This window comes from Pteronotus mesoamericanus, unplaced genomic scaffold (genome assembly GCF_021234165.1).
Source record: "Pteronotus mesoamericanus isolate MK-2021 breed Mesoamerican mustached bat unplaced genomic scaffold, CSHL_Meso_final contig_502, whole genome shotgun sequence".
In the NCBI taxonomy this organism is placed as follows: Eukaryota; Metazoa; Chordata; class Mammalia; order Chiroptera; family Mormoopidae; genus Pteronotus; species Pteronotus mesoamericanus.
In genome coordinates this window covers 8,454,124-8,598,302 of record NW_026555187.1, presented here as the reverse complement: position 1 = coordinate 8,598,302, position 144,179 = coordinate 8,454,124, and the positions used below count along the sequence as shown (strand labels likewise).

The 144,179-nt window shown below is 44.8% G+C and overlaps 1 protein-coding gene across 1 annotated transcript; it reads left to right on the top strand.

Moving 5' to 3' along the window:
* The first annotated feature begins 36,438 nt into the window (after positions 1-36,438).
* ADRA1A (adrenoceptor alpha 1A) lies at positions 36,439-127,825 on the top strand. The gene is made up of 2 exons (XM_054578800.1): positions 36,439-37,321; positions 127,311-127,825. The coding sequence occupies exons 1-2, from the start codon at positions 36,439-36,441 to the stop codon at positions 127,823-127,825; spliced, it is 1,398 nt and encodes a 465-aa protein (XP_054434775.1).
* The last annotated feature ends 16,354 nt before the right edge of the window (positions 127,826-144,179 follow it).

The following is a 144,179-nucleotide window of genomic DNA, read 5'->3' as shown; positions in this document are numbered from 1 at the left end:
TCAAATGTCTCCTGGACATTAAAAAGCAGGGTTCTAAATATACCACCATGATAGACTATTTAGATTATAATGACAATAAAAACACTGTCTACATATCAATATTTACTGGCTGCCACTAAAGTTATACTCAAATGTGTGTGCTTCCAAAATTTCAAAGAACAAATTATTCCCATGAGGTGTAAACTGTTCCAGAACAGAGCAAGGATGGAAAGCTTTGCTCTGAGTTTATAAAGCTAACATACCCGAGAGCCCGCTCTGAACACGATAGCATGAAGAAAAAATTACAGTAAATACAAGTAAATAGTGCTCAGCAATTATTCAAAAGAGTGATAGACCACCGTCAAGGAAGGCTCAACTAAAGAAAGCAAGGTGGAAAATACTAGGGAACATAATCACATCAATAAAGCAAAGGAGAAAACTCAGATGGTGGTCCTTGTAGGTGCTTCTATGTTGGCTGTGTAAATGTTTACTGGGGTTATATTCCCTTGTTGGGTTGTTCCCTTTATCATTATATAGTGTCCTTCTATGTCTCTTACTCTAGCATTGGTTTTAAAGTTTATTTTTCTCAGATATAAGTACTGCTACCCCAGCCTTTTTTTGTTTCCATTTTTATGAAATATCTTTTTCCATCCCTTTACTATTAGTCTGCATGTGCCTTTTGATCGGAGGTGGGTCTTTGGGAGACAGCATATATATATGGGTCTTACTTTCTTATCCATTCAGCTACCCTGTGTCTTTTGGTTGTAGCATTTAAGCCATTTCTATTTAAGGTAATTATGGATAGATATGTATTTATTGCCATTTTATTTTGAACTATTTTCTCTGTTTTTCTTTTTCTTCTTCTTCTCCTTTAGCAAGCCCTTTAACATTTGTTGCAGTGCTGGTTTGGTATTAACAAACTCTTTCAGCGTCTTGTCTAGGAATCTCTTTATTTCTCCTTTAGTTTTAAATGATAAGCTTGCTGAGTAATGTAGCCTTTGTTGTAGGTCCTGGCTTTTCATCACCTTTAATATTTCATACCAATCTGAAATTCTGGTCTGAGATGTTTCCATTGAGAAAACAGATGCTGATCTAATTGGAGCTCCCTTGAAGGCAACTAACTGCTTTTCTCTTGCAGCTTTGTGGATTCTCTTTTTGCCTTTAAGCTTTGCTATTTTAAATATGATGTGTCTTGGTGTAGGCCTCTTTGGGTCCATCTTGTTTGGAACACTCTGAGCTTCCTGGACTTGTGTGTCTTTTTCTTTCACTAGACTAGGGGATTTTTTTAGTCATTATATCTTATCTTTTCTTCAAAAAAATACTTAGCACATATATTTTGCAGGGCATAAGTTTTATTTTTAATAACTGATAGTTATTATTATATCAAGTAATCCAAGCTGCTTCCAGACTATCTAAAATGTGTTATTACATAAAATAAAACCCTCTGCCAAAGAACCACTTTGGGGGGAAATTTACTAAAGGGATTGGAAAAATGCCTACTTTTTCTTAATATTTGTATCATCATTAACTTACTGTTTTTTTCTTTTTTAACTAATTTTTAAATTGTTGTTCAAGTACAGTCATCTCCATTTTCTTGCCACTACTTCCCCCTGCCCCAACCATCCCCACCTCCCACCCTCAGTCCTTCCCCCTTCGGCTTTGTCCGTGGGTCCTTTATAAATGTTCCATGATGATCCTTCCCCTTCTTTTCCTCATTACCTCCCTCCTCCTCCCCTCTGGTTACTATTAGTTTGTTCTTTATTTCAATATCACTGGTTATATTTTGCTTGCGTGTTTATTTTGTTAATTCGGTTCCACTTATAGGTGAGATCGTATGGTATTTGTCTTTCATTGCCTGATTTATTTCACTTGGTATAGTGCTCTCCAGTTCCATCCATGCTGTCGCAAAAGGTAATAGCTCTTTCTTTCTTTCTGCTGCATAGTATTCCATTGTGTAAATATACCATCATTTTTTGATCCACTCATTTGCTGTTGGGCACTTAGGTTCCTTCCAGCATTTGGCTATTGTAAATTGTACTGCTATGAACAATGGGGTGCATAGGTTCTTTTGTATTAGTGTTTGTATAATCCCAGCAGTGGAATTTCTGGGTCAAAAGGTAGTTGCATTTTTAATTTTTAGAGGAAATTCCAAACTGTTTTCCACAGTGGCTGCACTAGTCTGCATTCCCACCAACAGTGCACTAGGATTCACTTTTCTCCACATCCTCATCAGCACTTGTTGTTTGTTGATTTGTTTATGGTGGCCATTCTAACTGGTGTGAAATAGTATCTAATTGTGGTTTTAATTTGCATTTCTATGGCTAGTGATGCTGAGCATCCTTTGATATGTCTCTGGGCCCTGTGAATGTCCTTCTTGGAGAAGTGTCTGTCCAGGTCCTTTGCCCATTTTTAATTGGATTGTTTGTCTTCCTGGAGTGGAGCTGTGTGAGTTCTTTATACATTTTGGAGATCAAACACTTCTCCGAAGTATCATTGGCAAATATATTTCCCCATATATTTCTTGGTTGGCTCTCTTTTCATTTTGCTGATGTTTTCTTTAGCTGTGCAGAAGCTTTCTATTTTGATGAAGTTTCATTTGTTTACTATTTCCTTTATGCCCCTTGCTCTAGGGGACATACCAGTGAAAATATTGCTGCATGGAATATCTGAGATTTTCCTGCCTACGTTCTCCTCTAGGAATTTTATGGTGTTGTGATTTGTGTTTAAGTCTTTTATCCATCTTGAGTTTATTTCTGTATATGGTGTAAGTTGGTGGTCGAGTATCATTTTTTTTGCATGCATCTGTCCAGATCTCCCAACACCATTTGCTGAAGATGCTATTTTTACTCCATTTTATGCTTCTTCCCCCTTTGTTGAATATTAATTGACCATAGAGACATGGGTTTATTTCTGGGCTCTCTATTCTGTTCCATTGATCTGTGTGTCTGTCCTTATGCCAGTACCAGACTCTTTGATTACAGTGGCCTTGTAATATAGCTTGTGTTAGGTGCTGTGATCCCTCCTACTTTGTTTTTCTTTCTCAAAATTGCTACTGCTATTTGGGGTCATTTATGGTTCCATATAAATTTTTGAAATGTTTGTTCCATATTTGTGAAATATGTCATTAGTATTTAATAGGGACTGCATTGAATCTATAAATTGATTTGGGTAGTATGGACATTTTGATGATGTTAATTCTTCCAATCCCTGAACAAGGTATATGCTTCCATTTATTTGTGTCTTCCTTAATTTCTTTCTTCAGTGTTGTGTAGTTTTCTGAGTACAAGTCTTTTACCTCCTTGGTTAAGTTTATTCCTAGATACTTTATTTTTGTTGTTGCTATAGCAAATGGGATTTTCCCCCTGATTTCTGATTCTGATATTTCATTATTGGTGTACAAAAATGCCTTCAATTTCTGAATATTGACTTAGTATCCTGCCGTTTTGCCAAATTCACTTATTAGGTTGAGTAGTTTTTGGAGGATTCTATAGGATATTCTAGGTACACTATGATATTGTCTGCAAACCATGACAGTTTTACTTCCTCCTTTCCAAATTGGATGCTTTTAATTTTTTTTTCTTGTCTGATTGCTGTGGCTAAGACTTCCAATACAATGTTGAATAGAAGTGGTGAAAGTGGACATCCTTGTCTTGTTCCCGATCTTAGTTAGAGAGCTTTTAGTTTTGCTCAGTGAGTATGATGTTGGCTGTAGGGTTTTCATATATGGCTTTTATTATGTTCAGGTATGTCCCCTTAACTCCCACTTTCCTGAGTGCTTTTATCATAAATGGGTACTGTACCTTTTCAAATGCTTTTTCTTCGTCAATCAATATGCTCACGTGATTTTTGTCTTCCATTTGTTTATGTGATGTATTGTTTATTGATTTGTGAATATTTTACCATCCTTGCATCCCTGGGATGAATCCCACTTGATCATGGTGTATGATCTTTTTAATGTATTGTGGGATGTGGTTTACCAATATTTTGTTAAGGATTTTAGTGTCTATGTTCATCAGAGATATTGTCCTGTAGTTTTTGTTCTTCATTGTGCTTTTATCTGGTTTTGGGATTAGGTGATGCTGGCCTCATAAAAACAGTTTGGGAATCTTTCCTCTTCTTGGAATTTTTGGAATAGTCTGAGAAGGACAGGGGTTAGGTCTTCCTTAAATGTTTTGTAAAATTCTCCTGTGAAATTGTCTGGTCCAGGGCTTTTGTGTGCCAGGAGTTTTTTATTACTGCTTCAATTTCACCAGCTGTTATTGGCCTGCTCAGGCTTTCTGCTTCTTCACTCAGTTTTGGAAGATTGTTTTTCTAGAAATTTGTCCATTTCACCCAGGTTTTCAAATTTCTTGGTATGTAGTTGCTTTTAGTAATTTCTTAGAATCCTTTGTATTTCCATGGTATCAGTTGTGATTTCTCCTCTTTCATTTCTGATATTTATTTGGGGTCTCTCCCTTTTTTTTCTTCATGAGTCTGCTTAAAGGCTTGTGAATTTTGTTTATCTTTTCAAAGAACCAGCTCCTGGGTTTATTGACCCTTTGAATTGTTCTTTTAGTTTCTATATCATTCAATTCTGCTCTGATCTTGATTATTTCCTTCCTTCTACTTGCTCTGGGCTTTGTTTGTTGTTGCTTCTCCAGTTCTTGAAGAAGTAGGGTTGGGTTGTTTATTTGAAATGTTTCTATATTTTTTAGGTAGGCCTGTATTGCTATGAACATCCCTCTCAGGACTGCCTTTGCTGTGTCCCGTAGGTTTTTGACTGTTGTGTGTTCATTTTCAATTGTATCTAGAAACTTGTAAATTTCTTCCTTGATCTCATTATTGACCCATTCATTGATTAATAGTGTGCTATTCAGTCTCCATGAGTTTGAATGTTTTTAAATTTTTTCCTTAATGTTGGTTTATAGTCTCAAGCCCTTGTGATCCAAGAAAATGCTTGGTGTTATTTCAATTTTCTTGAATTTGTTGATGCTTGTTTTGTATTCTGTCATGTGGTCTGTCTTTGAAAATGTTTATGTGCATTTGAAAAGTGTGTATTTTGCTTCTTTGGGATGAAAGGTTCTATATATATCAGTTAAGTCCATTCTATCTAATTCATCGTTCAGTTCCACAATATCCTTGTTGATGTTTTGTTTGGAAGATCTATCCGTTATTGATAGTGGGGTGTTAAAATCCTCTACTATAAGTGTGTTGCTGTCTATATATTTCTTGAAGTCCTCCAAGATTTTCCTTATATATTTGGGTGCTCCTATGTTGGGTGCATATAAGTTTACAATGTTTATGTCTTCTTGATGGATTCTTCCTTTGAGTATTATGAAGTGTCCTTCTGGGTCTCTTTTTATGGCCCTTTTTTTGGAATCTATTTGGTTTGATATAAGTATAGCTACCTTGACTTTTTTTTTCCTTTCCATTTGCTTGGAATATTTTTTTCCAACCCTTTACTTTCAGTCTGTGTAGGTCTTTTATTCTGAGGTGGGTCTCTTGTAGGCAGCATATGTGTGGGTCATGTTTTCTTATCCATTTAGCTACCCTATGTAACATTTAACCCATTTACATTTAAGGTTATTATTGATAGGTACTTACTCATTTTTTCCCTTTGTACCTGTGTTCCTCTCCCTTTCACTCTTCATCTTCTTAAAGCAGTCCCTTTAGCATATCTTGCAGTGCTGGTTTGGTGGAGATGTATTCTTTTAGCCTTCTTTTGTCTGGGAAACTCCTTATTTTCACCTTCCCTTTTAATTGAGAGCCTTGCTGGGTAGAGTAGTCTTGGTCACAGGCCTTTGCTTTTCATTACTTGGAATATTTCTTGCCATTCCCTTCTGGCTTGTAGTGTTTCTGTTGAGAAGTCAGCTGATAGCCTTATCTGGGCTCCCTTGTATGTTACTACCTGTTTTGCCCTTGCTGCCTTCGGGATTCTCTCCTTGTCTTTGATATTTGCCGTTTTAATTATGATATGCTTTGGAGTGGGCCTCTTTGGGTTTCTCTTGAATGGGGCCCTCTGTGCTTCCTGGACTTGTGTGACTTTTTATCTCCTCCAATTAGGGAAGTTTTCCATCATTACTTTTTCAAACAGTTTCTCTATCCCTTCCTCCTCTTCTCCTACTGGTATACCTATGATACAGATATTATTACATTTCAGGTTGTCCTGCATTTCCCTTAATCATACTTTGTTCATTTTGAGTCTTTTTTCATTTTCTTGCTCTTTCTGGGAACTTTTTTTCTACTTGTTGTCCAGCTCGTTGATTTGATCTTCTGCTTCATCTAGCCTGTTTTTGATTCCTTCTACTGTGTTCTTCAATTCAGAATTTGTATTCTTCATTTCCTCTTGGCTCTTTTTGATAGTTTCTATGTCTTTTTTCATGGTGATATAGCTTGTAGTAAGTTCCTCATAGTTTCCCTGTAGTTTTTGGTAATTCTTACTGAGCTCGTTGACCTTCCCTATAACCATTTTTTTGAACTCAATATCTGATAGTTGACTTGCCTCTATTTCATTAAGCACTCTCTGAGGATTCCTCCCTTCATTTCAATTGGGGGTTGTTTGTTTGTCTTCCCATTATTTGTCAGACTCTTCCTTTTTGCTTTTGCTTCTTAAATTGATCTGTTTTGACTTCCTGACTTTGTGGTGTGAACTTCTATGGGAGGAGACCTGTGAGATTCAGTTGTGCAGTCTCCTTGATCCCCTGAACTTGATGCTCTTTGGATGCATTTTATGCCATTTATGTTGGCTCTTTGGAAATAATTGGGTTTTGATTGTTGTTTGGTCATTCTTTGGTGGATCTTTCCTTCCAGTTGGTTGACTGAGGGTCACTCTGCCCACCACATGTTGTGTGTCATGAAGGTGCTGCCAGAACAAAACCACAAAGCCCAGGAAACAAACCCACATCCACAGAAATAACTACCCCCCACGATCCCACTATAAACAGTAAATGAAACAGTAAATGAACCAGTATTAATAAGCCTGTAAAGAGATGAATACTATTATAAAGAAGAAAAGAAATAAACTATTAGTATAAAATCTAATGACTTAATATGCACAAAAATTGATAGACCTGAAATGAATGTTAAAAAGCTATGTAGTACAGAAAATATCACAAATCATGGAGAAGACCACAGTGGATTTTGTCTCAGTAGTCTCTCGTGTTTACCACTGTTTTTTCTTTCTGGATCTGCTTCTGGTGATGTCTGATGTTGACCCAATCTGGCCTTAGGCATTCTGTTTGAGACTTCCAGGAATCTATTGTCTGTGTCTATCTCCTTCAGTTTTTAATCTAGTCACTCTGCACTCAGCAGTCAGGCTTAGGCACCACAGGGCAGAGGCAGAGTCCCTCCTGGGAGCATGGCTATTATTTCCCCTCATCCTGCTGCTACTCAGGGGAGTGATCTTCCTGAGCAAGATGGCTGCTGCCATATGGGGGAGGAGTCAGCACCAGGATCCTGCTGGCTACTCTCTCAGTTCTCTCCCCAAAGCCTCTGTCCCCAGTCTCTCCTCAGATGTCTCTAATCCACTCTGCCCCTGCCTTTGCTGGAGCCCAGGGTAAGTGGCTGCAAATGAATATTTATTCATTGGCCCTTTAAATGGCTCTTTGAGTCTCCAGCCACTCATCTCTGGCAGAATGCAATCCTGCTGCTTTTGGCAGCTGACTGCTATCTGTGTGCTTTTTGGGCTCTGGTGCTGTGGGCTGGGGATCCCTGCTTATGATTTAGACCCTACTCTTCTCAGGAAAATCCAATTGGCCACTTAAATATCCCTCTGCCTGTGGGCACCCAGCCGGCCTTCACAAGTCTCCACCACAGTTCTTACCAGTCAGGTTGTATTGAAGCTGATTCTTCTGTCTGTCTGAGGTTATAAAGCTTTTCTCTCATTATTGTTCAGTTGTTTGATCTGGGTGATTTCTCCACAATTTAGTTTTAATTCCAGGTTGGTCCTGGGAGGAGGTCAGTGTGACTTCCTTTCACTGCTCTGCCATCCTCCCACCCCTCTTACTCAGCCAGTATTTCTTTAAATAGTTTCTCGATCCCTTGCTCACCTTCCTATTCTTCTGCTATTCCCTTGATGTGGATGTTGTTACATTTCATGTTTTCCCAAAGGTTTCTTAAGCTCTCCTCATTTTTTTAAATTCTTCTTTCTTTTTGCTGCTGTGCTTGGATTTTTTTTTTTCTACCTTGTCTTCTGAATCATTGATTCAATCTTCTGCTTCATCTAACCTGCTCTTTATTCTTCCCAGTGTATTATTTATTTCAGATATTGCATTCTTTATTTCTGATTGGTTTTTTTTTATGGTTTCTATGTCTTTTTTCATGCTGTTGAGTATTCTTATAACCATTACTCTAAACTCTATATGTGATAACTTGCTCACTTCTCTTTTATTTGTTCTATTTGTTTATTTATTTATTTTATTTGTTTATTTAGTTCTTCCTCTGGTGGACTCTCTTGTTCTTTCACTTGTGGCCTGTTTATTTGTCTTCCCATTTTCACTGTCTTATGTTTGTTTCTATATATTAGGTAGAACTGCAAAGACTCTGGTACAGGTCTATGTAAGATGCTGATGTTACTGGCCCTGGACAGCCTGTTTTTAGCTATCAGCAACCCACAGCTTCTGGCTCCCCCTCCTGGGCCTGGGTGTATGCAGAAAGAACCAGGCTATGCACCAAGGCTCGTTATTACCAGCACTGGGCCCAGGGAAGAGTCAGTTAATGTTTCAGAGCTCCCAGAGATCTGCCTTTGTTGTTAAACTTAATCACTGAGATAACCTCCAGCTGTACTCAGCAGCCTAGTTCCCCACAGGGTGGGTGGATAATTCCTGTGGGCAAGGCTAGTCCTTTCCCTCAGGCTAATGCTGCATGGAGAGGAGCGCTCTGCCCAAGGAAAGTGGCCTCTGCAGTTTGGGGGATGACTCAGCACAGGGAACCTGGCAGTTCTCTCCCCAGAGCCACCAGTCCCAGACTCTCCTCAAGCATCTCTAGTCCACTCTGCCCTCCCTCCCTCTGCTGGAGCCTTGTGTAAGTGGCTGCAAAAAGAATTTTGTTCATTGGCTCTTTAAGAGGCTCTCTGCTGTCTCCAGCCACTTCCACTTGGAGAACAGAAACCCCCTTGCTTTTCACAGCTGGATGTTATCTGGGTTCCTTTGTGGCTCTGGTGCTGTAGGCTGGGGAGCCCAGCTTGGGGTTTAGACCCCACACTTCTCAGGGGGAACCCTCGGCCACTGAAATATTCCTTTGGAACTTCAGCTTCTGCCATGGGAGCCCAGCCAGCCCACTCATACCTCCTCCATACTCCCTACCAGCCATGGTGTAGTGAAGTGGTTTCTTCTGTCTGTCCGTGGTTATAAGGCTTCCCTCCAGCCAGTGTTCAGTTGGTTATTCAGGATGATGTATCTACATTTTAGTTGTAATTCCAGTTTGGTCCTGGGAGGAGGTTTGTGCAGCTTCCACTTACTCTTCCACCATCTTGGATCACATTCCATATACTATCTGTCACTGTACACTATACTGGGCTAAAAGCCCCAACCTATGCAAACTTATTTTATGGGAACTTTAAAGAATTTTCAAGGTTTCATTTTGCTTATGTTTTATTTTTGTCTTGTGTGTCAAACTTCAGCACTTATTGTCTCCACCCCCATCATAGGTGACTCCTTCTGCATTTTTGCTCCCTCTCAATAATCCATCTGTTCACCTTTCACTCATTTCCCAGGAACAGTCCTCAGTAGCAGTGACCCTTTATATTCATATCAAAACAATAGACTAAACAATAGAAACCTTTAACCAAAACATTTTATCAAAGTAGAGCATTAGAAACATGCACTTCCTGGAGTTCTGTTGTTCTACTTCAAAGGAGTAGATGCTACAGGACTCCTTTTCAAAAAATTTAATCAGAGCTAGATTACATAATGAGGGTGGGGCTACCCTGGTAGGTTCAGTGCACTTATAAAAAGAGGAAGAGAAACAAGATCTTTCTATGTGAAGACATAGCAAGAAGGCAGCCCTCTGCAAACCAAGAAAGAGCCACCTTGATCTTGGACTTCCCAGCCTCCTGAACAGTGAGAAATAAATATCTGTTGTTTAAGCCCCCCAGTCTGTGGAATTTTGTTTTAGCTGCCTGAATGGGCTAAGACGACACCTAACACACAGTAAGTGCTAAGTAAATGGTGGCGGCCACTCATATGCAAATACTCTGCTCCTATATTCCAGCAGAGTGTCTCTAGGGTCTGCAGCTTACCTCTTTCCTACAGTTGGGTGGTTTGCCCCACCATCTCCATCCATTTGCAGCTCCATTGCTGCAGGTCTGGTCTTGCCTCTCCTCAGTCCTTTGTGGATGGATGCCTGACTGGGCAGCCCACTGGGTCACCTCAGGAGAGTCTTGTCTGCCTCTGGCAGCAGTGTCCTAACTCTGGAGCCAGTGGCTGCAAGACATGCTCTACACCTTTCCCACTCTCACCCCCTGGCTCCCGAGGCCCGAGCCTTCATCAGACCTGACCTGCAGGGCTGGGGTTCAGGCAAAAGATTTTGTACAAACTGTTTGTTACAACATTCATTTACTAGCAAAACATAAAAAAAATATATATTAGAGTGGTCAGTAATGTGGGCTGTGAGTGAATTCACAAAGAGAAATGAGCGCAGAGAGTAAAGTTTTATTCACTCTCCAAGAAAGGAGAGGGGCATGGTGTGGAAAGATACACCAGCGTTGAAGGGTGGGGCCTTTGAGCTTTTACTGGATTATAATTGGACTAAGAAAGGGTGGGGGGTTGCTGTTGAGTGGCCCCTGGGCTGTTGGGAGCTGTGTTTGTCCCAGTGCTCTCCTCTGCATGTGGCTGTAGGGAACATTAGTCACTTTCCGTTCTTGCTTTTCAGCAATTTCCAGTCCTGGGGACAGAAGTGCAGAAGAGTCAAATGGAAGTCACGTTTAACAAGGTTATAAGCCTGCTCCGCAAATGGTGCCATGAAAGCAAATGGCGCTGACTTCGGCCTTTCAAAATATAAATGTCCAGCAACTGGAGAATTATAAGCATATATGTAACATTTGTAACAGAGAATATTATGCAGTGTAAAAAAATATGTTTAAAGATTTTGTTAACAAAATAAAAAAATTGCCACAGTCATGGTATATTAAGAGCAGGTTTGAGGAGGTGGGACAGAAAGACCGGTAATGTGGCTCTACCATCCATTCGCTGTGTGACATACAGCAGGTCTTTTGACTTCTGTGATCCTCAGTTTCCTCATTTGTTAAATGGGGATAGTGACAGCTACCTCTTAGGGTTGGTCTGATGATTAGATTAGATAATGTATGTAAAAACTTGAGCGATCAAGATATTGCAACAAGAAACAACCCCAAATTCCCAATGGCTTGAAACAGCAAAATGTTATGTCTTGCCCACATTTCAGGTGCATCAAGGGTGCTGGTTGCTGAGCTCTAGCTCCTCCATGATCAGGCACCCAAGCTGACAGAGCTTCTGGAATATCCCCCGCCATCAGGGCAGAGGGGAGGAACTTAGAAATCACATGTCTGATCTTAAATTTCCTCTTGGAATGTCTCATGGCTACACCTAACTTCAAAGGGCAAAGAATTGCTAATTCTACCACAGGTGCAAAAGGAGGAACAGCAGAAAAATAGGTAAATAGCACAAGCAACTATCATACCTATTCCACTGGCACCTAGAGGCTCTCAATAATGCATGTCTGTATTTAACATTATGCATTTTTACATGTAAATATTTTCAATGCACAAAATGAGAACAAAATATGTTACCATTTTAATAGCAATAACTTTAGATGATCAGATTATCGATAGTCCTTTTCTGCATCTATACTTGTGCTGTAATTATTAATTTTATATAGTGTGTTTATATTACTTTCTAAATGAAATTAAATGAACAAGACTAATATTTATTACTGTTTATGTTTAGTTGTTTTCACCAAGTTTTTTTTTTTGTTTTTTTGTTTTTTGTTTGGAAAGAAATCCAGACCTGCAGAGGAACCACAGGGCACCAAAGGCAAGAATATTTTTTTAAAAAAATTGGTTTGACAGAGCAAGGGGGAAAGGGGAGAAGAGAAAGAGAGACAGAGAGAGAGACACACATTGATTTGTTGTTTCACCCATTTATGCATTCATTGGTTGATTCCTGCATGTGCCCTGACCAGGGATTGAACCTGCAACCCTGGCATATTGGGGCAATGCTCTAACCAACTGAACTACCCAGCCAGGGCTGTTTTCATCAAGATTTTAAAGGAATAACTGAATTTAAAAATCATTCTGCCCTCTCTTTAGGTTAACCATACCTCTGGGAGCTTAGCTGGCTGGATGATGAAGTCATACCCAGGACACTACTTGTGGGAAAAAAAAAAAAGATGTACAAATTGCAGGCATGAGAACGAAGAAGGATGTAAGCAGTCTATGTATAGCCAGCACTAAATATTCAAATGTCTGATTGATAGCAAAGCCAAAATACAGAAGTTACTAACTGTACTGCAAACAGCAGTGTCTTAAGATGCTGCTAATGAGAATCTTGGATAATGAACAACCTCATTCCAAATTGTCTGATCAACTTCAAAGTCCTCCAAAATCTCAGAATATACTTGAGTTCAATAAAATAAAAAAAACATTTTAGTCTTTGGTTAAAATATCCTTAAGAAGTATATTAAAAATTATAGCTTTTGTCATGAAAAAACGTAGCCAACTGTATTTAAAGACTCCCCTAGGACTGAAGAAACTTGAAGCTTGTATCTAATAAAACAGAAACCACTGTAAGCGATATTGCAGATTTAATGTCCTCCATTAAATTTCTCCCCATTCAGCAAGAAAAACATTTTTTCCCTGTCTCCTTTTGCTGTTATCAGCCACTGATCTTGCACCCCAGTCTGACTCCCTGAAGAACTGTGACCCCAAGTCTGGGGACAGGAGCTCTTTGCTTTGAATCACAGCTGTTTGAGCCAAAGATGTCAGATTCTGTTTTGTTTCTTTCTGAGCCTAGGGTTATTAGAGAGGGATTTTGAGTTAAAGGGCCTTGCAAACCAATCCAAGGTGGCATACTATTGTACCTGTACTAATGAGGAGGGTGCAGGCTAGTAACTTATTTGTTATTAAAAATTATATTTTCTTCAACATGAAAATATGAAAAAAGGTGGAAGAGATTGCTTTATATTAAAAGCGAATTTTAAAGCATAAAAACCCAATGAAATGTGTGGACCTTAATTGGTTCAAACAAAGCAAAGGTCAAAAAATATCTGGGGACAATGGAAATTGGGCTGAAGACTAGGTATTATGCAATGTCACAGATTTTGTATTAATTTTATTAGTTGTGATTATAGTATGTATTGTGGTTGTGTAGGCAAGTGCCATTATTTAGGGACAATGTCAAGGTCCATAATCTTTAAAATTAAAAGAAAGTAAAGCAAATATAGAAAAAATGTTAATAGCCATTAGATGTAGGCGAGGAGTATATAGAGGATATTATAATATTTTTTCTGCTTTTCACTATGCTTAAAATGTTTTTCCTTATTAAAATTTTAAATTTCCCAAGTGGTAGAAATAAAATAGGGCACGAGAATACATCAATATCAGAGACTTTAGAATGAGGAAAGACATTAGAGAACATTTATTTCAACACCTTCACTTTGCCAATGTGAAAATTGCTGCCTTGCGTGATTGACAAGTTACCTAAGGCAACATAATTGGTTGGTGACAGAACCCAGAGGAAAAATGAGGTCTTCTGTCTCCCAAGTAAAATTCGGCAACTGCACTGATTCCTAGATTCTGTCCTGCACAAACACGACTCGGAACTAAGCCAAATGGCTGCCACTCCAGAGCCACGTTTTGTGGGCCTTCTGCTATGGCCTCGGGCACCACCGTGGGAGCTATCCCTGTATGGCCTCGGGCACCACCGTCAGAGCTATCCCTGCAACTGTCATTGGGCAGCAAGGAGCTTCAGTAAGTAATGCCTTCCCTCTGCCAATCACGCCCCAGACGCTGCCCCCACCCCTGGCACTTCACCAAGGCAAAACCAGTCCAGTCCCCTCTCCCTTCCACCCCTCAAATGTCTCCCTCCTCTCGCTCCCAGAGTCAGGGGAAGACGCACTGTTGTGTTTAACAAAGATTATCTCTAAAACCGCCTTATTGCCAAGAGATACTTTTTAAATGAATTGAGCTATGTTTGCATTTCTCTGTCTATAATGACTCTGCTTTTTATTATTGTTTAGGACGTGAATCTTTGAGATGCATTAACAATGAATAGGAGAAATGACAAGAATTAATGTGGGTTGTTTTTTTTTTTAAGCAAGAAAACCTTTAAGTAAGCATTTAGGTAGACCATAAAATTACAAAATGCCCAAAATTATAAAAACAAAATTGGTTACACAATTGATATTGATAAAGTTTAAAGTTGTTTAAAGAAATTCAATTTGCATTTCTTATTCTAGATTTACACTATGACCTTCCTTCTTGCCTTCCTTTCTTAATTCATTCATTTTTATAGTGAGAGTTTCTGAAGATGAAATTAGTGAAAAATATGCAAAACACTAGAGAGAGAGAGAGAGACACTAAAACATTGCTTTTATTAAGACTTTTCTTCACCACAAAACATAGACAGAAAGACTATGTTGTCTTTTGGCAAGGAATTTTAGCTTCCTTGTCTCAACTAGGGATTACTTTCAGCTGTGGGATTTTTCTTCTCTCTGGTTATATTTAGTTCCTGTCCTCAAACCTGTGGCACTCAACAGGCAGCATTTAATATAGGAAAGACTAAGTCACCCTTGGTCTCAGAGTCACTCAACAATGCTGAGGGATCTCGCTGCGGGGGCTGCTCTGAGACGATCTGTCTGAGCCCCATCTTCCTGCCCTTTCCTGCTTCCAGTGGCCTCTCGGGACTTCCTTCCTCCGCTCTCAGAGCTTGTACCAGCTTCCAAACTCCCCCTCGTCTTCTGAACTTTTCTCTTCTGGTCTTAAACCCTCCTGAGAAAGTCTGTTCCATTGTTCCTTGTACTCCAACATAACAATAACACTTTATGGTTGAAAACAACCCCATCAAAAATTCAAGAACAGAAAAATACAATAATCAAACTTAAGAATTTAATTAGTTTGGAATTTATGCTCTGTTTTACTATTAGTTTAGTGGTTACCCTAGAAATTGACTAGTTTAAACTAATATGTTTAATAGAAGATTACACACAGCTGAAGAAAGAGAATTAGTAAGTAGCATGTAAGTTAGAAAATTCTTTCAAGAAAAAAAGCAGAGTGACGAAAGGACGAAACCAGTGAAGAAGGGATTAGAGACGCTCAAAGTTCAGTACCAAGGTCGACTATGTAGTCAATTAAAGTCCTGGAAGGAGAGAGAGAAAATTATGCAGACACAATAATTGACAAGATAATGGCTGAGAATTTTTTAAAACTAATGAAAGAGATCGATCTACAGAGTTAAGAAGCCCAGTAACAACAAACACCTGTTTTTTTTTTCTTGGTATCTATGGGTCAGGAATCTGGGTTTAGCTCATCTAGAAATAAATAAAAAATAAACCCAAACCCAGATGCATCATAGTAAAATTGCAGAAAACTAAATGTAAAGAGAAAATCTTAAAAGCAATCAGAGGTAAAAAGACAGACTACCTTCAAAGGGGTGACAGAATATAGCCTGCCTGTCAGGGACATATCAAAAATCAGGATACAGTAAAACAGAACACTTTCAAAATCTGAAAGAAAATAGCTGCCAACCCAGAATTTTGTACCCAGAATTTTGTCCTTGAAAGACTTTCTCGTCTTTCAAGGACAAAAGTGCACTAATGGCATTTTCAGGTAAATAAAAATGAGACTGTTTGCTGCTCCCAGGAGGCTATACTAAAAGGCATCCTAAAGGAGGTTTTTCAAGCAGAAATGATCTCAAACAGAAGGTTGGAGATGCAGAAAGAAAGGAAGACCAAGAAAAAGGATAAATATAAGGGTAAACCTAAATGAGTATTGATGGTACAACAACAACAACAATAATGCTTTGTTTGGATTCATATATAATTGAAATAAATGGGAACAATAACATAAAAATCAAGAGAGAATAAAAAGAGATCCAAGTGTTTGAAGGTCCTCTTATTTCAGAGGAGGGTGCAACAACCAGCCCCGGCCTTTGGCAGGCCAACCGTCCATGCTGAAGTTCTCGAGCGCCTTTGGGAGGATGGCCAACCAGAGTGGCCCCATCTAGCTCTGGCATTTCAGTGGAAACAACGTTCATGACTCGCTTCAGGCTGCCATTTGCTGAGATTGTGAAGGAAACTCATGGGAGGGAAAGACTAAAACCGCTGAGGTTTCTCAAGATCTGAACTGAGGGAGCCCTCATGTGTTACACCAAGGTGGCCTAAACCACAGCAACAGGAAGGACAGTGAGGTCCTTGAAGTACAAGTCGCTGAAGAGGATGCAGGATAAGGACCTCAGTTTCCATGTCAAAAGACTGGTTTCTTCAGGGAGGCTCATAATGGAAGCTGCTCCAGACCAAACCCCTATCCAGGGCTTGCATCCTTGGAAATCGGCTGAGCATGGGAACATCAGCTAGACAGAAGGCCAAGGGCACACATCCGGGGATGAGCCTGGCACCCAGGAGCCCTCAGAGGACGTGGACGACCCATGCATTAGTTACTTATTGCTGCTTATCCAATCGCCCTCAGAATGAGTGGCTGAAAACAACAAACATTATTTCCTCTTGGTATCTCTGAGTCAGGGACCCGGGAGCAGCTCAGCCGGCGCCTCTGGCCCAGGCCCCTCCTGAGGCTGCAGCAGAGATGCCAGTGGGCTTCGGTCCATCTGAAGGCTCCCCCAAAGGCAGGGGGAACTGCTGCCGCGCTGCCCATGCGCGTGGACCTTCGTGGCCCTCAGTTCCCGGCTGTCTGCTGACCTGCCTGGCTCGGTTTCTCGCTCCATGAGCTGCTCCACAACGTGGCAGCCCGACAGAAGCCACGGTCATTTCACAGTTTCACCTCAGAAGGGCTGTGCCATCACCTATCATATTCCAGCCATGAGGAGGGTGTCGCAAGGTCCACTCCACACTCCAGTGGAGGGAGTTCACCAGGGCACAGACACCAGGAAGCGGGAATCATTATGAACCCCTTACAGGCTTCTCACCACAGGGCTGGACCAGTAAAATCGCAGTACAGAGAGGACGGCAGCCTCTGACTGTAGAGAACAGACTTCAAACAGTGACACTATGTGACACCATGACTCTGTGTGGCAGAGAAGGAAAGAAGATGGTAATGGCAAGAATCAGTTGGTTGAATGTGTAAGCAAACACTAAGCCAATCCATGTAGCAGTTAGGAGCTGGGTATTTGTGTGCCTCCCCAGAAGTTCATGGCTAAGCCTTGCTGCCATGCCAGAGTGTCGGGGGGAGGGCCGTTGGGAGGCGGTTAGTCTTAGATGAGCTCAGGAGAGTGAAGCCCCAGGATGGGATTAGTGCTCGTAAAAGGACAGACAGACCAGAGCTTCCTTTTCTGCCTTGGTGGGGACCAGCCTGTGGGAGAAGGCTTCTGCAACCCAAGAGGAGGGTTCTTACCAGAGACCAGACCTGCTGGCACCTTAACCTTGAACTTTGCAGCCTCCAGAATTGTGAGAAGTAAATGCCTGTTGCTTAAGCCGCCCAGCCTATGGTAGTTTGTTATAGCAGCCAGAGCAGACTAAACTACATGGATTAATTTATTTAATCCTCACAATGACCAGTCAGGATGTTGTGTCAGTATCCCTATTTCACCATTGAGGAGAGCAAGGCACAGAGGGGTTAAATAGCTTGTCCAAGATCATGGAGCTGGTAAGTAACAAATTTTGCATTCGAACCACAGAGCCGGAGCTCTCAGCCACTGCATCCCACTGAGTGGGCAGCAGGGTGGGCCCCAGGGTGGCACCAGGCCCCACCTCAGACTGTGGAAGCTCTGGGGCTTTGGAAAATTTGGAGTAGGGGATAAAGAAAAGGTTATCTGATTTCCTTCTAATTTGGCAAGTGGGGCTTGAGCAAGTGTTAACCAGAAAACACCGATGACGGCTGACCGCATCTGTGCCTGGGAAGGCCAGGTGTGAAGAGGTGACTTGCTTATGCTCAGAAGCTGCCTTTGGGGCGTTTATCTTCTCTGCATCGACCTTCAGGTCCCTCTGCTGTTGGCTGCTGTGGTATATCTCAGGGAGCAGAGATTTTGAAAACTCCAGGAAAGGCAGCGACGGAACCCTGCAAAGATTGGCACAAGGAAAGTCCTCAGGAGATAGCCCCCTCTTCTCTGTGGCCTTTGGGGGCCGGTCGTCCCCTTTCCCATGATCACCCTGAGACTCATACAATAGATGAGCCTTACGTTAAAAACTGCCACGCAAGGGAGTTAGATCACGGTGACTTGAATCACATATAATCTAAAAGCAAAGGAGGTTTTTCACTTAGTAACTCCAAATTTCTCCCTCTTCAAAGAACATTCCCTTCCAGATGCCTCCACCCCCGAAGTCATGGTCCATCTGTTGCCCAGCACCATCTCTCACAGAACAAGCCGTGACAACTCAGCATGGGGTAAGCGTTCTCACACACCGCGCCTTAGCATTTCTTCCTGCAAAGAGGAAAATTCCGTCGTGTCATAGATTAGTTTGGCTTTTCCCCTGGAAATGCAATCTGCTTACTTTTTCCCCTCCTCACTTCCCTGCGGGCTTCCCTGCAGTGGAGGAGTTTCTGAGCCGGGGTGCGTGCTGCACCCAGGGCCTGCACCCAGCCACTGCCTGCGGGGCATCGGGGTGGGAAGGCCTCCCCTGAATGCTTGGCATAAGCCGGAGTTTTCATTGGCCCAAAAGGAGAACGACTGTTTCCATTTGAACTTGGCCTGGCACCCACACTTTTTGCTTCTCTGGTTTTGATACCACTGCTCCCTCTGCCAATTTCTCATAACTCCTCTGGACGCCTGCGACAACTCAAAATGCCCTGATAGCCAGAGTAACTCCGGAGCGTGAGAGAGTGATTCTGTGAGCACCAGCCGGCAATGTCCGGGGACCGGAGGCCAGTTTCGGTTCAGGCAAATGCTCCTTTTGGAATCGCTGAGTGCAGAGGATAACAAACCGCATGGGTAGATTTGCTTTTGGTGTCAAGGATTATTTTGCTCCGATGTAAAGTAGAAGGTGTGACATCCGAAAGTGAGCGAGCAAAACTGGCGAGTGAGGAAGCGGCGCCGGTCAGCATGGCTGGAGGTAGAGCTTCCATCTGCACAGGATTCAAACACTAAGGTCTGAGCCACCACGCGTAGCTGTCAGATAACAATGTGACCCTATGCCAGTGCCCCAGTGACTCCCCTCTGCCAGACCCCCCCCTTTCCCAAACTCACGTTGATTGCTAGATGTGGGCTGTCACCGGGCTCCTTGTGACTTTCGCAGGCTGACACAGCAAGCAGATTTGGTGGCTGCCGGTGCCCGAGGTGCCATCAGGCCGTGGTGGGATTATTGGCTCAGCACTTAATTGGAGCTGCCTAAGTGGTTCTTGGTGTTGGTGAGGTCTGCCCTCTTCCCTGTAGAACTTTCCTAGGTGGCAGGGAAAAGGCCTGCCTCATATGCATTATGTTCTGAGCGAACGTTGGTAGAATTTTCTGGACTTCCACTGGCCAGTCATTGATAAAGCACTACTTATGAAATTCCTTTTAGCAGTAAAAAGCTGTAGGTATTGTCAAGGTCTAGGCGTACTTGATGCCAAAAATGTTTTTATGTATTTCCACCAAATTTCTCTTTAAAATAGTTAGCACGTCTACTTCCCTGGCCAGCCCATGGCTTCCCGAGGGCAGGTCTAGTGTTGTCCGTCTTTGAATTCCTGCCTTTGGCACAGCGTTTCTCACGTAGTGGGCAGTCGTTAAAATTCTGTGGAAAAGCCATGTTTAGTTGCTGTATCTTTCAGTTATGATTCCATATTAAATCTTTTACATGAAGGCTACAGTGGGCTCAGTAAATATTTCAAAAAAAGGGAAACCCACTCAACTCTCTGAGCCCTGCTACGTGTTCACACACCATCGTTCTGAATGAGCATGTGAGACCACCCTGTGCTTGCGCTCGGTGCTGGGAAGTCCTTGGACGACCACTTCGACGTGGTGTCCTGAGCCAGACATTCCAAGCGTCGCTGGGGAAGTTTGAAGTACAGAATGATTCCAGACTTGCTCACATAAGCACAGTGCCCGAGGCACACAGCCAGCCTGCCCATGGAGGCAGAAGCCCAGTGGCAGCCAGGACTGAGCAAGTTACCCTCTCCTCTGGGGCATCGTTTCCTGGAGTCAGAGACTACGTGGGCCAATGCTGAGGGGCTTCCTGGGAGGCATGAGCCACAGGTGCCTTGCAAACGATGAAGATGATTCTCTCCCCAAACTCTTCATCCTGGGGCAGCATCTGCCAGCCAAGCCGGTGCCCCCAGGTGTGCCATAAATTGGGGGTCAGACACATATGTCTGTAAATCATCAAATTTTAAGTAGTTTTAGGCTTTGCAGGTCACATATATGTCTTCTGCATATTTTCTTTGTTTTTGGTTTGTGTTTGCAAACCTTAAAAATAAAAAAATGTCTTAGCTAGAGGCCATGCACAAGAAGGTCTGCAGGGCAGTGGATCTGGACCATGAGGAACTGCTGATCCACCTGCAACGGATCAAATCGATGTGATGCACGTTAGCACGAGCCTTTCCTCCAGCCCATCCGTAGTTCATTTGTTTCAGACATTTTCTTATTGAAAAGAATGAAGGATTTATGTTCAGAAAACCTTCCACCTCTAACTCCCTGTGTGACTTGGTCCAGCTCATGAGATTCCTCTAAGCTTCTGTTGCCTCATCTTAAAAAGGTGGGCGGTAAGTAAATATCTTACAGAGTTATTCAAAGGCTCCAGTGAGAGAACATATGTGGAGGTCCTTCGTAAACTATAAATTCTATTTAAGTATTGGCTATTATTAATTGTAATGTTACTTAACTCCTAGGAAATAGAATTACTCTGATAACATTATGGTTTACTCTGTACATACATTGTTCTGGTGACAGAGTGTGGGAAAATCCTGGAGAACTCTGGTTTGAATCATAAATTTTTAGGAAGCTTCAAACTTTTCTTAGAAGCTGTTTTATTTGTATGGGAAATCACTGGTAAAAAAAAAAAAAGGAATTGTGGTTTTTCTGAATTTCCGCATTCAAAGAAGAAAAACTATGAGAAAGAATTATTTTTGTAAAGATACCCATTTTTAAATGTGAGAGATTCTGTCTTCTTGAAGTTAAAACAAGTGAACACTCATTCATTCTTTAGAAAAAAAAGAAATTGAGATTTTTTGCTGAAAATTAACATAATCTACATTGGTAAAGAAGAAAAAGACATGTTCAGTTAAATGCTGGTTGTAACCACAATGCTATCTTGTCTAATACATTTAAGAATTGAATAGCTATTAAATATCACCAAACTTTGGTAACAAACAAGTTAAAAAAACAAATTCATATTTTTTCTATGAGACTTTTTAAAAAACATATTTTATTTATTTTTTAGAGAGAGGGGAAGGGAATGAGAAAGGTAGATAAACATAAATGTGTAAGAGAAACATCAATTAGTTGCCTCCTGCACACCCCCAGTCGGGGTCCTGGCCCACAACCCAGGCATTTGCCCTGACTGGGAATCGAACCAACAAAGTCTCGGCTTGTGGGATGACATCCAACTCACTGAGCCCACGAGCCAGGGCTCCCACAAGACTCTTAAGATATCCGCTCTCCCCACCCCCCGCCAAAAAAAGATTTAAGAATGTCAACAGCTGTGGTAAATGGTGATAGCAAAATAGTGTCTACTTCCAAAATGTGTATAACAAATTACCTCTAATTCTTCAATCTTTCTTTTTTAATTCTTAGCACTTGACATCAGCCCAACAACTTCTTTTAAAAACTTCTGAAATTTTTGACATTTCATGCTCCCAATTCTTGACTCTCTGGCTCCTCTTCCTTAAACACATGAGCATTTCCCCACTTTTTTTTTTTATCAACCTCAACTCTCTTCTCAGCCCCATCCCTCAGACAACAAAATCATTCCTATGTATAAATAAAGTTATCAATTGCACTTATTCCCATCAGATTATAAGCTCTGTGAGAGCAAGAATTTTGTCTTGCTCCCCATTAAGTCCCCAAGTAAGCAGTGCAGACTCACAGCACCATCTCCCAGGGCTTTAATCACTAACATTCTGTGTCTAACTGTATTCTGCCGTATGTCACATTAACAGCCTGGAACTCAGCGTATCCAAGCCACACTGACACACTTCCCAGCCACCTCACAAATCTCTGCCTCCTCCTGACTCCCTTCTATTAATAGCACCAATGGTTTTCTTAGTCATTTGGAGGTATCCCAGTCCGTCAAACATCAACTTCATTGCTAAATAATTGCCAATCCTGTCTTTTAAACGATATGAAGATTTAAAAAGTATAAATATACACATAGTACATGTTTTTAATTTTTTTATCCTCACCTTAGGACATTTTGTCATTGTGCACATGCATGTGTGTGTGTGTGTGTGTGTGTGGAGAGAGAGAGAGAGAGAGAGAGAGAGACATTGATGTGAGAGAGAGACATCGATTGGTTGCTTTCTTGTACACACCCCAACTAGGGACAGAACCAGCAACCTAACCGGAAATCAAACCTGTGACCTTTCTGTTTACGGGATAACCCGCCAACCAGCTGACCACACCAGCCAGGGCTAGAGTAAATATTTTTAAACTTGTAAGATAATAACATGAAAATCTTTATGCCAATAACTACAAAAAGATAAAAATATAACAGAAAAAATTAAAACCAGAGTAACCTATAAACTACTAAAGAAATAGAACAGATATACAAAACTTTCCCTTCTAAAATGACATTAAGTTAAATGTTTTACACTTGAGTCTGTACAACTTTCAAATAAAAGATATTCAATTATTTAAGCTGCTCCACCCAGGGAACAAAAAAAAATGAGATATCATTTTTTCAGCAACCACAATTATAATTTTAGAGCAGAACAAAGACAATATAAGAAGAGAGAGTAATAGTCTAATCTTACTAGTAAATCTCACTAGGAAATATTCTAAATAAATGCAAAACTGACACAAAAAGTATGTAAAAGAAAATACTATATTAAGACCAAATAGTGTTTATATCAAGAATGGAAAAATTATTCAACATAAGAAAAGCAATTCATATCATTTACTATATTAATAATCATCTTAAAACTTACAAGAATAAAAAAAGCCTCTTAGCAAGCTGGAAATATATATAAACCCATTTGACTAAGATTATTATCAAAAGATATAAAAAATCATAGTAAATATTGGAAGTCTAGAAACATTTAAATAAAGATTAAGGCAAGAATGCCTATAATCATCTCTAAAATTTACCTTATACTGGAGTTAAAGAAATACAAAAAGAACAAGAAACAAGAGGTATCAGCATTTGAAAGAAAGGCATAAAATTGTCGTTAAATATAATGGTGTCTTTATGGAAAATCCAAGATAACCCACAAATTTAAAATTTAATATTAACTTTAAAACAGCAGAAATAAAGGAAAATCATTTCAGTATGTCAACAGAAAGAAATTTTAAAAATTTAATAGGAAAAAGACATGATTTATAATAGGAATCAAAACTAACTATAACATACTAAAGATAATTCTAACCAAATTCATGCAAGATTCTTATAAAAACTGTTTAAATATTATAGAAAATATATTACGAGTAAAAAGAAAAATATATTATTGTAGCTGATGCGACTATGATAAAGATGTTAATTCTCTACAGATTAAATTTATAATTACAGTTAAAATCCTGAAAAGATTTTTGTTGGAAACTGACAAGCTCATTAAAATTCAAATGAGATTTCTATCGTTTGGTAATATTGGAGTATTTTTCTCATAACAATCCTTCCGAATACAACAATTCTGAATGCTGGATTACCGCTGTGTGTGTGCACATATACACAGTGGATGTGTCTGTGTGGGTAGCACACAGTTTATCCTCATTCCAGAGAGTTACATGCTATGAAGTCACTGTAAACACTGAGTTTACAAATACTGAACCATGGCTCCTACAGGAAATATGGGGTTAGGTTAGGTTTCTGAAATCCTCTGGTCACAACATTTTCATCAACAGATCAATGCATAACCTTGTTGTATGTGCATTTCTGCGTAAAGACACCTATTTCATATATATCATTGATTCATTAACATTGGACTCATGGCCAACAGTACTCAAGGCTTACCAAAGTTTACCTAGCACATGTGTGTTCTCCATAAGCTACCTCTCAGTCTTCTTGAGCTTAGAAACATTAGATAGCACTTTAACACTATGTTTTGGGGTCATTTTAAGACACAAAAAAATCACCAAAAACCCCCCCACAAATATGTGAAAAATGTGACGCTATATAGACCACAAAAAGGAGACATGTACAGTATGAGAGCTGAGACAAACAGGTAAACTCCAACTGAGAACACGCACATAGAGCAACTCGAATCTTTGATGTTCTGTGCGAGTCAATGAATGACTGCAAAAGCACAGTGAATATCCATTTAAGGGTTAAAAATAAATTTTAACAAGTAGATGACTCTGCAGTTGTGAGGACTGACTATACACACACACACTTTCCTTCTCTCTATTTGAAAGTACTGTAGATGGACCAATAAAGACTGAAACTGTTGGAAAGATCATTTTTGAAAGATGAAAGTTTCACTAGGTGGTATTGTGTATCTGTGCTGTTTGCCTAGAGCACTTCCCAGTCCTTGATATAGGGAGACAGAAATCTCTGCTTTCTTTGAGATGTCAGAGAACAAGATTCAAAGCTGGCCAAGCAGTTAAAAAATTAATTGGGGAAATTCCCAAAGGAGGTAGTTAAAAAGGGCATGATCATCAAAATCTGCAGATAAAATATTTATTCATAAATTGCCTGAATGCTTAATTATTGTGTACAGGGGAGATTCCAGGGAACTCTGTGAAAACAAAGATGGAACCTAAAATAGCTGAAAGAAACTTTCAGCTGCCTCCCACCGCAAGGGAAGCAGAGCTTGGAATTGGAATCCTGGCAAGTTAATTGTCTGCTGGAACAAAAATCAACACTCTTCAGCAGAGTCCTTAAAATATGCCAACACAATGTCCAACATATAATACAAATTACCAGACAGCTGAAGAAATAGGAAAATATGATCTGTACTCAAAGGGAAAATAAAACAGTGAACAAAAGCTAATTCCATAATTGCTCAAGTGTTGAAATTAGCAGAAAAGCTTTAAGACAGCTATTGTAAATATATTCAGGTATTGATACTTAAAGGAAAATATAGTTGCAGTGAATGAATAGGGAAGGACTCTTAACAAAGAAATTAAGACTATACAAAATATACAAGTGGGAATTCTAGAAATAAAAAATTCCCACTAACAAATTAGAAATTGCTGGATGATCTAACACTATACTGGAGGTCACAGAAAAGAAGAATTGGTTAACAAAGAAAAAAATATTGAAGAAAATAAATGTAGCCTTGGAGACTAGTAAAATTAACCAAGTAAAGTGGTCTAACATACACGCAATTGGAAGCCTAGAAGGGAAGAGAAAGAGAGTAAGGCAGAAAAAATACCTTCAAAGAAATTTTCCCAAAGATAGTAGGGAATCTAAACTTACAGATCCAAGAAGCTCAGCAAGATAAATAGAAACAAAGCCATATCTAGACACATCATAGTCAGGGTGCTAAAATCCAAAAAGAGAAAAGAGAAAAAAAGAAAATCATAAAATCAGTTAGAGAAAAATTACACTTTATCTACAGTGAAAGAATGATATAAATTTGACTGAATTCTTAGAAACAATGGAGGTTGGAAAACAACAGAACATACATATTCAGGAAGTGTAATCTTGGTCTATTATGCGTTTTACAATATTTGCTCCCAATTAAAGTTGTAATTTAACCTCGCCCTTTTGCCCGTTTTATCATACTGAAAAGTATTGAATTTTGATGTAGTTAAATATATCAATTGTCTCAAAAATTCCATTTTTTACATCTTATTTAAAAAGCATTTTCTGCCCTGGCTGGTGTGGCTCAGTGGATTGAGTGCAGGCCTGCAAACCAATGGGTCGCTGGTTGGATTCCCAGTCAGGGCACATGCCTGGGTTGCAGGCCGGTCCCCAGTAGGGGGCGCATGAGAGGCAACCACACATTGATGTTTCTCTCCCTCTTTCTCCCTCCCTTCCATTCTATCTAAAAATAAATAAACAAACTCTTTTAAAAGCATTTTCTGAATCCCAGTATGAAAATATGTTGTCATAGATTTCTTTTTACTTGTTTAAATTTTTATTTTTACATTAGATCTTTAATTTAGCTTTATTTATTTTTGTGTAGAGTGAAACAGAGCTCTTTGTTTTACTTTTCCCATATGGAGAACCAAATGTCCAAGCACCACCAATCTGACTTGCATTAATCTTTTTTTTTAAACCCTTTTCGTTGTGCAATCTTTTTCTTGTTTAGACCCGGACCAACACAAGGAGTACCTCACCAAAAAAATTAATCGAGATCAACAGTCATTTTGGAAAACTTAATTTCTCAAATGTTCTCATTTTAAATTGCCTTGATTATTCATTTTGCTTTTTCTGTCATAGGCGGTGCTTCATGTCTCTGTACGGGAACTGGGAAGTGGAAATCTAGTTGGAGAGGAAGGCTGGGGTTCTTGCCTTGAAGTTGAGTTTGCATAGCAAGTATATTTTTAAATTTAGATTTTATGTTTTGGGGGAAGCTGTGGAAAAAAAGCCTAGTGGAGTTAAACTCTCAACACTAGTCTATTTGGTATTTAGTTTGCTTCATTAGAAATTTACTTGCTGCCCTGGCTGGTGTGGCTCAATGGATTGAGCACCAGCCTGTGAACCAAAAGGTCACTAGTTTAATTCCCAGTCAGGGCACATGCCTGGGTTGTGAGCTAGGTCTCCGTGTGGGGGTGTGTAAGAGGCAACTGATCGATGTTCCTCTCCCTCTCTCCCTCCCTTCCCCTCTCTATAAATAAATAAAATATTTTTTAAAAAGACATTTACTTGCTTTCTCATAGTTGGAAACTCACTTGTGACTGAAAATATCAAATGTGCGCTCAGGATCCTCAGCATGCCAGTTTGTTTTTTTATAAATAAAAAATTTTTCTGTTGATAATTTAACTTTTGTTTCCAAGAATTTCCCAACAACAAATTGGTATGTCTGATAAAATCAGAATGGCATGACTTCTTTTGTTTTCTTTTTCTCATGGGCTTGCCATAACTTTCTTTACTGGATTCATTAGATTACCATAAGAGAGTAAACACAAATGATTAAGGTGGTTTAATAGAGTGAAAAAAAAACAGTAAAAATGGTTCTGTTTTGCTTTTACTCACGCTGGACAGAGGAACAAGACTATTTTATCAGTTTATGTTCCATGTCTTGTAGGAGGCAACAAAACTGCATTAACAGAAGTTAAATTAACAAGACTGAATGGAAAATGTATATTGATCCAGAACGTAAGATTATCCTTCAAGAAGAGAGATGTTCTTTCAAGCCACATATTTTCTGCTGAAATGCAGGCAGAGAAATTTAAGGGACCTTCTCAATACTTGGATTTTCATTTTAGAATAATTTGAGAATTAGTGCAGACTCTCCTCTGCTTCATGTGGGTTAAATTCAGTTCCACCAGAAACCCTAAGTATGGAAAGAAAATCCCCTTAGTAAAGAGAAATAAGGAAGCTCCTCTCTGTTCTCTTGTGAGGTCAACCACTTCGACCATGGAGAGAAGTCACAGACCAGCAATCTCTTATAAAATATGCAAAAAACATGGACAGATTGGACTCATAGGTTGCCAAAGCATAAATAGATACATCACTTTCTGTTGATTCGAGAGAACTTATGTGGAGAGCCTCTCTCTTTATATAAATTCTTAAAGTGTTTTTTTCTTTATATATCTGTGACAGGAAGAAATGACAAATATCTCAAAGGGCTGACATCCTTAATGTATGCGTTAATTTTGGTCCTCTGAGAAGCAGACACCAAGGCATGATTAATCGTATAAAAGATGTACTGAGGGAATTTTTTGCGAAGGAAAAAGGAGGAGTTGGAGGAGAGCCTTCCGACCAGAGTCCACGCCAGACTCTCATGAAGCAGAGTGGAAGGAAGGAGGACTGAGGTGTCCGACTGTGGTAGTTACACGAAAGTTTTGCCAACCTATGGGCAGTCCTTGAGACAAAACACCCCATCCCAGGCACCCTGAGTCTGGTCCTGACCAGCCCCCCGAACCTCTGCCCTGCAGAGCTGCTGGTTGGGGGCGCCCTGTGGGAAGTGTGCATGAGCGCAAAGAGGGATCGGAAGGACAGAATCTGGGACTGCTAGTCAATTAGGCTCAGTTAGGCAGCAGATTTGATGGGCACATTGTCATGGCTGCCACCACACATAAAGCGTTCTTATAAACCACTAAGATACAAGGAGACACCAATATGAAAATGGGCAGTGGACATTATACCAAATTACCTGTTGGCCACTTCAAACCATTTTTCCCTCCTATGTTCTTCTCTGCCTTGCAATGGCTAGAAGAATCTCTGTCAGCAGAACCTTGGTGACCATCCACCAGAGAAAGGATTTGCTACGAGGTTTCCAAACATGAAGGGGAAGCAGAAGCCCTTGTTCATCTTCAACAGCGCAGTGCAGGAACGGAGGCTTCTGCCAATAGCCCTTGAGGTTTTACCGGGAGTATCTGCTCTGCAGCATGTCATAGATGCTTTGTGCAACTGAACTCATTATTTGTGCTTTCTTTTATTTTTTTAATCCTCACCCAAAGATATGTTTACTGATTTTTAGAAGGAGAGGAAGGGAGGGAGGGAAGGAGGAGGAGGAGAGAGAGAGATGTGAAAGAGAAACATTGATCAGTTGCCTCCCATTCATGCCTCCACCAGGGATCAAACCTGTAACCTAGGCATGTGCCCTGAGCCGGAATTGAACCCACAACCTTTTTGTGTACAGGATGACACTCCCACCAACTGAGCCACCTGGCCAGGGCTACTTGTGCTTTCTTAACCTTCCTGTCTGCCAGGTTTCCTGAAAACAAGTGGTAACTTTCCTTCATCTGTGTCCCCATCTTTCTTAACTGTCTTATAAACTTCTAATTCCTTGTATGAAGTCACTTCCTGCTTGAAATATCTTCAGCAGTTTCTGGCTAAATCCTGACTGAGAGAAACATTGACGAGCAAATAACGAAAGAATAAATGAAAGTGTGAAATAAATATATAAGAATATTCATAATTAAAGAATAAAAAATTTATATTTTTTAGTTATAAAATGGGCTAAGGTTTATTTCATTTATATATATTCATGTATTTGTCTATTTTAATAAAGATACTCAAGGTTGATAAAAGGCAAAAAACAAAGCAAAACCAAAACATGTTCTATAATACATTATAGTTAAGAGTTTATATTTTCCATTAACTTTTATAAAAGCTTTGTAGAAGGTGATATGTATTACAACCTTTTAATGTTCATAATTTTTAAGTTAATCTTAAGAAAAATTGGAGTACATTTGTATGACTGTTTATCACAATATGTTATAAAGCATATGTTTTTTAAAAATCTAAATATATAAATACTAATTACCTAAGTACATAAGTTTATCATGACATATACATGTAATATAGTTGCTGTGCAGCTGTTTATAAATCATGTTTTGACAGAAATTTAATCATATGGGATGTATTAATAAAATATTAAATTAAAAAGCAAGATATGTAAATATGGTAGAGACAGTATGATCACACTATTTTATATAATGTGAATATAGACACACATACAATAACTACACATATAATAGAGATCATATACGTGTTTCTATGTACATTATTTATACTCATGTATTTAAGAAATGGGAAAATGTGCCAAATATTTTAAAATGGCTCTTTCTCTAGTGGTAGAATTGCGGGTAAGTTTTATTTTTTATACATTCCTAACTTTCCAAAATGTTCTATTGGTTCTGTGTATTTTATAGTGGAATACAGGTCAATAGGCATTTTAATGTGCCTATAACAGCACATTGGCAGGTGGGAGAATGAGACTAAGAATGCCTATGTTTGATCCTTGGCAAAGGTATCGAAAGAATTTGATTGGCAGGCCTCAACTGACATTTGCAATGCAAGAAGCAAAGTTCTATTTTGTTTTACAGGAATAACTTACCTGATCCAGCTAACTTGATAAAAGGCTGGCTTGATCCCACATTCCCACCATAAACTACAATGTAAGGGAGTGAGGTGCCACAGCTCATGACTTGGAGCAAGTCGTTTTCTCAGGGAAGTGGGAATGAGCTGCGAGGATTATGCCAAAGACAGAATGATATCATCCAAGGCTTCCTTCAGCAGCGGCCAGCACTGAGCAGTTTTCTGGGTTTGATAAAGGATTAGAACACAGCGCTTGTTTGGAGAATTGTGACTTGAGACTGCATCAATATTGTCCTGAAACATGTTTTTCCTTTTCCTCCCCCTTTAACTTTTTAAGCCCTAGGATTATTGAAGAGCTAGGTCTTTTGGTGGATATTAACATTAAGACCTCTACTCTGTCACTTGGAATCGTCAAGTCCCAGAAAACAGCACCTAATTCCATTGTATGTTGTCTTCTAAGATAATTAACAAATTCTGAGTGTTTTTTTTCTTCAAAGCCTCTCACAGTGGCTGACTTTCTCACTCATCAGTCTTGCCGATCGAAGGCACTGGCTGTGTGATGACTACAATTCTTTCTTCTCCAATTAAACTGGTTCTTCCAGTGTCTGCGCATGCCCATGCGCATGCGCGCACACGCTCCTGCCGCGCTCTACTGTACAGCTGTTGCTGATTTGCCTTCCTCACTTTCATAGGGCAATCTGAATCCTATGCACCCAGCAAGACCTAACTCAAACAATGTCATCCCATGAGCCTTTCCAGAACCTCCCCTGCAGTGGATTTCTCAACTTCTACTATACCTGACATCCACTGCGTGGCCCCCTTAAGTCCAGGCAAGAGGACCCCTGCCTTGGGTTTTGGGCTTTGGAGAGCCCAGCTCGGACTCCCTCTGGCCATGGCCCTTTCCATGGGGCAAAGAGTCCACAGGGCCAAGGGATCAAGGTGATATCCCTGCCTGGAGCCTGTGCTCTGCCTTCTAGATCATGCTCTGGGACCCAGAATCCCCTGCCCCAAATCGCCACACAAACACTTTTGAGGCCTTTAGACATTTTTCTTGGGCTCATCCTTTGAGCACAGACCATATCACAGTTGTGTGCACCCAGAGGCCAGAGGCCAAAGGGCAGCTGTCCGGATGAGCAGACTGCAGCGTTCACACACCTATGCATGGCCCTTCACGATGAGGGGGAGGGGGAGTGGGGGGAAGAGGAGGAATAGCCAGGGACAGGGGCAGGACCAGCTCCCGCACTGCACTCTTCTGGGTCTCTCTGATTGTCTCAGTGGGCCCAGGTATAATTCTCAGGTAATTTTGCACATTTCTCCGGCTGACCACATTGTGCTCATGTTAGGTGTGAAATTTGGACCACTCTGGATTAGACGTGTGTTTTACTTCAAAGCAGCATATGAAATGAGCAGAATGGGAAAGGGCTAGTAAGATTAATAGCAAGAGTGTTGATAAGCTTCCTGAGATATAATCTCACTCAGTCCTCATAACCCCCTTGGGGATGTTAGTGTCTCCCTTTAAAAATTAGGAAACCGAGGCTCAGAGAAGCTGAGTGTTGCCTGGTCTCCTAGGAGGGCAGAGACAGCACCATTATGACTCCACGACGCACTCTTTCTTCACCCCGCCTCCCCACGGGTCTAACTCAACGTTTTCCAGGACATCCGTATCAGCTATTGACCTTAAACAGAAAGTCAGCCAAATATCTCTCCAGCACATGGATGAATTCTGTAACCATCACGAACTGCAGTTCAGAACATGCTACTATGGTAGATCATGTGCAAATTCCTGGAACAAAAAAGAGGGAACAGGTATGTGGGGGAGGAGGAAGTGGCAGGGCCCTTCCAAGAGTTCTCTGTGCTGTGCTTGGCTGAAGGGAGGGCAGGAGCGCGCCGCCCCCCCTGACTCCCCCCTCCCGTCTGGCCTGTTAACTTCATTGTAGATGTGGTGTTTGTTTACTGATTTTTTTTTAACATAACCATTTTCTAAAGAGTCACTAACAAATGGATAGTTTCCTGTTTGCGGGTCTATGACTATTGAGGGAAAAACTGGTTCTGAGAGTTAGTTTCTCAAAGACTGATGTTTACAGGCTGAGAAGTAACTGGAAAGACCTACCTAGGCACTGAGGGGAGGTGGTTTTTGTTAGGATGCTTATTCATTGGGGGATGGGGTGCTGGGAATGCCAAAGCCTTTTGTACACTTTGACCTTGCAGAGCTGAGCAATTTTCAGATGCTTTTCTTGCTGATAACACTATTTCCCTTATCTACCATGAAACAGATCTTAATAGAACACTTGAATTCATGGTACGAGGTTAATGAGTATGAAACTAAACAATCATATATCTCTCTGATGGACGAGGTTTCTGAAGAACAGACATTATTCCCATATTTGATGACAGAATGTGAGAGTCAGAGGGCATTGTCGTCCAGCCTTCTCTGCCACCGCGAGCTGAGTTCCGGGGAGACGGCGAGCGCTTGGTAATGAGCGTGGACCTGGGTTTACTGTCTCCTCGCCCAGTATGTTTCTTGTCCAATATAAAATTCAGTTGCTAGATGAGCAAGCCATGTGTATGTATGTTTTTAAAACAATATTAAGTCAGCCCTGGCTGGTGTGGTTCAGTTGGTTGGAGCATTGTCCTGTAACCTAAGGGTTGCAGGTTGGGTTTCTGGTCAGGGCGCCTGCCTGGGTTTTGGGTTGAATCTCGGGCCAGCGCGTATGATTCCGGGGCTGGGTCCAGGCACATATGGAGGGCAAGCAATCGGTGCTTCTTTCTCACAGTGATGTTTCTCTCTCTCCCTTCTTCTTTCTCTAAAATAATAGGGAAAAAAATATCCTTGGGTGAGGATAAAACAAACAAAACAATAATAATATTAAAGTCTAAAAGGAAATTAAACATTAGCTCTCAGTGAAGCAGCCCCCCTCCCAAATTTCCCAGGGGCATTCCTCCCAGGCATTTTGAGGAAGATTGCTAGGAAAGAGCCTTCCGACTATCTCCCTGGAAAATGCAATGCTATTAACCAACTTCTGTTCAAGGGAGAGAATTCAAGTGCATAACAAAGTTCTCTCTCTGTTACTGAGTGTTTTGTCTGAACGGATGAAGATGAAAGATGACTGAGGAGGTGGGAATCAGAGTGCAGAAAATTTTAGTATTTTTCCTGTATTCCAAAAACACGGTTTTATTCAGTTGTAACATAAACAGACCATGGAATTTACCAGAAAAAAGTAAACAAGACTAGTGATGTCAGCTTTTCACACTCCAACTGTTAACAAATCCAAGAGAATTAAAGGGAAGTAACTTTCCTTTAAAGGATGTATTTTCTTATGAAAACTGGAAAACAATATGTGGCACTTCAAGAACCTAAACCATGTAAGAAATTACAGTGAAACTATAATGCTTTTTAAATCTATGTAAAGAAATGAGAAGTGGATCATATTTAATAAGGTTTAGATATGCTCACTTTATCTTCCTGGAAGTATTATTTTATTACAATCAGACTTATTGAATTTTACGTGATTTTTACTTACACCTTAAAACATCTACAGATAATATAATTTGCCTGAATATTTGGCATAAGAACATGCTTCTTCCTGATTTTAACTGAACTCAGTCCAAATGTCGGTCAAATCAAGCTGGGCATTTCTTTGAACACACAGTAATTAATATGTCTGGCGAGTGTCAGTTTCTCTTTATTTTTAAAATAAGATCATTTCAAGAAGTTATTTACTGGAAATAAAATGCATCCAGCCCCCACACACCGTTTTAGAACTTATTTTTGTTAAATTTATTGGGGTGAATTTGTTAATAAGATCCCATGCGTCAAGTGCACAGTACTGTAACACATCACCTGGGTATCTCACGATGTGCTCGTCACCCACAGCGAGAACCCGAGCCGCTCCGGGCGAGGCGAGAACAGAGGAGGCGAGGCTTTGCGCATGTGCCTGGGCTGCGGAGGCGCGGGGACCGCAGAGCCCCGCCGCCGGCCGGGCCGCTGCCCGCCTGACGTCAGCGGGCGCCGCGAAGTTCCTTGCCAGTTCTTCGCTCATTTCGGGGAGCTGGGTGTTAAAAGGGGGAATGTAGAGTTACTGATCAGCAGGGGTTTTTTCTTTTTTTTTATGTTTTCCTATTTTTACTCTTTATTTTAAAATCTCCAGGTAAAGGATAGCGAGCCAGGAGCTTAAAGACACTAGTGGCGGAGGAGTGAGTCAGCGGGCGCCCAAGGACGAGAGCCGGCTCCTGGGAGAGACGGTCCCCTGTCCCCGCAGAGAGGAGGGCAGCGAGGAGGCGGCAGGGCTGCTCCCGGGACAGACACCGCGGCCGCCGCGCCGCGCGCGGGCGGGGCCCTGCGTGGGGCTCCAGGTGAGTGTGCGACGGAGCGGGGCGCGGCGCCCAGCGGGCCGGGTGGGTGGAAGCAAACCGCCCTCGGGCTCCGGGAGAGCGGAACCCCGGCTTGCCCCCAGCGCCTCCCGCCTTTTCCACCTGTTCTGACACCAGGGTCCCCACCCCACCCCGTTTCCCTCACACATTCTGGGAAGTAACCTCCGAGTTAACAAGTGCGTTTTTAAACCCGTATTTATCACCCCGAAGTAGGGGGGAAAGGGTTTCTGTCCTGACCTGCTTTTATTGCCACCTGTGAGCTCCCGAACTTGTGGTTTCCACAGCAGCCTTTGCTTGGGGGCCGCCGCAGCGCCCAGCCCGAGTCCTTAGAAGCCAAGATGGGTCCCCACTCCTCGCACTCCCGCTCGAGTCCCTGTGGTCGGCTTGCAGCTGTGGAAACCCAGGGTCCCTACGCTGACCGTGGCCCCCAGCCCAGAACAGGCGGGACACCCGCTGTCTCCTGTCCGCTGGCGCGCGGGCTTGATTTTTACGCCGACAGAATTCGCAGTGACTGCCACTTGCAAAGCCCCTTCCGCAGAGTGAAGCCTCCCCCGCGCCTTCAGATCTCCCCTCTCTCTGTACCCCAGCAGCCCGCCTGGGTGTGGCTCCAGGCCCGAGTTCTCTGGGACCCCCGTCCCTGGGGATTGGAAGGGAATCCTGGACCCAGGTCGCATTTAGCCCTGGGGACGCATCGGGACCCATCAGGACCCATCGGGCTTTGCTCGGGACCTGACCCTCAGGCCGACTTGGCTGGTTTACAAACCTACGCGCTCCGCACGCCCAAGTTTGAATCCCTCCGGCACGAGCGTGCGCGTGTCACTGGCCCTGCGGTCCCTCGGACGCAGCGCTTCCCTCTCCCCTGCCGGCCCCTCCAGGCGACTGCGAAAGCAACCTGTTCAAATGGCAACCCGGCAGAACCTCCGGTTTCCACTGGCTCAGCTCGGTGCGACACGCTTGCCAGCTGCAGTAGCGACTCGCGTGCTTCGGGGATTTTAATTCCCCCGTACGCCATCCGGTCACCAGGAGCTGTGGGTTGGGCTTTTATTTGCTTCGGATTTGAACCCCGCCAGCGGTCGCGCGGCGGAGCGCGCCAGGGCAGGTTCTCAGCGGCGGGGGCACTGCGCGCGGAACCCCTCCCGCAGGCCCTCCGCTGCGGCAGGGCCAGCCGCTCCGGGACCGCAGAGTCGGCCTGGCTCCCAGCCGGGTCCTGCCGGTCGAGCCCGGCACGACCTCGGTCCCCGGTGCGTCTGGTTGACATCCCGCCTTTCTTTTTGCACTCTCTCAGGAAGGCGCCGGCTAGCGAGGCTCCGCAGCCGCCTCGGCCTTGGCAAACGGTTCACATCCACGTCCCCTGGCCTGCGCGCCTAGAACCTGGATCGAGCGCAGGCGGACCACGAGACCACGGCGGACCAGCCACACTGTGGGTCCTTCGGGCCGGGAGCAGCGCACAGATGTCAACGGTCCCCGCCTTCGAGTCGACGGCAGACTGGTACTTGCTGCTTGTAGTTTTGGGCGGGGGGAGACTGGCGCTGGATGTTTGAATTCCAAATGATACGAAGAATGCGAAATCTTCTAATCAGGACGGATCCGACAGCGCAGGAAAGAGGACTCCCGTAATTCTGGGACTGCATTTGGCAACTTGTCGCCCAGAGCAGGGCGCCAGGCCTGGGGTAGAACGGGAGTTGGAGGCTAGGGCCAGCGCAGCGGGTGGAGGGCGTCCGCGGGCAGCCCCGCGCGCCCCTGGCCATGTCGCCTGTAGTGCCCTGCTCCTTTGCGTGGCCTCCTGAGGGTTTCCAGAGCTGGCCAGGGTTGCTTCTCCCCCTCCCGCTCTCTGTCATCCCCAGCCAGCCCCGGCGGGCAAGGCTCCCCCAAGCCCAGACCTTTTGACTCCCGGCTCCCTAGCTCCCGCCTCTGACTCCGCCCGGGGGAGGCCCTCGAGAGCCGGACCTCGCCGGCCCGGCCGGGACCATGGTGTTTCTCTCTGGAAATGCCTCCGACAGCTCCAATTGCACGCACCCGCCGGCCTCGGTGAACATTTCCAAGGCCATTCTGCTCGGAGTGATCTTGGGGAGCCTCATCATTTTCGGGGTGCTGGGGAACATCCTCGTGATCCTCTCTGTGGCCTGCCACCGGCACCTGCACTCGGTCACTCACTACTACATCGTCAACCTGGCCGTGGCCGACCTGCTGCTCACCTCCACCGTGCTGCCCTTCTCCGCCATCTTCGAGATCCTGGGCTACTGGGCATTCGGCAGGGTCTTCTGCACCATCTGGGCGGCGGTGGACGTCCTGTGCTGCACCGCCTCCATCATGGGGCTCTGCATCATCTCCATCGACCGCTGCATTGGCGTGAGCTACCCGCTGCGCTACCCCACCATCGTCACCCCGAAGAGGGGCCTCATGGCTCTGCTCTGCGTCTGGGCGCTCTCCCTCGTCATCTCCATCGGGCCCCTGTTCGGCTGGAGGCAGCCGGCCCCGGAGGATGAGACCATCTGCCAGATCACGGAGGAGCCGGGCTACGTCCTCTTCTCCGCCCTGGGGTCCTTCTACGTGCCGCTGGCCATCATCCTGGCCATGTACTGCCGGGTGTACGTGGTGGCCAAGAGGGAGAGTCGCGGCCTCAAGGCCGGCCTCAAGACCGACAAGTCTGACTCCGAGCAGGTGACGCTCCGCATCCACCGGAAAAACGCCCCGGTAGGCGGCGGCGGGGTGCCCACTTCCAGGAACAAGACGCACTTCTCCGTGAGACTCCTCAAGTTTTCCCGGGAGAAGAAAGCCGCCAAAACCCTGGGCATCGTGGTCGGCTGCTTCGTCCTCTGCTGGCTGCCCTTCTTCTTAGTGATGCCCATTGGTAAGTCTTACCACACCCCATCTAGCATTTAGGGTCTTCACCCTCTTCCTGGTCTGCTACACCCCCCCCCCGCCCCGCCCCCCTTCGCAGTCGGATTGGGCCGGAAAGGAGCGGCACTCAAACTGCAAAGCCGGGAGGGCAGCCTGCAAGGGCTCCCTCTTTAGAGAAGTGAACATCCGTTTCCTTTCTAATCCAATCTCATTTATAGTCTGTCCCAGGGCACTTTCCAACTACTGTAAAGAGGCTTCCAAGGGATGCAGATTAATTGGTCTCTTTAGAAAGAATGTCAACTTTTCTCAATGCCTTTAAGCAGGTGCTAATGTAAATAGACCCCTCCGCCTGGCTTTCAGTCGGAGGCTCCGGGTGCCTCCGCAGGGCCATGGAAGGCCGCCTCCACCTGGCTGCTCAGGGCTGCAAGTTCCCTTGGCCTAAAAATAAGCACTGTGATAATTCTGAACAAATGTGTAATTCTATTATTAGATTCGATTATTCCTAAAGGGGAGTTATAATGGTCTGCTTATGCTCCATATCTGTGTTAATTTTATATTCTGGATTCAGCGTGGAAGAAAGTATGGCAAGCCTCTGACAAGAAAATAAATGATTTTATGACTAAATCAATTTAAGCTTTAAAGAATTCAACATAATGTTTCCAGTAAGAACATACTTTTCCCTTTATTTTAATAGTAAGTATTAAAGTACTAACATCTCTCTTATCCAAAAGCATTCGGGAAGTTGCAGATGACACAGTTTGAATACAATACAGTTATGTTACAAATCCAGATTTTTGCAAATGCTAAATTAGCTGTTGTAAAAACTAATTAGCTCATTAGAAGTATCAGCAGGCTGGTCCACTTGGAACAGTCATTCATCACTGAAAGGCCTTCACGAGATCCCAAAATGGTCGTTTGCTATTTTTAGTTTGTAAGCTCAAATATAGACACACACACACATTGGTTATCCACTAACTCTAGCAAACAAAAAAAAAATTGTGATAAGAATTTATAAAAGTCTGTTTCCAGCACTTCAGAGCCCAATGTAAATGGCATGTGCTTAAAAGTACTGTAATCTGCAACCCCGTGTGACAAAAGCAGCTCTGATTGTTGTTTGAGGGCCGGCTCTGTTTCAGACACTTGACAAGGCTTTTTATCGCATCCCTCAGTCCTCTCCACAGCTCACAAGCAAGGTGTGCGGCGTTGTCCCGAAGTCTGCGGGGGGAAGGGTCCTTCAGGTTCAGGAACTTCACTGTCTAACGCCATGGCCTCAGCCACATGTGGCTCTTTAATGTGAGTTAAGATTCATGAAAATTCTTTTTCAAGTTCCTCAGTCCCGCTCGCCACATTTTTAAGTGCTCAGTAGCCACAGGTGGCCAATGGCTACTGTTTTGGACAGCAGAAATAGAGGACATTTTGTCATTGCAGAAATTGCCCTCCAACAGATGCCCTTCTGAGTCCTCTGACTCACCTTCCACTGTGTCTGTCCATCATTATGGCTCATTCACTCCTGGAGGTGCTTCACAGCTTGAAATGTATTTAAGCGACACTCTTTACCTGAACCACTGCCTGCTCACTGGCCTTTCTGCATCCCACCTCTTATTTCCTCCCAAAAATTGCATTTTTATTCATGTGTCCATTCATTCAGCAAGTATTTATTGAACACTTCCTCTAGACACTTTGAAGGAACAAGAAGGAAAAGTCCTTCCAGTAAGATGTCTGCATTCTTTTGGGGGAGATAAACATGAACGAATAAATGAATGCTAAGAATTCAGGATCATACCCCTGAAACTAACATAAAATACTATTGACTGTCAACTGTAATTGAAAAGTTAAAAAAAAAACAGAGAGCAAGACTAGGTACATTCATATCAGACCAAGCGGCCTTCAGAAGCAGTAAAGCCGCCACTGGTTTCCAGAGGCTCCAGAGGAGAGAGGGAGGGAAGAGCAGGCGGGCACCGGGGACTTCGGGGCTGTGACCCTGTTCTGCGTGATCATGTCATCGTGAGTATGCGACATCACGCATTTGTCAGAGCTCCCAGAGCTACACAACACAGAGAGTGAGCCCTCCTGGAAGCGGTGCGCTTTACCTGATCATAAGGTAACGAGGTTGGTTCATCAGCTGTGACAAAAGCAGCGTGTGAATGCAGGGCGTCCCCAGTAGGGGACACTGAGCGGGGGAGGCAAAGGCATGCAGGTGAGCTCTCCGCCTCCGACTGCAGTCGGCCCTCGCCACCCGCCCCGTGCCTGTACGCACGAGATCGCATTCTATTTCCGAGCAGTTAGGGACGACTGTATCATAGAGCCTGCTGGCCCCCGCCCCCAGCCCAGCTGATTTGCCCTGGTCGCTGGGTATCTGTTTACCTTAGAGACGGAACACTCCGAGGGTTCCTCGGGGTCAGTGGTGGCACACAGGACACTGGCACTCGGAGACAGATCTGTGAACCAGACCAGCCATGGAGGGACTGTCATCTGCCCCTGCACCCACCTTCCAGGACCTGGGCAGGGCTCTGCTGATGTTTCTGAAAGCTTGGGACTCTGTGCATTTCGTGGGGTGATCCAGGTATGTGCGGGGTGGTGTCTTTGATAGGAAAGAGACAATACACTTTAAGACTGGGGGCGCTAGCGAAAAGGTGTTCTGCTGGCAATGAAGTCTGCGGAAGATGTAGAGGGGATATTGAACCAGGGACACACGCTGATGGCTCCCTTGGGCTGCCCGGGGTGGAGGCCAGCCCTCCCGCATTGCAGATCTGGTGCTTGTTGGCACTGAACGCGGCACAGACCCGCGCAGGCTGTCTGCAAAGGGCACCGAGAGCTGGTCCCCTACACCTTCCCAGCCGACTAATGAAGGCCCATCTCAGGAGCACTGGAAGTCAATGGAGAGCAGCGTCAGAAGAAAATAACAAATGATTTCAAGGAAAACATTCATTTTTTCAGGAAGTTCACAACTGTTCCACCAAGAAATCATGAGATGGAGGCAGGGAGTCCAGGAACAGTAGCAGGAGAGAGACAGGCTGGAGCAGTCGACCGTGCAAAGAAGCAGATCCTAAAAGATGAAATCAGCCAATTAATATCAGCAGCTGAAATATGGCCGCAGACCATCCCTTTGCCTGATTCCCCTTGGGATCACTTAGGTCATGTGATGTGGCAGGTTGAACGGAACAGGGAAGCAGAAAACGGTGACCACCCCCTCCTTCGGTCACAAGTGGATCTGGAGGGTGTCCCTGATGATGTGGCTTCAATGTCCTGAAGAGGAACAGCAGGAAATAGCCAGGCAATCGTGGGAAGAAAAGCAAATGCGTGAAGAGCTCACAGGACCGGGAGCAAGTCTCCAATTCAAGAAAGCATCTTGGCATCATGAAAATTCAAACCTGGACAGTGAGATTCAGCAGCTGGAGCTGAAGCGTCACATTCGGCCTGAATCACATGAAGATCAGTTAACGCAACTCCAGGAGAAACTGAGGTGGAAACGAGCTGCTTAGAAGTGGAGAAGAAACTTGTCAGCATGAGCAGAAACATGAGGTCTGCACATTAGATTTACAGCCTCTGCAGAAAGATGGCCAAAGGCCTGGGCAGGGAACCGGAAGGAAGCACTTCCTACAGGGATGGAGACTGTCTTCCGTGTGAAAGGGCTCACGGCAGCTGGAACACAGCCCCGCGTGTGGAGAGAAAGCTCAAGGGGGTAAGGAAAGAAAATGATCACAACAGGCAAAACGCTGGCCAAGGCAGAGTCCACGTTCCAGCCCTTCCCAAGTGGCCCTTTTGCTCCTGCTGCTCCACCCACAGCCCACAGGGGATGCTATGGGTCGTTAGTGCCCCAGAAAAGACAAGAATCATGAAGTAAGAGCTCAAGAATCCAGGGTCACCTGCAGGTTTAACTCAGTTTCCACAGCAGCTGGGTTCTGAACAACCACAATCACTCAACACAATATGCATTATTTTCTCTTTAAGGTAATTTTGATTGATTTTTTTTGTTTGTTTAGCTACTGTCATTTAACTGATGCTACACTTCCTCTTATTCAAGTAGATAGAACATTATAATTTTTGGTTTCTAAAATAGCTATTCATTAAAATTAAAAAATATATAAAAAGTAATTCAGGATTAATTAGCACTTTTTAAAAAGTCAGCGGAGTAAGAGGCTAGAGAGTAGCAGGACATGGGGTGGGGGCGGTCAGGAAAGTCCTCTGTGAAGAGGCGACGTCTGAGCACACCTGGCTGAAGCGAGGAGCAGGCTGTGCCAAGTCTGAGGGGAAGAGCTTTCTGGGCAGGGGGAACAGCCAGAGCGGAAATAGGAAAGAACCTGTCTTGCTCATGGCAGGGCACACAGGCCAATGTGGCTGAACTACAGAGGATGAGGGGGAAGACAAGTTCAAAAAGAGGCTGGGGAGATAGACACGGTCAACGTAATGTGGATTGGTGAGGCCAACGTAGAATTTGCACGTCATTCTCATTGTGACGGGAAGGATGGGGTTTTAGGTTGAGTAGCTGGTCTGTGCTAAAGGATGTTCTTCCTGGCCGGGGTGGGGGGGGCGGGCAGAGAGCGAGCCGTTCGGGTGCGTGGGAGCAGGGAGGCCAGCGAGGAGGCTGCTGGAGAAGTCAGGGGAGAAAGGTCTCCACGCTCCGCTCAGGCGGAGGTGGTGAAAAGGGCCTGCGTTCAGCACTCATTTCAAAGGTAGGGCTGAGAAGTGTGGACCTAGGGACACGCAAAAAAGAGAGCAGTTAAAGATAACTTCTATGTCTGGGGCCTAAATAACTGGGTAAATAGTGCATGTTCCTGAGATTGAGAACAGCAGAAACCAGCGGGGCTGTGAGGGGCCGACGGAGAGTGCAGGGCGTGTGCCGAGAAGGGTCCCTTGGACGTGTGAGCAGAGGTGCCCACTGGGTAGGTAGATGTGGGAACTGACGCTGAGAGGGGAAGCTGGGCTGCACTGTATAAACCTAGAACACATCGAATATTTAAAGCCACAGAATGGTAGGATCTACAAGAGAGAAAATATGGAGAGAAAAGAGATAAAGGTGAGCCTTCTGGTATTTGAGGGCTGGAAAAAGGAGGAGAACCAACCAGCAAAAGAGAGTGAGCAGGAGTGGCAAGGGAGGAAATTGTGGTGTCCCCAAAGCTGAATGGAAACGTTTCAAGAAGACAAGAGTAATCAGCTGTGTCCCGCGCAGCTGCCAAGTCAAGTCAGAGGAGGCCTGGGAATCACAGCGAATGTGGCCAAGTGGAGGCCTGTGCGGATAGGGAGAGGCCCCGGAGGACCGTGGCCTCAGCGGGGGGTGGACGCGAGCCTGGCCGTGTGCTTTCGGGTGAGGGTGGGAAATGAATGAGTGGGAACAGCGAAACGGACAGCCCTTTGGAAAGGTTTTACTGGACAGTGGAGCTGGGACATAGAATGTAGCTGGAAGGATCTAGAGAGAGTTTTCAAAGGTGAGAGGCAGGGTACCCTGCTGGTATTCTGACGGGAATGTGGGGAAACAGGGAGATTCGGTGCCTGGGGGGAGGGCAGGGAGGGGATGGCCAAGCACCGGGGGGCGGGGGGACCGCTTCGGAATATATGCTCTCGATGAAATAAGCAGAAGGATCACCCGCGAGGAGTGAGGAAGAAACAGGAAATGATGGTCGCTGGAAGAACCCAAGAGGATGTAAAATATTAATCTCTGAGGTGAGAGAGTGACTCGATTATGGGAATTTAGCAGAGCCACCAGGAAGTCCCGTGGAGGACTGTTTGAGACTTGTGGTCAGAAACTTAAAGCCCCATCGGGGTTGTCTGTTGCTCTGTGAGCTGAGAGGCTGAGAGGCTGGGTATTATAGGCACTGTTGCTGATGATTGACTGCACTGAGGGGCCAGAGTGAAGAGGGGCTCTCTGTGACGGGACTTACCATGGTGGCCGAGCTGTGGCCAGGGAGATGAGCTCCGTGGGCCGGGCCCCAGGTCCTCGAGGGAAAGGGGGATGCCGGTCCCATCAGAGCCTCCCTCTCGGATCTGCCGCCCTGGGGGTTCGTGATGCTGAGGTGAAGAGGCTGCGGTGGAGGGAGCTATGGCCCGAGAGGAGCACCTGGAACCAGTGGGCTCCTTCAGACCCCAAGGATGCGAGGTGACAGGAAGGAAAGTGGAAACTTATCGCTGGGAATATTCAGCCGAGCTTCTCGGTGGCTGCAAGAGCCTCCACCTGCCCTGCTGTGCTGCGGTTTCTTCCTGACACCAAACACGGGAGAGGCTGGACCTCCCAGGGTTCATTGACTGTGTAGTAAGTGGCAGGCACTGAGTTACGCAGAATAAAAAGAAAAATAAAGCGCATTCCTGGCCCCCAAGGGCCTCACGATCAAGTTAAGGAGACTAATTAGGAACAATTGTCCCAAGTCTGTGACACTGGTCCTCAAAGTGATATTACCAGGGCTGAGAGTTAACCATGTCTGAAGGTCGCTGTGGAAGCTTCTAGAAATATCTCTGTAAACTAAGCAGGAATTTGAAGGCTGACTACCTCTGCTGGGCCACCAATGAGATGTTACTGGTTTTTAGTACATTGTTCATACAAAATATGAACAGAAGAGTAAATATGTCATTTTTATTATCATACACAAGGGACATGAAGTCTTAAATACAAGCACTCTCTTGGGAAGAAGACGTTATCGGTCTGTGCTGGGCTGCCAGACAACAGTGAGATTAGGGACTAGAGCCAGGGCACAGATGAATGTGATACTGAAAAGTGAAGCCCGCGCCACCTTGCTCCCTCCCCCGCGCCCCGGGAGTAGGACCCAGCCCAAGATAACCCGGTGAGCGAGTGCCCTCCCGTCCTCCGTCCTCCCCAAGATCGCTCCTGTGCACTGCTAATCGGCCTCCTCAGTGGCCCACATGCCTCCCACACCCCAGCCTCCGCCCCCAGCCCCCCCCCGCCCCCCCCCCGCCCCGGGCTGGTGGCGGGACTGAACAGCGCGATTGCAGGTGGGAATCTGGCTTGCCCGCTCTGAAGTCTAAGGGTTGCTAACCTTGTTTTGTGTGTGTGTCCTAAATGTCTGGCTGAAATTCAGAAACCCTCCACGGAAGGGAATCATGGTTGAGGTTGCTATCAGTCAGTTATTCCTTAGAGTGAATTTTTTTTAAAAAAAACAGCTCGGATCGTGGAGATGAACAAAGAGGATATGGAGGCGTTAGGCTTCAACCTGTAACGGAAGAAAGGGTGGACAGTGTGCCCCACATGGAAGAACGGGCACCTGAAGCGTGTCTCACCTTTGCCCATGTCATGCTTCTGCCTGAAGGCCACCGTCCCGGAGGCCACTGCCGAACGGAGAAAGCACTGGCCCCAGGTGGACGCTGAGGCTGAGGCTTTCTTTTTCATAAAACTATCCAGGTGGGCTGGTAATTTGTGTGATCCACAGGCTGTGACTGACGTGCTGGTATGAGGGTGTCACCGTGAGCGTGGTGTCCCTGGAGGTGGGAGAAAGAGAGAGCAGCAGGCAGAGCAGAAGGGCGAAGGGGGCAACTGTCACTGAGCACAGAGCTGTGTGACTGAACTCTGGACGCATCTCCTGATTTAAACACAAAATAGGCACTATGCCTGGATGTGGCCATTGCTATTTTGTCTGAAGTCAAAGGAGGTAGCACTGGACCAAGATGTGGCTCACGTGGGCCTAGAACATGAGAGAACTCTGCCAAAATAAAAAGAGGGGCAAACAGCCGTGGTGAGCAGGGAGGACATGTTTTAAAATGGGGCGTTTGGTGGAAGGCAGAGCTGGCAAGGTGCTTCTCAGGTGGAAGCAGTAAGGCCGCGAAGGGTTCCTTTATTCAACAGAATTTTATTGAGCATCTACTATGTGCCAGGCAGCTGGAGAATCCCTGGAGAGAAAGACCAGCAAATCCCTGCCTGAATGGAGCTGAAAATATGCACAGTGAAAGACATGGAAATGTTTCCAATAGTGACAAGTGAAAAACAGCAAGGAAAGGGGGCAAATGCACGTAATGACCTCTACAGGGCCTCGAAGGACTCTATTCTGGTGGAGGATGAGATAGCCGGAGACTGTGCTGCTTGGCTGCAGGTACAAAGGGACCAGACCCCTGATTCTTATGGAAAAGCTTGATCTCTTGGAGATAATGGTGTGGAAAGAACTTAAGACCCATATGATTTTAAGAGACCAGATTTGTTCATCATTCTTGCTGCACCGCAAATCATCCCCAAACGTAGTGGCTTAAAGCAACATTCTTTTGTGGCTGGTGATTTTGTGGGCAGGGGATGAGTCCAGGTCCAGCTGGTGTAGGTGCGGGGCTGCTCCCGATCCGGTGGTCTAGGCTGGCTTTCTTACCAGGGGCAGTTCTCTCGGAGATAGCCAGGGCAGATGCTCCTGAAGAGCCAGACCCAGACCTGGCCCAGCACTACTGCTGCCTCATTCTGCAGTGAGAGCAAGTCACAAGGCCAGCAAGTCAGTAGGTTCAAGGCAGCAGACTCATCTGCCAAGGGGTGGGCAACAGGGAGGTGCATAGAGATATGGGGGGGCGGGTTGTCATGCTCATCTTGCTTCCCATCAACCTCCTGAGCATATCAAACAAGTTTTCTTTCATCCGCCTGTTATTTATTGAGAACGTCCCACGTGCTGGGCTTGATGTAATGCACAGAGTAAAACCATTTGGGGTCTTTGTCGTCCTGCAGGCTTCTAGTCTCCATGGGGAGACAGACATTAATTAGATAAGCACGTGAGAGATCCCAAGCCGTGTTCGGAGAAGAGGATGCGGGTGGAGCCTTGGAAACATCTGCTGTGGATGCGCCACCCCTGGGCAGGGACGCAGAAAAGGCTCGCCCCGGGGGAGGGTTTGGCCTCTGAGCTGAGCTCTGCAGAGTGAAGGGGTGTTCAGGGGCTAAAGGGGACGGGGGAGCAGGTGGGCAAGGCTCTGGCCTGGCGGGCCTGATGTTCATGAGGCTTTTCTGGAAGGCGGATGTGGCCAGAGACGACAGGTGTCTGCCGAAGCTGGAGAGAGGGTCCAGACCAAAGAGGCCTTGGGAGCCATTTGAGGAGTTCTTGTTCTTATCCAAAGATGACCAGACACAGGGATGACATGATTAAGTCTACATTGCAGAAAATCAAAGGCTTAGTGAAAAGAAGGCTGTGGCCAGGCCAGCTGGGAGTCCTTCACACGGGACAGGGGAGGGAGGTTCTGCCAAGACAACCCGCTCACGCGCGGCTGAAAATATGCGTCCCCATGAGCTGTGGTGGCTCTGCAGTGCCGCTCCTGTCCCTGCCTCCAGAGCACATTGATGAGAGAACCTTTCGCTGATCATAAATAGTATAACCAGGCTTAGCTTTAAATTAATTGTGGCTCTTTCCACAAGACAAATCTGTCAATGAAGATTTACTACCACATCCAAAGGAACGTGCTGCAGGCCCAGGAGACGTCTACAAGGAGGCTAACAGCCTCCCGGCAATAGCCGTCTCGTTCCGATCCAGCATGCGCAGGTGGGCTGTTACTTGGAGACAACACCGAGGGACTAAGGCATTGTTGTGCTTTGTTACTTCATGGTTTCGGGTTTGGATGTGAGGCCATTTTTCTTAGGCCTTTTCCTTGTCTAGCAGGTTCGCTGTCCTTTAGTGCCGCTCTTTGGTTTGCGTGATTCCCCTCCATATTTTATCAGTCATTTATATTTCGACTTGGGGGATGTGAAAATGCTTGTCTGTGCTTTTGGGCCTCATTTTATAAAGTGTTTTTTAAATTTCTGTTCTATTTGTAAGCTCATTTTATACATTGAAGGTATCAATCATTACTTATTGTGCATGCTGGTTGCCAGTTTCTCATACTGTATTCAGATGTGCTGAGGAAAATGTAGCTTTTTTATTTTCCAAAAACCAATGTGATCTTTTCCATGAAAGTCCACGGAAACACACAGGCACACCACCCCCCCCCACCCCACCCCCGCAACGTGCATTTTACTTAAATCCAAGAAGCTCGATCAGATCCTGTTGTTTAAGCCTCTCTTGAGTAACTCGGCCTTTCAGACTTGCCTGCTAAGTTGTTGGCCAGGCCAGGGGCTCCTGCTGCCTCACGGTGGTGTCGGGAAGGTAAGGGGGGGGGGGAGCGGGGGGGTGCTGGGACAGGAAGTCGGGGCCCTCAGCCGACCTTTCACTGTGATTTTTAGGGCCCGAGCTGGGGAGTTCGGTTCAGTGTAGTGACTGGTCCCCAGGCGGTCGGCAGTACTGAGGTTGAGGTTCGTCTGCGACACCACCTGTTTCCTGGCGGCGCCTCCTGCTCTGTTGCCATTGGCTGGGAATCGCTCTGTCCCTCCGTCCCCCACGATCACCTTTCACAAGCTCCTGAGCCAAATCCTCAGCAATGGCCCATCTCTGCCCCAAGGCGTGGAGAGCCCCGGGCCGCCTCTCACACCAGGCCCCGCAGGCGGGCTGCCCAGGCGCTCTCTGCCCCGCCACACGCGCTGCGGCTGTGATAGGTGCAGGGCCCTCTGTGCCGTCTCCCAGAATGGACAGCGGGAAAAGCAGCTTCGCGCCCACTTGATCTTCTTCAATGCTCTGGGACGTTGCCGAGGGGGGAGCTCCTGCCTTTCTCCCCCACAGTGCAGCCGTGCCGGGTAGATGCCCCTTCTGGCTCAGCGGGACTGTCAGTCTCGGCTTCCTCCTCCATCTCCCCCTCGCTCCGCCTGTTACGGGATCGCAACGGCAAATGGCTTGCAGGCAGAATAACAGACTCACTAAAAAGTGAATAAAGATGAAGAGTATTTAACAATATTATAATCCTTGCACCCTTTTAGCAACTATTTTTCCCATGGGGTTTTTTGCATTGTCTTGTTTTTGTGGTTTTTACTAATATATGGACTTCTAAACTTTTTACTAGTCACATATTTTAATATTTTTTCACGGAGCATGGCTGGCTTCTCCGGGATTCTTGGAGAGACCTTCCACGATGTAAGTTAGATAATCTCTGTTTTCTCCCAGTTCCTTTAGAGCGTGACTTGTAGTCTACCTCAAATTTATTTTGGGGTATGAGTAGACGAGGTCTACCTGTATTTATTTTGAGACTGAATTATCTTTTCTTTCCATCTTACTTGGAAAGAATAGATTATATTAGAGTCTTGACACTATTTGGGGACTCCCACTTCGGCCCCATCTGTCTCTCTACTCTAGCATTGGTGCCACTTTTTAAAATTACTGCAATTTCATCATACATTTGAATATTTTCTGGTTTAAGTCCCCCGGATGAATATCCTTCTTCGAAATTTTCTTGTCTGTCGTTGCACATTCATTTCTCCAGGAAAATTCTAAACTCATTTTGTTAAGTTGTACCTCAGCCCCCACCAATGCCACGCACGCACGCACCCCATCACGTGTTAATCATAATGTTTTAGAATGTATAGATTAATTTGAAAAGTGACATCTTGATCATGCTGAGACCTCCTGTTATGAAATATGACATATCTCTTTGCTTTTCAAACTACTTTTGAAGTTATCGCTTATATTTTTAATCACACTTACTAATGTGTGCTGGAAACTAATTATGATAATGAAACTGGGAAATGCTCTGTGGTATTTTGACATTAGATATGACACTGTTGCTTTTAGATCAACACACTTCCTCGTATCAAGAAGGTATCTTTCTATAGTTTATAGGACAATTTAATTAAAAATAAATTTCTAGTTTTATCAAATGCTGCTTTTTTATTCAATTAACATTTAAGCTTTTGATTGATATTGATTTGATAAGTGTGATTTTATAATATTATCCTACACATGTATTATTGAATAATATTCTCTGTGATGAGTGGCATTATTCCTGTTTATGTTACTGCATTTCACTAGACATGTTATCTGTGGTTTACGTCTATGTTTATATGTAAAATTACTATATTTTATTGTGTTGTGCTATCTTGTCACATTTTGGTATTGAGTTTATTTTAACTTCATAAAGCGAACTGTGACACATTTAATTTTTTTCTGCAATTTGGAAGAGTTTAAATAGCAGAAGAATTATGTGTTCCTTGAAGGTTTGAAAGAACTTGCCCATAAAACATTTGGGCACAGCTCCTTTTATGGATGCAATTTTTGGAGACTGGTTTCTATTTCTTCCATGGATAGTGGGCTATTCTGATTGTCCGATTTGATAATCTTTGCTCTCTTATTTTCCATTTTCCTTTTCATTGAGGTTTAACCTTTTAGCCCAGAATTCTACATGAAACTCTGTAATATTTTCTTTCTTCTTTCTCTCTCTCATTTTCTACATCATGAACTTGTGTTTTCTTTCTTTTTGGCTTCACTGAGATGTCCTGGAAGGGTGTCTATGTTAGTAGTGTTTTCAAAGAGCCCGTGTCCTGGATTTATTAGTCATTTTTCTCTGTTTTCCAGAGCACTAATTTAATCTCTAGAATTTTGGGGGGAGGATTATACTTTGTTCTTTTATATTAGCTTGAGCAGAATATTCGGTTTCTGTGCTCTAGCTCTCCCTTGTCTAAGACTGTTGCCAACCCCGGCGGTCCGTGCTCTCTTGCCAACCTGCCCCTTTCCCTTCTGGCTGCCCTGGGCAGCTCTTGCTCTCCTCCAGCTGATTCGTGTTTCCACTGCGATTATCGCCTTTGGTTGGTGGTTGGACAGGAGAAGACTTATTATTTTGGTGTTTGTTAATTTAAAAATAATTGGTATTATCCCCCCATTAAAAAAATTAATTTCAAATTTACTGCACTGTGGTCAGAGAATGTGGAATTTGTTGAGGCTTTTCTTTATGACTTAATATATGATCAATAATGAACATATTTAATATAGATGTTTAACTGATATATGTTAATTAAACTTTAATAGTGCTGTTTTTACCATCTTCTTTTTCCATTATCCTTTATCTTTACCTTTATCTGTTATCTACTTTATCTGTCAGACATTGAGGGAGGTGTGTCAAATCCTCCCACTGCTACTGGAAATCACTCTTCCAGTTATTTCTTATCATTTTAATGGTTTTGCTTTATATATGTTGTTGCTGTTTCTTGATACTTAAAATGCTCAGTCAACAATATCTTCATTCAGACTTTTTGTTCTATTTATTTTTTTCCTAATAATACACTTAAAAAACTTAATACTGTAATTGCTAATGTATTTTGTTTACATTTGCCAACATACCTTGTCCCATATTTTAATATATATCAGAGTGTGTATATCACACCAAATGGACTTCTCTCAGTTTGTGCATCTAATCTGGTTAGTTGTCTCTTAATAGGAATTTAACTAATTCTCAATGATTATAACAGGTATATTTGGTTTGATTTTTGTCTTCTTGTTTTATGCTTTCTGGATTCTTCTTCTTCCTCTTTTTATTTATTTATTTATTTATTTTTTGGTCTCTTGCAAAATGGACCATTTTTTCTTTGCCTTTTAATTCGGCAGTGTTTTGGAAAGGTTGTCTCCTATTTTTAATTCTACTACATGTCTCCTTCAAGCTTTTTAAAGGCATCTTTTTTAACCTTTGTTTTTCTCTTACCACTAGCCTAACGACCACCCACCGCCTTTGCCCATGTAAAGAAAGAAGTTTAGCATCTCTATGTTTTCTCTCCTCTTTGAAACTTACAGCTTTTGGTTAACAACATTTTGCATTTGAAATCTAGGTCATTTCTATTAAATGTCTGTATTACCTAGTCTGTCTTTTGTATCTTTCTATCATTTGGTTTAGTGTAATACTAATTGCCCTCTTAATCACATATGTGATTTACTTGCTCATGAGCTCTGGATTTCACTTTCTGTCCCATGTGGAACTGGGGCCGGCAAACTGCGCCCTGATTTTTGTAAATAAAGTTTTATTGGCCCCCGGCCGTGCCTATTTGCTTACAGAGCATCCATGGTGGCCTCCGTGCTGCAGCAGCAGAGTTGAGTAGTTGCTAGAGAGACTGAATGGCCCACAAGGTTTGAAATATTTACTTTTAAAGAAGTTACTATATAATGCCAAATAAAATTTTACCAATGAAGACATGAGCAAAACACATTTTCTAAGCCCTTACATGCCTGAACCTAAACAAATGAAAGATAACTCCTCTGAGCATAGAAGTCAAGTTATATATTTTTCTAAAAATTTTAAAATACTGTTGTTGTTACGCCTTTGTCTCTTGGTATTTCACACTTTATGAATGACTTGAGGTCAAGTTGGTTACTGTTTTTTTTCAACTATTCTTTTAATTTATATTTTTATTTTCTAGCCAAGATGCTTATAGAACTGTTCCCCTAATCAAAATTTAAAATGTCTCCTGAAGCCCTGGCCGGTGTGGCTCAGGTGGTGGGAGTGTCTTCCTGTGCACCAAAAAACTGCAGGTTCGATTCCCGGTCAGGGCACATACCTAAGTTTCAGGTTCCATCTCCAATCAGGGTGCATATGGGAGGCAACCTCTCTAAGTTTCTCCATCTCTCTCTGCCTAAATATATCCTCAGATAGGGTTAAAAAAAAAAATTTCCTGGAAGTTTCAGGTTTGGGGGATTAAGTTTTCATAGCTATTTCCTGGAACCCAGCGTGCATTTTTAGCACCCGGTCTGCAGGTAGACCTTCCGTGCAATCGCTCCTCTGCATCATGCTTCCTCCTGGACTTCGCCCTAGCTATCTTTTGGATCTCTATATCTGCCCTCATTTTTTGTTTGCTTTTTTCTTATATTAGTCATCTTTCCCTTTTCTCCTTCTGACTTCCATTTGACTTTCTCATTTGCATTGTATTTTACCTGGTTAGATTTAGTATTATGCAATATCGTCCACATTCCACCCACTCCATTGCATTTCTTTGGCACATTGTTCTGTCTCGATTATTGCCGATGCTCGTTTTATAGACAATAGCTCCTTAAGTCTCATTTCTGTACGGCTTAGAGATTTTCTTCCATATCATTCTTTTAAAGATGGACTTTCCCCTAATTCCTCATATTGATATCCTTACTGAATAGCCAAAACTTTTTACATGAACAATAATTCTCTTTTGGCTCAACCACATAGAAGGTGGCCTAGTTATAAAATTGTAAATGGGCTCTGTTTGGAACTAGGAGGATCCCTGTCCAAATCCTTCAGGCTCAGATTAAGGGGAGAAGAAAATAATTATCACTGTAGTTTAAATTTGCCAGAGTGCAGATGTAGTTATCCATAAGTACAAAGAAAGGGATAGAAGGGAAGGTTTCCGTGTCGCGCGGCAGAGTCTGTTCTATTTGCTTGGCGCGGCGGGCGCAGCGGCCTCTCCTCTGGGTGGCATGACCGGCCCCCTGGGACCCTAGTCTCAAACAGCCTCCCTTCACCCATCGGCTGCCCTTGCCTGGAAAAACCAAGGGGCTTCCTGCCCCGGGCGGACCTCAGCACTGGCACCCTTCTCGGACCATTGAGCAGAGCGGAGATTTGTCTTTGAAGAGCTACCCCTGAGTCTGCCTGTGTCCCCAGGGTCTGTGACTCCAGCCACTGGGGGTGTCACTGAGCAGCAGTGGGAAGCCGTCTTACCTTTGGCCCCTGTTCTTGAGGTAAACCAAGGACTTCTCTGTCCTTCATTCAGGCCGGTTGTGTCCACATTCCAGAAATTTCTGAGGTCCTGGCCTATGGATACTGCCTTTCCTTGGTGTTTTTAGCTGAGATATAAAATTTCACCTATCTCTGTATTCTTTTTGATTTGTTAATAATTTAGAAAGGGGACAAGGAAGTTTGGCTTGACCTAGAAGTCACTGCCTCAGCTTGGGCACCTTTTCGCATTGATACCAAGGTTTGAAACAGGAATGAGAGTAACCTGAGTATGGCCATCTCTGTTGGTACTGTGGCAGTTTGTGGTTCAAGGCGAAGCAGTGACAGGGAGAAGCCTGTGGGGCCGGGCACTGCCTGAGCCCCTGCACCCACTGTTCAGTCAGCTGAGCCTCTTCCTGTGGCAGGAGTACAGGAAGATTAGATGAAATCTTGTCAAGCACTTCAGAAGTCTCTCTCCAGGAAAAAGAAATGAATTGGCTTGTATATCTGATGTAATAGGTGTCAGTCCAGCTGAAGGTGTTGTAACAGAGCCACACACTGGGGGTCTCCGAGTCTGAGGTAGGGCGCAGCGTGGTCAGCTTGCAGTGAGGGCTTCCTCCTGGTTCACGGATCACCGGCTTCTCGCTGTATCCTCACACGATGGAGAGAGAGCAAATTCTGGCCCTTCATCTCCTTTTAAGGGCACCAATGTCGGCATTTTGGGGGAGCCCTAACGCTCCGTGCATAGCAGTGGTGTGTGCCCGCCACTTCTTGCATCAAACTGAATTCCCAGGACAGGCCTGTAAGGCAGCAGCGGCAGTGCTCGTGCAGAGAAGCAGAGGCGGGGGCACCACAGGGAGGAAGGCACGTCTTGCTGGAGCCGCTTGGCCACCTCTCCTGGAACAGAGGAGGGAGATCTGGCCATGAGTTAAAAGCCCTGGCTTCCGACTCCTCATCTGTAGAAAGCAGGCTTGCGCGAGGGCGGCGGCTTTCACACTTCTCAGCTTCAGAACTCCTTGTTCAAATAAAAGTCTACTCAGAAGTCCAAGATATGAGACAACAGCAGCGGCGCTGCGCCAGCCAAAGCAGCCCGGGGACCCTGGGTCCAGGACGCTCAGCCGCCTCCCTGGCGGCAGCGTGGCAGAGCCGCTGGGGGCGTCGGGAATGCAGGCCGCCCTGGGAGCTGCCGGTATCTGATTGCAGATGCAGTCAGCGGTATCTGGAAAAGTTCTGGAATGGCTAGGGTGGGCATTTTTTCAAAGGAGGGGGGAGCTGACAGAGGGCTCACCAGCTGTCGTTTTTTTGGAGTGCTGGAACAGCGGTTGTTTTTGCCCAAAAAGGGTTTGAGAAGGGAGCATTGCACTCTATCCTCCCCCCCTCATCCCGCCCCACCCGCGGTATCTGCATTTAGCTTGTTGCCAGTGAGAAACCTGCTGCTTACAAGTTGATCTTGTTGTTTGATCTATTGTAATGAGAAACGTTGAAATTTACCTGCAATCTCTCACGTGTCTTTTTAAAATGATCTTGCTGCCATTAGGAAACAATTAAAGGACAATCTCAGAAATTGACTTTTTTTAAAGGAAATTCTAGGAGAAAATGAAATCCCAGGAGAACAAACTGCCCCTAAGGAAGTCATAGCAGTAGCTCCCCACCAGAGGTGAGTCTGCACCCCAGGGGGCATTGGGCGTGTGTGGGGACCTTTTTGGTTGTCACAACATCACAATGCGGGCAAGAGGGGCTACTGGCATCAAGCAGGCACAGGCCAGGGATGCTGCTAAATATGCTGCTGTGCAAGGGCAGCCGCCAGCACAAAGAATTATTCGGCCCAAAATGACAGTAGTGCCAAGATCGATACACTCTGGCTTATAGGAATTCATAAAATCGATCGAAGTCTTTAGGAACACCACATTTAAAGCAGAACCCCAATTTTGATTATTATTCATATTTTTTACTGTGTTTCCAACATCTTGGCTAGTGATTACAAATAAACTGACGTTTTCGGATGCCTTCCATCCACTATTTTTTGGTACCATTTATATAACAGAAAATTCACTATTTTAACCATTTTAATGTGTGTAATTCAGTAGCATTCGGTGCCTTGCCAGTGTTCTGTAACCATCACCACTGTCTACCTCCAAACCCGTTCCTCGTCCCCAGACGACGCCTCGCCCCTGTCAGCAGCCCCTCTCCACGCCCCTGGCAGCCGCCCACCCGCCGGCTCTCCTCTGTGGGGTTCGCTGTCTTCAGTAGCACATGCCAATGGAGTTGTGTAACCTGTGGCCTCTGTGTGTGGCTCTTTCACTCAGCGTAATGCTCTCAAGCTTCACTGCTCTTGCGGCGTGTATCTGTACGCCACTCCTTTTTATGCCCAAATAACATTCCATTGTATGGATGCCATATCTTATTTATGCATTCATCAGTGGATAGACATTTTAGCTGTTTCTATCTTTTGGCTACTGTGAACAGTTTTGCTATGAATAGTCCTGTAAAAATTTTTGTTCAAATACCTGTTTTTAATTCTTTTTGTTACATACCTAGGACTGAAATTGCTGGGTCACGCGGTACTTGTATGTCTAATTATTGAAGAACCAATAAGCTGTTTTTCATAGTAGCTGTCCCAACCTACATACCTCCCAGCAAAGTATGACAGTTTCAGTTTCTCCACATTTTTGCCAATACTTGTTTTCCTTTTAATTATAACCACCCTAGTAGATATGAAGTAATATCTTATTGTGGTTTTGCTTTGCATTTCCCTAATGACTGATGATGGGGAGCATCTTTTCATGTACCTTTTGGTCATTTTCGTATTTTCTTTGGAGTTATGTCCGCTTAAGTTCTTTGCTGATTATTTTTATTCCACATAACATGCTTTATTTGGACTTAAACACTGATAACTTCATTCTGAACACTTGGCTGACATACACTTCAATATATGTAGTTAGACTATAGAGAATATATAAACCAAAACTCTATGGATAATACATGGTGTTTTCAAAAATTATGTTTCATAAATAATACAGAGAAAGGATAAATAACCACACATCCCATAGCTCAGAATCATTTTTAAATTGGCTTGTCTTTTGCTGTAGAGTTGCAGGAGTTCTTTATGTATTTGAGATACTAGATGCTTATCATATATTTGCGCATATTTTCTCACATTCTGTCTGTGCATTGTTCTTTCACTTTCTTGACAATGTCCTTTGATGTACAGATGTGATTAATTTTTTGAAATCCTGTTTATCTGCTTTTTGTTTTGTCACTTGTGCTTTTGGTGTCATATCTAAGAAATCATTGCCTGATCCAAGGTCACAAAGATTTATTTCGGTGCTTCCTTCTAAGAATGTTACAGTTTTAGTTCTTTGTATACATGATGCAAGGTAAGGTTCCAACTTCATTCTTTTGCACATGGAAATCCAGTGGTCCAAGCCATGCTTGTTGAAACTATTCTTTCCCTCATTGAATGTTCTTGACAACTTGTCAAAATTCCATTCCCTATAGAAATATGTGCTATTTCTGGACTCTCAAGTCCCTTCCTTATTCTAAATGTCTATTAGTCTTGTACCATTTTCACACTGTTTTTAAAGTTGTTTTATTCATTATGCCATTACAGTTGTCCCAACCTTTCCCCCTTTGCTCCCTCCACCCAGTACCCACCACTCTCTCAGGCCATCCCCTCACATTCATTCATTTCATGGGTCATGCAGATAAGTTTTTTGGCTACTCCATTTCCTATACTGTATTTTACATGTCCATGGTTATTCTATAACTACCTATTTGTACTTTTTAATCCCCTCACCTCTTTACCCATTCCCTTCACACCCGGCAACCATTAAAACACTCTCCTTATGCACGATTCTGTCCCTGTTCTTCCTATTTACTTAGCTGGTTTTTTAGATTCAATAGTTGAATGATATGTATTTATTACCATTTTATTGTTCATAGTCTTGATCTTCTTCTTTTTCTTAAATAAGCCCCTTTAACATTTCATATACTAATGGTTTGGTGATGATGAACAACTTTAATTTTTTTTTGTATGGGAAGCTCTTTATTTTCCCTTCACTTCTAAATGATAGTTGTGGTCCCTGCTTTTCATGGCTCTGAATATTTCTTGCAAATCCCTTCTAGCTTGCAAAGTTTCTTTTGAGATATCAGCTAACAGTCTTATGGGAGCTTCCCTGTAAGTAACTATCCATCTCTGTATCCATCTTGCTTGGGACTCTCTGTGCTTCCTACATTTGTATGTCTATTTCCTTCACCAAATTAGGCAAGTTTTCTTTCATTATTTTTTCAAATAAATTTCCAATTTCTTGCTCTTTTTCTTCTCCTTCTGGCACCCCGATGATGTGAATGTTGAAGTTGTCCCAGAAGCTCTTTTACTAACCTCAGTTTTGGGGATTCTTTTTTCTTCTTGTTATTCTGATTGGTTGTTTTGCATCCTTATGTTCCAAATCATTGATTTAATTCTCAGCTTTATCCAGTCCACTGTTGATTCCCTACAAATTTTTCTTTATTTAAATTAGTGTATCTTTCATTTCTGACTGAATCTTTTTTATGCTGTTGAGGTTCTCACTAAGTTCTTTGAGCATCCTTATAACCAGTGTTTTGAACTCTGCATCTGATAAATTGCTTATCTTCATTTTATTTAGTTCTTTTTCTCGAGTTTTGATACGTTCTTTCATTTGGGCCATGTTTTTTTAATCTCTTCATTTTGGCAGCTTCCTTGTGTTTGTCTTCATATATGAGGTCAAGCCGCTATGACTCCCTGTCTTGGTAGCATGGCCTACTATAGTCAGTGTCCTGTAGGGTCCCTTGGCACAGCCCCCAACACCCAAGCTGAATACTTGAGGTGCACCCTCTGTGTGGGCTGAGTACACCCTCCTCTGGTAGTTGAGCCTTGATTTCTGTAGGCAGGTCAGTGGGAGAGGTTACCCAGGCCAGTCAGCTGCAAGGATTGGCTGTGACCACTGACCACAAACCTCTGCCCTCCGTGGAGGATCAGCTGTGCGGGGCAGGGTGGTAGTGCTCTGATATGGTCTGTAGCTGTCCAATGGGTGTGCGTGCTCTGGAGTTTCCTAGGAGGTGCAGGCCAAGGTCAGACCCCATCTGTGTTCTGCCCAGGGTACCCTGCCTGAGCTACAAAGTGATCTGAGATGGCTGCTGCTTGTGCTGGGCTTGGAAGTCCCAGGCAAAGCCAAGCTGTGAACCCAGGCTGGCTGCTAGTGCCTTGGGCCACTTAGCAAGAGGTACAGGGGCTAAGCTGGCTGCTGCTTCTTTGAGAAGATTTAGGAAGATGTGAAGGATGAGCCAAGACCAGCCATTTATATGGAAAAAGCCACTGTTAACAGCTTGGGTGGACCTTTAAATTGGGTGGGGCAAAGCCTCAAGGAAGCACCAGGGCATGGGAAACAGTGTTAGCCAGGTTGATGGAGCCTTACATATGGCTCCTGCCTGCCGACTCTCTGGCTCTGTTGGGGCAGGGCTCAGGAAAGAAACAGTGGCCTCTGTGTGCCATTCTGTCTGGGAAAAAGCTGTCTCCCAGCTCTCACCCTGCTGTCAGACACTTCAGTTCCTCCCTGGACGCCACTGGTGCCTTTTGAGCTGCTACCCCGATGCTAGAGCTCAGAGGGAGTGAGTCTGAGTAAGTCTGTGTGTGGATCTTTTAGGGGGAGCTGCTTCGTAATCCAGCAGTCTCTTCCACTGACTCAATCCCTACTGGTTTTTACAGCCAGAAGTTTTGGGGACTTATCTTCTGGGAACTGGAACCCTGGCCTGGGGGGCTTGATGTAGGGCTGTGACCCTTTGCTCCCGAGATATTGCCCCAAATTTTTATCCGTCACAGTAGGTGAGAGAGCAGCCTGTTCCATGTATCTGTGTCTCCACCCCACCCCCCACCAGTCTGAATGGATATAGTTTCTTTAATTCCATATCTGTCAGACTTCCCTTCAAATCAATTTCTGATGGTTCTGCATGATGGTTGTTTTATAGTTTAGCTGCAATTTTGATGTGGTTCTGTGAAGAGATGAGCCATGATTACCTATACCTCCATCTTGATCGGAAGATCCACATTATTTTTATTATTGTATCTTTGTGATTTTTTAAAAAGATTTTATTTATTTTTAGAGAGAGGGGAAGGGAGGGAGAAACATGGGGAGAGGAACATCAATGTGAAAGAGAAACACTGATGAGCCACTTCTTGTACATGCCTCTGACCAGGACTGAATGTGAAACCCAAGCATGTGCCCTGAGAATCAAACCGGCAACCTTTTGGTTTGCAAGATGATGCCCAACCAACTGAGCCACACCAGTCAATTCTCTAAGTTTAGATATTGCTACCCACTATATTCTTTTACATTTTCAAAAGCTTAATGGAAACTTTCAAAAAGACTGTCTCTTTTTTAGAAAACTACTTGTAGACAATTCCACTGGAATTCCTAAGATCCAAAGCCCCAAAGGTGGAAAGTTCTACATTCCTAATTTGGGACCAAAACCTGACCTCACCAGAGCTCATTTGATACCAAACCCAATCTGAACACATATGAATCTAAACATTCTATAAGATATGTGCGAGTATAGGTTTCAGAATATAGAGAACATAGAACACAGAATACAAAGCCTATATTTCACACACTACATCAAGTTGCAGAAAGAGCTGTGTCGTATTGTGAGGCGCTGCCCCGCACACGCACAGGCGGTGGTCTATGGTGTGCGGTACGTGACCTGTGTTACCTTTGTAAAATCCTGAATTCCAAAGCGCCCTGGCCCCAGAGGTTTTGGAGGAGGAGTGGTAAAGCTGCATCATTCTATTAGGGCAACGCTGGTTTTCTCATGATGCTGAACACTCTGGGGATTTTCTCTTTGATTAAAAAAACAGGAGGGGAAGCAAATCATCACAGTGTGTTTGTGTGACTAAGAGTTAGGGCTCAAGTGATTGCTGTAGGCGATGTATTAGGCACATTATTTCCTTTTAAATCTTTCTAAACACAGATTCTGTAGGAAAACTAATACAGTGGCCCTTGGCAGTGAATAGTTGAGAGTGTTTTCTGACTCTTTTTATAAATCAGATGGAACTATGAAGGGAAGCTCTGCCCTGAAGTCAAGGTCTTGCTTAGCTCCTGTGGGTGGGAAACCGGAGGAAGTCCTGCCACTGCTGCCAGGCAGCTGGTGTCCGGGCCGGCGTGTGAGGGCCGCACTGTGGGCGTTCACAGCCGCGTCTGCCCGCCCTCCCGAGCGGAGGCAGATCTGCCCCGTCTCCTCTCACCTTGCGGTGGCCCTCTGCCGCCATTAGCCTGTTTGGCATTTCCAGATAATTCCCCTCCTGCAGATCAGTTTACACAGTCTAGAATTTTGCAGTTTCCTTGTTTTCTTTGGTTTAAACATTGTCCTTCTGGATCATTCTTTAAAATGAAAATGCCTGGGCCATGATAGAAGCGCATGCATTCAGCCCCTAGTCCATCTAATCCTATATTCTTAATCTATTTTTCAAGTGCTGTTTAATTCCATAGCTCCCCTACAAAGTTGTGAGGAGGCATTTTTTATCCTTGTTTTCCCTGCCTAAGATATGGGGCTCCTAGAGGTTCATTTGTCCAGGGCCTCCCTGCTGGCACCAGAAGGCTCACTGTGAGTTTTCCTATTTGGTGCATCAACTTCTTTGACAGAACCATGTTGATTGAATGGCAGACAAGCATTAGTCATGCCGCCACCCCCAGAATAGAACAGAGAATCCTACACTCTCCACGCTGACCCTGTCATGATTGGCTCATGTAATTTCCTGGATGAAGGGGAGACAAACAAGAGAGAAACGCAAGCCAGAAAGAAGCCAGGGAAAACAGAGGCATGAGCAGAGACTGGGGGTACAGGGAGTTACTTATTAACAATGAGAGTCAATGTTCACAGAGGTCTCAGATGTTCTTTGTCCGGTTCTTATCCCGAACTTGCCAATTAGTCAAGGAGTGTTGATGAACACTCGGCATCTACTACGTGCTGAGGTCTAAGCTGAGTCTTCTGGACGATCCTCAGAAAGACCTACTGCCTTTAAATCTAATTGCAGAGGAAAGAACAATACTCATGAAACAACAGGTATCAGGATAAGGTAACACTTTTATAAATGCTCTGGGAATTCAGAGGTGAGATACGCCAGGCAGGGCTGAAATAGTCCTGGAACCCTCTTGACAGGCAGGATCTGAAAAGCCAAGCCCCAAGGCAGGGGTGAACATGGCGCATGCATGAGCTCGGGAGCTGATCCCCCCGGAGAGGGTGGCTGAGTGTGTGTGTGCGTAGGCGTGTGTGTGAGTGAGCGTGTGGGAGCAGGACAGCCACGGAACACACGGGTCAGGGTTGGTGGGACAGCAGTCGGTGGGCAGGAGGTCTTTTAGTAAGAGAACGTGGGGAGCCACCGTGGCGACGCGGTGGAGCAGTGTTAGGATGAGGTCAGACCTGCCGCGGTGGCAGGACGTGTTGGAGCGAGGCACTCAGGCCGAGTGTTGGGTTCAAGAGAGGACGGTGAGACCCGGGGCACGGGGAGCCAGGCCGGGCCAGGCAGCGCCGGCGACCGCGGAAGCCCCCTGCAGGAAGCCGTGTAGGAGAACCAAAGGGAGCGGTCGAGCTCTGAGTGCGGGGCGCAGTGCTGCGGAGCCACGGACAGACGCGCAGGGGCACGTCCGGGAGGCCGAGCCTTTTTACCATATTCAGCCCAAAATCATGATGTGTCCGTGAAACAATGAGAGCTGCACTCTTCAGCACTTAGCTTCTAGCCACATGTGGGGAGTTAAATTGTAATTAAAATTCACTGAAATTAAGTAAAATTACAACTTCAGTTCCTTGTTCAGGCTAACCCCATTTCAAGTGTGCAGTAGCTACCTACCCGGGGCCCCTGGCTGCCGTGCTGGGAGGGGCAGGCAGAGACCAATTCCCATCCTCTCAGGAAGTCCTGCCGCACAGGACCGGCCTGCACAGCGGTAGGGAGCGCCAGCACCGCAGTGAGGAGGGAGCCGCTGCGGTGAGGCAGCTGTGGGCCATCTCGCAAGGAGGAGGGCCCGGGGCTGAGCTGAAGGACACGCATGAAGGTGGGAGAAACAGGCAGAAGAAGAACAAACAAAAAATTGCCTGAGGTTTGGGAAAGTGGGAGACTGAGCATAGCATAAAATCCTGGCAACAAAAAGAGGAGAAACTGTCAGCAAGGAGGGACTGGTGCCAGTGTCCGCCGCTGTAGGGAGGTCAAGGACAAAGAGAACCAGGAAGAACTCTGGGTTTGGTAATCTGAGGCCATTTGCGACCTGGCAAACTCAAGGAAGGCTTGAGAGAGAGATGCAGTTACAAAGGATCTCCCTGCGCTGAGACCTGGGTGGGAGTTCACTGCCCAGAACATTTCAGGGGGGCGGGCGGGACAGAAAATAGTGGCGAGGAGCAGAGCCAGCTGCTGGGAAAAGAAGGAAGAGCAATGAAGGAGGCTGGACTACCACCACCAAGGGCTTCAAGGTCAATTATTTTTTTTCCCCAAGAAAAGGAAGATATGTTTAAAAAAAAAGAAGAAGAAGAAGAAGATGATGACGATGAGGATTAGAACAGGGTGCTGTGAAAAACCTTGCCAGTTGGGATGGAATGAGACAGGGGACATGAGGAGGGGGCTGTACCCTGGGGGCTCGGGCGGCAGCGAGGGGAGCCGCGCTGGGCTTGCGGCGTTGGCTTCCGAGTCCAGGACAGCGGCTCAGGGCCGGAGGCTGCTCCAGCTTGGTCTGCTCGCTTTGCGCTCTTGTCTTCCCTCTTCCCACCCACAAGATTCTTCCTTTTGATTGATTTAGTTCTGATTTGTTTTTCTAATGCATTAGACCTTAACATTTGTGCAGTGTTACTACCTAGCTTTCCAGATTTCTCTGAAACCATTGCAGATACACACATGCACTGATTATTTGTCCATGTCGGTGTCATCTGTTTTAGATTGTAAGGACAAGGACAGAGTCTGTTTAACGTGCTCCACCGGCTCATCATACCATTATGAACAGATGGGCAATTAATTCAATACTATTCACTTGTAAAGACCTGTAATTACACTTGTATTTGCAGAGATGCTTTTAAAAACAGACATATACAGTGGAACGCGTGGGGGTGTCTATGTGTGTCGCCGGCTCCACTGACCAAAGACAATTCACCCTCCTTGCCATCAGGGTAAAGAGTTTTTAAAGATTGATTTAAGTTTGGATTTTAGTTTATTGTGGGCTGATACTAAACACTTTCCGTGCTCGATGTTATTTGGTGCTTGCAGGCATTCGGAGCATGAGGTGTTCCGATTCCTGGTTCAGAGGTGAAGGCGTGGTGGTGGAGGCTGATTTAGGAACTTGCCCCGGGGTCACGCAGCAAGTTCAAGGGGCAGAGTGGGATTGGAGCCTGGTTCTCCCTGGCACCCAATCGCGTGCCCGTCACGGCCTCTGTGCTCCCGGCAGCGTGCGGAAGGGGCCGGTCCAGTCCTGCCGTCTCGGCTGGGTCGGCCACAGTGGCGATCCTGCCCACATAAGGGTGTGTTTGCTCTCCGCAGCCATAAATCTTCTCTCGTTACTGAGAGGTGGAAAATGGTTTGGGGGAAGTAACACAAATAACACCTCCTGGTGTCAGCCCAGCCTCGATGGGGGACAAAAATGCTTAGCAACTCTTTCAAAGTATCCAAGACAAAACTTGACCTTTAAGCAGCTTCTCCATTTAGAGTTAAATTTGTCTTGAACAAATATGGTTTGAATAAATCAAGACCTCCTGTTTTAGCTATTTAACTGGGAAGGTAATATTTCCAATTCGATTTAAAATTTTTCTTTTGCCAAGTTCCACAGGACGAGAGGAAAAAAAAAAAAAGGAATGCTAAAGTTCAGAATAAAAAGAAACTTCCCAGGAAGTGCATTGGTGCAAACTGTGATGTGGTCATCATAAATATCACTTCTTACTTTCCAAACCAAAGTCTGGGGTTCCCATGGTAACTGAGTTTTCCCCAGCTGGTTTGCATCTTGTTTTTTGTATAGAAGCCAGTGGAGCAGGACTCAGCTATGTCACAAAGTTCAGGTGTCACTATCAAATGGATCCCCTGGGACATGTACCAGGAAGAAAAACATGGCATGAGACACCCTCTCCCACCCAAACTCTACCTTCCCAGACCCTTGCGCTTTGCTACTATGCTGACCAAGTGCCCAGAACATCAGAGCAGCCGTCCTCTCAAAGTCAAACCGCTGGCTGCCTCCAACTGTGACTTTTCCCTCTGTCAAACTGTGTGCACCGGAAGGGAATTGGCGATGTGACTTTTGATTTACTAATGTTGCATCCATCAGAGCGTTCTTGGGCAACAGTGTTTCATAAGCATCAGAATGTAGATTTGACAGGCTGGGTCAAAGGCAAACTGGAGAAATTCCATCTTGCCTTCCTGTGACTCATCCAGGCTTCCAGATGGAAGTCATTTCCCAAGGTCTCTCCAAAGCTCGGTACAAAGGTGTCTCGTATGGAGAACATACGGCGTGAAGGCACAAGAGAGGCTGTTCTGAGGCCCAGGGACTTCCGTTCCTCTTCTCGCCCTTGACCTTGACAGAGTGAGCCTGACCCTCAGAAGTTCTCGCCAACCACGGGACCGTCAGAGGAACATTTGCCTCCTCTCTCCCCTGTGCCCTTCTCGCCACCCGCACCCCAAGCCCTGCTCCCGTTTTCTAGTCATAGTGAAGGAACTAAGGAAGAAATATGTCTCCTTGCACCAAACCATTTCCAGTTCTTAAAATAAATCCCAGCTTTCCTCTTCTGGGAAGCCACCCTGGAGTGGACTAAGATCTCAAAATATCTTTTGTTTACTTTGTGCAAGAAACATATTCAGAGCCTCCTAGAGTGGCAGATACCGGCCGACCCCAACTCAAGGAGGAGGCTGACACTTACCTGAGCCCAGTAAAGGGTCATGATAATTACACAGGTGTGGCCAGAAGAGGTTGCTTTCCAACTTGGGGGGACAAGCTGTCAAAAACATCTTCATAAAAGAAATGGCCTGACGGGCGTTATCCATAGCCTTCTGACATAATTAGCATAGGCTTTAAATACCTCTGCGTGCAAGTCTGCCTTGATATCTGCTCTGATTACAAAAATCCTGAGTGTGAAAACCTGGTCTTTGTTATACTGGGTTGAAGATCTGACTTAGAAGAGAGCAGCGAACACAGGGAGCCTTGACTCTGCCTTCCGAAAGGAAAGGACAGTTTGTGGGAACGGAAGCCCCAGGCAGACAGGGTGTGGGCAGCTGGGCTTGCCGGTCCAGGTGGAGAGGCGGAGGAGGGACAGCTGAGCCCAGGAATTGAGGAATGGGGGATTTGCATCCAGTCCTTTCACCTTCTGTCATTTTTTTGCTACTAATGGCGCCTACATGTTAAGCATGATTTCAAACTTCTGAATTACCCCGAGTAAGAAGCTTCGCAATCGCTTACTGTGTGATTCCAGGAAACTTCTTTTCCTCCATGCCTACGGTTTTCATTAGCAGAATGACAGGGTTGGCTTAGGTGATTGGCTCTTAAGCTCTAAATTGTATTCTACAGGCTCAACCTGAATTAGTCTAAATCAGCTTTGAATGTCAGGGCCCAAACACTGTAGTAAGTACTGAATAAATATTTGTTGAATTAAATTAGAGACTCGAAGTCCACATCTACGTGTGAGATGACCAGACTGGCCTTCGTGGAGAGCGGGGAGACCCTGGTCAGCGGTGCTGTGTTTGTATGGCCAGCAGAACCAGGAGCTGGTGTTCCCACCGGTCACAGAGACTGGGAAGGTGACCTGGACCCTCAGGCTGGCCCAGCGTGGCTTCTTTAGATATGGATTCAGGCAAAGAATAGCTTGGGCCTCCTAGTGTTAAATATTTAAATACAAAAGGGAAACAATTAAATTATCCAAAGTTGTTAAATGCAGTCTTAAAAACCAAAGAAAGTCTCCATGTTTCTTTTGGTGCCAGAAGAGCAAGCATGGTGTGAAATGTCTGTGTGATGGAATGCCTGTCCTGGCTTATACTCGGGCATGGGCTTCACTGCACACAGCCTGGGGGTGGGAGTCCCGTGATCCGTGTAGACAGCCAACGGAGCAGCTCGAGCCAAAAAACCCAAACATCCGAACTGTCCTAATTCTACGTTGTGGCGCTTCCATAACTTGGAGAGGCTTCTAGTTCCCTGATCCCTGAGTTGCCTTGAGTGAAGGAATTTGTCAGGACCGGAATTAAAGCCGGCAAAGGTACTATCACTCCGAGCCATAGAGGCCTCTTCTCCACGCGCGGCAGCCCGTCGGGTGGGCAGCGGACTAGCCATGGCAAGTGTCTGAAAGCAGACCCTTTCTCTGCTGTCCTGGAAGACACCTCCACCGAGCATGTCTGGCAGCCCGCAGCCAGCACCGTGTTGCTCAGGGCCACGGAGTCTAGCTGAGTACCCAAGGGCTAGTGTGGGCTTTGCTGCAACTCTTAACTATTTCTTTTCATTGTTTTTTCATGTGGATCCACACCCCACCGGAACCTGTTTTAATTCTAAATAATCAATGTGAAGCAAGAATAAATCAAAACTCTTTTTAGAGGGGGCTGCAAAGATGCAGGTGGTTGCCTGGGAGAGGGAGGTGAACTCTATCTGCTTCCTTTCCATTCACAAAGGCGAGTATTTGCCAGCCCCGAGGTGCTGAGCCCTGTTGCGTCCACCTGCGTATAGCAGGCACAGGTCTGGTAAGCAGGCGCAGTCAAGGCCCATCGCCCGATTAGGGAGGGGCAGGGCTGGGATTCACACCGGACCCTCTGACTCTGGGAGCCCCACGCTACCTTCCCGGGCTGCTCACATGCTCCCTGGCAGCTCCCAGGCACTGTGTTTACCTGCAGGAAGTCTGATGCATCCTGGGCGCCTGTGTTGCTATCCCCCACCCCGAACGGCCCAGCGGGCCCCTCCTGCAGAAGACAGAGAAAAGCACTCCCTTGTGAATAATGAGGAGAGATTTTTTTGAAATTTCTGAGACCTCTTTGTAGTTTAAATCACAAACTTAGCATACGAGAGGCTACTCATCTGCTCTTACATAACAAACCTGCAGTTTTGGACAATGGCAACCGCGTGAGCAATGCCGCATTGGTTAGGGCCATGGAGCCTAAATAATCTGCTCACTAATTTAGTAACAGTGCTGCAGTTTGATATTTGTACTGTTTTTGAGAACTATGGATCATTAGAAATTGTTCTCCTAATGCAGTGATGCAGTCTAACAGTATCATTAGCCCAAGGGCTCTGGATGATTTGGGGGCTTTCTTTCTCTTCAAGAATATGGGTCGAGAAAGGTAGAAGGACACTTGTGTGCTTAAGATGCTTTGTTTCCTGGGGCCATGAAGTTTCTCACTGAGTAGATCGGTATCCAGTTCCTTGCCCCATGGGTGGCTCCTTTGAGGAGTGGGATCTTGAACCCGACACTTCAGGTGACTTCCCACTCTGTTGCCCCTTCAGGCACGTCCTTGGAGGTCTCCACAGGGATCTGCATTTCTTGCCTGACAAATGGGGTTTATTTAAGAGCTGCCCCAGTTACTCAGAATAATATTACTGGAGAGTCATGCGAAGGAAAAGATTTGAGTTCTATAAAAAGTTAAGTGTTATAAAGATGTAAGGTTGTCTTGTTATGGAGATGACAGGGCGTGAAGAATCGTCCGCTGAAGTGGGAGCCGCCTGCCAGCGGTGCGGTGTGAACGGCGCGGCCTGTGGGCAGGTGGCCGGCGCTGCCTGCTGGTTTCTGAGCCGTGCGAGGGTGAGTGTCAAAGACGTTTATGGCGGTGTGACAGAGTAATCTTATGTCCATTGAACATATAATAAAAATCAGACCTTGCAGTTTTCTTGGTATTTTTTATCTTATTTTTAGTCATTTATCTTTCTTACATTTAAAAAAGTACTGGTGCACAGCGGACTGGGGAAAACCAGCCCTTCACACAGATGGCACAAGAAGCTGTGCTATGGGAGATAAAAGAGTCCAGGAGACAATGTGAAATTGAAAGTCCAGGCGTTACCTACCCAGGAAAAGGCCGACCGGAAGTGGGAAACCGGAGTCCCTTCCAACTGAGCACGCTCCTCTCCCAGATGTTTTGTGACCTGTAGATGCAAGAGGGCACACTCTGATGTCTGATGTTGGGGGGCCCACTCAGGACCACCCAAGGAATACACGCCCAGAGCGGAGGGCTACAGCTGCGCTCCTAGGACGGGACGGAGGGCCGCAAGGCTCGTGGCTCCTTTCCTGGGCTGATGGGCCTGGGTGGAGGTAGCCATGAGACGAAATACTGTCCACGAGAGGCCGAGGTCGACTGGGGCGGGAGGCGGTGCTCATTCCCGTGTCTGGGCACGTCACAGGGGGCTGAGTGATCGCCAGACGGCCTGATTTCTATTTTGGTATTGATATCTGTAAGTCAACGTTTTAAGGTGCATTTTAATATCAAATAAGGCACACACCCCCATCTCATTTTGGCTCTTCATCCGTAGGTATTCCTCCAGACGAAATTTAGAATTGTCTAGTTCCAAAAAACTTGGTTGGAATTCTATTAGCTTATATATTAAAATGAATAAAGTTATCTTCATAATATAAAAACCTCCCATCCATGAATGAATCATTTCATCAGTCAGTCAGTCAATTTTTATACGCTTCTCCTTGTTCATTCTATGCATTTCTTGTTAATGTCTCTATCCCTGGATATTTTACATTTTTATCGTCACCGTGAATGGAATCGTGTCCCCCATTACTTTCTGATTATTGCCAGTGTATAAGAAAGCGATGGATTTGAATGTATTTACTGTTTAACCGGGCACCTTCCTGCCCTCTTATTATAGTTCTAATTCTTTGGGGTTATCCAGGTGTAAAAATTATTCATCTACATTTACTAACTCTGGTCCTCCTTTCAATGGGTGTGACTCACCTTTTTCTTGGCTAATTGCATTAGCTACTATTTCCAGAACACGGTTAGGTAAATGAAGATGTCCTGTTGGAACGTGCCAAGCTGCTGGGTCTTCCACATGACCAGACACACAGAACTTGAAGCTCCTCCCCCTCTCTGTGCCCCTCCTCCCCCTCTCTGTGGCTTCTCAAACACTTGTTGAGAGAAGTAAAATCCCCTTCGAATAAAGGTGAAAGGCAACCTTGGAAGAAAAATGCAAGTCAAAAGCTTTGTCTCTGCTTTGCTTTAGCAATATAGTACAAGAAGGAGAATGTGGGACTGAGGCACCTATTACATGTTTAATTATGAGGTTCCTGCGTTTTTTATAGCATCTTAATTGGTCTCCCGAGGATGCCTGAGTCACCGCTGGGCTCTCTGGGTAGGGCTGGCTCAGAGCAGCTGCCTCAATTTTCCAGCACCCTCTCTCTCTCTGCCTCCCAAGGGAGACAGTGGGGGTCTTTCTGAGGTCTTTACTTTGTGTTTTATGCTTGATTTCAATTTGAATCCCTATTCAAGGTACCCACCCTTGACAAGCAAAAGGGAAGCAAAATATATCCCTTGGCTCTATTTGCAACCCATTCAAAAATAGAAGGTGGTCAGATTCCTTGGGAGGCTGGGAGGCTGGGGGACTGGGGGGCTGGGGGGCTGGGGGCCTGGGGGGCTGGGGGCCTGGTTGCCGTTGTGACAAAGTCAGGGGACCTCGTCAGGCAGGATAAGCACTCAAAACTGCCCAGGCTGGAGTTGCCTTGGCTTCCCTTTGGAAGAGAGTCTGGTTAGGCTCAGAACTGTTAGTGTGAGAACTCAATATAAAGTCTGAGAATCAAAGAGGCCGCTCTTTTCCTCTGCTTACTCTTCTTCTTTGTACACCTGCACACACACTGCACTGTAGTTTCACAACGAAGCGTGAATGCGATCCTGCTGCCACGGGTGGCACCCTCCCCTGGGACTGCAGTGCTCGTGGCCGGAGCGGGGAGCACTGATGGCTCAGAGCTCACGGCTCACAGCCTGCAGCTCAGCCTCACCGCGGTGACCGCCCTCTCCTGATGGGACCTGCCCCCCTGCTGGGAGCAGCAGCCCTGTCCTCGGCCGGGTCTTCGTCCTAACTGGGACAACAGCCCAGAGTGCTCCCTACTCCACTGGGCTTTGCCGAGGCTTCACAACCACAGGCATGATTCTGAGGGCACCGCCCACAAATCTCTCGCAGGGAAACCTCCACCTCGGAGCCCACATTCCCAAAGTCTGTAGCTCAGTCCCCTCCCTGGACCAGCCCAATCTGCTACAACCTGCTCACAATTTTAGTGGCATCCTTTTGCCTTTCTTGCCCCTAGCTGCCCTTCATCCCTTGTCCTACATACCGACAGGAGCCCCACTAACTGACCTCTCCCAAGAAAGCACGCGTTCAAAGCCTGTTCTGTGGCTGCCGGCATCTTCCTCTGTTCTTTTGTTCCCCGTAGAAGCCCGCTGTCGTCTGTGGCGCTCCTCGCCTCCTCTGTCCATGGGCACTCGCTGGGTTTCCCGGCTCTGCCGCCAGTAACTGGCGCATGTCGGTTACAGAGGTGCTTATGAGGCAGGTGCTGCTGTGGGAGAGGCTCCTCAGGGGGCTTGCTGGTTTAAAGGGGTTGCGTGCTTTCAACGTGAGCACATGCTGCCGAATAACCTTTTTAAGACTCTGTTTCCTTATGTCCCCAGCAACAAGGAGACATGTTCCCACCAGAAGATGACAGAGCTGCCTCTGGTCAGGTCTCCGTTCAGCAGGCCCACCGTGTCCCTTCTCTGTTGAGAAGGAGAGTTTGGTGAGGGGAAGACAAGGCTGAAGCCTTGAGACAGTCCCTTGGGGCCTCCAGGCGGCTCCTTCCTCCAAATGGGGGAGAAATGTGGAGACTGGCAGAACCTCTTCTCCTGCTCCTGCCCGCAGCCTGGGGCGCGCGGCTGCGCGGGGCGGGGCGGGACCTCGCGCTCCCGGGCTCCGAGAAGGAGCTCTGCCTCTGCGGAGCAGCGGTGGGGCTGGGATGGCGGGGGGAGCTGCATGCAGTGTGTCCTCCCGGTGCCCATGGGGCTTGCGCTAGTTCCCTGCACATGGAATTATGCTCTTCGTGTCCCTGAAAACAAACAGGAAGAGAACCGACATGTCCCCGGTGTCCCAGGCTGGAAAGGGGGAGGCTGGGATGACTTCTTAAAAGGAGGAAAGTCTGTCTAGGATATTTGGGCACACAGATGCACACCTTCCAGTGTCCAACAGGACATCAGGTGTGAACTGGCCACCCTGTGACCACTGCACCCTTTCCAGACTGGCCAGGGCCAGGGATGGGGATGGGGAGGGGAGCTGGCTGCCGGGTTTTCGTCTGTCCCACCTGGCTGGGCACTGGGCACGAAATGGCGCAGTCGGGCTGTCCCTGCTCCGGCCTCTCGGCATCTCTGTGCCCCTTCTTGGTGTGAAATTAAGCTGACCCTGGATGCTGTTACTGTGGCACAGAATCATTATCTCTAATAAGCATTTCATAATTCAATCTATTTTTACCGATTGTTTTAAATCTTTCTTATTAGCTTTGTTAGGCATGCCATGATTTTAATCTTCTTAGCGTCCATGTGAGAGTTGGACAAGTCAGCAGGGGATCTTGCCTTGGCTGCCAAGGACCCCCGCTCTGCAGCCTCCCCTCCATCCCAGGCTGCCTCCGAAGCATTAGAGGAGAGCTCAGCCAAGTTCACGAAGTTACGGTGTATCAGTGAGAGCATTATCTCGGGCTTCACTGAGTCATTTAATCTTGTGAAAATAAGTAAATAAAGAGGGAAGAAAGTGCTTATGAGAGAGTGAGACCCCACCTGACCACATTGGGGGGCAGCGAGGCCAGGCAGGCCAGTTCTGAGAGGCTGCAAGACCCCACCTTGATATGCTCAAAGCACTGACACAAAGCCACAGGGAGCCGTTGGCACTGTGGTGAAACCTGGATCGTTCTTGTTCCAACATCATCTCAGGGTAGGAAAATAATTGGGGTTTTGGCAGCTGAGATGACTGTTGGCAGAAGAACTTATTTCTCACTTGATTCCCTACGTAAACCTTCATCTCCGCAGACTCTTGCCGTGGCTGCACTGTGGAGGGCTCGGCTGTGCCATCCTCTGCCAAGACGCCTTCGGTTTCCCCTTCCGTTGGCTCTCCCCGTCATGTGTTAAAGGAGCACTGCCTGGCTCAGAGCTCCATGCTTCCAGGGCCACTTCCCGATAGCCTGGCTGTGTGTCACCCTCACGGTTGAGACTAAGGGCCTACTGGTGACCAGGGTGGGAGCCTGGAGGCAGCGGAAGAATGCGCGGCGCAGATCCAGGTTGACAGGAGTAAGACTATAAGGGGTGTCACAATTTCAGAGCCAAGCGGCTCCAGATCCTACCCTCTCCTTGAAAGCTGGGCATCCATGGCTGCCTCCAGGGTTCAAGGGCAGGCGCAGGTGGAATAAGCCACGGAGCACCTCTTGCTAATTGTGGTCTTGGGTGTCCAGTCAGCCTTCTGTCCTCATAGGAGACCAATGGGTGTGGCCCAAGAGCGCCCCGCGGTGTCAGGGGAGCAGCTCTGGGGAGTGGTGTGAAAGTGGTGGTTTTCAAACTTTGGTCCCCGTAAGAATGACTTAAAAATCTTATTAAATATGGTAAATTCCCAACCCTGCCCCCAGGAATTCTGCCTCATGTGGGCTGAGATGAGTTCTTTAGTTCTGACCCAGAGTGTTGAATTGAGGCTGTTAGAACGTCACACGCACTGATGTTCCTTCAAGTCTCTGGCGTTCTTTCTCCCCACGGCACCCCAATCCATCCCTCCCTCCAAGCCCTTGGCATGTAGGAAGTGGGGCCAGTAGTGGTTCCTTAAGGAGTTGGCCTCTGTTCAGCTTGCCTGAGCCTTGGGTCAGGATGTTCGGTATTTCCTCTGAAGACAGCAGAGTATGAGGGGGGAGGGGCACAAAACCCAGATTCTCTTCTGGAGGTCAGGCCCCTAGTTAGTCCAGGCTTCCCCCGCTAGGTGAGTGTCCTAGGAACCCATCGGTATCAGTTAACCAGCCGGCATTGTCGTGAGAGGCTGCGTTCTGCCTCAATGAATTGTTTTTGAGGACTCTTTCAACACATTTGCCCATTTCATGATGGGCGATTTACAAGTGCACCTGCCCACACAGCACTGAGTGTTCAGTAGTTTTTGACCAAAAACAGCATGACCCCAGTGCCCCACGTTCCCTGTTCACCTGATCTCACCCTGAGAGACTTTCCTTTTTGTTTCCCTGGATGAGAAAAGTCCTCAAAGGGAAACATTTTGCTGATGCAGAAGAGGTGAAACAAAAAGTGGCCCAAGTACTAAAAGGCATCAAAATTGATGAGCTCAAAAACTATTTTGAGCAGTTGAAAAAGTGTCTCAATGGGTGTATTGTCTCAAATGGAGAGTGCTTTGGAGGTGACTGAAGCTTAAACATGCAAGAATAAATGCACAACGTTTTACAAATAAATTCCAGGTTTTCTGGGTCCCCCCTCGTACGTAGGGCTGTCTAGCAGAGGCATGCTATGTTATTGAATTGCTCATCTCTTTCTAGGCTTTAATTAATTTTCCGTTAGGCTGTTCTGCATCCCGTTGCTGTCTTATCACCCATGTTTGTAATAAACCCCAGACAGGCTCCTATGCTCACAAGTGGGTTCAAGGAGGATGTGACTTCCAGCGGTGTTTCTTTGAGATGCGATTCAGCATTTTATCATGTTATGCACGTTCAGCATTTATCAGTGACTGTTGTTCATTTGCTGTTGTTATTGTCTTCTTCCTCTATTTATTGAATCAGCCATCTTTTCCTTGCCATTTTTCTGTTTTAATATATTTTATTGATTATGCTATTACAGTTGTCCCCTTTTTTCTCCCTTTTATCCCCCTCCGCCCTGCACCCTGCTTTCCCCCAGCATTCCCTGCCTTAGTTCATGTCCTTGGGTTGTACAAATAAGTTCTTTGGCTTCTCCATTTCCAATACTATTCTTAACTTCCCCCTTTCTATTTTGTATCTATCAATTATGCTTCTTATTCTCTGTACCTTTTCCCCGATTCTCCCCTCTTCCTTTGATAACCCTCCATGTGATCCCCATTTCTGTGATTCTGTTCCTCTTCTAGTTGTTTGCTTAGTGTGTTTTTGTTTTTTAGGTTCAGTTGTTGATAGTTGTGAGTGTGTTGTCATTTTACTGTTCATAGTTTTGATCTTCTCCTTTTTCTTAGATAAGTCTCTTTAACATTTCATAGAATAAGGGCTTGGTGATGATGAACTCTTTTAACTTGACCTTATCTGGGAAGCACTTTATCTGCTCTTCCATTCTAAATGATAGCTTTGCTGGATAGAGTAATCTTGGATGTAAGTCCTTGCCTTTCATGACTTTGAATACTTCTTTCCTGCTTCTTCTTGCCTCCAAGCTTTCTTTTGAGAAGTCAGCTAATAGTCTTATAGGAACTCCTTTGTAGGTAACTGTCTCCTTTTCTTTTGCTGCTTTTAAGATTCTCTCCTTATCTTTAATCTTGGGGAATGTAATTATGATGTGTCTTGGTATGTGCTTCCTTGGGTCCAACTTCTTTGGAACTCTCTGAGCTTCCTGGGTCTCTTGGAAGTCTATTTCCTTTGCCAGATTGGGGAAGTTCTCCTTCACTATTTTTTCAAGTAAGTTTTCAATTTTTTGCTTTTCCTCTTCTCCTTCTGGCATCCCTATGATTTGGATGTTGGGGTGTTTAAAGTTATCCCAGAGGTTCCTAAGCCTCTCCTCATTTTTTTAATTTTTGTTTCTTCATACTGTTCTGATTGAATGTTTATCTCTTCCTTCTGCTCCAAATCGTTGATTTGAGTCCCAGTTTCCTTCCCTTTATTGTTGGTTCCCTGTATATTTTTATTTATTTCACTTTGCATAGCCTTCACTTCCTCTATTTTGCAACCATACTCCACCATTTCTGTGAGCATCCTGATTACAGTGCTTTGAACTCTACATCTGATAGGTTGATTATCTCTTCATCACTTAGTTGTTTTACTGGAGTTTTGACCTGTTCTTTCATTTGGGTCATATATATTTATCTCAGAGCTCCTGTTACGTTGGAAGGAGCAGAGCCTTAGGTATTCACCAGGGTGGCGCAACTCAGGTTACTATGCTGTGACACTGTCTGTGGGGGAGGGGTATGAGATGGAACAATGCTGCTTGCTCGGCTCTCACTTTCAGTCACTTCCCCTGCTACCCAAAAGCAAATTGGGCCCTTCTGGTGATTATTCCTGGGTGGGAGGGTTTGTGTATGTTCTGGGACCCTATGGGTCTCTACAACAAACTCTCCTGTGAGGCTGGGAGTTTCTCCCACCACAGCAACCCCCACAGATTTTTACAGCCAGAGGTTTTGAGGCTTTCTTTTCCCCCACTGGAACCCTGGGTTGTGTGGTCTGTCCCACTCCCCAGCTGTTCTTTCTGGTTTATCCACATGCAAATATGGGACCGTCCCATCTTCCAGCCACCCGGTCCTCCAGCTGCCACCTTGCTGCATCCTCTCCGCCCTGGCTGCCTGTCTTTGCCCCTCCTACTAGTCTGGATGAATGTTTCTTCTGTAAGTCCTTGGTTGTTGGACTTCTATACAGTTCAATTTTCTGGCAGTTCTCATTGTTTTTTTTTGTTTTTAAATTTGTTGTTGTTCTTCTTTCGGTTGTGTGGGGAGGCAAAGTGTATCTACCTACTCCTCCCTCTTGGCTGGAAGTTTTCCTTGCCATTTTTTCTTATGTGTGTAGATTATAACATAATCTTAGATGCTAGGGAACATTCCATTAGATTTATATGTGTTGAAAATATGAGATAAAAGGGAATCTTTGTGATATTCTATCTTTCAGGGATATGCACCTCTCTTCATTTTCTAATTTTTTAGGATGTTCTTCAGGAACAGTCTGATTTCTCTTTTGTCCTTTGCCAGGGAAGCTCTGTTTTATGAATACTACCAGTAGCCATTAGAATCTGCCTCATTTTGTGGTCATTTTCTTGTCAGACCAGTATTTCCCCCTTTTGTCATATGGTCTTGAATGCGGCAGGGTCATCCAGACTTCGGCCTCGGCAGTGGGGGAGGCAGGCAGGCTGCTGGTCGCTCTGCAGGTCAGCGTGGGTGGTGGTTCAGTCCCTGGCTCGGGTGACAGCCAGAGGCAGCGCCATGCCTGGCTCTATTGTACAGAGTGTGATGCTTTTGCAAAATTATGAAGTGTTAGACACCATAAGCTTAACATGCACTGCCTTGTGCATACAGCCCTATAAGGAGGTTACTATTATTATTCAAGTTTAAAGGAAGAAACAGAAATGGAGGACTCCCAAGGTTCATGATGTCGTCCTCAGAGTTGGCGTGTGGCACAGGAAGGCCTGGGACCAGGTGCTGGGCTCCTACTGGGATTTCCCTGCTTCCGTGGTTAAGATGTGTCCCTAGCAAATGGAAGTGTTCACTAGGCAACAGGCATCACGGCCATTTCTAGTGTTCGTTCAGGTCAAGTGACTATTGGGCCACCGACCACAAAGACTTGCCGCATTGAATCCACAGCCTACAGCTCCACTTATGGAAAAGAGTCCTGCAGGGAGTGTAGTCGCCGTGAAACCAAAGGACGTCATCAAAGTGAGGCAATGTCAGCATCACACACATGGAAGGAAGGAAGGAAGAAAGGAGGGAGGGAGAGGGGAAAAGGAGGGAGGGAGGGGGAAAGAGAGAGAGAGGAAGGAAGGAAGGATGGAAGAGTAAAGAAGGGAAAGGAGAGAAAGTCCTCAGCATCCCAGGCCCGCCCCTCCCCCTATCCTTAAATCCTCCCTTCTGTGGGACCTCAAGAAATGAAGCACATTTACGTTAAGGTGCCACCAGCTGACAAAGGACTCAGGCTTACCGCCTCCAGGCGCAGTGTTTGTACTTGAACAGCAATAGGGACAGGAAGGGAGCGAGCATTCTCGAGCTTATTGCTTCAGGGCTGCAATGAGCCATGAAAACTATTTTCATGGCATCATCTTGTGCCAGTTATTTGAAAACCCAAGTATTCTATTGTCATATTAAATCATAATGATAAAAAAGTTAATATTCATTTAGTGCTTACCATGTGCCAGAAGCTGTATTAAGCAGGCATCATCTCATTCTCCCTCACAGCAATACCATAAGGCAGATTCAGATCTTGCCCTCCATGTTACAGACAAGGAGACTGAGGTTGAGTGCACTAAGGATATTGCCCGATCGTGCCCAGCTGTGCTATTGGTACGTCTAGAGTCCTAACCTCGGCCCAGCTCTTTGCAGGGCGCTAGGGAGCTCCAAAAGACTCAGGACCCTGCTGTCCATCTGGTGGGGCTGCTGGGAGCAGAGCAAGTGGACAAAGCAGGCAGCGTGGGCTGATGCCAAGGCCAGGGGCAGGCCGGCGCTGCCGAGAGCCAATCCCGAGAGACAGGAGCCCCGACCAGATGAGCCCAGTTCCTAGAGGCCATGATATATTTAAGGGCTCATGGGCGTGTTTAATTTCTTTAAAACTAGAATTTAAAAATAAACTTTTAGGCCAAAGAAAATGTATTAAGGCACAATATAGTCATCTTTATACCAACAGGAGCATAAATGTAGTTTTTGATATTTTGTGTGGAAGAAGGGGCCCATGAAGCTAAAAGCAGCTGGAGCTGCCTGGCCTGGTGGCTCAGTTGGTAGGAGTGTTCTGTCCGTGAAAAGGTTGTGGGTTCCATCCTGGGTCGGGGCATGCACAGGAGGGAACCAGTCGACGTTTCTCTCTCACATTGGTGTTTGTCTCTCTCTCTACTTCCCTTCCGCCCACCTCCTCAACTCCTCTCTCTCTAAAGTCAATAAACATATCCTTGGGTGAGGAATAAAAAAATTTTTTTAAGTAGCTGGAGCCATGAAAGTCCTAAGGTGGCCCTGCCCTTGCCTCCTCAATGCAGGCCTCTCCCCGGTGTAGGTGGTTGCGGAGCTGCAGGGGGAGGGGCCTGGTCCCTCACTGTGGCTGTTGTAGGAGAGCCGCCTGCCCACCGGAAGCTCCCAGCTCCTCCTGGAAACCGATTCAGAGGACCGTCCCAGTAGAGGATCGCCCTGCATGCTTCATTTCCTTTTCTTAGGAAACACACACAGTCTGAGGTCACACACTCTTATGGTTATGCAGCCTCAGGAAGGTCCCAGAAGGCACTTGAACTTGAGCTGAGCCTGACAGCTGAAGTACTGGTGCAGCCAGCATAACCCCTGTGTTCGTCACCTCCGTGACAAGAGCCAGGCCGGCTTGTGGGTAGGTTGGCTGTCTCCCTACAAAAAGGAGGTAAAGGCAGAACATGCTTCTGATATAGCCAGTGGCCAACTCGGTACCTGGGACACCGGAGGAATTCAAGAAATGTGTTCTGCGTTGAACTGAACCATTCTGCACCATGGAAAAATGGTTTCTGTGGCTACCTAAGTGCGTGCCCTCCTGCAAACACCAGCGTGAGGAACCCGGAAGTGGGGTCTCTCTCTTAGCAAGTATCAAATCGGCAACCAGCTCTGGGCCCAGCCTTGAACAGGAGACCTGTGGAGGGTACAGAGAGATGGGAGACTTGGTCCCCTCCCTTGAGGACCATGAAATCAGAGTGGGCATCTAAATGACATGACAATACAACCTGTATTCAACTATGAACTAAGCTTTGTTTTTTTCTAAAGAAGTGATGAGGGTTGTACAAGGGCTGAGGTAGTTAAGGAAGACCTTTTGAAGAGATGGCACTTGACCTTGGATTTGGGGAATAGGTAGGATTTAAGTAGGAGGGATTAGGGAGTTTTGACAAGAGTGGCTGATGGCCTGCAGGTGGGGTGAGCAGTGTTGGGGGATAAGAGATCCTCACCAGACCAGTGCAGGTAAGGGAGCAGGGAAGCAGGAAAGGAGGAAAATCAATCTTCCTCTTTACCTTCCACCTTTTGTAAAACAACCAATTTCTCTCACTTTGCTGTTGAGCAGAAGTATGGTTAAAGGCAGGAAGGAGGAGAGAGAAGGAAGGGAAAGAAGATACAGTTGGAAGGTGGAAAACAAGCAAGGGGCTGAGAGTGAAGGTTCACAGTAGCCCTCAATGAGGGGATCTCACCAAACCCGCCGGAAGAAAGGGCTCTCTCCTCCTCAGCACGGAAGTGGGGACTGAGGCCCTGGGAGGCCTAATGAGCTCAAGGTGAGACTTTCGGAGCCTCTGATTTCCCCACTGCGCGCAGGCGTCCCTGTTCTATCCAGTGCTTGAATTCTGAAAAATCAAATGCCGACAGAAGAGAGCTGGCGTGTTGTCGAGCAGCTACCACAGCTCCATGCTGTGAATCTGCCGCCCGCTCAAGAAGGCCTCCAACGAGACTGAAACCCAGCGTCCAGTGGGAAACGGAAGCCACCCTCTCCATGGAAGATGAAGAAGCAAGCTACTCCTGGGTCAGAGAGCCTTGTTTTCACCCCAGAAGTAAAGATGAGCTCGTTTAACATGACTCCTACCTGTTCTCTGCAATTAGTGTTTAAGTGTTTGTCTCTGGGCAGTAGTCACCCCCAGGAAATGAAATGATGCCATGGTAATTGGCCATGAGGGGGCTCTGCGCCTCCCTGGGGATTTCACTCCGCTCCGCGAGCATTTTTTTACATAGACTCTGTCTGCACTCTTTATTTAGCTAATTAGAGGGTTTAAGGGAATGAGCTGGCTTTGGGTGGGAGGGAGGGAGGAGGAGGGGCAGCATGTTATACCAGGAAGATCACTTGATTGAAACAGTATCTGGCGTCTGGTGCAAACCAACACATTTTCCCTCTTGTGTTTTTATCTTGGACAACTGTGTCGCATAGGTTACCTCACTTAATCTTCACTCTAACCCTGTGGTGTTGGTACTGTGGCCCCGTTCACAGAGATGAGGACACTGAAGTCCAGAGAGGCTGCCCTCCTCAGCGTTCCCCTGGGAAGCAGCAGAGCTGGGATTAGGACCCTAACTGGCCCTAATTCCCAGGCTCTGCTGTCCATTGTTAGTGTCTCCTTACAACAGACCTGTGTTACTGCTAGCAAGTCACTTCACTTCTCTGTCTCCACTTCCTGTAACTGTTGGTGGTTCTGTGAAGATGCTGACGCTTCTAAGTGCTTCCTTTCTGTACAGATTGAACATCCTTTCTACTTTTCTCTCCCTTTTTTTTTCTCCCTCTCTCTTCTGTTCTGTTTTTCTCCTCTTCTCTACACATCCAAACCAGGGCTGGCGTTAACGGGTGGAGGGGCTGAGCAAGGAGGGGCCGCGGGAGGACAGAGCAGCGGGCCTGCCATTAGGCGCTCTGACGTCCAGCCCTGAGCACTCCCTTCTTCCGAATGAGCTCCGAGCAACATTATGTGTCAAAGACCCAAGGACTTGGAGTTTGAGGGCTTTATGTGCAGTTCTGCCACCGTCTTCCTGTGAGGCATTGACCAAATCATGGTCTTGTTGCACCTCTGGTTCAGGTGTAAATAATGAAATGACAGCCTTGGTGGGGGCTTTGGACCATTGAGTTCTGATCCTCCGTTTTACACAGGAAGAGAGGGAGCTGAGTTTCCTGGTTTCACATAGATAGTTGGTGGCACAAATAAGCTGAGGACCCTGGCCGCCTGATAGCATCGCCGTGTGTCCCTTGTCCTCATTTCAGGAAGGAAGAAAGGTTCTTTTGTTTCATGGAATTCACGCTTGTCATGGGGGAACAGGGAGCTGTCAGTGAACCTCATCTTCTTCTCTTGGATGATGTTTTGATGGGGATCAAAGATAGTTCTCACTGGGGACAGTTGTTCACGCCAGAGCACATGCCCACTGGCAACCTATGGCCATGATGAGTTCTGTGAGGCGACGTTCCGTGAGGAAGCAGATAAAAGGCACTACCCTTGCACAGCCCTGCAGAGCGTCGCCGGGGAGCGCGCCGCTCAGCAGGTGGCAGCGCGGAAGGCGGACCCTGCACCAAGGGGCTGTACGGGGGTCGCAGGGAGGAGCACACGTTAAAGAGAGGCCAGGCACACCTTCCGCTTCCTGTTGCCGTCCCCTCACTTGTTCATGTCCTGCTGGTACCTACTGTCCTGTTCTGTCATGCTCACAACAAACAATGTCAGTGCGCTTCTGGAAAGGGAAAAAGACATTTTCTTGGTCTGTACCGAGGTCTTTGAGTTAATGCATTGACTACAAATAACGCTTGAGGTTGTACACTACAGGGGCTTCAAAGTAGTTTTCCAAAATTTCACTTTCTCTGTTTAGGATTGTTGTTATCCTTGTTTGTAACAATGCAAATCCATAATGTCTGATATAATAGCCACTAGCCACAGGTGACTATTTAAATTTAAATGACTTACAATTAAGTACATTAAAAGCAGCACTTTCTCAATCATCCTAGCCATATTTCAAGCTCTCAATAGCCACAGGCTAAGCACTTGCATGTGTAATTTCATTTAGCCCTCAAAACAATGTATGAGGTAAGTATAGCTTTACAGATTAATGATGTTAAGTCTTGGAGATATTTGATCACTTGCCAAGATTATTTGAAGGGAGACCCCCAAGGAACAGAATTATCTTCTGGAGGGCGGGCCCCTTGTAGCCCAGGCTTCCCCGCTAAGTGAGTGTCCTAGGAACCCGTCTGTATCCGTGTACCAGCTGATGGTGGTGTGAGAGGCTGTGTTCAGCTTCACTTAATTTCTTTTTTTTAAGATTTAACACATTTGTTCATTTCATGATAGGTGACTTACTAGTGCACCTGCCCCCAGCTGAGTGTTCAGCAGTTTTTGACCAAAAAATGGCACAACCCCTGTGCCCCACCTCCCTATTTACCTGATCTCTCCCCAAGCGACTTTTTCTTGTTTGTTTCCCCAGCTGAAAAAAGCCCTCAGAGGGAAATATTTTGCTGATGTGGAGGAGGCAAAAAAAAAAACAAAAACAAAAACCCAGTAGAAGGACTAAAAGGCATCAAAACTAACACATTCAAAACTGTTTTGAGCAGTGGGAAAAAAGTCTTGATAGGTGTAGTGCATCAAATGGAGAGTATTTTGAAGGTGGCCGAAGTTTAAACATGTAAGAATAAATACACAACTTGTTATGAATAGTTTGGGGGGTAGGAGAATGGTGGATATTGGCCGGTTTAACTCTGCCTCCTCTCTAAGTCAGCAGCTGCGCTGTGCTCCTGACGGAGGGACCGCAGCAACAGCAGCGCTTGCAGAACGCGACCGGGGACTTTTACTTCCTGGGAGAGGGAGTCGATATACTTTTGCTCCCTCCTTCCAATAATTATAACTAGGAATTCTGGGCATTATATATAAAATAAACAGAAGATTCTGAATGGTGAAGAGGAGTCAGACCCACGAAAGCTTCAGCCCGAGGGACAGCAGAGGGGTGTTTCCTGAGTTTTCTTTTTTGCGTCATACGTCACAGACTTGGCAGAGTGAATTAAAAAAATGAATATAACCACACTATATGCCATCTATAAGAAACTCACATCGGCATGAGGACATACATTAGTTTAAAGCAAAATGATGGAAAGAGACAGACCATGAAGACATTAATCAAAAGAAATCAAAAGAGTGACTGTATTACAATCAGATAAAGTAGATTTCAGAGCATGGAAATCACTTTGACAAAAAGGTCAATACACCAAGAAAACATAGCAGTTCTAAGTGTGTATGCTTTAAACAACTGAGCTGCAATATATGCGAAGCAAAAACGGGTAGATCTGAAAGGAAAAATAGGCAAATCCGCAGTTACACTTGAAGATTTCAACACCCCTCTCTCAACAACCGGTAGAACAGCCAGTCGGAAAATCAGCAAGCAGTTAGATAGAACTCAACACGCTATCAATGAAGAGGGTCTAATTGACATTTATAGAATATGTCACCCAACAACAGAATATGCACTCTTTTCAAGCATCTACAGAATATATATCATGATAGACCATATTCTACACCATGATACACACATCAAAAATGTAAAGTTAAAATCATACATGTCCACGAGGTCTCCAACCATAATGAAATCAAATAAGAAATCAATAATAGAAAGACAACAGGAAAGATTTTAGACACTTGGACACTAAACAACACAGTTCTAAATAATCCATAAGCCAAAAGGAAGCTTCAACAGAAATTATTTTTAAAAAATTTAACTGAATTAAAATGAAAATAAAACATATCAAGTTGTTCAGAATACAGCTAATGTAATGCTAAGATGGAAATACTTACATTATAAACACATTGTTAAAAAGGAAAAGTCTCAATTAAATAATCTAAGCTCCCACTGCAAGAAACAAGAAAAAGAAAAGAAAAGAAACCCAAGGCAAGAAGAAGGAAGGAAATAAAAAGAGCAGAAATTAATAAAATTAATAACAAAAAACTATAGAGAGAATCAATGACATAAGAGATGGTTCTTTGAAAAGCTCAGTAAAATGGACAAAACATCTAGCAACAGTGACCAGAAAAAAAATAGAGCAAAGACCTAAATTACCAATACCAGGAATGAAGCAGAATATTACTACAGACCCTGCAGTGATAAGGAAATACTATGAACAACTCTACACACACCAATTTGACAACTTGGATGAAATGGACTAATTTTATGAAAAGTGTGAACAACCCAACTCAATATAAAATAGATAATTTAAATAGTCTTATAACTATTAAGAAAATTAAATTCATAACTTAAAAACTGTCAGAAAGAAATTGTCACACCCTCCATGATTTCAGTGAAGAATTCTATCAAAAGATGAATTAACACCAAGTCCTACACAATCTCTTCCAAAAATAGAAGAGGATGGAACATTTTCCAACTTACTTCAGAGCTAGTATAAAATAGGAAGAAAGAGAGAAAGGAAGGGAGGGAGGGAGAAAGGGAGGGAGGGTGAAGGGAGGAAAGAAGGAAGGAAGAAGAAGAAGGAAAAGAGGAGAGAAATAAAACTGTAGTCTAATATCTCTTATAACTATAATTCAGAAATCATTAACAAAATAATAGCAAATAAAATTCAGCAAAATATAAAAAGAATTACATATCATTACTAAGAGGGATTTATTTCAAGGATTCAAGTTAGTCTAATATTTTAAAATCATTACATATAATTAATCACATAAACATGCTAAAGAATAAAATCACTTATCATATTAATGATGCAGAAAAAGCACTTGACAAAAATCCAAAAGATAGTTACAATAAAACTCTCAGAAAACTAGGAACAGATGTGGGAACTTCTTTAATTTGATTATTATACAATCAGACACAGATGGCAGCAAACCTACAGGGAATTAACAGAAGGTGAGAGAGTGAATTCTTTCCCCCAGAGGCAGTAACAAAGGCAAGGATGTCTGCTCCCACGGCTCTTACACAACATGGAGGTTTAGCCCATGCAATGAGGCAAGAAAAGGAAAGAAAAGACACACAAATTAGATAGAAAGAAATAAAACTGTCATTATCTGTAGATGGTGTGATAATATCTATATTGAAAATTCCAAGGAATGCATTTAAAACAAATACTTCTGGAACTAATAAAAAAGTTCAGAAAGGTTTCAGGTTCAGAAAGGTCACAAAATAAACTATATATACGTAATAAGCACTTGGGCACCCAAATTTTAAACATAATATCATTTATAATTGCTCATAAAAATGAAATACTTAGATTTAAATCTAACAGTGTCTGTACAGTATTTGTATGCTGAAAGCAACAAAATGCTGATGAAAGAAATCAGAGAAGATCTAAATAAATGAGAGGCTTATTGTGTTCACACACTCAACATAGGAAAGATACAATTCTCCCCAAATTGACATACGAGTTTAACATGATCATTGCCAAAATCCTCGCAAGACTTTCCTGTGGTTATACACAAGAGTCTTTTAAAATGTATATGGATAATCAAAGGAATTAAAATAGCTAAAAACCATTTGGAGAGAAGTTTAAAATGAATCACTCTATCCAATTTCAAAACTTACTGTAAGTGACAGCAGTTGAGACCGTGCAGAACAGCAGAGGGACAGGCATGCAGGTCAGTGGGGCACAGTGGGCAGCCCCAGAATAAACCCACGCAAATATACCCAACGAATTTTTTACAAAGATGCAAAAGAAATTCAATAGAAGAAAGGCAGCCTGCTCAACAAGTGGTGCAAGGGCAACTGGACATCCACAGGCAAAATCTGGACTAACCCAAACCTCACAGCTTTACAAAAAATGGATCATGGACTTAAATGTAAAATCTGAAACTATATAACTTTTAGAAGAAACAAAGAAGAAAATCTTTGGCATCTAGGTCTAGACAAGACTATACATCAAAAGTTCTGTTCCTAACAGGAAAAAGTAATACATTGAACTCTATCAAAGTTAAAAATCTTTTTCTCTACAAAAGACCCTGTTAAGAGGATGAAAAGGTAAGTTAAATAATAATAGAAGCTATTTGAAAACATATATCCAGTAAAAGACTGGTGTCTAGAACATAGAAGGAACTGTCAAAGTTCATCAGTAAAAACAAAATAATTCCAGTAGAACATGGGCAGAAGACATGAACAGACAGACACTTCTCTGACAAGGACGCACAGACGGCAAACGAGCGCCGGGAAGGATGCTTAGCATCAGTGGCCATGAGAGAAATGCAGTGGAAACCACAGCGACATGTCATGACACAGCCATCAGAATAGCTACGTTTAAAAAACAGTGACAACAGCAGATGCTGGCAACAATGCAGACACTGGATCCCTCCGAAACTGCTGGTGGCAATATAAAATGATCCAGATGCTTTGGGAAAGTTTGGCAATTTCCTAAAAATATAAACATGCAACAGCCATACAACCCCGTAACTGCACTTCTGGGCATTTAGCCCAGAGAAGAGAAAATTTATGCTCACATAAAAATCTGTCCAGGAATGCTGTAGCAGCTCTATTTGCAGTAACCCTTGACCAGAGACAACCAGATGTTCTTCAGCAAGTGACTGGTTAAACAAGCTGTGACACATTCCTGCCGGGCAACCAAAAGGGAGGAACTATGGACACACGCAACAATTTTTGGATCCATCTCCAGAGAATTATGCTGAGTGCAAAAAGCCAGCCCCCAAATAATTACATACATTATGACTCCATCTACATACATTTTTGAAATGGCAAAATTAGAGAGATGGAGAAGAGATTGGTGGCAGCCAGCGTGGGGGCGGCGGCCGGCGGGGGAGGAGGCGGGGCGGGGAAGCAGCGGCGCGCGCTTGCCTGACGGAGGAGTCCTGCGTGTCGACTTTGTCATTGTCAACCTTCTGTCTGTAATACTGGGCTGCGGTTTTACAAGATGTTGCCACTGGAGGAGACCTGGTAATAAAATATGTCCCTATGATTTCTTACAACTGTATATGAATCCACAATCATTATATAAATTTATTATATAAATTAGAACTTTATAATATGACACCTGTGTACTCCATTGTGTGCTCACCTCCCAAAGTCTCGCCTCCATCCATCATCATGTATTTGACCCCTTTAACCCTCTTAATCCTCCCCTCATTCCCCTTCCCCTCCGGCAACTACCATTCTTCCGTCTCTGTATCTGTGAGTTTGTAGTGTTTTGTTCATTCACTTGGTGCTTTTACATACACCCTTTACTTTTAGAAGCTGCACCTTTTAGGAAGCTCAGTGTAAGAAGCCAGTTCGCTTTTGTAACAATGTTCATGGTCCTGCGCCGCGGGCACAGGTGTGGGCTGCTTTAGTAGGGAGGTAGGTGGTAGCAGAGAAGGGCTGCCACACACCTCGGGGAAGATGCTGGAAGTCTAGCAGAGACAGGAAAGTTTGCACTGCTCAGCTGAGTGGGTATAAAGCTTAGGCCAAAGGAGACCAAGGATGTTTAATCAAGGAGTTACTCTTTATTGCATATTTGACAGCTCCTAAAGAATAAATCTGTTTTTCTCTTTTTTATTGAATGTATCGGGATGACATTGGTTAATGACATTATAGAGGTTTCAGGTGTACGGTTCTGTAATACGTCATCTATATATTGCACTGTGTGCTCACCTCCCCAAGTCAAGTCTCCTTCCATCAACATTTAACCCCCATTTACCCTTTTCTACCCCCCACACTCCCCTTCCCTCTTGAAATCACCATATTTGTCTGTCTGTGAGGCTTTTATTTTTGGGGGGTATTTTTGCTGAATTCCTTCACTTTTTTCACCCAGACTTTTCCTCTGACAATTGTCAGTCTGTTCTCTGTATCTATACGGGTCCATTTCTATTTTGTTGCTTAGTTTATTATGTTCATTAGATTCCACATATAAGTGAAATCATATAATACTTGTCTTTCTCTGACTGGCTTATTTTGCTTAGTATAATACTCTCCAGGTCCATCTACACTGTTGCAAATGGTAAGATTTCCTTTTCTTTTTTCTTTTTTATGGCCAAGTAGTACTCCCCTGGGTAAATGTACCACAGCTTTTTTACCCACTCATCTATGATAGGCACTTGGGCCGCTTCTAAATCTTGGCTATTGTAAATAACACTGCAATGAACATAAGGGTGCATATACATGTATATTTTCAAATTAGTGTTTTGGGTTTCTTTAGATATATTCTCTGAAGTGGAATTGCTGGGTCATAAGGCAATTTTTAATTTTTTGAAGTTTGTCCATTTTTAATTTTTTGAGGTATCTCCATACTACTTTCCACAGTGGCTGCACCGATTTGCATTCCCACCAACAGTGCATGAGGGTTCCCTTTTCTCCACAGCCTCGCCAGGACTTGTTTGTTGATTTACTGAGGACAGTCATTCTGGCAGGTTTGAGGTGAGATCTCATTGTGGTTACGTTTTGCAACTCTCTGATGGCTAGTGATGTTGAGCGTCTTTTCATGTCTATGAGTCATTTGTATGTCCTCTTTGCAGAAGTGTCTATTCAGGTCCTTGGCCCATTTTTTAATTGGATTGTTTATCCTCCTGGTGTTAAGTTTTAAAAGTTCTTTATATATTTTGGAAATTAACCCCTTATCAGATGTATTTTTGGCAAATATGTTCTCCCATACAGTGGGTTCTCTTTTCATTTTGTTGATGACTCTTTTTTTTTTGCTGTGCAAAAGCTTATTAATTTGATGTCCCATTTGTTTATTTTTTCCCTTATTTGCCTTGTCCCAGGAAATAGACATATAGATATAGATAAATATAGCTATATAGATATAGATAGATATATATGCAAAAAATATTGTTATGAGGGATATCCGAGATTTTACTGTTTTCTATGATTTTTATGGTTTCACAACTTACATGTAAGTCTTTTGTCCACTCTGAGTTTATTCTTGTATATGGTGTAAATTGGTGGTCTAGTTTCATTTCTTTTGCATGTACCTGTCCAATTTTCCCAACACCATTTATTGAATAGACTGTCTTTACCCCATTTTATGTTTTTGGTTCCTCTGTTAAACATTAATTGACTATAAGAGTGTGAGTTCATTTCTGGGCTCTCTATTCTGATCCATTGATCCATAGCTCTGTTTCTATGCTAGTGCCAAGCTGTTTTGATTACCATGGCCTTGTAGTATAGTTTGATATCAGGTAGCATGATTCCTCCAAATTTGTTCTTCTTTCTCAAGATCACTGTGGCTATTTGGGGTCTTTTGTGGTTCCATATAAATTTTAGGAATATTTGTTCTAGTTCTGTGAAATATGTCATTGTGTGACATATTTCTTAATGAGAACTGTGTGAATTTATAGATTGCTTTGGGTAGTATAAACATTTTAATGATGTTAATTCTTCCTACCCAAAAGCGTGGTATATGCTTCCAGTTACTTGTATCATCTTCAATCTCTTTCTTCAGTGTCTTATAATTTTCCTAGTGCAGGTTTTTATATCTTTGGTAAAATTTTTTCCTACCAAGGAATAAACTCTAGGCATTTTATTCTTTTTGAAGCAATTGTGAACAGGATTGTTTTCTTCATTCCCGTTTCTGATAGCTCATTATTGGTACATAAACATACAACTGATTTCTGGATATTTATTAAGAGACTTAGAGAGGAGATTTAAAGAATATTTTTTCAAAGAATTTAACCAACTCCACAGAATAGAAGTAACTCTTAAATGATTCCATCTCCCCTAATCTTTTTCACTTAAATAATTATAGTATCTATTTCATACAATGATTACGGGACATTTAAATGAAAGGGTGCATATGGAAATGCTTTTCACAGTGCCTGGCACATACAAAGAGATTAATAACAGTTCGTCGTTATTTTTACTAGAAGAGACCCCTGCAGGTATTATACTGAGGCATAATCTATGCACAGTAAAACCCATTCTTTTTGGCTGCACGGCACTGTGCATTGTAACTAACCTACACCGGCACAATCAAGGCATCGAGAAGTTCCGCCATCCCCGAAATTCTCTTCATGCTCTTTGACGGTCCAACTTCTCTGCCCCCGCCCCAGCCCCTGGTAACCGCTGAGCTATTTTCTGTCTCCGTAGTTTTGCCATTGCAAGACTGTCATATAAATGGAATCACATAGTATGTAGCTTTTCAATGTAGTTTCCTTCCCTTAGCATAATACATTTAAGACTCATTTTTTTTTATTGCATGCGAATATAAAATAAAGTCCTCAATCCACCTGGAATTGATTTTTATGCGTGATATGACATTAGAATCTAAAATAACTTCTCTCTTCACGTGGATAACAAATTGTACCAGGACCATTTATTGAAGCATCTGTCTTTCCCCCACTAACCTGCAATGCGACCTTGGTCACGCGTTAACTTTCCCTGCATGTAGGACGGTCTGAGCGCTCCATTCTGTTCTCTTGATCTCTTCATCTATCCCTAAACCAGTATAGCACTATTTTATTTTATAAAATGTTTATAATATAAATGGAATCATACAGTGTATAGCTTTGATATTTAGGAAATTAAGTTCCCTCCTCTACCTTCTGTTCTGGCTATTGTTGGCCCTCAACTCACCTAGGAAGTAGTCTGTTGATTTTCTTTGCAGATTAATTTGGAGAGAGTCACACCTTGCTATAATGAGTCTTTCCACTTTACAGTAATGATATATATAACCATTACATAACATGATATATCTATCTGCGAGGTAAATTTTGTGTGAGAACTTGATTAAGCTCAGGGGTGCCCAGAGGGCTGGTAAACCATTTCTGAGTGTGTCTGTGAGGGCATCTCCACAGGGAAGAGTATTGGAATCGGTAAACTGAGCAAAGAATGTCGACCTTCCCAGTGAGGGTGGGTGTCACCCAGTCCATGGAAAGCCCGGATGGAACAAAAAGGTGAGGAACGCTGAATACACTGTCCGCGTGAGCGGGGACATTTGTGTTCTCCTGCCTTTGCCTCAGAGATATTTGTCTACAGTCATCCTTTCTTATAATGTCTGTACCTGGTATCAGCATAATGCTGACACCTCCACCCAGAAAAATACGTTAAGAATTACTACCTCATCTTCTGTATTTTGGAAGAGTTTGTGTATAATTAATACTACTTACTACTTCAAAGTTTGGTGGAATTTTCCAGTAAAGTCATCTGGACCTGGATTTTTCTTTGTTGTGAGGTTTTTAGCTGCAAATTTAATTTTGTTCACAGGTATAGGACTGGTTAGGTTATTTATTTCTTGAGTAGGTTTTGCGGCTTGTGTCTTCCAAGGGATTTGTCCACGCCATCTAAGCTGGTGAAGTGAGGTTCGCAGAGTCGTTTGCAGAACTTCTTCACTCCCGACGTGTGATGCCTGTTTTTAATTGCTGCTTTAGCTTGAAAACACATATTTTGATGTTATGTTTTCATTTTCATTAAGATAAAAGAGTTTATAGATCTTCTGTGATTTCTTCTTTGACTCATGAGTTATATATGAGTTGTCTACTTTCTTAGATTTGTAGGTTTTTCAGTTATCTTCCTATAATTTTTATTTTAATTCTGTTATGCTTTATAAACATATGTGCTATATTTTTTATTTTTCTAAAATAGTCAAGCTTTATTTAATGACCAGAGTACAGTCTATCTTTAGTAATGTTCCATGCTTGCTTGAAAAGATGTGTATTCCAAATTCGGTGGGTAGAGAGTTCTATAAATTAGGTCAAGTTGTTTGAAAGTGTTATCCAGGCCTTTTATTTTCTTACTTATTTTCTCTTTACTTAAGATTAGTGTTTAAGTCTCCAACTATAATTGTGGATTTGTCTATTCTTTTCTTTCTATTCTTCCTTGTTTATGAGTTTGGATTTCTGTGATTAAGTGCATACACCTTTAGGATTATAATAGCTTCTTTAAACAGCAGCTATGTAATATCCTAGTTTACCCCTGGCTAAAAGCTACTTATTCTAAAGGACATTACTATAATTCCTCCAGCATTGTTTTGATTAGTATATGCCTAATGTATCTTTTTTCATTATTTCACTTTTAATATACCTATGTCTTTATAGATATATTTTAAAGTTGGTTCCTTATAAACAGCAAATAGCTAGGTCTTGCATTTTACATTTTTTTTATCCTCACCTGAGGACATATTTTCATTGCTTTTAAAGAGAAAGTGAGGGAGAAAGAGAAACATTGATACCAGAGAGAAACATCAATAGGTTGCCCTCTTGCACGTGTCCCCACCAGGGATCAAACCCACAACCTGGGTATGTGCCCTGACTGGGAATTCAACCTGTGACCTTTTGGTCTATGGGATGATGCTCCGACCAACTGAGCCACACTGGCTAGGGCTGGTCTTGCTTTTTAGCCAATCTGATCATTTATGTCTTTACATTTATGTAATTATTGCTATATTGCAATTAAAGTTTACTACCTTGCTAGCTTTTTCTACCTATTCCAGCTGTAGATTTTTCCTCCTCTGTACATTCCTTAAGATTCATTGAGTATTTTTTATCATTTTAATTCACCTTCAATATTGACAGTATTTATGCTTCTTTTAAAAATTTTAATGGATACTCTAGCACTTATAGTATACATCTTTAATCATATTCTGCCCTCAAAGAATATTATCTCAACTATCTGTAATGCAAGGACCCTACAACAGCATACTCCCAGTTCCTTCTTCCCATCCTTTGTGCTAATGTCGCCATATGTATTTACTTTTACAAATGATATAAACATACAGTGAATTGCTACTATCTTTGCTTCAGTCAATTATGTTTAGAATAATTCAAAGAACAAATGGTTTTATATTTACTTTATTTCATTCCCAGTGTTCTTAATTTTGTTTTTTGCTATAGATTTAATTTTCTACCTGAATAATTTCCTTTCACATTTCTTGTAGTACAGGACTGTTGGCAATAAATTCTCTTAATATTCATTTGTCTGAGAAGTCTTCACTTTTCTCTTTATTTTTGAAAGATATCTTATGTGGGTAGAGAATTCTGGAGTGACTTTTTTTGTCAGCACTTCAAAGAAATCATATCTTTGACTTCTGTTTTGCTTTGTTTGTTTCTGATAAGAACTCTGCTATAATTCTTATTTTTGTTCTCTGTGTGTACTGTGTATTTTTCCCTCTGGATGTGTTCAAAATTCTCCCTTTGCCTTTGGTCCTCAGCAGTTTTTGTTGTGTTTTATTGTTCTTATCCTGCTTTTCTGTAGCACTTTAAAGTTGACAGGGTTTCTTGCCCTTCCCACAACAGCTTCAGGCTTCTGTTCCATGGAAGACATAAAGGAGAAGGATCCAGGTGGGATTTTACGCAGGACGCTTTCTCAGCATCGTTGTGGGGCACTGTTTCCCTGGGCAGCCTTGTCTGGAGATACAGCAGGGTGGCCTAACTGATAACACCTGTCAAGCAATCAGCTGAGTCTTACCATGGCTTATAATAAGTCAATAGCCAGTGTACTAACACATCACTTTTCATGGTTTGCTACCTTCCCTGTCTTCACTTCCCTTTTCCTCATTCTTTCTGCCCTGGGAGTGGACCTTCCAAATAAACACTAACACTCAATCCTTGCATCAATCTCTGTTTTGTAGGGAATAGAGACAGATACTTTTCTCACTAATTTTCAGCTTTCTCCTTTTCTAAAATAAGCATTTAAATTTCCCTCTCAGTGCTGCTTTGGTTGCGTCTACAAGTTTCTATCTGTTGAATTTTTGTTACGGTTCAGTTCTCAGGAGAAGCTTTTCTCGCCGCCAGTCGGGACCCGGACTGAGGCTGATCCCAGTCATCTGCCTTGTCATTGAATGCCCAGACCTTTCAGGGCCCAGGTTCCATGCAGGGGCCTCTGTGGATAGTCCCCCAACTCTGACACGGCCTCAAGCCTCATTTTTGGTCCCCATGGGGTTCACAAAACCCAAAGTTTTTGACAGTCAAGAAAAACAAATGCCAATAAGGCAGCTTTAGGTCATTGTTATGTTAGTAGCCTGTTTTCAGCTACCTCTTGCTGCTGGGCCTTGGAGAACTTTGGCTATTTTGCGACTTAACTATGTATTTAAAGTGGGGGGGCTTATTAAATTTTATTCATTATGTGCAGGTGTTTTGTTACAGGAGGTTTTTCAGTATATCACATCTGTCCTGTTTCCAGAAGTGATTGTCTACATGTGATCTTAAATTATCTTTTAAGAGTATATTTTACGATATTTTACTACAGAATTAAATCCAGTATGTCTTGATGGAAATCTAGTAGTGAAAATTTTTGACATCTTGACCTGTGTATCTAGATGATATTGACCAATAAGAGGAATAAAACACCTGCCTTTCTAAATTATGAAAATGAGTTAAATATATAAGGGTTGGTATTATAGGAGGAAGCTATCCAATACAGAAACTTTGCTTTTTAATTTTTTTCTTATAATCTAAAAAATGACATTCATGTTAATTTAGATTTCACTGAATCACATCCATCAAAAGTTTTGTTCAAGAAATAAAAGAGATATATTTGAATTTTAAAAAATTAAGTGACAATGACTATTGTTATGTAAAAATACATTGAATACTAAAATGACAGCAACTCAAGAAAAATACAGAAAAGAAAGTTAAAGGTCATCTAAAATTCCACCATCCAGAAATAACCACCATTATCATTTAGCTAACACAGCCTAATATCTCGCTAATGGAGAAATTGGATGAATGGATGAATGGATAGACAGAAAGAAAGAAAGAAATATTTAAAATGGTGTCATACTTTCTTTTGTATTTTAAAATATTTAATTTATTTAGCAGAAGAAAAAAATACGCTAAAGTTAAATCTAAGAAATCATTTAATTGCAGGTAGTGTTTCTTTACCATGTCAGGTAGTAATCACCAAGGATCACGAAATCATTACTCACACTTTCTTTTTTGTTAGAATAGGCCAGAATAAAGTTGTATGTGAAATAATCTACCGTCAGAATTTAGCATTTGACTCATTATTTTAGAAATATGGTGAAGGCCAAACAAAACACATCTGTAGGCCCCAGGTTATAAAACTGACCTAATGACAATCAGGAACATGTTACTTATAGAGAAATTATTGTCTGCTCAAAGTCTTAGAAAAATTTCAGCTCTCAGAATTGCCCTTCATTTTGTGTAAGTTTTAGAGTTCAGTCTTAAAAGACTTTTACACAAAAAATTGCCTTTTCTTTTTAATGCCCTATTGCCCATTGGTTGAAATAACTGTTTTAGCAACAGGAAATAAAACAAGAAAAGTGAAAGAATATTAACATATCAAAGCTACTTGTCGACCTTACTGCTTTGTCGGGAATGAGCTGACTTGTTAGCTTGTGTGAACCCCGTATCACTGGATAGAATTAAACATAGACTGAATACCCATCGTGGGAAATTTGGTCTGGGATCCAAACATCAGATGGACAGATGAATGGATTGGGTGGGTGAGTGGATGGGCAGATGGGTGGCTGGCTGGCTGGCTGGCTGGTTGAATGCATGAATGCAAGGATGTCTAAGACACCTTTCGGTCACAGGTTTCCTTCCAGTAAACAGTAAGATCACTGAAACAGAAAGTTTGGGAGGGATAGGTTTGGGAAAGAAAAGAAAAAAGGGAACCAAATATTTGTTTTACTTTTTTCTAATCTTGACTAAAAAAGCTTTGTCTTAGTCTTGTCACTGAAAATCATTTTACCTGCTCCTCTGGTGGCCTGGACCACACTGCCTACCATGGGTATGAAAGGAGGAAGCAACATTTATCAGTTCTTACTCTTTCAGAGCAACTGAACATTTTCACTACTCTGAAACTCCAACTGAAAAATCTTCCTTGAGTATGTTTCACTATCAAAGCAAGTATAATCTTCCATTACCTGACCCTTGGCTGGAACTGTGTAGTAAAGGCATGGTTCTAACTAATGCTTAAATGCAGTTAGACAGTTGCTGTTAATGCGCATGTATCATCAGGAAAGTGGTATCATTATTATTTAAACCTAAGTATTAGTTACTTGATTATAATTTGTGTCTCAGTAGATATAAGTTGAAGGCATATGGAGAAAGTATGTAGAAATTCCCAAAGAGCAAAAATGGGCCAGAGTTGCCATTGTTAATAATGGAGGCGGAAAGGGAGGAGAAGGCAGATGTGGGAGCATCGAAGACAGAGTCGACTGATCCGTGCCCAGGCTCCTAGCTTCCCAGCTCAATACACCACATTGTCTTCTTCTTCCAAAAAGAAAATACAGAAAATATATTTATCAAATTATTAAGATTTTTTTCTTAAAGTCTTATATCTGCCAAAATATATTTATAAGAATGTTGATAGCTCTTTCATTTGTAATAATCCAAAAATAAGAAAAAATCCAAATTTCTGTCACCTATTAAATAGGTGAATACATTGTGTGATAGTCCTACAGTAGAATACTATACAGTAATTTTAAAAACCAAAGACACATGTAACAATATGCATGAATCACACATTTTGCTGAGTGAACAAAGTCAGACATGAAAGAATACAAACTGCATAATTCCATTTCTATGAAGTTCAAAAGCAGGTAAAACTAAGCCACGGTGATAGAAATTGGAATAGTTGTTACCTTTGTGGGAAGTATTGACTGGGAGCAGGCTTGGTGCTTGGAATGCTCTGCATCTGGACCCAAGTAGCAACTTCTTGTGTTTATACATATGTATGAAAACATTGAGCTGGATCATGAATAGCTGGACACTTTACAATCTTTAGTTATATCTCTCTTTTTTTAAAAAAAATGCAGGAGAGTTGAGAGTCAACCCCTGCTTCCCTGCTCCCATTGGGTTGCTAAAAAGTTTATGAGCGGGCTCTGAGTGGCCTGGAGTTCAGGGGGATGACTGAAGAGAGATCGGCACAAGGGCCAGCTTGCCCCTGGGCAGCTAGACAGGGAGCCCGCTCTAGGAAGAACCCACCCTACGTGCCTGTTTCTCCCTCAAGGGCCTCACACTAAATGCTGATGAACATGCAAACGCACTCAGCGTGTACGAACTTGGTGCTTGATACAGAACGTCCTCTACGGATTTAAGGAATTTCCACTTCATCTCTAACCAGGCTCACCCAGGAAAAAAAAAATAGAGAGGACCCAAATAAATAAAATCAGAAACAAAAGAGAAGTAAAAATGACATCAAATAAATACCAAGCATTGTGAGAAAATATTACGAACCATTATAGGCCAACAAATTGGGTAACATGGCAAAAAATGGATAAATTCCTAGAAACGTACAGTCTTCCGAAACTGAATCAGGAAGAATCAGAGAATCTGAATAAACAGATTACAACTAGTGAAATTAAAGCAGTAATCAAAACACTCAAAGCAATCAAAAGTTCTGGACCAGATGGCTTCACAGGTGAATTTTTACCAAACATTCAAAAAGAACTAACGCCTTTCCTTGTCAAACTATTCCACAAAATTCTAGAGGAGGGAAGGCTCTCAAGCTCATTTTACCAGGCCAACATTATCCTAATTCCAAAACTAGCTAAAGATAGCACAAACAAGGAAAATTATAGGTCAATATCCCTGATGAACATAGATGCTAAAATCCTCAACAAAATATTAGCAAACCAGATTCAGCAATACATCAAAAAGATCATACACCATGATTAAGTGGGATTTATTCTGGGGATGCAAGGTTGGTACAATATTTACAAATCAACAAACGTGATACACCACATAAACAAAGTAAGGATTAAAAACACATGACCATATCAATAGATGCAGGAAAAAGGCTTGATAAAATCCAGCACCAATTTATGATTAAAAACTTTCTGTCAGGTGGAAGTAGAGGGAACATACTTCAACATAATAAAGGCCATATATGACAAACTCACAGCCAACATCATACTCAATGGACAAAAACTACAAGCATTTCTCTTAAGATCAGGAATAAGACAGGGGTATCTGCTTTTACCTCTCTTATTCAACATATACGGGAAGTCCTGGCCATAGCAATCAGACAAGAAGCAAAAAGTGACATCCAAATTGGAAAGGAAAAAAGTAAAACTGTCATTATTTGCAGATGACATGATACTGTATACAGAGAACCCTAAATATTCCACCAAAATAACTGTAAGAACTGATAAATGAATTCAGTAAAGTTGTAGGATACAAAATAAATATCCAGAAATCAGTTGCATTTTTATATACAAGGGGAAATTAAGAAAACAGTCCCATTCACAATTGCTTTAAAAAAAAATAAAATACCTAGGGATAAATTTTTCCAAGGATGTGAAAACCTGTACCAGAAAATTATAAGACACTGAAGAAATAAATTGATGAAGATACAAGTAAGTAGAAGCATATACTGTGTTCAAGTATATGAATAATTAACATCATTAAAATGTCCGTACTACCCAGAGCAATCTACAGATTCAATGCAATTCCTATCAAGATATCAATGGCATATTTCACAGAACTAGAACAAATATTCCAAAAATTTATGTGGAACTACAGAGGACCCCAAACAGCCACAGCAATCTTAAGAAAGAAGAACAAAGTTGGAGGAATCACACTACCTGATATCAAACTATACTACAAGGTCACAGTAATCAAAACAACATGATACTGGCAAAAAACAGACAGACATATAGACCAATGGAACAGAATAGAGAAACCAGAAATAAACCCATGCCTTTATAGTCAATAAATACCTAACAAAGGATGCAAAACATACAATGGGGTAAAGATAGTCTATTCAATAAATGATGTTGGGAAATTAGACAGGTACATAAAAAAAAATATGGCAGTAGACCACCTTCTTATACCATAGCCAAGAAAAAACTCTAAGTGGATTAAAGACAAATGTTAGGCTCAAAACCATAAAAATCCTAGAAGAAACATAGGCAGTAAAATCTCACACATTTCTCATAGCAATATTTTTCTGATGTATTTCCTTGGGCAAAGGAAATGAAAGGAAAAATAAACAAATGGGACTGTATCAAACTGAGAAAAGTTTTTGCTGGAGGCTGAGGTATTTCTGTCTGTGAAATCCTTGAGTACCCAGAGCCGAGTCCAGGAGAAGACAGTTCTGACTGCCTGTTTCTTGAGCTGGACCTTCCCCTCTTCCTTCACTGTTCCTTCTCTGCAGAGGTGGCAGAGTCACGCTGGGACTAGCGAAGGAACAGGGCCGTTCTGAACAAGCAGATCCGTGGAGGAAGGAAGAGCAGGGACAGTCACCCCAGAGTGTCTCGGCAGGGGACATTTGCCGGGTGCTGAGTTCTCCTCAGGCACCGGTGAAACTTCCCTAGAATCGGATGCTTCGGGGCAACACAGGCTTTGGGGATGAGATGAATCCATGCCCAGGTTGCTGAGTTTAAGGAAAGAGAAAAAAACAAAGAGGTAGATTGTAAGAAAAGCCCAGGTTTAAGTATCTAGAAGAGCTTAGAGAAATACAAAGATCTCCAGATGTAAAAGTATCAAAAAGGCAGAAGGAAGTGAGCCACCTTCACAGTAAGAGGAGCTAACCACCCCAGTCTAACCAATAGGGGTAGAAGTTTAGCACGTTTATTCATTTGAATTTAAGTGTACCATATTACTTCACTAACGTAGACAAGGCCTTGTGATTTACAAATCGTTACTATCAGTTACTGCACGGGATTTTCCCTCTTCTTCAATGAAAGTCACAAGGTAGTTATCAGTCTAGCCTTCTGAGCAGGATGACATGGCTCCCTGGGAAGTACAGATGAGCAGCCCCCAGTCTTAGAGTCCCTGCTGTTTCTTGGCTCATGGAAGCTGAGATACCAGAGTTCTGACTCAATTTTCTCTAATGAGTAAATTGCTTCCTTTGGAAACTGCGGGGTTTGGGAGTAATCAGATAACACTTCTCAGAGACGCTGGGCCTTGGAGACCAACGGGCTTTCAGTATGTGGCCAAAGGGGCATATGAGAGAAGAGGGAAGACTGTTTCAGGCAGGGAGAATGCCATAAGCCAAGTCTTGAAAGCCAAGGAGTATTTCACAGTAGTTCAAGGTGACTTTGGTGTCAAGTTCATTTGGGGAATCAGTGGGAGGTAAGATTGGAAATGCCCACTGAAATTATATTGTAGAGACAAATTCAACAGTTATTTACTTGCATATGCCGTGTACCCCACCTCCTGGGAGGTGCTAGGGACAAGAGAGTGAACAGGCAGGCAGGTCCTTACTCTTACAGAGCTCACAGTTCAAAAGACAGACATCTGAGTCTCAGATTAAAAACTGTGACAGAAACTTTCTTCGCCAGGCAGTGGGATACAACTGACAGCAGGAAATAATCCCATCGAAATTGTGAGGATCTGCCTTCCAAAGACGTCCCAATCGTTATAGTGGGAAAACTAATTGTTGTTGTTATTATTATTATTATTATTATTATTATTTTTAATGTCCAGGTATGAGTTTACAAGGACCTGAAATAGATAGTAGCAACCAGAATAAAAAGAAAGGACATATGCCCAAAATGTTGTACAAGAAAAAAAAAAGTTGCATTTGTTGCTCACTGGAGTAGAGGTCAAGGAAGGGAAGCATCACAGGCAACAGATGTTCCCCATCTTAGCCAGGAGGAGAGCAAGCGTGACACCTCAGCGTGTAGTGTTTTATCAGGAAAACCTACTAAGCAGCGAGGACAGAAGGAGGAAATGAGGTCGGTTTTAGAGCTGCAGCTGAGATGTTGGTGAGGTAACAGCATCGTGTGTCACACAGGCAGCTGCAGCAGAGCGGGGACACGTGCCGGCGAGAAGGCTGTCGGCAGTGTGGAAGTCGCCTGTGGCGCCCTGACAATGGCTGAGATCAACAAGGGGCAAAAGGCAACAACAAGTGAAAGACCAAATCCAAAAACTCTTCAAAATTACTAGGGTGTCCATTTTCATAGTGTACATAGTAGGAAAATAGGTAGCAAGTATTTGGCAATGGGGACCTGGTTCAATAAACTGTGCTAAATGCACACAATGGAATGCTCTCCAGCTATGAAAAAGGATGAAAAGATCTTCCCACACTGATAGGGAAGGGAGAATCAGGATGCATTAATTTTTAAAAAAGCAAGGTGTAGAAGTATGTACTAGTGTGCTATCTTTTATGGAAATATAAGCAAATAAGTCCAAATAGACATTCTTATATTTGTGTAGACAGAACATTGGAAGAATAAACAAGACACTAATAAGCTGGTTACTGTCGGGATGAGGGAGTACAGTAGATGGAGTCAGGGGTACGGCATCTCAGTGCAGACCCTGTGATGTTGTTCTAAGTTTTGACCCAAGTAAATGTATTAGCCATTCAAGGATGCACTTAAAAAATACGAAGTGCGGAGCCCATAGCCCTGTGTCTGGCCTAAAGGGCTCAGGCAGTAGTGTGTTTCCAGAGAGGAGGAGGAGGCGATGCTGGAGAGAACTAGCTGCCTTACAAGCAGGAGGGAACAGAAGTCACAGTTGGCAGCCCAAGCCGGTGGCGCTGGCTTCTGTGGGGATCGAGCCCCTCCTCGGAACAGCCCCACACTGCTCTCTAGCCAGGCAGCCCTCCACGGCTCCTCCTGAACATTCTAAGTGTGTTCCTACTTCTGTTCATCCCACATTCCCCAAAAGGGACACTTCCCCAAAGCTTCGCACCAACACAAACCTTCGTTCATTCCTTTTCGATAAACGTCCAAGTACCTGGGCTCGTTAGACACGGCGACAGGCCCCAGGCCCAAGGGCCGGGGTTCCTCTCCCGAAGGGGCTCCCTGTCTGGGAGGATGGACAGACACTGAGATTAATAACGGAGCGTGGCATTCCAGAACAGCCTCAGGTACATGACATTGACTGTAAACAGTAAAAATTAGTGAGCATTGACCATGGGCAAGATTCCCTCCCGTCAAATCAGGATGAATCAGAGTGAAACAGCTCAGCTTAACTTATTGGTGCTGATCGCTGTATTACTTCCATTTCTTAAATTAATATTTTTAGCCACCTATGAGCATGATCACTCTCCTTAATTCTGGTACGTACGCTGTTATTTAATTGCCCAAAGGAAGCCCCGTGAAAACAACTACAGTCACTTCTTCCTCCTTATATTGATAAAGAAGGGAGACCTGGAGGGGTAGTGGCTGGCCCAAGGCCAAAGCTAATTCTTCTTGGGAAGCTGCTAGCTTGGTGGCAGAGGGTTAGGACCGTTACCGTGGGGAAGGAAAATGGTCATCGCTGTGGAACTATTATAAGGCTCTCTTTCTTATATTGATTCCACCTGGTAGAGGACCCTGTGAAACAAGAGTTTCTGGAATTTTAGGCTCATTCAATGAACACATTTATCTTGGTAGCATTTTCCCCTACATCGGTTTCACATCAGGAACAAAATCAAAGTCCAGCTCAGTGCGCCCTCCGCGAAGAAGCAGATGGCTGGTCCCCTCTCCGAGGGGGCCCTCCTTCCTCTCGTTCTTCGGCTCTCTACCCATCCGCTCTGGTCACCTGGGCTGGTGCGCCAGGCCTGCTCCAGCCTTGACTTCTCCTACGTGGAGTCTAGAATGCCGCGCTCCTTTCCGTGAATCAATGACCCAGTCATTCTCCTTTTCCAGAACTCTCCTCAGGCCATTCCTGGCCAGGGCCAACTGCTTGTGCTATGCTATCTACTCCATCCTCCAAGGCCTGCGGCAGCTTTAAGCAATCGCTGATCTCTCCGCGGGTCCCGAGCAGAGACTCGGGGAGCAGCCCCGGCCCCTCGGGCAGTTCCAGCGGTTCTGCTGAGATGTGAGGCACCCCCGCCCCGCACGAGCAGCGCCCCTTCGGCGTGGTGAGGGGCCCCCGGGTTCCCGGGCGCCCCCGGAGAGCGGCTGGACGTGCGGGCGGACTGCTCCTATCAGGCTCTCGCGTTGCCCGTGCATTCGGTGGAAACAGAGCCAGAAGCCACAGAAAACTTGAATTGTGCTCTTTTTTTTCTTTTTCTTCTCTCCATCGAGGGCCCCTCCATGAACTTGACGAAGAGCTCTTACACCCTCTTGTCTACCATACTACGAGGGAGGAGCAAAACAAAACCTACTGTCAATTTAAAAATAAACTGTTTAGCGTAAACATTCAGCTTCTGGGGCCAGCTGTACGGTGTGGCGTCCGAGGGGGGCTGTCGGGGATTCGTTCTCATACACGCACAGTTGGGAGGCTCAGTGAACTACCACCGACTGAAAAATAGGACCGAACTATTTCCCCCGCAGCGGCCATGGGGGCGGGGAAGTGAGGGCAGGGTGGAGGTTTTCTCTCTAACGTCAGAGGAAGAAACCTGCCTAGAACGACGTGCCAGCTCACCTCCAAGCAAAGAGAACGTGGCCGCGCGGGTGAGGCCGAGGGTGCGGAGGAGCGCGTGGGCCCTGAGCCCCGCTGCAGGAACCCGATCCGCCCTTCCGCCTCCTTCTTCCCCGGCGCCAGACAAGTTACTTAGCCCCTCGTGGCTGTTTCCTCATTACCGTAAGATCTTGGGGAAATTAAACGCAATGGTACCCAGGAAGCACTTAGAAAGTCCCAGGCACATAGAGAGCAGGCAGTATTAGGTCTTGGCTGACCTAGGGTCCTGGCCTGCTTTCTCTGCAGCAAGCGGTTGGGTTCATCTTTAAAGTGGATTTTGGAAAAATTTTTTTAAAAATGTGGATTTAGACCCACCTTTTGGATCCTGACCAGAAAATAGTAACTCAAAGTCAATTTGTTGTCCAGCCCATGATACTTTAGAAAACAAAAGTACTATGGATAATTTTTCCAAACAGCAGGCATGAACGGACGGATACGGCTCTGGGCAAACCAGGAAGGTGACTTGCCAGAATGGGATAGGTAGGCAACAGAGAGAAGCTGACCCCAGCCTGAGATGAGCGTCCCCGTCCCCGGCAGCATTAGAAAAACATCTCAGAGCTATGGCCCCGATCTTCGATCTTCGGAATCAACACCTATGAAACCCGGGGCGGGGGTGGGGGAAGGGGGGTGTGTGAGAGAGGAGACTCCAAAGCTGATTTTACAGCCCACCCAGGGCTGACGGATGCTCCCTGATGATCAATGAAATCCAAATTTCATGGTTTCTCTTTAGATGCTAACAACAAATAAATTAAATTTCTATGAGACCTTACAGTGGCTATTACTTTTCACACATCATCTGATTTGATCTCTAAAACAGCCAACCTCTAAGACATCAGATATTGACTTAAGGTCATTCTGAAACTAAACCCCGAACTAAGTGTAGAGATTTTTCTACTTTATATGATTATTTGTTCATTAAGCAAAGAGCAATATTGATGCAGAGAGATCTGATCAGACCACTCGGAGAGGTAGGGAGGGGCTGGAGGAGGAGTTTGCCAAGGCAACTTGGTAAACAGTCTAGGACGGGATTGGCTGAGAAGCCCAACGCCTCCAGAGCTCGTGGAGTTATGGGTGAGAAAAATGGAAAATAAAGGAAGTGCTCTCGGGCTCGCTTTTCCTGGATGACACCTGGGCGACCGCGTTGCAGCTGCCTGCGTTTCCCAACGGGGCAGTATTTTGGATGGGAAGGAACTTCTGGCGCAGCGCAGCCTAGGATCGCGCTGACCTGGCGGCCTGGCAGCCTGGCAGACAGGGACAGGGTTATTTAGGTGTTCTTTTTTTAAAAAATATTTTATTTATTTATTTTTAGAGAGAGAGGAAGGGAGGGAGAGGAACATCAGTGTGTGGTTGCCTCTCACGCACCCCCGCTGGAGACCTGGCCCACAACCCAGGCATGTGCTCTGACTGGGAATTGAACCAGCAACCCTTTGGTTCCTAGGTCGGCACTCAATCCACTGAGCCACACCAGCCGGGGACGAGCACTGAGGCAGAAGACTGCCTTTCTTGCAAAATTGTGTAGCTTTTGTATTTTATGTTGTTGTAGTTTATAAACTAACCCTATAGAAGTTAAGGTAAAACTAACAGGTAATGATGGAACTCAGGTGTTACAGTTTTGCCTTAATTGATAGGTTTAAGTGACTAATGCATGTGGAAAGCTGTTATTCCAAAATTGTGAAGCTTTTGAATAACGGCTCCTTTCCTTTATCCCCAAACCTTGGCCTCTGGAACTTTGCCAGAGAGTGGCAGAGGGCAGCGGGACCCCACCTGCTGGCTGTTCCGTGACAACGCGTGTTAGAGTCATTCGGGGCCTGGCTGTGGCAGCCAAGGAGTCACAGGCTTCAGTCCCCAGGCAAATACTAATCCGTTTGCTGTCCCTGTGTATTAGCTTGCCGTTTCTAGAGTCTCGCATGAATAGAGTCATACAATATTTACTCCTTTTTGCCTCTTTCCTTTCATTCCCCATGAGATGCACTTACCTTGTGTTTATCAATAGTTTGTTCCTTTTTATTGCTGAGTAATATGTATGTTATAATTTTGTTTATATTTTCACATAGCAACTGGACTCTTTGTAGTTTGAGGCTATTAACAACTAAAGTTGCTTTGACCATTCATGTTAAGCCTATGTGTGGACACCTATTTTTATTTTCTCCTGTGTAAATATCTAGGAAAGAAATAACGGGGTCATGTGATAGGTATGTTTTAAATGTTTAACTCTCAAATTATTCTTCTGCAAAGTGATTGGACCATTTAACATCTCGCTCTCAGGGTACGAGATTTCCAGCTGCTCACCAGCACCTGCTATGATCAGTTTGGTTTGGTTTGGTTTTTAGTTTATCTATTGTAATGGGTGTGCAGTGGTATCTCGTTGTGATTTTACTTTGTATTTTCCTCATGACTAATAATGTGTATTATCTTCTAATGTGCTATTGGCCATTTATTTCTTTTGTGGTGAAGTGTATCTTCAAATCATTTGCACATTATTTCTTGTGACATATCTTCTTATTGAGTTATAAGACTTCTTTGTATATTCTAGACACATACCTTTTTCTGATATACGTCTATATATGTTTACAAACATTTTCTTCTGGTCTGTGTTCTTTTTGCTTTTTTCATAGTGTCTTCTAAAAAGACATTTTTTTTATTTTTTATGAAATCCAATTTATCCATTTTTAAAATTATATCTTATACATTTGGTGTATTCTACCTAAGTAACCGATGTCTACCTCAAGATTGCAAAGATTTTTTTTTCTGTTTGTCTCCAGAAATTTCATAGGTTTAAGTTTTACACTTAAGTCTATGATCCATTTTAATTTTTGTGTCTGGTACAAGATACGGGGTAATGTACAGTTTTTCCATATGGATAACCAGGATCTAGAAACATTGTTGAAATACTCCTTTACCACTAGATGTGTATTAGTTTCCTGTTGCTGCTGTAACAAATTACTACACGCTTAATATTTTGAAACGACACAGATTTATGGTTTTACAGTTCTGGAGTTCAGGAGTTCGAAAGAGATCTTACAAAGCTACAATGCAGGTGTCAGCAGGCTGTGTTCCTTAGGAAGGTTCAAGAGGTGAAACCATTCCCTGCCGTTTAGAGAACTGTGCAGGCTGCTTGCCTGCCTTGCCGGGCCCTCTTCCACTTACAAGGTCAGCACGCACATCACTCTGACCACCAGTTCCGTTGTCACCTCTCCTCCAACTCTGACCCTCCTGCCTCCCTCTTGCACGCATGAGGCTACTTGCAGTTCTGTTGAGTCCACCTGATTAATCCAGGATACTCTTCCCATCTCAAAATCCTTAATCACAACTGCAAAGTTTCTTTCGCCAGGCAAGGAAACATTCCACAGGTTCCTGAAAGTGGGACATGGACATCCTTGGGCAGCCATTGGTCTGCCCAGCACATAATGCCTTGGCATCTTTGTCGAAGGCCAAATGAGAACACATATGAAGGCCTTTTTCTGGACTATTATATACCATTGCTCTACATAACTAAGGTTTTGCCAATACCAAACTATCTTAATTCTAACTTTCCACAGTCTTGAATTCAGGTAAGATGAGTCTTTAAACTTTGTTCTTTTAAAGATACCTTTGTTTATTCTAGATTCTTTTGATGCCCGTATAAATTTTAGAAATAGCTTGTTGATTTCAACCAACAAAAAACTTGCTGAAATGAGTTTAGAAGTGTTTCCTCCTCTTCAATTTTTAAAATTTTAAGTATAGTTAATATACAATACTATATCCTAAAAATTTAAGTATAGTTAATATACAATACTATATTAGTTTCAGGTGTACAATATAGTGACTCAACATTTATATGCTTTCAATATGATCACCTCACAAAATCTATAATAGTAATCAGTCCTCTGTCACCATGGAAACTTATCACAGTGTTAGTGACTACATCTCCCTTCACCTTTTCCACCTCATGCCCTCATCAGACACCCATCAGTTTGATCTCTGACTCAAGGAGTCTGTTTTTATTTTTTTGTTTGTTTTATGTTGTTTTATTTCGTTACATATAAATGAAACCATGTTATATTTGTTTTTCTCTGTCTGACTTATTTCTCATAGCATAATATCCTCTGGGTTCATCCATGTTGTCACAAACGGCAAGATTTCATTCTTTTTACCGCTGAGAATATTCTTCTTTATCCATTCATATCTACGGACACCTAGGTTGCTTCCATATTGTGGCTATTGTAAATAATGCTGCAATGAATATGAGGATGCATATATACTTTCAAATTAGTGTTTTTTGTTTCAATTTTTGTTTTTTTGATAAATACCAAGATGTGGGACTTCTGGGTTGTATGGTAGATCTATTTTTATTTTTTTTGAGAAATCTCCGTGCTCTTTTCCACGGTGGCTGCACTGCAGTCCCACTCACAGGGCACGAGGGTTCCCTTTTCTCCACACCTGTTATCGGTTGACTGGTGCTGAGGTGGAACATCAGGGTGGGTTTGGTTTGCATTTCCCTGTCATTGGTGATGTTGAACATCCTTTCGTCTGTCTGTTTGCCATCTCTATGTCTGTTGGGAAAAACGCCTCTTCACATCACTGCCCATTTTGTGATCAGTTTTTTTATTGCTGTTATTACGTTGTTTGCATTTCTTATATATTTTGGATATCAGCCTCTTACTAGATATATTATTTGTGAATATAATCTCTCCCATTCAGTAGGTTGTCTTTGTTTTGTTAACTTTCTTTTAGTTTGATGAAGTCCCATTTATTTTTGCTTTTTTTTCCCTTGCTTGAGGAGACATATCCGAAAGGATATTACTGAGATTGATGTTCCATAACTCACTACCTATGTTTTCCTCTAAGAATTTTGTGATTTTGGGTCTTGGCTTCAGTTACATTCACAATGTTGTAGAACCATCACTATCTATTTCAAAATGTTTTATTACTCCAAACAGAAACTCTGTACCCATCAGGCAGTAGCTCCCTATCCCCTTCTCCCCCAGCCTCTGATAACTATTAACCTACTTTATGAATTTGCTTATTCTAGATAATTCATAGAAATAGAATCATACAATAGTTAGCCTTGTGTGTCTGGCTTTTTCCACTTAGCATAATGTTCTCAAGGTTTATCCGTGTTGTAACATGTACCATTCCTGCCTATGGCTGAATAATATTCCACTGTATGGATATACCACATTTTATTTATCCATTCATCAGTTCTTTGCACTTTTGGCTATTATGAGTAATGGTACTATGAGCATTCATGTACAAGGTTTTGTGTGGCCATATTTTCAGTTATCTTAAGTGTGATTGCTCAGTAATATGGTAACTCTGTGTTTAACCTTTTGAGGAACTGCCAAACTGTTTTCCAAAATGGCTACACCATTTTCCAATCCTACCAGTAATGTATGAGGGTTCCAGTTTTCCACATCCTCATTGACACTTGCTACTGTCTATTTTTTCTATTCTAGCCATCCTAGTGGGTGTGAAGTAGTGTCTCATTGTGATTCTGATGTACATTTCTCTAATGACTAATGATTACTGTCTTTTGTTGATGTGCATGTTGGCCATTAGGATATCTTCTTTGGAGAAGTGTTTGTTCAAAGCCTTTGCCCATTTTTAAATTTGGTTTTTTTCTTTATTTTTGAGTAGCTCTCCGGTTTTGAAGTATAATTTACATACAGTAAAATATTCAGATCTTAAAATTACATTTTGATGCCTTTTAACATATGCATACACACACATAAAGTATACATTGAGAAATATAGAGTATTTTATCACCTTCTGCCCCTTCTTAGTGAATCTGTACTCTTCCTAAGTAAGACCACATCCTCCTAGATTAATTTTGCTTATCCTCAAAGTTCATGCAAATGTAATCATACAGTATATACTATTTTGTACTTGACTTATTGTACTTGGCAAATGTTTTTTGAGATCAGGAGTTTGCTCTGTTTTATAGCCAAGTATTTTCTACTGTTATGAATATATCATAATTTAATCCACTTTCCTGTTGGGAGACACTTGGATTGTTTTCGGCTTGGGGTCTATTATGAATAAAACTGCTTTGAACATTCATGCACTAACTCTGTGTGTCTGTGTGTGTATTTTATATATATATATGTATTATATATATATATGTATTATATATATATTTAAATTTCTCTTAGCAGCCCTATCCTAGTTATTTTCTGTGTTATGTGATAGATAAAACTTAACATTATAAGAAGCTGCCAAACAAAATGTTTTTATATTCCTACCAGAAATGCATGAGAATTCTGGATGCTTCATCACAACTTGGTATCGTCAGCCTCCTTTATTATAGTCCTTGTAGTGGGTGTATGGTAGTGTCTCACTGTGCTCTTATTTGTGTGTTCCTGACAACTACTTATGCTGAGCATCATTTCATGTGTTTAAGTAGCCATTATATATCTTCCTATATCATGTCTATTCAAGTCATTTGTCTGATTCTTCGTGCATTCTTTGTTTTTTCTTAAGTTGTAGGATCTCTTCATATACAAGATACAAATATTTTCTCAGACATTTATATTGTATATATTGTCCCCAGGCTATATTTTGCCACATTTTGGTGGTTTTTCTTTTTTAAAAAAAATTTTATTGACTTTATTGGGGTGCAATTGGTTAATAAAATTATATAGATTTCAGGTGTACAATTCTATAATACATTATCTGCATATTGTACTGTGTGTCCACCACGCCAAGTCAAGGCTCCTTCCATCACCATTTATTCCCCCTATTCCCTCTTCTATCTCCTCCCACCTCCTTTTCCCTTTGGTAATCCCCATACTATTGTCTGTCAGATGTGTGTGTGCATGCGTGCGCATGGGTGTGCCTTTTTTTTTTTTTTTTTTGCTTAATCCCTTTACTTTTTCACGGAGCTCCACAACCCCTCCCCTCTGAGAGCTGTCTGTTCTCTATCTGCGAGCTTGTCTCTATTTTGTTTATTAGTTTATCTTGTTCATTAGATTCCACATGGATGAAATCATATGGTACTCGATTTGTTGGCTGTTTCCAAATCTTGGCTATTGTAAATAATGCTGCAATGAACATTGAGGTGCATATATTTTTTCAAATTAGTGTTTCAGGTTTCTTCGGATATATTCCTAGAAGTGGAATTGCTGGGTCATAATGTAGTTCAGTTTTAATTTTTTGAGGAAACTCCATACTGCTTTCCAAAGTGGCTGCACCAATCTGCATTCCCACCAAGAGCGCATGAGGGTTCCCCTTTCCCCACATCCTCACCAGCACTGGCTGTTTGTTGAATAATTGATGATGGCCATTCTGACAAGTGTGAGGTGCTATCTCATTGTGGTTGTAATTTGCATCTCCCTGATGGCTAGTGATGTTGAGCATCTGTTCATGCCTACTGGCCATCTGTATGTCCTTTTGGGGGAAGTGTCTATTCATATCCTTTGCCCACTTTTAATTGGATTGTTTGTTTTTATGGTGTTGAGTTTTATAAATTCTTTATAAATTTTGGATATTAACCCTTATTAGATGTGTCATTGGTGAATATGTTCTCCCATTCAGTGGGTTCTCTTTTCATGTTGTTGATGGTTTCCTTTGCTGTGCGAGAACTTTTTAGTTTGATGCAGTCCCATTTATTTTTTTCCTGTTTTCCTTGCCCAAGGCATAGATCAGAAAAAAAAGTTGCTATGGGAAATGTCCGAGATTTTACTGCCTATGTTTTTCCTAAGATTTTTATGGTTTTGAGTCTAAAATTTAAGTCTTTAATCCATTTTGATTTTATTCTTGTGTATGGTGTAAGTTGCTGATCTAGTTTCATTTCTTTGCATGTATCTGCCCAATTTTCCCACCACCACTTATTGAATAAACTATCCCATTGAATGTTTTTATCTCTCCTTTGCCAAATATTAGTTAACCATAAAGGCATGGGTTGATTTCTGAACTCTGTATTCTGATCCACTTGTTTTAATGTCAGTACCACATTGTTTTAATGTCAATACCAAGCTGTTTTGATTACTATGTCCTTGTAGTATAGTTTGATATCAGATACCATGATTCCTCCAACTTTATTCTTCTTTCTCAAGATTTCTGTGGCTATTAGGGGTTGTTTGGTTTTTTGTTGTTGTTGTTTTTTATTTGTGCTTCCATAAAAATTTTTGAAATATTTGTTCTAGTTTTGTGAAATATGCCATTGGTTTCTTGTAGGAACTGCATGAATCTATAGATTGCTTTGGGTAGCATGGACATTTTAATTATGTTAATTCTTCTTATCCATCAACACAGAATATGCTTCCACTTATTTGCGTCTTCCTCAGTTTCTTTCTTCAATGTCTTATAATTACCCATGTTTTTTACATCCTTGGTTAAATTTATTCCTAGATATTTTATTCCTTTTGAAGCAATTGTGAATGGAATTGTTTTCTTAGCTTCCTTCTCTGATCTTTCATTCATTATTGGTGTATAAAAATACAAGTGATTCCTGAATATTTATTTTGTATCCTACAACTTTACTGAATTCATTGATCAGTTCTTATAGTTTTTTTGGTGAAATCTTTAGGGTTCTCTATATACAGTATAATGTTAACTGCAAATAATAACTCTTTTACTTTTTCCTTTACAATTTGGAGGCCTTTTATTTCTTCTTCTTGTCTGATTGCTGTGGCTAGGACCTCCAGTATATGTTGAATAAGAGTGGTGAAAGCAGACATCCCTGCCTTGCTCCTAATCTTAAGGGAAATGCTTGTAGTTTTGCCCTTTGAGTATGATGTTGGCTGTGGCTTTGTCATATATGGTCTTTATCATATTGAGGTATATTCCCTCTATTACCACTTGGTTGAAAGTTTTTATCAAAAGTGGGTGCTAGATTTTATTAAATGGTTTTTCTGCATCTCGATATGGTCATGTGGTTTTTATCCTTCTATTTTTTTTAATGTGGTGTATCATGTTTATTGACTTAAAAATGTCGTACCAACCTTGTACCCCTGAATGATGGTATATGATCTTTGTAATGTATTGCCGGATCTGGTTTGGCAATATTTTGCTGAGGATTTTAGCATCTGTGTTCATCAGGGATATTGGCCTTTAATTCTCTTTCTTTGTAGTGTCTTTACCTGATTTCAGAATTAGGATAATGCTGACCTCATAGAATGAGCTTGAGGGTCTTTCCTCCTCTAGAATTTTTTGGAATAGTTTGAGAAGGAGAGGTGTTAGTTCTTCTTTGAATGTGTTTAAAATTCACCTATGGACCTGATTGGTGTGGCTCAGTTATTTGGGCATTGTCGCACAAAGTGAAAGGTCACCAGTTTGATTCCTGGTCAAGGGCATAGACCTGGGTTGCAGCCCAGTCCTTGGTTGTATGTGTGCAGGAGGAAACCCATCAATGTTTCTCTGAAATTGATGTTTCCCTCCCTCTCTTTATTCCTCCCTTCCCCTCTCTCAAAAAAATAAACAAATTAAATCTTTAAAATTAACAAAATTCACCAGTGAATCCATCTGGCCTAAGACTTTTGTGTACTAGGAGTTTTTTGATTACTGCTTCAATTTCACTAGTTGTAATTTAGATTCTCTGATTCTTCCTGATTTAGTTTTGGAAGATTGTATGTTTCTAGGAATTTATCCATTTCACTAGATTGTACAATTTGTTGACATAGAGTTGTTCATAATATTTTTTTACAATCCTTTGTATTTCTTTGGTGTCAGTTTTTTCTTGTCCTCTTTCATTTCTGATCTTATTTATTTGGGTCCTCTCTCTTTTTTTCTTGATGAGTCTGATTAAAGGTTTGTCAATCTTGTTTATCTTTTCAAAGAACAAGCCCTTGGTTTCATTGATCTTTTGTATTGTTTTTTTTTAAGACTCTTTCATTTATTTCTTGACTACTCATTTTCTTTATCTTATGAGGAGCAGAAATTTTAATTTTGATAAAGCTTATTTATCGGCTTTTATGGTTATTGTTTTCTAAGTCTTGTCTATGAAATCTTTCTATACTCTAAGATCACAAAGTTATTTTGCTAGGTTTTCCTCTAAAAGCTTTCCGGTTTTAGCTTTTATGCTTAGGTTCATAATCTATATCAAATCATTTTTTTGTGTATGGTGTAAGATGCGATTCAAGGTTTATGTGTTTTTTATGTAGATACCCAGTTATTCCTGCACCCCTTGTTGAAAAGACTGTCCTTCAATTGCTTTTTTAACCTTTGTCGGCACTCAGTTAACTGCATGTGTGTGATCTATTTCTGGGGTCCATTCCTCTATTAGTCTATCCCTACACTCATGCAATATGTTTTCAATTACTATATCTTTTTAGTTAAGTCATAAAGTTAGGTAACATAAGTTACCCAATTTTGTTCTTCTTTTCCAAGTTGTATTGGCAACATTCATATTTCCCTATAAATTGATATATTCAAATGTCCTCTTTATGCATCAGGTTTGAGAATTTGTGTATGTCAAGGAATTTATCCTTTCATCTAGGTTGTTGTCTTTATTGCCATAAATAAAGTTTAAAATATTCATTTATTGTCCCTTGGCTCATCAGAAGTTCAGAGATCGCACATGTGCAAACACACATTGAAGGTGAAACCAGCCGGAGGGGAGGCCTGGCTCCATATTCTAGGCTCAGCTGAGACCTCAGAGAAGCATAACTTGTAGCAGAGCTACTCTGCTCCTAGAAGCAGTGACAAAACCTAAAACCAACCTCAGCAAAATCAAATTGTTCTACCTGCCAGGTCTTCTTACTGGTGTCTACCCCGTGTTTGCACAGCTAAATAGTTGGCCATGCTTCCAGGGGACTCATCTGCAGATCGCTGGGACTTCTTGCCCAGCTTTCCCCTTTCTGGACCCTGCCTTGCAGTTTTCTTCCATCTCTGGATCCCCGAACAGCAGCCTCTGCTGCCTCCACTCAGAGAGATGCCCCCTGTTGGAGCTCTGCTCCCCTGGGCTACCCGTTAGAAAATGCCCTTGGGGAGAAGGCTGGGTAAGTGTGGAGCACATGGCCTGCATTTTCTTCTCTCAGGGGTCAAAACCTGAATGCCATGCATAGGGCCTCCATATATTATGTCCATTCTACCATTTGCATGCCAGGATACTGTGTCTATGCCCATTACTATGCCTGGATGGAACCCAGGAATAAACTTTTACAGCTACACACATTAAATAAACAAATGCAATGCAGATAACTCTCAGGAATTTTTTATACTAATTGAATTCCATTATTGAAACTGGCACCATGTAAGGCATTGTTGGGAATCACATATTAGTAAAGTGAAATATTTTCTCCGAAGGACCTCCCCAGACAGGGAGGGAAAGTGAGAAGAAGCACAACAGGTCTACGGCCATGCCACCCTGAACGTGCCCGATCTCGTCTGATCTCGGAAGCTCAGCAGGGTCGGGCCTGGTTAGTACTCGGATGGGAGAAGCACAACAGACTGTCATATCCAGGGGTGAACAAATACCACAAGGCGAAAATCAATGTGCTCGGAGGAGCCCGGGGGAGTGTTTGAATGTTGACGTGGGGTGGGCGGGAAGTATTTTGGAAAAGTTTCCTTAAAAAGTAACCTTTCATTTGGGTATTGAAGAATGGTAACCTACAGAACCCTCCCATCCTCTTTTTTGTAAACTTTAAAGTATTTTATAAGTGTCGTGTCTTTTTGGCAGGCAGATACCATCCTCGCTCTAATTTTCACTAGACTACAGATAGTCAAATGAGTTGGCTTTCCCTGCGCCCGCTCTACATGACATGTCAGAGTAACTGAATTATTAGCTCTATCTGGGAAATAATTTGGGAATGAAAAATGCCCTTAGAGCAGAAGTAAATGAGAGTAAGCAGAAGGTAGGTGAGCGCTGACAGTGTTTATAACTTGCGTAAGCAAAGGGATAAGTATATTTGGATCTGCGTGAAACATTAGGAGTGCTTTTAAACATGTTCTCACTACATGGGTTACTGAAGCTATGCTCTTCTGAGTGAGAGGTTCAAAACTTTGCTCATCCACTCAGCTGACAGAGCAGATAATTCAGAGCATTACTAGAAGTTTTTCAAAACCGATTTACTTGTCAGTGCAGATAACAGGCTGACTCGGAATCAGTCAGCTTCCCAGCCTGGAGGCATCTCTCGTCCCCCCTGCTTCCTTTCACTGCCTTGGACACAGTGAGTGCTAAAGGATTATTTATTGAAGTAATCATGTCTTGACCACTTTCCCCTTGAAATTTCCCTTGACTCCCTTCCTTTTCTCTGTATCCTTAATAAACGCTCAATTAAAGCAGCTCTCAGACTTTTTGGTCTCAGGTCTCCCTTACACTCAAAGATTTTCGATACCCTTAAAGAGCTCTTATTTACATGAAATTAGATCTGTTGATGTCACCATATTAAAAATCAAAACTGAGGAATTTTCAAAATACTTATTCTTTTAAAATAACAACACAAGCCCATTACATTTTGACCTAAGTACTATATTTTTGTGCAAAGAAGCCATATTTGCCAAGCTAAAACGAGGTAGTGAAACGAGTAGTATTGTTTACATTTTTGGAAATCTTGTGTACCCGGCTATAAAAGACGGCTGGATCCTCGTTCGGTCAGGCACAGCAGCCGCGCCTCGGGACCCCTGCGGAGCCGCCCACCGAACTCTGGCGAGAGGACGAGAACGACAAGGCGAACAGCGTCTTGGTGTTATTGTGAATGTGTTTTCCACATAGCGTCCCCTTTGGAGGAGAGCTTTGAGGGCTGATGCTGTAGTATGATTCTATTTCACACTCGATACTACTCTCATCTCTTTTTTATAAAGATTTGCTCAGTGAGTGAATGAAACTCTAATATATCCTGAACACATCTACCTTATAAACAAGACTGTACCCAAGAATTACCTGTGACCACGCAGTGCAGAGGCTGTAGATTATTATCACACCAAGTAAAATGCCTTTGCCTGATTCCAGGGCCTCTTCCCTCTCGGCCACCCTTTCTCGCCGAGTCACATTTCCACCCAGGTTTATTGCGAGCTTCTTTGTCTGGTTCCCTCCACTCGAAGTGCCCTCCGCTGCCTTGACTCATCGGTCCACCTGCTACCCACCCTCTGAGGCCGCGCGTTTGGCCTGTTTGTCCCGAGGTCTGTCCCCTGTGTACGCGTCCCTCCCCGCGGACCGGCCCGGCCGACGCTTCCGCGGCGCGCTGTGCCGCGGTCTACCCGGCCCTCTCTGCCAGGCTTGGTCCGGACGGCCCGGAGGTCAGAACGAAGTCTCGCCGCTTCGGGGTCCCCGCGGTCCGAATGGGTTCCTTCTTCCAGTCGGGTGAATTAGAGAGCCGGCTCGCTTAAGAGCGTTTTAAGAAACTGAGAATTGCAGATGAAAGCACAGATAAATCAGGTAATACGTGAATTGTTTTTTAAAGCTGTATGCTTTCCTTTTTTTTAATTTTCAAAAATTTTATTATGAAAATTATCAAATGTACACCAAAGTGGAGGAAAGTGTAATGAAGATTCTGAACACAAATTGGTCACCCAGTTTGAACATTTATAAACAGACAGGTGGGCAGGGTTTTTTTTTATTGAAATTCACCATTCCACCCAGAGTCTTTTGAAGTTTCTTCTAGACGGCACATCACTTCATCCCTTAGCATTTCGCCATGAGCCACTGAACAACACTCTTGTTTGAAAACTCTGACCATAGCACCATTACATCTCTAAGACAAAACTCAATAGCAATTTCTTATTATCAAAGAACCAGCGTTCACATTTCTCCAAATTTGAATCTTTTTTTGAACTGTGGTCCAAATAAGGTCCATGTATTATGGTTAGTTTTATGTTTCTTAAGTCTTCTGCTACTCTACAACTTTCCCTTCATCTCTCTTTTCCTTTTCCTGGAAATTTTTAGTTTTCTTTCATTTGAACAGTTTTCTATAGTCTGAATTTTGCTGACTTCATCCCTTGGTGTCATTTAATATGTTCCTTTTCTCTTTGTATTTCCTGGAAACTGGTCCTTAGATCCAGAAGTTTTTGTCATGTATGTGTTTGTTTCTTGCAATATTAAAAAGATATCCAGAGCAACCTCCTCTTTCTCCACCAATAGTGCTTGCTTCCTCAGGAAGTTCTAAAACTCCAGGGCTGCATGCACCTTAAAGAGTATTTTACTAGGGTGTTTTATGGTGCTTGAAACCATGGTACGCTACCTCAGGGAGCGCTCACCCACCCTGAGGCTTGCATTGACAGGAAGACCGCCTTCCAGGCGGCCCCAATCTGTCCCCGACAGCTGGTGGCCTGTGGTCGGAATGCCAGCTGGACCCATGTGCTCGTCTCTCAGGCGCTCTCCCTGCCCCCGGCAGCCTCCCTCTTCAGTTATTCTTGAAAAACGTCAGCCTTATGAAAAAAAAAAAGTTAGAATGGAAACTTGCCAGAGTCCCCAGGTTCGAACATGTTCCTTTGCCAGCCACTTACTGACACCAGCACCTCCTACCTTGAGACAAGAAGCGGAGCTGACTTCTAACACCAGAGTCAAGCTGGAATTAACAGAAATAAAGAGTATCGTGATATTCATTTTGAAAAACTATTGTAGCTTTATCCTCTCCTTCGGGAAATTTTCTGTGAGAGAGAGAGAGAGAGAAAGAGAGAGAGAGAGAGAGAGAGAGAGAGAGAGACTACCAGGGCCAGGTGAAAGGCCTGAGCACGCGGTGCTGGAGTTGCTGCGGAAGGCGCGTCCAGAAACACCGTTTGTGGTGATCTGTTGCATTCTGCATTAGTCTCCTAATTTGAGCAAATACGGGGTGGGCATTTCAGAGGGGAGCCACGACAGTGGGGAATAGCTTCTCAGAATCATGACTGTTTCTGGTAACAAAATCCCACCGTGCTCCCAGACTAGTTCTTTTGAGGCAGCCTTCAGTGTGCTTGCCTTAGGGTGCTGTTGAGTACGGCCCACTTCTGATGGCGGTCAGGCCCTCTGCAGGGCTGGTCCAGCTTGGGCCTAAGGCTGGGGACAAGCAGGAGGCATCCACAGACAATCCTTCTCCCTGGCTTAACCCAGGCAGGGGAGGGGATGTGCAGGGTGTGGAACAAAGGGTTATTCATATTCTGCCTTAAACAGAGCTACATGATTTCCTGAAGGATGACCACAGGATCAAGCGACATGCCTCTGTGTGACCTGGTGGCCAGTGAGGGGAGCTGGTATGTTATTGCCAAGTAGGGATTGTCCATAAAACTCAGAGTTGGCATCTTTACAGAAAATGCAGAACCAAAAGTTCATCTGCCTCCTCTCTGTTCACTTCTCACTATGTAAGTGCCAGACAACTCGCCCATGTCCTCGTTGGCAGGACCCTGGGATGGAACCTGCCGCAGCCTTTATGCTGAGTATGAAGAGATGTTGCCCTGAAAAACTCCGAGCCTCTTTCCTGGGTGACCAATTTTGGTTGTTTGTCACTGCTCCAGATTCGTGGTGTTTGGCCTTGACTTCACATCCCACAAGTGCGAGAGGCCACTGGTAACCACCGCGCCTTAGTTGCAGATGGCAGCCGTTCCTGCAAGACCCTGTGAAACACTTTACAAGCACTGGAAGGAATTGTTTTATGAAGTGCCTGTGACTGAGCTGCAAGAAATTATTTGTAGAATCATTTTGTTTTTATGCAAATAAGAATGACTTGAAGATCAGGAAGATAAAATGTTGGAATGTGAGTCAGGACAGGCTCTCCATTTGAAAGTGTATTTCCATCTGGAAGTAGTTGAAGGAGTTTTAGTCAAAATGTCATTTTCTTCCATCAACAAATGCCGTCTATTGACTCAATAAACATTTAGTGAGAATTGTTCATCACTGAGGGAGACAGAAATGAAGGGTAAGAAGTAGTGTGTCTTTGCAGAAACTAAAATTGTAAGGATTGGATGCCCTTCACTCAACAGTGTTCCTGTGAGCCTTCTGTATTCTACAAACTGTTGGAGGTGTTGAGGATACAGCAGTGAAAGAAAAAGACAGAAACCTCCGGCTTCAAGAAAAAGGACCGCAAAGAGAAACAAGCGTAGAAGGTGGTAAAGGGTGCTATAGAGAAAAGCAAGATTAAATGCTTAGTGGAAATGGTGCAAAAACAGATGCAATGAAGCCAGGGGCCCTGGATGAGCTGGATTTTGGACACAGCTTGGAAGGTAGAGCATTTGTTTAAGCTTAAATCAATACAAGGGAGAGGGACAGGCCACTGAGGAAGGAGCAGGAGAAGGAAGCAGAGGACCCCACGAGCTGAGGCCATAGCCACCTGGGCGGAGTAACAAGGTGACGGTGGAAAGTCTACCAACATTTTCTTCTTGAAGGCAAGAAGAAAGCCTTCACAGTTCAATTTAGTAGGCGTGCGTGGGAAACACTCATAGCATGTAAACTCCAGGGCCCAGACCCTTGTGCATTTTCCTGAGCATTCTACCTGCCGTGTTTACAAGAGTGTCTGGCTCAGGGAAGGTGCTAAGCAGCTTACTTGTCAAGTGAGTGAAAAATGGGAGGGAAGTGTGTGGAAGGCTGGTGAAACCGCATGGCGGAGGGCCTTGAACAACAAGGGGATGAGCTTCACCTTCATCTTATCAGCAACAGAAACGTAAAGCACAACACACATCTTGGCAGATCACGCTACTTCGAGGTTCCCTTCATATATCACTGAGCCCCTTGAAAGGTCTCCCTTCCCTTTAGTCATTTCCGGGACTTTTCCCTCGTGGCTTCAATCACTTTCGTGCCTTTGTGTCTCATCCCCTTGCAGATGACAAGATGACCACTGCCATCACCTCTCAGGCCCTAGATGTGCATGTGTGCGGTCCCCGTGTAGCCAAGGAGCACAGGAGCTCAGCGCCATGCTGTGCCCGTGCCCAGGAAGAGCAAACGCCGCTCTGCCTGCGGGCCTCTGAGCAGCGCGTGTGTCCCTGTGCAGGCGTGCCTCGTGACCGCAGCCCCTAGCGTTGTCCTCCCAGCCCTTTGGTCCCTCCAGCTTGGATGCCAATCTCCAGGGTGACTGTCAGGATGTCCTCCCCAAACCCAACCCAAAACCTTGTGTTCCCCGCTCCCCCCGCCAGTCTGCCACCTTCCCTCCTGGCCGTCTCCCAACGTTCCTCAGTCATCCCACCTGACCAGGGCCTGCTTTTTTCCCTTTTGACTACTCTTGCTTACCTAGACACACATGCTTTTACAGGGGGGAGGGGGAGGTAACAAAGTCTTGGTTGAAACGTTTCACTTTATTGATTGGGAAACTGAGGCAAGGAGGGCAAAGTGACTCGCCCAGCTTTGAACAAGCAATCCAAGCCTTCCTGACTCCGGGTCCTGAGCCGCCTCGATTTCTGAGCAGGACCCACCCTGACAGGGCTACGGGGCGGTGAGCCGGCCACTGCGGACTTAGCGATGAGCAAGGCCAGGCGTGGAGAGAGCCCTGCTGTCCCAGGGCAGGACACGGGGATGGGAATGGGAGGAAAGGCCGAGTCTGAAGGATGTTCCAAGGAAAATGTTAGTGGGGCCCGGTGACCGGTGGAAATGTGAGACAAAGAGGAGGAGGGCCAAGTACACCCTCTTGGTTCAGCCGTGGAGCCCAGCCCTGTGCCTGCACCACAGCGAGAGGCACGCTGGCCCCCATCGCTGTGGAGTTCTCATGTGCCCTGGAGGCTGAGACCGATTGTCGAAGGAAACAACCGAACAGGAAAGCCTGCAGAGGGCGGGCCAAATGGTGACGGGGTTCAAAGGTACGGATTTCCGGTTACAAAGTAAGTAGCAAGTCCGGGGGGTGTCGTGTACAGCAGGGTGACTCCAGCTAACAACACTGTGTTGTATGTCTGAAGGAGGCTAAGAGAGTAGATCTTCAAAGGATTCATCACAAGGGAAAAAAGGAAAATTTCTTGCGAAAGAAGAAAACTTAACAACCCATGAAAGAGCTACGGCACATTAACAGGCATGTGTTTGAAAACTATTCTTCTTTGAACTGAGCTATTGCAGAAAGCATTTGTGCAGCGATGAGAAGATGTTTCCAATGTGAGACTCATGAAACACTTTAATAAAAGTGGCAAAGGCTGGAAAATAAATTGGTTTATGAAAGGAGATCGCTTTTGAGGCAACAACCTATAAAAGAACACGATGACATTGGCCAACATTCTCCTGACTTAAGTCTTGAATTTTTGTTAACTCAAGAGGGAAAATCATGCTACCTTTTGAAAGTGTTTCAATTATTTATTCATTTCAAAAGGAAGCGCACAGCACCAGGAGCTCTCCTGAGGAGAGGTGCGCAGTGAGTCTATGCAGTTACCGTGGGTGCTTGTGAGTACCGTGGGTCCAGTGTGTGTGTTCTGGGAGACATGGGTCCCTTTTCTAAGAGGAGAAATGCAGTTTGAGGCTTTGGCTTGGTAACTGTCGAGAGAAACGTTTTGAAGAGCTTTACTCCAAGCAACTGGGACTGATCCAGGGTGGAACCCCTGATTCTGGAGAGCTGCGCTCAGCCAGACAGAAGGGTCCGGTAACAAGAGTCTCCCGCTTACAGGAGTGTGAGGTGGGAGAACATCTCCCCAGCTGACCCTTTTCCCTGCCCAGGTTGGAAGAAGCGGTGGTTCTCAATAACAGTGATCACAGCACAGCAACCGCAGGCCAGCACGCACGGGGCCCTGGACACAGGGAACAGGGGCAGCACCCCCGCCCCACACTGGGCAGTCCCAGCAGCACTCCCGGTTTGGCCTGCTCAGTGCTGTGGACCCAGAACACAATATGCAGTGTTTCTCCTACTCTCTGCACCCTCCACGGCTCCATGCTTCCTCAGCTTGACTGCTGCTCAAGCTTTCTGCCAGGGAGGTCAGAAAAGACTCAACACGTTACCTTTCCCAAGAGCAACCGCATCTCTCCCCTGGGGGATACAAGCCTCTGTAATAGGGGAACGGAGCAGGTCTTCTAACCTCCTCTTGCCCAGTTTTAAGCTTGATGCTTCATCAGGATATAGGCGTGCCACCCAGAGGCTTATTCTTGGGATCAGGGTGGCGAGGAGGGTGCGGGAGGCAGGCCTAGCCATCTTTTGTATCCTCAAGACCACCATAAAAGGCCAATGGAAGCTGAAGTCCTCTTCTCAGGAAAATGAATCTGTGTATGTACAGTCTTGTGTTTCATTTCATGGCAAGTCTCTCCATGGGAATTGGGTTGAGAGCCTAGGGCTCTGGTCCAGTTAATCTGGCCAGCACCCTTAGAGGTTCCTGACCACCAGTCTAGGTAGGTAATGAAAGGTTCCTGTCAGGCTGAGCTGCCCAGGGCTGGCCACGGGCGGGCCTCCGGAAGCCTCAGGCGAGTCACTGAGACGGCCAAACCAGCAGCCCAGCGCGGAGGCAGCAGGTGGACTCCGTAATAATAAGAAACTTGGGTCTGTGCTTACATGCTGAGTCCTGCAGCTCTTCTCTGGGATTTAATTCAGTGAGTTTTCTTCCTGGGAAAAAGATGCCAACTGATCTGGCTTGAATGGTGCTTGGCACTGGTGTTCCTTGCCCTGGGGACATGCCGTCCATTTGTATGACTGCTTGAGTGTCCTCTCTGATCATTGGATGCATTCCTGTCACATTGGACTGGTACCTACACAGGGAGAAACCATGGGTTGGACAAGGAGAAGCAATTAAGGGTTATTTTCTCCCATAGTTGCATAGCATCAGCTTCTCCTTTGGAATTTGCATTATTTTAATTGGAGTCAATTAGACTCCAATTTTCAGAATGTGATACCCTGCAGATGAGCCCTTCAAGATCATCACCCACTGTTCTTTTTTTCCGGTGTCTGAACAGCACATTATGACTTTGTAAACGATGTAGTTATTTGTGATGTTACTATCCTCCCACTTCTTTCTCCATATCTCTGCAACACTTGTCATCCTATGTTAATAGATAGACATATCACCATAAACACCTGCTGTGCCCTTGTGGGGTTGGTGAATGGCACATGCGACCAGCAGCAGAAGTCGGGGAAGCAGAGCACAGTTGGGGTCTAGTCTTGGCTGGACCACAAGTGAGCCAGGCGATTTTGTGGAAGCCACTTCCATCCCTCAGCCTTACCGTCTTCCTCTGCAATGGAAGGGTTGACAGCGCTTGCTAGTCTCTATGTTTCTGCCGGTCTTCACATTCTAGCATTCCGTGACTCCAGCTAATTAGGGTTTATTATAACCCACTGTCTCTCAAAGTTGTCATGAGGATGACACATTCTCAGGGAGGTGAAATGAAGCAGAGAGGCTGGGACGTTGGGACCAAGATGACTGACTCACTGTCTTCTGCTTGCACACCGAGCCACGCTGACTCTGAAAGAGGGGAGCGGAGGAGGAGCCCTCTAACTGCCGGCGCCGGGCTGGAATTCGAGAACTCCACACTTGTCCTTCCTCGTGGAAAAAACTCACTTAGGAGACCCGCACTGGCTGAAAAATGCTTTGCTCCCATGTTGGGGACATTGAGAGCAAACTTTACTATAACTTTGAGCTAAAATGTGACTCTAGTGGCCAAGTTTCGACTAGGCTGGCTACCAGCGTCCCCCATCGTTAGTCTACAGATGAGCCCAGATCACAGATGAAGTCAGGTGTTCCCAATGGAGAGGACATTGAACGAGGATGCATAAGTGGTGTCATTTGAAATTGTAAATTTCCATTTCCCTTTGGAATCCAGAGGACTTGAAAGAGGAGGTGGCGATTCTGAACCCCCAGCAGAGATGGCGTGGATGGTGCTCAGGGATAAACACGTGTTCACATGGGTCGGTCTGGCCAGGTTCTCGATGACCAGGGTGTTTGGAGCATCTTGAAGAGAAAAGGGCCAGAGATCCTGCAGCAGATGAGATAGAGGAAGGAACTCTGTGAAGGGAAGAGCCCTGGAAGGCTTGGAGATTTTCTGAAGTTAAGAATTAATCCAGGCCGATTCACGTAAAAGGACAACCCGACCTGGAAGCAGAGTCTGAGCAGAGGTTGCTGAGGAGCACAACATACCTTCGGGGACAAGAGACACAGGAGTCCTTATGCTCGTGTGGACAGTTCAAAGGTCTGGCTCTGTCTGTGAAGCATGTGAGAAACACTAGGCACCAGTAAATGCAGCAAGGGGGAAAAAAAAAAAGGGAAATGCCATCACAGAAAATACCGGAGGATGACGCAGAAACTGGGAGGAAAGGAGGAAAGATACAACGGGAGAGCAGGGGAGGTTGGTAGAGTGGGGGCGGGGTGGGTCTGCAGCTGCCAGGCAAGGAGAAAGCCAGGTCCCGGGGGAAGCGGGGGCCTGAGCGGTCAGGGAGACACGTGCTTTCACTCAGTCAGCTAAGGAGCCAGCCATGCGTCGGGCAGAAACCGAGAGGATACGTTGGAGAAGCCAGCACCGTGCCAGGCTCTGCAGCTCTGTGAGTAAGCAAACTAACACGGTACCTGCCCCAATCAGTTCACGGCCTAGTGACTGGGTCGGAGGCATCGATCCCTAAACCGGGTGGCGACAGGGAGGAGCGGGATTCGGTTGCCTTCCCACTCCACAAAGCGTCATCATCATCACTGAGAAGTAAGGGATCTGAGGAGAAGGTGAGGTGGGCGTGGAAACAGTGAAGGGTTCAGAGCAGTCCCCGGGCACGCACGTTTGGACGGAATAGCTAGCGGGACGGGGGACACTGATGGGGACCAGGCAGCAGCTGCCGTTCCCAAGCTAAGTCTCCGCTTCCGAGGAAGGAGAATGAAGGCAAGAAAGAGATCTAAGGATGTGAAGCATGCAAGTAAGCAGGGAAACACCTTTTGGAAAGTTCCTGAAGGAAACACAGTCATGAGTCCCTCTCCTCCACATCCAGCACCTGCCCAGAGAGAATCACCCAGAAGGCGGGTCGGACGACAGAAGCAAGAGGAGGGGATCGCACGCCCCGCCCCTGTGGAAGGGCTAAAGGGGGGCAGGTCCGTCGTGCTGCGTTTGGACATATCTAGGTGCCACTTAACAGGATAAACAAAATGATGACATTTAAGGGAAGGCCTCTGGTCCGGAAGCATCTCTAACTTACTGTCTGAAAAGAGATTTGCTTGGATTAGCAAAACAGCATCCCCAGAAGGTTAAAGCTGGAGACTGACATTTACATCCAAGTGTGAAATCACTTCAACCTTCTCTTTTCTCACCCTCCAGCCCCGATTCAGTGAGGAAGCAGGTGTTCTGAGCGGGGCACCTGGAGGGGGGACCGGTGTTGACCTCGGAAGCCATGGGCACGCCCAGAAGGCGACGGTGGGGGGGAGGCCGGGAGCTCAGCTCTCAGTCTGCAGGCCTGGGATGAGGGGGCTCGGGGAGGGGAGACAGGCGGGAGACGGACCAAGAGGAAGCTGCAGGTTTGTATTTGTGCACGCAGATCTGGGTTCTGTAAGCAAAAGTGTGTTCTTGACAGAATTGGGGGGATTCCAAGAAGGCCACATCACTTTATTAGCATTCACATTCATGCTTCATGTACTTTTTTCTTTTTCTTTTCATTAAAACTCTTAAAATAGGAAAAAAGCACCACTCTCCCAACTGATTTACAGGATAGTGAAGTTCTCAGACGAGGGAGGTTTTGGCGTCCCGCTTGTGTGTTCTCGTGACGCCCAGGCCAAGGCGCGCCTTCGTGACGTGGGTTCCCGTAGTCATGTCGCAATTGCCTTAGGAGGAAATATCAGGCCGTATACTGGGATCATAATGTAAGAAGAATTTTTTCTGAAACATATTCCCATAAAACCACCAGTCCCGTTGGCCTTGCCTCTTTCTCCACATCTCAAATGAAGTTTGAAAAAGCATCCTCCCCCAAAATAAATGAAAAAAAAACCCCAACAAAACTGAAACAGATTCATGGACACAGAGAGCTGACCGGGGGGATGCCAGACAGGAGGCGGTTTGGGGGACTGGGTGAAAAAAGGTGAAGGGATTGAGAAGTACGGATTGGTGGTCACAGAAAACTCACAGGGATGTAAGTGCAGCGTAGAGAACACAGTCGATGGTATTGTAACTATGTGTGGGGCCAGGCGGCTACTGGAAATGTCAGGGGATCTCTGTGTAAAGTGCATGATTATCTAGCCACTATGCTATACGCTTGAAGCCAATTCAAATTTAAAAGAAAAGAAAAAGCATCTGTCTAATTCAGCCTCCTGCAAATCTCCACTTCACCACTCTATTCAACATCTTCCTTCCCAAGAGAGGTAGTCTTCAAATCTGTTTTGAGATTCCATAAAGGAACTAGGCCCTAAACTCAGACGGTCTAATAGCAAATCCCACCTCTGCCAGCAACCAGCTGCCTGAGTGACCTTAGGTAACTGACTCGCCCTCACTAACCCGCTGTTTCCTCCTGTGTAAAATGGGGACGTTACTGATGACGGTGACATTGTGTGCAAGGTGTTTAGCATGGAGCGGGGCTCAAACCAGGCACTCCACATGAGTAAATTCTGTCATAAGAAACCATGGGAAGCTTTGGAGCTGAAGAACACGCTCACTCTGCAACCTCCTGCGCATGCGCGCACGTGTGTGTGTGTGTGTGTGTGTGTGTGTGTGTGTGTGTGTGTGTTTCTCTGAGATGCACTGGATGGAGCAGGGAGCATGTGTCAGGGGCAGTAAACGCTCCCGTCACCTCTGCACCGTTTTGTCCTCTTGTCAACATCTAAGTTTACTCTTTGTTTACATTCATGAGATCCTCTACTAAATTTTAGGGCACTGTTGGCTAGATTTAAGGGCACACATCAGTTTGTCATGGCTCTCGTGGGTCCACAGAGCAGAGAGGAAAAGAAAAGCATAAAATCAAGGCCTTAGGCTGAAGCAGAAGCAAAAGCTGCGCAGAAAACAAAGACCGCTGCGCTGGGGGCCCTGGGTCCCCTTCTGCGTCACTGCCTTAGAGCCTCAGCTCTCAAGGGGGGACAACCTCTCTAATCATCATTATTGTAATTTGGAAGTTGAGTAATCGAAGAAGATAATCCCCAAGATTTTTCCTACTTTAAGGTTCCATGCTTGTTATTCTGCAGCCAACAGCTATGTGACAGCTACTGCTCAAGATTTAAAAAGGTCTGAAACTTGACTCCTGCTTTGTGAACTAATGAAGGAGGCTTGAGTAGGTAAAGAGCATGGGAAAGGGCATTTTAGGCGTCGGGACCCAACTCAAGAGAATAAAAAAAAAAGATCAATGGCTTGTCTCCAAGTTTGTCGTGAGCCTGGTTTGAGTGAAAGTGCTGGTGTCAGAAAGCCAGGTTAGGTTGGGGTGAGTCCTGTGGAGGACCCCGCATGTCAAGCGGCTGGCAAGCATTTTGTAAGCACTGGGCAGCGGGCAGCCACTGGAGGGTGCTGAGCAGGGAAGCAATATTGCAACATGCTTGGAGGAAAACACAAATGCTCCTCAACTGACAGCAGAGTTACATCCCCATAAACCTACCGCAAGCTGAAAAAATCATATATCAAAACCGCATTTAACATACCTAACCTACCAAACATGATAGCCTCGCCTCGCCTAGCCTAGCCGACCTTAAATGTGTTCAGAACCCTGGCGTTAGCCTACAGCTGGGCAAAATCATCTTGCTGCCTCTGGCCACATCATGAGAGAGTATCGTACCACATATCACCAGCCCAGGAAAAGGCCGAACTTCAAACTTCAAAGTGCAGCTTCTACTGAATTTGCACCATCAAAAAACTCTAAGCACAGTAGGTGGACAACCGAATTTACAGTGTAATTGAAAATCACTGGCTAAAAGTTGGCAAAGCCAACATTCTATAAATTTTGACTTCTCATTAAAATATATAATTCCAACATTCAGGAGAGGAGGAATTATTAACTATTTAGGCTGCATCTGTATAACATTGCTTTAAAGAACAAAGGGAATATTCAAATAAGCCCATTTTGATATGGATTTTTCTAATGAATTCCAATTTGTCTTTAAATTCAGGCAAAACAGTCTGCGTAGGTAGACTCAGCCTAGGGCTTGAGTTTTCATTATGTGAAGCCTCACAGCAGACAGCGAGGGGCGCTCTGTCGTGGAGGACAGAGCGGGCCTCCCACGGGTCTGCCCCTGTGATGGACGCTGCACGTGGGGACAAATGAGAATCGTCTCGAGGGTATTGTGAAGAGTTACGTTCACCAGGGCTAGTCAGTCAAATGTGGGGAACTCAAATGCACTTGGAATCATTTGAAACTCAAAAAATGTAAAAGGATGTTTGATGGTTTGTTTGCTTGTTTTCCTAGACCATTGGCCAGCTGGCTTGCAAATAATATGTATGAATCTGTGTGTTTTCTTCCAGGGTCTTTCTTCCCTGATTTCAAGCCCTCTGAAACAGTTTTTAAAATAGCCTTCTGGCTCGGATACCTAAACAGCTGCATCAACCCCATTATATACCCATGCTCCAGTCAAGAGTTTAAAAAGGCCTTTCAGAACGTCTTGAGGATCCAGTGCCTCCGGAGAAAGCAGTCTTCCAAGCGGGCACTGGGCTACACCCTGCACCCGCCCAGCCACGCCCTGGAGGGGCAGCACAAGGACCTGGTACGCATCCCCGTGGGGTCCGGAGAGACCTTCTACAAGATCTCCAGGACAGACGGGGTCTGCGAATGGAAGTTCTTCTCCTCGCTGCCCCGCGGACCTGCCAGGATCGCAGTGCCCAAAGACCAGGCAGCCTGCACAGTCCGCGGGCGAAGTAAAGGCTTCATGCAGGTCTGCTGCTGCGTGGGGCCCTCGCCCCCCGGCCAGGGAGAGAACCACCAAGTGCCAGCCATTAAGATCCACACCATCTCCCTCAGTGAGAATGGAGAGGAAGTCTAGAGGACAGGACAGGCCAGAAGGAGGCCAGGGTGATCTTAGGCACCCTGCCCCTTCCTCTGGGAAAGGCCAGTTCTCTCTTCCTGGGTGATAAGACAGGACCCTCCAACCTGGCCATCTGGGAATGCACTGGGGGAGGAGACCGGGTCTTGGGCAGTGGGTAGGGCCCAGGGAGGAGGGAGGATGTCGCACAACCATCCTGTTCAAAATGAGGACAAGCAGCACCTCCCTGAGGCCAGTGCCCTCGCGAGTCCTCTGAGTCCGCTTTCCACGCCCGGCCCCTTCGTCGGCAAGCGCCATGGGAAACAGAAGTTCAGGCGCAGCCCAAAAGACTATAAATATAGGGTTATGATTTCATCAGGAATATTTTCAGCACGCACTCTAAGTTTGGAGCTATTTCTCGATGGAGTGAGGGGGTTTATTTTCAGGCCTGGGGAGGAAAAGGCTTACCATGGTGGCTGCCATCCGGGCACGTTATTTTTAGAGCACGTTTTAAACTTCACCATTTCTGATACATCCAGTGTCTCAGCTTGGTGAAACTTGACCACGAGACTTACTTTTGACCAGATATTGCTCCTGATTCCTTAAGGATGGGGGAAAGGGCAATCGTGGTCTCTGAACTAACAGGGTCTTGGGTCTAGAGCAGCTGAAAGAACCAGTCAGAGGAAGGGCCGCTCTTCCTAACAGAAGGCAGTGGAGATGAGGGTCCTGTGCGCAACCTAAGTACCGCGGACATGATGCCATTAAGCAGTTCCAAGCTCAGATGTAGGAAGGCCTCTTGTGTGACGTAAAGATCAGGAGGTTGGGGTGGGACGAGCGCTAATTCTCTGCTAAACTAGAGGCTGCAAAATCAGTCCACAGTCCTTCTGACATGGCCTAGAAAGATCTTTCTTGGCAAATTGCTTAATTTTTTTCAGAACTCCATTACGACGATCCATAGCTGATAATATTTTGAAAGGTACCTCTTGACTTGCATTTTTTCTCGGCTGCTTCACTGTTGCATGAGGCATGAGGGTCAAGGTCCCAGCGCCCCTGCAGTGTGCGGGGTTGAGCCTTGTGATCCAAGTGTGTCCTTGCTGTTATCTGAGAGACACACACGCTTAGCTCGGGAGAGTGCTGACTAAAAGCCCGCCAAAAACAGGAGTCCGCAGAGAGTTTTCGGCAAGTGCCCATTTATTCTGGTAAAAGATCCAGGAGCCCATTCACTTCATCTGTTTCTACATTCTACAGGTACTTGGGGAACATGCCGTTTTTTGTTTTATGTATACCAAGTTTTGGTAAAACTTTAATGACTTGGTATATTTACTAAAGATGAAGATGGTAACTATATGTAAAAGTTAAAATATTTTTCACATTCCACAGTAAGAATTTAAAATGAGATTTATGGTTTTGGAAGAATTGAATACAATCATTGGTCTAAGACTACAGATCATTTCAGCAGCCCCTTTCTACACATTTACCTGATTTCCACTAAGAATTTTGAAGTAGGTTGTAGCCATTATTTAACCTTCATGGCAAAAATATGGCCAATATCATCTTTTTCTTTTTCCCTTGCAGCAAAATGATGACTTCCTTAAATCCTTCTGAAAAGCTCATACCTTCACACACTGCCATGGCGGGTATGGTTGTGTGCAGATTGGAATTTGATTGTTGGTTGTGCTTGGATATAAAATATTACCGCTTTCTCGGCCCTTGATGGAGAGCATCCTCTCGTTGGCCGGACAGACATCCTGCCTCGTGCCCGTGACTGGATTCTGGCATTAGATGTTGGCCGGGCCTTTAGACTCTTCTGGTCTGTCTGCGTGTCCCACGACAGCTCTACCAGAGTCGGGCGACCTGTTGGGGATGGGGGCCCCAGGGGCGGCTGTGAGTGTGCAAACCTCGCTGCTCTCTGCCTTCCTCGGAAAGAGAAGTTTCATCATTGAGAACTCCCCTCAGAATCTGAATTTAAAAGCCCCCTTTTGTGAGGCCCCCCCATTACGGGAAGGGCTTCCCGTGAGAGAATGGTAGTAGTTCTTCAGCAAACTACACCTGATCTTTAAACACCTTTGCAGACAAATTTAAATATTAGATATTGGAAAGTTTAAGGCCACCAGAAAGCTAGGATTAGTGCCACTGCTCATCAAAATAAGCAACTACAGGATGTTTCTGTCATCAGATAAAAGCCATGACAATTGTACTCATGTAAAATTATCCATAAATAATTGTCTGCTACGCTCTTCTCCAACCCCACTCCCTCCAGGGAGGCAAACTTTAACATTTCTTTCCTTTCCCATAACATGGTATTATGTATGAACATGCCAATTTTGCAAGAAATTAATAATGTCACCCAAGACTTAGCCAAAGTGGGATAACAATATACAAGTTATTTTTTACTCATCCACAAAAATCTCTGTACCTTCGAGCATGCCAAAAACTATCTAAAATTGTCACAGTTAAACAAATGATTTTCGTATTTATACTTACATGTTTACTGCTTCTATTTGGAGTTTGTACCCAGGGCAACAGTGGCCAGAATGTCTACTCTAATGTGTCATAAAAGCAGTTGCCACGGGATTACCTCAACATCACAAAACGTCGGCTTGACATGATGGCAGAGGCAAAATCTGAGTTTCTTTTGCAATTCAAATTGCATGCATTAAGAGAGACCTTGAATCTCTTTATTCAAAAATGTTCCCAAACTTTTGCATGGATTTCATGAAAGCATCTTACTTGTCACGGTTTTCTTCCTTTTGCCTCTGTCGTGTCTCATCCAAGGCAGCTCCTGCCCATAATCACTCAGTTTGTGCCCACACCCTCCAAAATAGTAAGGCTTCTTACTCTCTCACTGCCTACCCGAACTGGTCCCTCTGTGCCAGACAGTGACGTTTGGGGAAATCAATATTTCCTTAAGGTTTTTTGTTAGGCGCTGCTGTGGGCCAGGCATGACCAGGGCACTTCGCGTCCATTGTCTCAACCTTGTAGTGACTCCACTATTCATGGTTTAGAGCCTGAAACCTGACTGTTAAGAGTGATTAAGGACTGGCCCAGGGCCAAGGAGGAAGCGTGATCCAGCCCTGGCCCTCCCTAACACTCAAGTCTGCATGTTTCATTTTTTCTCAACACCCCTGCCTCGTAAACAGTGGGGGTAAAGTCCCCCAGTTGGGCCCGGGTATGCCAAGGACACTAAACCATACCCAAACTTGCGAATGTTTCCTTTCCTTGGGATTTGCCTGCCAACTAACCTCAGTAAATATGCTGCAAAAATCTTCATTCCAGCCAAACCCAACAGCAGGTCGTAAATGAGAGCAAGGGTTTGGTATTTGTGACTCTCTCAGGTTGCACCCCTCTCCCAGGGATCCGGGCCTGGGATGGCGTTCAGGCCTTGCGAGCAGGACAAGTTATAGCGACGTGGCAGAAGGTGGACGTGTGAGAGAATGCGGAAGAGGCTGCAATGGCCTAGGGTAGCAAAACACACTTGTGGGTACAAAATATGCCGTACTGTACAGTGTGCTGACGGCAGTGACGGCCACCCACCGTTCATCGGCACACTTCCGGGAAGTATGTCTGTCCCTTCTTAAAGTAAATAAAAACAAATGCACCACTCTTACCAGCTGTATTTCAACTGGTGTTTTGTTTTGTTTTATTTTTTGAGTTGGAGAAAGAGAAAGGAAATTATAGGCATCAGCAGGATCACACGGAGCTCAGAGAGTATGGGATGTCACCTCTGCCACGGTGGCGACAGGGGTCAGAGTGCTGAGCTCCGGGTAGCCAGAGGCCTAGACAGTCTCTGCCGAAGGAGGATTGGTCGGCAGCTGTGGCCGCTTGGTCCTGGCTTTTCTTGCGCAAAGGGGCGCTTCCTGTCCAAGGGTCAGCCCCCGCCCCTCCTCGGGGAGCCACCGTGCAGGCCCCCCGGCCCAGCAGGTTTTGTGGCTGTGGGCTGAGGGGACATTTAGAAACTATTTGCTTGGGAAGGTCATCATTCAGTCTTGAATCACAGCTACTTAATCACAGCTTGGCGTACAGTCTCACTTGCTTCTGGGGCTGGTTCTGCTCAGATCTTCTTGCCAGAAAAGATGCTGCCTCTTCCTACAAGGGCTTGTTGACTTAATTCAGGAAAGAGCTCTGCCCATCAGCAAAGGGACGAGGGAGCCCAGGCGCAAGGAAGGTAATCTCTGCGAGCAAAAACAGGGCAATGAAAGAGACAGAAGAGGTGGTGACTATGGCGACAGCCTCGGAGGTGTGCTCACTTACTGCTCTGATTTCTTTTTGCACTACTAGGATTGTTAACCATGATACCACCTGCACACAGCTCCGCTTGGGCCCGGTTGGAACGCTGTTGGCATCTCCTCCTTGTCGGCAAAGTGTGCTGCACAGCAGGGCTGAGCCCAGGCTGCTGTGGGGCCCAACGTCTTCAAAAACCAACGGCAGCCATGGCCGCCCGGCCGCCAGGTCCCCGCCAGGAGGTGACTGCTCTGGGCCGGGCTGGCTGAAGCAAGTCAGGGTCTCACCGACGGACACCCAGCCCCCGGCCGCTGCTCCCATGAGCCTGACCTCAGCTGTGCTCCCCAAGCCCACGTGTCACCGAGGCCCAGGACGGACCTATCTGCTCTGCGCAGGAGAACGGCATTCCTTCTTTGCTCCTGGAGCACAGGTTACTGAGTGTCTCCCCGAAGGGAGGTTCGGCACTTGGGGAGGAGGCTGTTGAGAACGAGGAAGAAGACTGACATGGTCATTGCTCAAGGCAGGACAGATGGCTCAGGAATCCATTGCTGCAGAGGAACTGCCCTCAAACTATGCTTATTCATTTCCAAAGACAAAGTAATTATCTCCCCTTTTCGTGTGGCTGGGGAGTTCTTGCATTGCTTTCCCTCCAAGTCATAGTCAAAATCGCCACATTGTCAGCTGGAAATGATTATTGGTAAACTATGAAAAATACAGATTTAATTAGGTAAAAAAAAAATCTAAGAGCAAATTTATACTGTACCTAGAGGAAAAAATAAAGACACTGATCTATTTAAAAGCCTGAATCATAGTAGGTGCATTCAGATGCAATATTAGGTAAGTGAAGACAGAAAATCCCAGCGTGAGTTTCATGTTTCCTCCCATTTATGCAAAACTTCATACCTCTTACAGTGCTTCTGCCTGTCTCAAGTCACTCCTGAGCATTAGTCCATAAAATGGATTATCTGTACTTAGCATATAAGGAGAGGAAGGGGGTAGAGAGAGGTGTAAGGATTTCTTTGAATTGCCCCAGATCCAGCCTCTGACTCCTTTTTCCATGAGCCTTCAGCATCACCAAGGTCCACTGTGTTTCCTGAGACCCGGACTTTCATATGTCACTGATTCATCCCCAATCCACGCTTCCCCCTCTGTTTGTACCTTCTCTCCTGGTACAGCTCAGCGGCTGGGCGGTACAGGATTGTTCTAGGGGCTGAGTGCATATTTGTCTCTGCTGCTCTCGTTGGCTAAATGACAAGCTGCTGTAACTCTGCTCTCTCTCTCCCTAGATAGTCAGCAGCAGAGCTAAGGAAATAAGCAGGGCAGGGACTCTTGTCAACAGGGTGACACATAAGGCAAATCCAGCGGTGATTGACACCTTAAGGACCTCGGGAATGCAAAGGCCCCAAAGGAGATTTCAGAACTGCCCTTTGCCAGGGAGCCTGAGCGTTATCTCATACACCCTGATGATCACCGTCAGCAGCCGCTCACTTCCTCCCCTGCACCCGATGCTGGGAAAACACAGAGAGGCACAGCCAGTCCCCAGCTAATGAGCTGGGTGTGCTGCAAGCTCATCTGCTGCAAGTCAAGAACGCATTCGTTCTTCCAAGAGACATTGTTAGCAATGGGGGAGGGGAAGGATGTGTCCCGCTGAACTAAAGAATAAAGCTCTATTTAATGTACACCAGGGACTGGAATACTATTTTCTGTAAATAGCTAGACATTTAGGAATTGTGGGGCCATACGGGCTCTGCCACACATTCTTCTTTGTTTAACTGGGAGGTGGCGGGAGGAACAGTCTTCTAAAAATGTAGGAACTGTGGCTCACAGGCATGGGTCACAGTTTGCCACCCCCGATCTATAGCACTGCTAGCTTACACTGTTGTGAAAATCATGCTAAGCAGTGAATTTTGGAGTTCAACACACAAGCATCTTTGTTTAGTATGCCGTTGATACACCTCCACCTGACTACCTTAGTGCTCCCAACCTACATTAGTTGCTGGGTGCAAAGTGACAAGTTCATAATCAGGGGTGGGATCTGTTCCCTAGGACCTGTCCACCCAAAACATACACTTAGCGTATCATTGTGACTTTCTACACAGGCCTGGGGATCAGGGGGAAGCACCCACCACCGCATCCACCACCACACCCACCCACCGTTGCGTTTGGGAGACCAGCAGGTCAGCAGAAGCCCACGGAGTCCGTGGGGGCGCCTCAGCTCCTCACTGCCTTGGCAAACCCCCCCAGCAAGCCTGGCCGACTCTGAGAGCCAGAGCAGCTGGTAGGTCCATTCGACCAGGGCCCGTGCGAAGTCCCTCTGAGGCCCTGCTGAAGTGGCCCCCGGGCGCCCTCAGGGAGGTGGCTCTCGGCAAGGCCTCCTGCCCACAGGACCCAGAGCCAGGGCCTGGAAGCTGTGCCCTGGAGCTCAGCATGAAGGGGGGCAAAGAAAGAGGTACGGGGGGCAGGAGAGGAGGAGGAGTCTTCCCAAAGACAAACGTGAGTTTCTAGCAGGTTTCTTCTCCTCCTCCTTTTCCATATTCTTTTCCTATTTTTCCTTCTTGTTTAAGTCTGAAATTGCTTAACTTGACTCAAAATGATGTTACTATGGGAAAACATATTTAGCCCTGCCGGCGGGGGGGAGCAGGGGGGGTGAGGGGTGAAGCCGTAGTTGGCTGAACTATGCCTTGGAGGGACCTGCTTCCTGCTCTCTCCAGTCCTGATGGGCAGCGACGGGGAGGCAGCAGGTGCATGGTTCCCGCGGCCTGGGGCAGGGTGTCCTCAGCGTTAAGGGGTGAGGCCCTCCGGCAGGGTTCAGGGTGGGGTCGGGAGTAGCACCGGGCGCAGAGCTGGCATGGAAGGACCTAGAAGGATCCAGGCCAGTAATAGAGCCACTGTCTTCGCTGGCACAGAAAGGAGAGCTTGGGCCGCCTCCCTCTTGGTGTGGCAGCTCCCCTTCCCTTCTCCTGCCCCCAGTCTGTCTTGCTCCTCTTCCTTTCTTCTTTCCATCTCCTTTCCTTATCTCTTCCTCTCTCTCCATAACTCCAGCTCCCCTTCTTGCCAGACTTACAGGCAGTGACCAATGTGGGTTGGCATGGGCGACTTACTCCTGTGGGTGCCAGTTCCCGGGGGATGGAATGTTGCGCGCATCACGCTAGGGAACGAGGTGGGCTTGCCTCAGCCCCTTCGTCCCCTCTTCCCAGCAGGCATCGGGCCTGATGGCTGCAAGCTGCCCCCCTCCCCCGCAGCCTGCAAGGCCCGGCTCGCTCAAGGTCCTCCCCAAGGACTTTCACCCTCTGCCCACGTGGCTGTCTTTCTGCTCTTACCACTGTTAGTTCCTAATGAAAGGTACAGACACACGAGCAGCCACCTATCAGGAAGGGCTGGGGGTCAGGAGAGGCAGCTGTCCCCTCCCCCAGAGGTACAGCTCTTCTTGCCAGCTTCCACCTCTCACATCCTGACAACTTAAAACCTTCTGACAATTTACCCAGCCCCACAAGGTCGCCTTCTCTTTCTCGTCTTCATCCTTTGTCTGTTGCCTTTGCGGTTTTTCCCCTTTCACTTTCCCTTAGTCCTTCAAAGCCCTGATTAGTCTCATAAAGTAAACTTGTTTCGTGGTCGCATTAGGCAGAGCTGATGTGCGCGGGCAGAACTGGGTGAAAGGTTCCTCCGTCCCCGGAGCTCCCGCTCCGCCCCGTCCTGCCGCCCGTCCGCGTCTGGAACTTGCTCACAGACACCATCTATTCTCTCACCTTGGCCGGAGCATTTCTCCTCCGAGCAGAGGACCCTCTGCTCCCGAACGTGCCTCTGCGTTTGCCGCCACAGCCCCTGCACTTGTAGTCGCCCATACTCACATGTGCAGCTGTCACGGCGAAGTGCCACAGGTGGCGGCTTGGGCCACAGATGTTTCTCCTCGCAGGTCTGGAGGCTGGAAGTCGGGTCCAGGTGTTGCGGGGCTGTTCCTCCCGCGGGCTCTCCCCTCGGCCTGCAGACGGCCGCCTTCCCCTGTGGCCTTGCCTAGCCCTCCCCCCGTGTGTCCTGATCTCCTCTTCCTACAAGGACACATCAGGTTGGATCAGGGCCCATCCTAATGTCCTCACTTTAACCTCAGTCACCTCTTTCAAGGTCCTGTCTCCAAATACAGTCACATTCTGAGGTGCTACGTGTTAGGATTACACATGACATTTGGTGGAGGGGGGCGGGGAACACACAATTCAGCCCAGAACATCTTCCCCCGATTCTCTCCTTTCAGCCCATAAAAATGTATCCACAATTCTGATGCCAGATCAGATGTTCAAATGCAGCCTTTCCTGAACACCTTCTCCAGGTTCCTATAGCAATGCCTGTAAAATGCACCTGGCAACTAATGTTGCATTTTATTGTGCTCTTCCTGGGGCTTTTAAAAATCTATATTTTTTCACTTTAAAATGTACTTTACACTGTACCTAAATAGATTCCATCTTCTCAACCAGATGAAAATTTGGGAGGGCAGGAACTGTCGTATCGTTCTGTAGGGTCATTGCAGCCCTCAGCCCGCGGGAGGCCCTATCTGAGGACCAGGACCCTCCTGGGCAGGCAAAGAGATGGGGGCAAAAGGGGACAGATCTGAGAACTAGTTACAGGCAGAGGCAGGGAGTATGGGTCCACGGGACTTGGAAATACCAGCTGACCCACCAGGAAGGCTCAGGCACTAGCTGACAACGCTGTGCTTCTGGAAAGTCACAGTGAGAGTCTCATAGGGGTGCAGAGCACGGCAGTGGGGAACCCCAGTTCATGCCACCTTGAGCCAGGCAGGCGTGGCCTCCCCCGGGACACATCTGCACCCGGGAATGCAGGACGCCGTCACTGAATGGGACAGACCCTAGACCGTGAGAGTGAGGTGAGACAGAGCAAGGCGGGATTCAGAACCGACGTCACACCCCGGTCCTGGGACATGGGTGGCCAAGGGGCCCGCGGGGGTCTGTGCTCACCATGAGTCCCCAGTCCTAGCGATGGGTGAGTTGTCTAGAGTAATGCGCTACCTCAGCTTCGGCCCGATCCAGAGACTGAAAGAGGAGAAACCACGGGACGGGGCAGAGGCTACAAAAGTATTGAGTGTATTGAGGCCAAAATCACCCAAAAACAGGTTTGAATGAGTGTAGCAATAGTTTATTGATTTGTCCACTTTAAAAAAAAACAAAAACGAAAACCTATCTCTCTTCCCCACTCTGGTCCCCATTCCTTTGGCTGAACCCAGCCTTACCTTCCAAGATGAAAAGATCTCGGCCCTGCAGCCTGGCTAATTAAAGGGGCAGCACTGGAGGCCCTCAGCCCATTAATCAAAAGCCAGGCGTCAGGATATATGCTTCTCAGTCCACGGCGCGTCCCGTCCCCGCCCACCACCGCCCCCCAGGCCCTGTCTCAGCAGAGTCCTGTCATTGTAAAGGGCAAGGAAAGGCAGAGCATTGATGGATGCGGAGGCCAGCAGGCCGCTCAGTCAACAGTGAGAATGCCCGCCTTTACTCTGACAAGTAGGAAGGCTTTAAAACGCGAGCAGATGAAGTACTTTAAAGAGCAAAGCAAGCAAGTAGGACAAATATTTAAATAACAAGTAATGGCTAGTTCTCTACATACTTTCTTAAGGAGGGTGAACATTTATTAGGGGGCAATTGAATAACAAAGTGGGCCCCCCCCCCCCCCCCGCTTGCTTCTGTCTCGGGTAGCTCACGGGACCCCCTGCCTCCCCGCTCGGAACACCACGCGCGCCCCTGACCCGGAACTGCCGCTCACGGGCGCCCAGCGTCTGCCCGGGAAACGCGCTCTCGGCCCGGACAGCCGGCCGCCAAGCACGTGCCTCAGAGCGGCCGCGCGGGAGCAAGCGGCCCGCTTCGGGCTCCGGGTGCGCCGAGGCGCCCGCCCCGCGCTCTCCGGTGCCGCAGCGCCTGCTGATCCAGCGCAGCCGGCCGCGATGCCAACGCCCCAGGCAGGGCCCTCTGGCGAGGCGTGAGGACATAAAGCCGAAGTAGTAAAAATGGCATTTTTAACTGAATTTATTGGGGTGACATGAGTTCACAAAACCATACAGACTCAAGGGTGCAACTCAACAAAACACCACCTGCACACGGCATCGTGCGCCCATCGCCCCAGCAAGTCCCTGCCGTCCCCATTTACCCTCCCTTCGCCCGCCTCCCCCAACCCCCTTTCCCTCAGACTCTCACCGTGCTGATGTCCGTGTCTATGTGTTACACGCATATATACATATATGTATACATATATTTTTATATCCCTTCACCCTCTTTCATCAAGCGCCCCCGCCCCCTCCCTCTGACACCTGTCAGTCTGACCCATGTACCCATGCATCTGTTTCTATTTTGTTCATCAAAGTTTATTTGTTCATTCGATTCCACATGTAAGTGAGACTATATGGTATTGTATTTGTCTTTCTCTGACTGGCTTATCTCACTTAGCATAATACTCTCCAGATCTATCCATGCTGTCTCAAAAGGTAAGATTTCCTTTTTTGTCTTACTTGGGCCAAGTGGTATTCCATCATGTAAACACACCACAGCTTTTTTATCCACTCCCCTACTGGGGGGCACTGGGGCCGTTTCCAGATCTTCGCTCTTGTAAATAGCGCTGCTATGAACATAAAGGTGCATATATCTTTCGAATTAGTGTTTTGGATTTCTTCAGATATATTCCCAGAAATGGAATCACTGGGTCATAAGGCAGTTCCATTTTTAATTTTTGGAGAAACCTCCATAATGTTCTCTACAGCGGCTGCACCAGCCTGCATTCCCCCCAACAGTGCACAAGGGTTCCCTCTTCTCCACACCCTCGCCAGCACTTGTTTGTTGATTTACTGATGGCAGCCATTCGGACAGGTGTGAGATGATATCTCATTGTGGTTTTAATTTGCATTTCTCTGATGATTAGTGACTTTGAGCATTTTTCCACATGTCCCTTGGCCATCTATATATCCTCTTTGAAGAAGTGTCTACTCAGGTCCTTTGCCAATTTTTTTAATTGGGTTGTTTGTCTTCTTGGTGTTGAATTGTATAGGTTCTTTATATATTTTGGAAATTAACCCTGTATCAGATGTATCATTGCCTAATATGTTCTCCCTTTCGGGGAGTCTGTTTTCATTTTGCTGATGGTTTCTTTAGCTGTGCAGAATCTTTTTAGTTTGATACAGTCTCATTTGTTTACTTTTTCCTTTTTTCTCTTGCCCAAGGCATGCATATATATATATATATATAGAGAGAGAGAGAGAGAGAGAGAGAGAGAGAGAGAAATGTTGCTGTGAGAAACATCCAAGATTTTACTGCCTCTGTTTTCTTCTAGCTTTTTTATGGATTTATGAATTACATTTAGGCCTTTAATCCATTTGTAGTTTATTCTTGCGTATGGTGTAAACTGATGGTCTAGTTTTACTTTCCTCCCCCCCGCCCCACATATCTGTCCAATGTTCCCAACACCATTTATTGAAGAGGCTGTCTTTACCCCATTGTAAGTCCTTGCTTCCTTTGTCAAATATTAAATAACCATAATGATGTAGATTTATTTCTGGACTCCCTGTTATGTTCCATTAATCTGTGTGTCTGTTCTTATACCAGTACCAGGCTACTTTGATTACAATGGCCTTGTAGTAAGTATAGTTTGGTGTCAGGTATTGTGATTCCTCCAACTTTGTTCTTCTTTCTCAAGATTGCTAAAGCAATTCAGGGTCTTTTATGGTTCCATATAAATTTGTGGATTATTTATTCTAGATCTGTGAAATATGCTATTGCTTTAAAAAAAAAAAGCATTTTTAAAGCATCTACTATGTGCCAAGCTCTTTGCACATTTTGGCAGAATGAAATGTAAGATTTTACAGTAGCATTATGAAAGAAATATTTTCACAGGGAATCCAAACAGTGGTATGGGCGTGAGAAGAAGAAAGCCAGTCATGTCTGTAGGGAGTTCCAGGGAAATAGGAAGACTGGGGAACGTTGAGTCTTTGGGGCACCTCTTTGCGGAGCTCACCAGTGCTGGTCACTTGGCCTGCAGAACCCTTTGCCTGACCTTAGCGGGCTCCACCCAAAGCCAATCAGAGGAGGGGAACCTCCAAGATTTTGTGAGTGTTGTTGTGGGAAGAAGAGTGGCCTAGAAGCCACAAGGCCTGGGCCTAATTCCAGACCCCATCTCTGGGCCTAAGTAAGGGGTCCTGGACAAGCCACTTGCCCTCTCTTGCTTCTCTTTTCCCACCTGTGAAATGCGGTAGGCCAATGTAATGGAGTTCGTCATATGCAATCACAGTAAATCCCAGTGAACGTTGGCGCTCGGTCCCTGCCTGCGTTTCCCCTCCTGAACGTTGTATAAAACAAACATCCTTATAAATCAGATTGCCTTTCAGGTATCTTAAAGCGCTGAAAACTCCACATGCAAGAATGACAGGATAAGTCTATTTCCTTTGCTCTTTCTCCTGGTTGAGGTCAATAAGTTTCCAGAAGTTGGTCATCACCAGTTCAGGACACAAATTACACTTTCATTAGAAAGGAAGTACTAAACAGAAATTGTACCATTGCTTGGGTAATATTAATTCCTCAATTTAGGGGGCTGGGCACCAAATTTCAAGTTTCAGTTATTTCTCCCTGAGCCCCTCCCCCGACTATGCTATTTTCTTTGGGTTGGAAATATCCCTACCATTTGTTTTCATTTTTAAAATCAGACTCAGCATATTACTTCGAAGCTTTCCACCGAGCTCCCCAACAGCCCAGAATGAGGGTGCCCCACGCTGGTGTTTATAATCTCTCTCGCCTGACTACTCACTTGGCACAGGAAGTATTTTGTTACCATAGCTGTTCTGTGGACGGCTATGATAACTGTATAGAATGCTGTCATTACATAAAAGGTGTGTGTGTGTTGGTAGAACCAACATTATGAGAAAGGGAAGTAATTTTGACTCCCAGGAGACACCGGAGAATCTTAGGTTTAAAATCATCTCAGGAAATCGGGCTGGGCCCATGCTTGGCCTGGCTGTAGAAGTGTTTACAGCACAAAAAAAGCAAATTCCTAGTAATGACCCACGGGCAGGTTAAATTGTAGCTGGAACGGAAACCCCCTTCGCAGGAGCGCCAGCCCCCAGTCTCAGCTCCAGTCGCAGGTGCTGCCCGTGAGAGCCTGGCATCCTCTCTGCAGCCCCTTAAAGGCTCTCCAGGGCCCTCCCCGGTGGGTGGTTGACAGCCAAGTCCGCTCTGCAGGCTCCGCTTGCCCGACTCAGTCTGCCTCGGGCAGCAGCCCCTCAAAGGCTGCGTTTGATAGGGACCTGCCACCCCCTCCCACAAGCTCTCGTGACTCAGAATCTCAAACTTGTTTTAAATGGAGGGGAGAGTTACTGTCAGGAGTGAGGTTCCTGGCCCAACTCTGCTTTGTACAAACACAGTCCATGTTTGTTTCAGTCTTGCGGGTTTTGAGAAAAAAACGGCTGAGTTGTGGCGAAGGTGACCCAGCTGGGGTGGACCCCCGTTAAAAGGAAGAAGTGTCTTTTCTCTCAGTGGGGGGCGGGGGGGCGCGGTGAGGCAGGGCAGGCAGGGAGGCAGGGAGGCAGGGCCTCGTGGGCAGGGGAGCAGACTGTGGCTGGGCTGGTGGACAGGGAGGTGAGCATGGTCCTTGACTTGCAAAGAACCAGCTCCGCCAAAGTCTGAACGTGTAGAAATGGATACACGGTGTCTGGAGTGAGAATTCTCACTCTATAGGAGGATGAAATTGGGTCATGTTGACGCATAATGCTTTGTATATTAAAACCACCCATACAATCACTAAAGGCCAATCTGCCTTGCCTTTTAAGGGACAGACGCCCACCCCAGGAAGCCCGGTGTGCGTCAGGGAGGAGGGCGGCCAGCCCGGCCCCTGTCCTGCCACCCGCTGCCAGAGCCTGTAGGGGCAGGTGGATGTACTTCTTTATCAAGCGTTCCTTTAAGACACAAACCTGACATACTGCTATGGACAGCAGTGACTTAAGGAGTGACAGTGACTATAAAGAGAAAGAAAAATAGGCTTGAGAGACAAATAGCTCAGTTTTCGAGAGTCAGCTTAGTACAGCCCCCCCTGCTGTGTTCTTAAGCATTAAAGACTGAAGGACCTTTTGTGTCCCTCAAATTGCAGCACATTCCACGGGAGTAGAAAAAGTGCTGCTGCCAAAAAAATCCCCATCCTCCACAGACGCTAGATGCACACTGGGGCTCTTCCGCTCGCTGGCCGACTGCGGTGCCAGGACGGGTGCGGGCATGTCCAAGGGTGGGCGCGGCCCGCCTCTGGGCCCCTGTGCTCCGGGAGCGCAGGCAGGCAGGGCAGACGGCGGGGAGCGGTAAGCGCGGTGACTGGGTGTCCGCGCCGTCCCTTGGGAGTTTGGCGGAGGGCGCCAGCCCAGCCTGGGGGGTGGGCTTCTCAAAAATGGTGACCCTTGTTGGGTCCTGGGGGACAGCGTGGAGCGGGAGAGAAGGAGCTATTCCAGTTGAGCAAGGAGCGCGCCTGTGCAGAGTCCCGGGGCGCGCCCTCGGTCGGTGCGGGGCTGCCTGCGCTCGGGTCTGGGAGGGCGCAGGGAAGTCAGCCTCGCCCACGGTGAGGGCGCTGGGCTCCGCAAAGCCCGTCCCTCGGTCCCCGGCAGGCCAGCTGCGCCAGCTTTTTTCCTCATTTTTATTTTATTTTATTTTTTTTAAGCCAACGAAGGACCAAGGAAGAGCCAGTACCCGCTGAGTCCGGGGCTTTCCCGGCAAGCTCCACGTTTGGCTTGGCTGAAGGTCGAAAGGTTTTGGTTTCCCAGCCGTCGGACTCGCTCTGTTCTCAAGGCTCAGGGCGGCCTCCGGCGGGATGGCTGCCCAGGGAGAGGTCTGTGTCTTTCTCACTGCGCGAAAACGCTTGCTCGAACACCGCGTGGCTCCCCCAAGAGGATGCCACGTGCTCTGGAAGTCTTAACCAGCAAACCTTATGTGATGCCATTTAACCTTTCCAAAAACTGAGGAATTGTTATGAGCAAGAAAATGTTGTACAGTAAGTTTTAATTGAAAGAATTTTTTCCTACAAAAACAATCCAGAATAAGCTGGATCCTGACACGACCCCCAGGCCAGCTTCGCACGGCCGTCGCGGAGGGGTCGCGGAGGGGTCGCTCGGGCTGGTCGGGCACCGCGACCCGAACGCCGCAGCGGGGGCTCGGCCGAGGAAGCAGCGTGAAGGGCCCGCGCTGCTCTCATTACAGGCGGCTGGCGGTGAGGAGGGACGTGCGTTGCTGGGGCTCATAAAAGCGAATTTGGAGGTTCGTTTCGTCTGTGAAATTAAAACTGTATTTCAGTACACTTCGCTGACACCCCTTGCGCGTGAACTCGGTGACATTTCCCAGCTCCCGGTGGCCTTTCTGCCGCTCTGGTCTTTGGTCTGTTCACAGTGCGAACCGGCATCTCCACCTGCCAGGCAAAGCACGGGCCCGCCGGCCGGTCGAGCTCGGCTGCCGTGGCCTGCCTGCAACCCTCAGGACCGCTGGCAAATGAATCCCCGCAAGGGACCCCTTCTAGCTCTGTCCTGTGTGTGAACCACGTTCTGTTTGGTCAGTCGAGTTGGTCTTACCCCCTCCCTCCACCCCTACCCCCGCCCCGCGCCACAGAGTCCGCCTGCGCCGCGCTGAGTTCCCTGTGCGCTCTGAGCTGTAACAAGAACACGCTCCCGGATCAGATTCGTGTGTCCACGCATGTGAATCGTTACACTTGAATTTGAGGCAGCATTTTGTACCGACATCCACGCGGACTCAAATGGTTTCTGAAACATTTAATTTCTTTCAAGTGGACAAAATGTCTTTGGAATGTGCTGTTTAAATGTTTCTGAATTTTCTACCTGCCATTTTTACAGGCCCATGTGTTCATAGTGTGATGTGGTGAAGAATCACTTTGGGTTTTTTTTTTATTTTAAAGAAAACAAATGTGTATATGAGTAAGAAGATGAATCAATTATTGGAAACTACGCTTGATGATCATGCAGCCCACTGTTAAAACTGAATTTATTTTATTTGTTTAATAAAGTGACTGTTCAAATTCTAAACATTTATATTGGCCTTCTAAATATGGATGCCATAATATTTGTGGTGTTCAACATTGATGGATGTCCTCTAATAAAATATTTGAAGCCTTTCTTTAAACACACAGTGCCCAG

Bases quoted from the DNA above. Each gene is read 5' to 3' on its own strand.
- ADRA1A (XM_054578800.1), top strand. From the start codon at position 36,439: ATGGTGTTTCTCTCTGGAAATGCCTCCGACAGCTCCAATTGCACGCAC. The intron at 37,322-127,310 runs GTAAGTCTTACC...GTTTTCTTCCAG, and splicing joins CTTCTTAGTGATGCCCATTG to GGTCTTTCTTCCCTGATTTC.